We start from the raw sequence: 144179 nt of genomic DNA, 5'->3' as shown, positions 1-144179 counted from the left end.
TTAAACCAATGCCCAGTGTTTATTTCTGATGGACAGAGATCGTGTGATTCGTGCCAGATAACGATGGGAGCTGAGGGGATTTGCGAGAATTGTAGGTTCTACTTTTGATGTTTTTCCGCAGTAGGTGGGAAGGAGGAGTCTCACCAAATGAGAAAGAAGTTGGACAGGAGGGGGTCCTGCAGCCTTGGCTTCCTGGGAGGCACTTGGATGACTCACAGCAGGGGGTATGGAGCAGCCGCTGGCCGCTGCAGCCCTGGTTACTGCTGCAAATTTATCTCCCCAACTACGGCCTCTCCATCTGTTCTACCCTCTAATTACAAATGCAAAAAATAGCTAATTTGCAATGGCATCATAAAGAGGAAAATCTAAATGATTTAAGAGCTGCTCTGTGTTACATGGAGCGTGTTTTACACACTCCAGTCAGAGAGAAACTGCTTGCTTCCTGTGTTGAGAGAGTCCCCTCATCTTGGCCAGTTTCTGATTTGCCCTGACTGTGGAAGAATTATTATAAAAAGTTGCAAAGGGCAAGGAGCTAGCTGGTCCTGAGAATGGGACACATCCCATGCTGCTTCTGACAAAAGAAGCGGCCACTGTGGTTACAACTCAAGGCCAATAATCTGCCTTGATCTCTAGATTATTTCAACTTCTTAGCAAAATATATAATGTGGACACAGTACTATGAGTCTAGCTATAATACAAGTTATTTTCTTTTTTAGGCAGGCACCGTGACTCACACCTGTAATCCCAGTGCTTTGAGAGGCCGAGGAGTGGGAATTACTTGGGGCCAGGAGTTCAAAGACAGCCTGGGCAACATAGGAAGACCCCATCTCCACAAAATTTTTTTAAAATTAGCCAGGCATTGGCCAGGCATGGCGGCTCACACTGTAAACTCAGCACTTCGGGAGGCCAAGGCGGGCAGATCACTTGAGGTCAGGAGTTTGAGAACAGTCTGACTAACATACACTACTAAAAATACACAAACACACACACACACACAAAACTAGCTGGGTGTTGTGGCAGGCACCTGTAATCCCAGCCACTTGGGAGGCTGAGGCAGGGGAATTGCTTGAAACCAGGAGACAGAGGTGGCAGTGAGCTGAGATCATGCCACTGCACTCCAGCCTGGGCAACAGAATGAGACTCCATCTCAAAAAAAAAAAAAAATTAGCCAGGCATGATGGCACATACCTGTAATCCCAGTTATTCCAGAGACTGAGGTGGGAGGTGAAAGTAAGAGGATCACTTGAGCCCAGGAATTGAAAGTTGCAGTGAGCTATGATGGCGCTCCAGCCTGAGCGACACAGTAAGACCCTGTCTCTAAAAAAATGAAATAACAGTTATTTTCTTTTCAATTGTGCCGGTGATGAAATGATGAGAATGATGGTATTCAGGACATCCTACCCCAAAAAGCAGCACCTTGGCATATTGAATTTTTCTTTTCTTTTCTTTTCTTTTTCCTGAGACAGAGTCTTGCTCTGTTGCTCAGGCTGGAGTACAGTGGTACAATCTTGGCTCATTGTGACCTCTGCCTCCAGGGCTCAAGCAATTCTTCCTGCCTCAGCCTCCCAAGTAGCTGGGATTACAGGCACGTGCCACTGTGCCCAGCTAATTTTTGTATTTTTAGTAGAGACAGGGTTTCACCATGTGGCTCAGGCTGGTCTTGAACTCCTGACCTCAGGTGATCCACCCGCCTCGGCCTCCCAAAGTGCTGGGATTACAGGCGTGAGCCACCGCGCCCGGCCGGCATACTGAATATTTTAAGCTGAAGGAACTTGAGAAAACAGCAGGAGCAGGAAGGGCTCCCTGGCCTTTCCCGGCCCTCCTCGCCTGAAGCATAAGATCCTCCTGTGATGGGTGCCCTTCCTATACCCGGAGGAAAGGGACATCCTTATCTCTGCAGACACAGCGTCACAGGGAAGAATCTGAACAGGCTGGCTAGGTTTCCCCCAGTTTATCACTATTAGATCTTCTCTTTTTGCCTGATCCCGTTTCTCCACAAGTGTCCACGCTTCATCAAGTCTGCCATAAAAACACACAGCTTTAGCTGTTTCTGATGGGGTCTTCATTTCCTTTTGAAGACTCCCTTGTCGTGTAAAACTTAAATAGATTTATATGTTTTCTTTTGTTAATCTGTGTTTTGTTACAGGGACCTCAGCCATATACCTAATATGGACAGAGGAAAAAGATATGTTTCTCTCCTACAATGGTTTATCATGAATTATCTTAGTAAGGGGATGTACAAAGGTGAGTGCACATGCAAAGTCATAGATGTGAACTTTCTTTTCTTCCTCTCCTCCTCCTCCCTTTCTCCTAGCTTTCCTCCTATGCCTCTGTCTCTAACTGTAGAAGACCTTATCCATCACTGTAGCAGCAGCAGCAGCAGCAGCATGGTGCACAGGAATGAGTGATTTGGAGTCAGGGCTGCCTCTAGATTTCTGTGGTGCTTTGCCACTCAGTGGTTATGTAAAAACAGAGCAGGTGACACCCTCCCTGAGCCTCAATTCTCTTAGGTGTGGGTGGGATCTAGCAGCACCTGTCCTGCCTCCCTGACCCAACCTTTCAGTTCATAGGTGAGAAAACAAGGCCCAGAGAGGCACCTGGCTTGGTCTCATGGCTAAGATCCTGCAGGGCTAAGACGAGACCCTGGCTCTTGCATTTAACCCCTGCAGTCACAGCGATCCAGGAGCTGTTAGACACTTGGGATCCAGGACTGTGCTGGCTGCTGGAGGAGAGTGGAGGAGAGGTGTGGGGTAGGGAGGGCACAAGCTCTGGTGTAATCCACAAAACAAGAAGACACTTTCTCTGCTGTTGAGGAGCAGGTTGGTCCTCTTCACCCCTCCCTCAGGAGTAATTGAACTGCTTGACAGGTTCATCTTGCCCACTGCCCAGATAGAGCCAATTGATCAAGACAGAGGAATTGCAATAGAGAAAGAATTTAATACACATAGAGCCGGCTAAACAAGAGACCAGAGTTTTATTATGACTCAAATCAGCCTCCCCAAAACTTTGAAAGCCAGGGTTTTTTGAAGACACTTTGGTGGGCAGGGTGCCAGGGAATGGGGAACACTGATGGGTTGGTTTGGGGATGAAATCATAAGTGCTAAAGCTGTCCCCTTGCACTGAGTCAGTTCCCCTGGGTTGGGACCAGATGAACCAGTTTACTGGGCTAATTGGCACCCGCTGATCCACTGGAATTCAGGTTCTGAAGAACACCTGAACCACCAATCTTACCATTACTATTGTAATGGTATCCACAAAAATAATTGGAGAGATTAGTAATCTTGTGGCTTGCAGCTGTGATATGGTTGGATATTTGTCCCCTCCGAATCTCCTGTTGAAATGTGATTCCCAGTGTTGGAGGTGGGGCCTGGTGGGAGGCGATTGGATCATGGGGGTGGATCACTCATGAATGGGATCCCTTTGATGATAAGTGAGTTCTTGCTCTGAGTTCACCCAAAAGCTGGTTGTTTAAAAGTTTGTGGCACTATGCACCATCTCCCCTGCTCCTGCTATATGATATACCTGCTTCCCTTTTACCTTCCGCCATGATTGTAAGGTTCCTGAGGCCCTAACCAGAAGCAGATGCTGGAGCTGTGCTGCTACAGCCTGCAGAACCATGAGCTAATTACACCTCTTTTCTTTATAAATTACCCAGCCTCAAGTATTTCTTTATAGCAGTGCAAGAATGGCCTAACACAGGTTGCATGACTCCTGGGCCATAACTTCTAATCTTGTGGCTAATTTGTTGGGTTTACAAAGGTGGTCTCATCACCAAGCAAGCAGGGGGTTTGTTTGGGGAGGGACTGTTATCATCTTTGTTGCAAAGTTAAACTAAAAACTCAATTCCTCCCCAAGTTAGTTCTGCTTATGCCCGGGAACAAACAAACGGCTGCTTGGAGATTAGAAGCAAGATGGGGTTGGTTAGGTCAGATTTCTTTTACTGTCATGATTTTCCTATGTCAGATTTTCCTCACTGTCATAATTTTTGCAACGGCAGTTTCAGTAAGAAAATAACTTCCCTGGGAGTGCTGAGACCTGTATTCTGAATCAGCATTGCCAGGAGTTTATAAAAAATCACTTTCCTCCTCTAGGCCTCAGTTTTTCCCTCGCTATAAAATAAGGTTGAACAAGATGGACTCTAGGAATCCTTCAAGCCCTAAAACTCTGTTATAATATTATTGAACCTAATTGTAGCACAAGCCTTTGTTTCATTAACTGTAGATTTGAAACCCTCATTTGCTCTAGGAATCCTTTGGTTGCTGTAAGAATCTTATAACTTGCTATTTCTACCTTTAGTGATGGTATCTATGCAATAGGAAAGATAATAAAAGTTCTTTCTGGAAAAATAAAAAATAAAAAGTAAATGGGTCATTCATATAAGTGAACTCTGAATAAGCTGTAAGTAGACTATTTGAAGCAGAGAGAATAATCTATTTTCTAGGACAGTATAATCCCTTTTAAGTGAATTCTTAGTGTGATTATCAGATGATAAGTTCTTCAGTGTTGTTTTGCAAATAAATGATGAAAGAGGGGAGGGGGTGTAGTGAGAGGGTAAGTTCCACTGGTTGATGAGACACAATCCTCAGATTGGTCTCATACCTGTATTTGCAGGAGAGCTTGTTCAGAAATCTCAGATTACATGATACAGGATGAAACTACATCAGAGTCAACCACCTAGACTAGGCTAACCTTTGTAAAAACAGCCTCCGTCACATAATGTTTAACTTGTCAAGATAAGCGCTAGAATGTTTCTTCTCTTGCTCACTGTTCCATCATTTTGCGTAAGATTTACTTACGCAGTAAGTAAATTATTACCAATTATTTTTGTGGATACCATTACAATAGTAATGGTAAGATTGGTGGTTCAGGTGTTCTTCAGAACCTGAATTCCAGTGGATCAGCGGGTGCCAATTAGCCCAGTAACCCTTATGCAAAATGATGGAACAGTTACGCAGTAAAGGTTACTTCATAACCCTGCATACTGTTCACTTGTGTTCAACACATGCTCAGGAAACACCACAGATCACATTGTCTATACTGCAAGCTTCCATAACTGCCCTCTTTCTGCTTCAACTGCATGCACACTTAGGATACTGTTCCAGAAGCTCAGTGATACTGTCTAGAGTATTTCAAACAGGAGAACAAGTTTTCTTCTATTTTCGATTTAAAGATTAACATAAGTTTTCTTTCTCTTTTTAATTAAAGATTTGAGAGTTCAAACACTTTTATGAAAGGTTTTGAACTTGGAGGAGAGCAAATCAGGTGTCTGTTATTACTTACTCTCTGGCCTCAGGCATTTTGCCCCATGGGCTTGCCTGGGGCTGGTTTGGATATGCCCGGGAAGATGCATTGGACCTGCTGTCCAAGAGTTTCTGGTTAATACGGAAACGCTCTCCTGAGGTGCATAGAATCACTGGGACAGGTGAGTCAGAGAACATTCAGAATAGAAGAAAGGTTGGCAAACATAGACAAAGGAATCAGAGCCTTAAACACCACCTTTCAAAGTGCAGGAAACTGGGAGCAACATTTTCACGTTTGTTTGGCATTCTCAGGGTTTTGGAACCTTTCTAAAGCAATACAGAAAAAAAAAATGACAAAACAAAAGAAACAGAGCATTTTCTCTAAAAGGAAAAAGGAAAAAACTGTTGGCCACTCATTGTCCTATCTAGAGAATGGAGAAAATTAAGAAAACCAAAGGGCTTTTTACTTTTCACTTATATGCGTGAGTAAAACCTTAGTTTTATCTTGTTGCTTTTAGTGGAAGCACGAAGTTTTCAAATTGTATTCACGGATTGACTTTTTGGAATAGACGTAACTTCTTTTGATTTCATCAGAAAAGAATCCTTTTCTATTGTAACAATTTGAAAAGAATATATTTTTAGCCATTAAACAGAACTTTTGGAGCTGTGACCAAGTGGTTTTTGGAGCAGTCCGTGAGTTTCGGTGTTTGCGTGGATGGAGGTCAGAACACACTGCTCCATATACGATACGCTGACATTTGACAAAACAGCAGAAGCAGGAAGGTCTCTTTCACCTCATTCTTGCCCTTCTCCCCTGAAACAGGTAATAAGACCTTCATCTGAGAAGTTCCCACTCTATACCCGTCTTTATCTCTGAAGACACAGGAACACAGAGAACACTCTGAACAGACAGGTCTTGCTAACTTTGCAACCACATGACCAGCCCAAACTGGGCCTAGTCTGTTGATAACAAAATGTCACGTTACTTCGTAGGTAAAGCAGGGCCCAAAACTATAAGCCATGTGCTTTTTAGGTAAAACAGGGCCAAAAACTGCAGGCATGCACAATAGACAAACCTTTGACCTCTAACAACACCTGGAACCAATGATTCCTCCCCTCAGAACCAAAAAGGCCAGGACATGACCCGAACCTGAATGCTGGAACTCTTTCAGAAGATCCGGGACAAAAATCTGCCTCGACATCCCTGTGATGGTTAACATAGAGTGTCAACTTGATTGGATTGAAGGATGCAAAGTATTGTTCCTGGGTGTGTCTGTGAAGGTGTTGCCAAAGATTAACATTTGAGTCAGTGGACTGGGAGAGGCAGACCCACCGTCAATCTTGGTGGGCACCATCTAATCAGCTGCCAGCGTGGCCAGGATAAAAGCAGGCAGAGGAGCGTGGAAGGACTTGAGTTGCTGAGTCTTCCAGGCTTCAGCTTTCTCCTGTGCTCCATGCTTCCTGCCTTCGAAGATCAGACTCCAAGTTCTTCAGCTTTTGGACTCTCAGACTCACACCAGTGGTTTGCCAGGGGCCCTGGGGCCTTTGGCCACAGACTGAAGACTGCACTGTTGGCATCCCTACTTTTGAGGTTTTGGAACTCGGACTGGCTTCCTTGCTGCTCAGCTTGCAGACGGCCTATTGTGGGACTTCACCTTATAACCATGTGAGTCAACGCTCACTAATAAATGCCCCTTCATATATACATCTATCCCGTTGGCCCTGTCCCTCTAGAGAGCCCTGACTAATACAACGCCTTATCGTAAATGGTCGAACTTGAAGCCCTCCAATCAGACCCTGCCAAGCCAACATTCCTAAATCCTTTCCCATTCTCCCTGATCCCTTAAAACTTGCCCCAGATCCCACATCTCAGAGAGAGATTTGAGCCAATCTGGCTGATTTTGTAATAAAGCCTTTCTTTTCTTAAAAGATGGTGCCATAGTTATGGACTTCTGTGCACATCGGACAGTGAGCCCATTTTCTTGATAACAACTTGCCCCACAGTTTATGATAGTTAGATCATTCCCCCTTTCTCCAATCGTACTTCACAACTATCTACTGAGGTTTTCATCAGACTTAGCATAAAAATAACAGGCTTCTCTGTCTTTGGGTTTTCATTTCCTTATGAAGGCTCCCATGCTTCTTAAAACTAACATTAAATAAAGTTGTACACTTTTCGCTTGTTAATCTGTTCTTTGTTATAGGGGCCTCAGCCATGAATCCAGCCATGGGAAAGAAAGATATTTCTTTTTCCCCTACAGTATTTTCTTGTATTCAGGCACAGAGACTTCAGAACCTGAGTGAAAAGGCCTCCCCCTAAGCTGTAAATGACACAGCATAAAACAAGTTGTTTGCTTTTGACACGGAAATCCAGTCAGAGCAACTCCAAGAGCGAGTTCTCCGGTTAATCTGACATGACTGATTCAACTAAAGTGGATTTTAAAAAATGACTTTAAAAGTAGATTGCATCCCAGTTGCTTCCATCTAAACCACCCTCATTTCCTGTTCCTCTGCATTTTCTATTCCTGCTCTCTCCCTTCCTAGAATTCTGACTTAGCGTTTCCATAACACTCCGTGAACTGGAGGAACTTTCTGGGTAATTAGCATGCAAATGAGCATTTCAATGCACAATCATCGACAAACCTTCAACTCTCCTGCTGAGGAATTGATTTGTTTAGAGGGCCTGGAGAAGGTGTGTTTTTCATTTAGACACGCTTGTGTGGCTATGAACACAAAGGGTAAATTCCATCTAGGCAGTAATTGATAAGGAACCATACGTGAAATGAGATATACCATCATAACAAAACAAAACAAAAAAAATCTGTGCTCTGGATTGGTCTGTTAGATGCCGGCTAAAAAACGAGGACATCTCAAGGAATATTAATTTTGAGCAATTCTTTTTCTCATGTATTTAAAATATTGTTGTCAAGACATTTATTTTAAAAAGCTTCAGTTTACCTGCAAAATGACTATTAGAAGTTTATTAGATCATACAAACTCAATTTATTATATCTAAATGTAACTCCCTTAAAAATGAGAGAATACAGCCTTTGTTCTTTCCTCTTTTTCTCTTTTACTGGAGAGAGGTTAGTAAAGGTTTCCTCTGGTGACATTTGGAAATGACACTGGGCTTGCCGTTTTCTTTGATAAACAGTTCAGCTTGGAGTGCCTGAAATATGTGTCCTTAAGACCAGGTTTCCCTGGCTTTCAGATGAGTTTTTAAAATTTGGTTTTTTGATGGGAAAATATTGTTCCTGTCTGTGTTGATATTTCACGGGTGGGATGACACTTTTTGTTATATCTGAATGAGACTGAGCAGGGAGGATTTTTGCAGCTCAGGTGTCAGGGGAGCTGGAAGCTTTTGGAGCCATCTTTTGGCGAGAAGGTGGTTGCTTGGAATTTGAGCTCTCTGCCTTTTCAACAAGGAGAGCTGAATTGACCCATCGGATTGAGGAGGTAGGGAGGGAGCTTTGAGGATGAAAATGCCCTTCTTAGCATTCAGAACTGTCAGAGGCCTGTGAACCAGAGCAACTCCATGTTGAATAGGGGCTGGGTAAAATGAGGCTGAGACCTACTGGGCTGCATTCCCAGACGGTTAAGGCATCCTAAGTCACAGGATGAGATAGGAGGTCATAAAGATCTTAATGATAAAACAGGTTGCAGTAAAGAAACCAGCTAAAACCACCAAAACCAAGATGGTCACGAGAGTGACCGCTAGTAGTCCTCACTGCTACACCACCACTGGCGCCATGACAGTTCACAATTGCCATGGCAACGTCAGGAAGTTACCCTATATGGTCTAAAAAGGGGAGGTATAAATAATCCACCCCTTGTTTAGCATATAATCAAAAAACACCCATACAAGTGGCAACCAGCAGCCCTTAGGGCTGCTCTGTCTATGAAGTAGCCATTCTTTTGTTCCTTTACTTTCCTAGTAAACTTGCTTTCACTTTACTCTATGGACTCACCCTGAATTCTTTCTTGCTTGAGATCCAAGAACCCTCTCTTGGGATCTGGATCAGGACCCCCTTCCTGTAACAGAACTATGGGTACATCTCTTTTCTTTTTGTTTTTTTTTAAGCCTATAGGGGACAAAATGCTAACAGTAGTTATTTATCTCTGGTCATGGGACTGTGAGTGATTGTTAGCTGCTTCTTTAAATACTTGTCTACATTTGACTCCACAATGAGGCTGTATTACTTGGATAATCCTAAAGTGTCAATTATTTTTAAAGCTCTCCATTCTGGAGAAGGTCGAGAGGTATCAGGCATGGAGCTAGCTGGTGGTCAGCAGGAGTGAGCCCCATTTTAGCTGGAACCTCATCCTGAGATGCCCAGCTCTGTACAGGCAGCCACCTGCCTTCCGCAGAGTTGTACTGGCCACAGCATGGTACATTTGGGGGGTGTCTGCTCCCCATGAAGGAAACTTTCATTCTCCGCAAGGTGTCAGAAGAGCTGCCTCTGCTCCCCATCTTCACCTGGCAGGGCTGCAGTGCATTCCTTACAGCTGCCCTTAACTGTGGTACCAGCTTCCAGAACATTGATTTATGAAACTATTTGGTGTTGGGTGATTTCTCATCAATATCCTATCACCCAGCTTTTCATGGCTTATGGCTGCTATTCCACAAAGCTCAGGCCTTTGAGAAAGCACCAGTGACTCAAAGCGCAGGAGAAGGAAGAAGATCCAAAATGCAACTCCCCACTTTGCTTCTTACTGCTCAGCTTTCCTTTGAACAAATGACAACACTAGGGACCTGGGAATGGTAGCTGCTGAGGATAGTGTGACTTCTGAGCACAGGGGTGTCCCCAGCCCCTCTCCCACCATGCCTTTCCTCAATAAATACCTGTGTTCTATACTCTGGACAGGAACAAAATCAGCATATTCAGTAGGCCGTGAAGTTTAAAAAAAAAAAAAAAAAAAAAAAGCTCCTGATGAATAGACTGGAAACAAATAGATCAAAACACATACTCTGTGGTTGATAGAAAAATATTTTCCTTCCTTGCTGTATCTTCCAAATTGTCCACAATGAGCATGTATCTATTAAACAAAATATACATTTTCTATTTGTTCACCCACACGTGAATTCCACAATGAAGGAGTCAGTCATTTGACTTCAAGTTTTTTATGCTTTCATGATGCAGATTCTCCTAGAAGGTCTTTTATAGTCATGCAGTGGAGTTCTTCCTTCTAGAATGAAGGTTTTGGAATTGAGGGACATGAGAGACCAGGCTCTGATAAGCCTGAGGAGGTGTGTGGCAGGAGGATGCAGGGGACTGGGAGAAAAGGCTGGAAAGTGAGTTGGAAAATCAGCTTAACCATCACAGGGTTTGCCAGGGGTGGAACCTTGTGACTCAGCACATTCTGAATCTTAAGTTCAAACTTGAAGAGCAACCCTCCTTCTACACACCCTCCCCACTTAGCAATACTGGAATTCCTAGAAAGCCCAGCTATTGCCTGGAGCCCTCAAGATCAGGAAACACTGGCTCTTCTGAGCCCCTCCCTCACCCTTGAATTTCCAGGGCTCTAGTCTTGAGCTCTGCTCTTACCCTGTCTCTGGGAGAAAGGGAAGTGGTGAGTCTTGAGTCTTTGGGTGTTGCACAACAGAAAGTCCCGCTCCTGCCACTGAGCGATTAAATGTGATTTTTCTTTTAAGAAAAAAGAAGCCTTTTTGTCATACTCCTAGGGCTGTCGGAAACCATTTGGGCAGATTTCCTACTCTTGTTTTTACATGCAAAAATGGGAGGTGAATGGGAGGGGAAAAAAATCTTTTTCTCGTAACCATTTTATGTTCATTGGATGAGGCCCTGCACATTAGGCTGTCAAAAGATAGATTAACAAGAGGAAGTCATACTAATTTACTTAATCTAAGTTTTATAAGACATGGGAACCTTCATGAGAAAATGAAGACTCGAAGAAATGGTTAAACCTGAGTGTTTTTATGATAGATTTGGTGAAGAGTGGAAAGTCGTAGAAAAATGGGATAGGACAAAGGTGTATGAACAAAAGTAGCAAACTGGAGGAAACTTGGCAAGACCTGTTCATTCAGATTCTTCTCAGCATCCCTCTGTCTTCAGAAATAAGGATTCTCCTTTCCTCTGAATAGAGGTATTACCAGAAAGGGATCCTGATCCAGACCCCAAGAGAGGTTTCTGGGGTCTCATGCGAGAAAGAATTTGGGGCAAGCCCACACAGTAAAGTGAAAGGATTTAATTAAGAAAGTAAAGAAATAAGAATGGCTACTCCTTAGAAGACCAGCCCTGAGGGCTGCTAGTTGGTTATTTTTATGATTATTTCCTCATTTTATGTTAAACAAAGGGTGGATTATTCATGAGTTTTCTGGGGAAGAGGTGGAGAGTTACTGTAACTGAGAATTCCTCTTCTTTTTAGACTATATAGGGTAACTTCTGAATATTGCCATGGCATTTGTAAACTCTCAAGGCACTGGTGGGAGTGTCTTTTAGCATGCGAATGCATTATAATTAGTATATAAGGAGCAGGGAAAGTGACCAGGGGTACCCGTTGTCGCCATCTTGTTTATGTTGGGTTTGGCTGGCTTCTTAACCGCATTCTATTTTATCAGCAGGGACTTTGTGACCTGTATCTTGTGTTGACCTCCTATCTCCTCCTGTGAGTAAGAATACCTAACCTCCTGGGAATGCAGCCCAGTAGGTCTCAGCCTCGTATTACCCAGCCCCTATTCAAGATGGAGTCGCTTTGGTTCAAATGCCTCTGACAAAGGGAGAGCTCATGACCTGCTTCAAGGGAAGGTGAGAGGGACCTATCTGCTTCTGCCACTTTCTCAAATTCCTTTGGCTTAAAATATTCAATATTCCAAGGTGCCATGTTTTGGAGTAGCACTTTCTGAACCCCATCAGAGGACATACCTCACCTCAGCTCGCTCTTACAAAGCACAGCGAGAGCAAGAGAGGAGAATTTTCAATTTGCTCAGGAAAGTGTCACCAAACCAAACTTGGGTTCACCTACCTAGTGCAGCAAAGCCAAACACTGACATTGGGATTTGCAGCAAGAGAAAGTGAAGCATTTATTGCAGGGCACCAAGCAAGGAGAATTAGCAGCTTATGCTTAAGACCCAAACTCTCAGATGGTGCACAGGTAAGGGTTTTCAAAGGCAGGGAGGCAGAGGTTACAGGCAAAGTCATAAATTCATACATGGAGGCTATACGTTGCTTTGACCTAAAAGGCAGGACACCCGAACAGAGGGGGCACAGACCATAGGTGGATTCAAAGATTTTTCTGATTTACAACTGGTTAAAGAGGTGATGTTTTGTCTAAACATTTGGGATCAACAGAAAAGAATGTTAGCTCTGGCTGGTGGAAGTGACCTCCTCCCGGCCCCTCAGGAAGAAATTTAGAACAAAGAACTACAGTCAGAATGCAGTCCTTAATTCCCCCCTTATCTAAGGTCTACATGCCAGTGGAGAGTTTTGTTTGTTTGTTTTTTGAGACAGAGTCTGGCTCTGTCACCCAGGCTGGAGTTCACCCAGGCTGGAGTTCAGTGGCACCATCTCAGCTCACTGCAACCTCCACCTCCCAGGTTCCAGTGATTCTCATGACTCAGCATCCCAAGTAGCTGGGATTGCAGGCATGCGCCACCACGCCTGGCTAATTTTTGTATTTTTAGTAGAGACGGGATTTCACCATGTTGGTCAGGCTGGTCTCAAACTCCTAGCCTCAGGTGATCTGCCCACCTCTGCCTTCCAAAGTGCTGGGATTACAAATGTGAGCCACTGGGCCAGGCCTAGTGAGAGTATTTTTCATTTAGTAGGATCTGGGTTTCTGAAAAACAGCTCAGGGACATATGTTAAGATCTTTTTTTTTTTTTTTTTTTTTTTTTTTTTTTTTTTTTTTTTTTTTTTTGAGACGGAGTCTTGCTCGGTCGCCCAGGCTGGAGTGCAGTGGCGGGATCTCGGCTCACTGAAAGCTCCGCCTCCCGAGTTCACGCCATTCTCCTGCCTCAGCCTCCCGAGTAGCTGGGACTACAGGCACCCGCCACCTCGCCCGGCTAGTTTTTTTGTATTTTTTTAGTAGAGACGGGGTTTCACCGTGTTAGCCAGGATGGTCTCGATCTCCTGACCTTGTGATCCACCCGTCTCGGCCTCCCAAAGTGCTGGGATTACAGGCTTGAGCCACCGCGCCCGGCCATATGTTAAGATCTTTAGTTTCTGTAGGGAACCCAACATTTTGTGACTCTAACTTCCTTGGTTATTCTTTTAAGTTACTATTATCTTCTTGCTTATCAAGTTGTTCATTTACTTCTCAGGGGTCGCTTAGGGACCTGGAATTTTCCCTTGAAGGAACTCAAAATTTTTGTTTATATCCATGCTTGTGGGTGTTTCCCAGCATGCCCCTAAGAGGGCTGGCTCCTTGCTCCCTCTCAAAAGTGGTTTGATCGACTGTTCTCTTTACTTCCAGCGGAGCCCTAGCTAAAAGGAGAGAGGCTATGAATTATTTCTGTTTTTTTCCATAAGTTACCAAATAATTCTTTTAGCTTTTAAAAATTAATTTTATTTTCTAATTAATAACTACAAGCTGTATATACATTCAGGGTGCATGTAATTTAATATAATCATATAATTTGTAAAGATCAAATCAGTGTACTTGGGATATCCATCACCTTAAATATTTGTCTTTTCTTCATGCTGAAACATTTGAATTATTCTCTTGTAGCTACTTTGAAATGTACAACAGATTATTGTAAATCATACCCTACCAATTTATCAAACACTAGCTCTTATTTCTTCTTTCAAATTATATATTTGTACCCCTTTATTTTTATGTCTGAAAATCAGGATGCTAGTGTTACTGATCACAGATTCTTAGGTTCTCATGCAGTGGAAATTGACAGGAGGCTGAGAAAGTTTCCCAGAGAGGCTTTATTGAGGCTTATGCTCAAGCACAAGGCAGACAGCGTAGAAGCTAGAATTCTCCAGCTGGCTCCTGGAGGGTAGATCTTTGCAGTGTTTTAAGGAGGGTGATATGAAGATCATGAGGTATGTGAATATCATTACATGTGCAAGATAGAGCAAGGGGGTGCAGGTGCAGGGAGAAACCATGTTAGTACATACATTGCATGATCAAAAAATGGCACATCAGTCCCTCCTGCAGTGGGAATTTTAGTAGTATAATAAGGCAAAGAGTCAGGATCAGTTATTATTCTGGTCCTGCATGCATGCAGGTGATTGAAGTTAACTCCCTTGGGTAAGGTGTATGGTGGAATGCTGCTTATATTAGTTTTCTCACATGGTTTGCAAGGCCTCATGGTCAGCAGGTATATATGGAAGAAATATATTATTAGTGGGGTTGGTGCCAAGTTCCATCCCTGCTCTGTCTAACCAGGGAATGACATGAATGGGCTGAGGATGGATGATGCTCATCAGGGGTGACCTCTGTGTCAGGAACCGTTTCCACTGCTTTATGTTCATTCATCCACTTAATTCTCAAACAACCATATGAGGAGGGAGCTATCGTCATTGCCGTTTTCCAGGCAAAGAAACTGAGGGCCAGGGAGTGACTTGTCTGAGGCCATTCGTTTAGTAGCAGAGCTAGGATCTGAACTGGGTTGTTCTCGGCTGGCGTGTCAGCTGAAAAGCACTGCACATCCTGCCCCCCACCATGGTGCTTGCGGAGGGTCTTTTCTGATTTTGCTCACATCTATATGTAGCAGTTTTTTTAAAGTTTCTTTTAAGTATCTTTCCGGGTGTTATGCTAATTATAATGTACTAACAATTTACATCTGTAATTATGTATGAATCTAGGGAATGAGTGATTCTGTAGCTTGGAAGGAGACGATTCAGTTATTATTCCTTCTGAAAACCATATTGCCAAGTTCCAAGAATAGCAATAGCATACCACTGGCTACTGGTGCCCAAAGGAAACCCATCATCTAAATGTCTTCAGGGCCCAAGAATTTTAGTGCTTATTCCAGTGGCGTAAGAACAAAAAGGCAAGGAGATGGGACAACCAACTCAAGCATGTCCCCAAAACTTTTCATTTCATTGTTTTGCAAACAGCAAAACTGGAGTGACAAAACCTTCAAGCTGATGGCATCTTTCAACCAAGTCATTTGGTACAACATGAGTCTCAAATTTTCTTTTTCTTTCTTTTTTTTTTTATTTTTGAGACAGAGTTTTGCCCTTGTTGCCCAGGCTGGAGTGGTGCAGTGGCGCGATCTCAGCTCACTGCAATCGCCACCTCCTGGGTTCAAGTGATTTTCCTGTCTCAGCCTCCCATATAGCTCGGACTATAGGCATGCGCCACCATGCCTAGCTAATTTTTTATCTTTTTAGTAGAGACGGGTTTCACCATGTTGGTCAGGCTGGTCTTGAACTCCTGACCTCAGATGATCTACCTACCTTGGCCTCCTAAAGTGCTGGGATTATAGGCATGAGTCACTGTGCCTGACCGGGTTTCAAATTTTTTAGACAATTTATTTCATGTATTTTTAATGTCTTTTTTATGATATAGGGTCTTATTCTGGTACTCAGGCTGAGTGCTGTGGCATGCTCATGACTCACTGCAGCCTTGACTTCTTGGGCTCAAGCAATTCCCCTGCCTCAGGCTCCAAGTAGCTGGGACTTACAGGTATGCACCATCATACCTGGCTAATATTTTTTTAAAAATCATTTGTAGAGAAGGGGTCTCACTGTTTTGTCCACACTGGTCTCAAATTCCTGGACTCAAGATATCCTCCCACCTCTGCTCCCAAAGTGCTGGGATTACAGGCATAAGCCACTGCACCTGGCTAATTGTCATACATATATAACTGTATATATATTCACTGCACTGCTTTATGTTCGTTCATCCACTTAATTCTCAAACAACCATATGAGGAGGGAGCTATGTGTGTGTGTGTGTGTGTGTGTGTGTGTGTGTGTACACCCATTAACAATGGCTCCAATTTTGTTTTAAAGAACAATCCCATATTTAAGGTTAAGTGTAGATATTAAGACCTTAATCTGAGCAGAGATTTTCCAAGTACACTTCACCTGGGGGAATAATTTGGAGCTGAAAGAACCCAGAATATGCTATTGTGGCATATAAATTATTTTGAGCAGAGGCATTTGAGTTCCTGAAATCTGTCTAAAAGTAGAGCCACCCAAGATAACTCAAAACAATTCAATTATCTTAAATTCTCTCCCTGGAAGCAAACAGAGAAGACTGACTCATCACCAGAGGCTAGAAGTCAGCACCACACCTAAATAGCCATTGTGACCAAACTATCATATCTCCCATCCGTTCTCCTAAGGGCCTATATATCTTTCCAAAAAGTCATTTGTTTTCCCTAAGTTCCCTTTTCTCCCTAGTTGTCCCCTGTTAAGACAGTATAGAAGCCACAAATTCTAACCGTCTCTTTGAGTGACACTTTTCTGTGAACTCCCATAAGTACATGATTAAGTCTGTCTTTTGATAATCTGTTTTCTGTCTGTTTAATTCACAGGCCCCCAATTATAGAATCTAAAAGGTTAGAGGAAACATTTCCTCTGTCAGAACATCTGCTAAGATCTGTTCTGACCCTTCTCTGGCAGTTCCTAGCTCTTATCTGAGCTCTACAGGCTTTTGTATCCCTTCTGCGTGGTGTCTTTGAGAGATGTCAACTGCACATGAAAACTAATAGAGCATGCCCATGGTGGAGCTACACTCCATGCGTTCTCTCCCATCTTTCTGACTCTGAGGGCTCTGAAACTCAACCAGTGACAGGCTGAGGGCAAGAACTGGCTTCTCTTCTGCAGTGATTTACTTTAAAGCTGTGGACTGTGATTCCTGGGGGGAAGCCGCTCCCCTGCTCCCACCCAGTCTTCATTTTGGGGCCTTTGAAAGAGTGGAAACTTAGCATTTTACAACTATGCCAAAAACTTGATGGTGAGACTAAATCTAAGCCTAAAAGAAATCAGATGGTTGATATTAAGAGATTTACCAAGACTTTTCTTGTTTCTTGATCTCCTTTCTGGGGATTTCATATTAGTGAGTACATTCTCTGAATGTAATGGTTTAGAAGCATCAGACACAGCGAACTTGAGTCTCAGGGTGTTTATTTTGTAAGGAACGTGTTTGAAAAGGGGCATTTTAATGATCCTGTAAATGTTTTTTAACTCAGCAGTAATGTTTACATAGCTAGTAATCATGGCTCTCAGGCATGGTGAGAGTTTTACTGTTGTTAAGTTTTGTGATGCTCCTTAAAGCCGGCTAGGATAGGTTTCATATTGTTACTTCTGAGTGGGACTCTGAAGTCTGTTGCTGGCAATTCATTGCTCCCTTTTTATTATTTATTCTATTATTATGTTATTTAGCTAAGGAAAATAATAACTGCCTAAAGAAAATCTCCTCATTCAACAGTTAATTTTTCTTTTCATTCTAATCCTCAAAGGAGCAAATAATTGCATACAAGAAAAATAAGCTAAGCTTTCTATCCTGTGAGACTCTGTGGAACTAGCATATTTATCTCTCTCTTATTTGTATTAATAAAATGAGACTTTTAATAAAACAATTTTCTGGAAAGCTAAATAAATGAAATCACAGAGCTAGAAAATTGTGTATGCAGATAATGACTATCAATGAGTTAGCAGATAAATGATTTGATAATATAGATATAAATGCATTCATCTGGGTTTTTCAAAGTTTTTCTGAAAGTAAAGACTATAGAATCAAAAGGCCAGCTAGATACAAACTCATATTTTTCAAAGAAAGGAACCTATAAATAAAATAATTAGACTATCACTCGATTTGTGTGTCAGATATCTGAGTAATTACGAGGCCGCTGTTGGCTTCAGCTGTTCTCATCAGTATGATTAACGACTACTTAAAAGTGCTTGATTCCATTTGTATGCCAGCTGTCCTTGTGTAAAACAAACTGGGACTTTCTCAAGATAATCAGAGCCTGACTGCAGGATTTGGGGGCTGATACCTTTGAGCTGGAAAAGGAAATTAATGACTCTTAGCTCATCGCCCTGAGGTCAGACCCAGACATTTGTGACTGAAATATACCTAAAGCAGATGCTGCTCACTGGGGATTTGTCAAAATGGGAGCCTGCTCCTTTCCAAGTTCTGGTGGGAAGAAAGATCCTAGCCTATATGGAGCTTTATACGTTGTTAGCAGGTTAACAAGAGCTCAAGTAATCTTAACTACACAAACAACCATACTTTAAAAGGTAATAAGGCCAGGTGCGGTGGCTCACACCTGTGATCCCAGCACTTTGGGAGGCTGAGGCGGATGGATCACCTGAGGTCAGGAGTTCGAGACCAGCCTGGCCAACATGGTGAAACCCCGTCTGTACCAAAACCACAAAAATTACCCCGGCGTGGTGGTGGATGCCTGTAGTCCCAGCTACTTGGAAGGCTGAGGCAGGAGAATCACTTGAGCCTGGGAGGCATAGGTTGCAGTGAGCCAAGATCACGCCACTACCACTTCATCCTGGGTGACAGAGCGAGATTCTGTCTCAAAAACAAAACAAGAAAAGGTAATAAGTATGCCAGTAACCAAGGGGAGGCATTCAAAGTCACAGGCAAGCTCTGTCTGCCAAGCAGCAATACGGAGTCATATAACCATAGGAAGTAATGCTGTATCCTCTCTTAATGAAACATTCATACACAGGTAGCCAAGGTGTTGGTGATGGAGAGTGATTTCAGACATTAGCTCCAAAGACAGAATTTCTGCATTTTGACATCTGTTCTACAAATTCAAAAGTCACTGTGTGATGCCAGGTGCTGTGGCTCACACCTGTGATCCCAGCACTTTGGGAGGCTGAGGCGGGTGGATCATTTACGGTCAGGAGTTCAAGACCAGCCTGGCAATATGGTGAAACCCCATCTCTACTAAAAGTACAAAAATTGGCTGGGTGGTAGTGTGCACCTGTAATACTAGCTACTCGGGAGGCTGAGGCAGGAGAATTGATTGAGCCTGGGAGGTGGAGGTTGCAGTGAGCCAAGACGGCACCAGTGCATTCCAGTCTGGGAAACAGGGTGAGACCCTGTCTCAAGAAAAAAAAAAAAAAGTAACCATGTGGTCATCATATTTGCTACACTGAAAGGCCAAAGGAAATCAGTACCTAATCAGAAATGGGAGTGATTTTCTTTACCACTCAACTACTTTCAAAAATATCCAAAAGAAAATAAAAATGAATTAGAATTCCATTTTAGTCTTTAAGATCAGTTAGTTTAAGGCATTCAGATAGTCAACAAATATTATTCAAGTTATCCCTTTGCAAGGAGCTCTGATAATAAGGTGTATGCCCGACATAAAATTCCTTTCCATCTCATTGGGAGAGATGAAAGCATAATAGCTAATAGTTGTCAAATGCTTACAATTGTTAAAGCAAAATAAAAATGGAGACCACAGTTTAGGTATACCCAAAGCCCAGCTGCCCAAAACTCAAGTCATCCTGATTTTCCCAAACCTTTCACCATAAAGATAAACATAACACAAATGTAAGCTTTTTGTCTTTATCAGCCTGATTCAGTGAAATTAAACCAATAACCTATCAATAAATCAGCTTAAACAGTTTGGTTTGCCTTAATAAAGACTATATGACAGGCAATCATGAAAAAGACCAAAATGCTTCCTCCTTCGTGCTCTATGAACTGCCCTGTTACTGCTGTAAAATTGAAACATTGTTTGAGATCTCCTAGTTTGTGAACTATTATTTTGTATTCAGGATAAACTCTTAACATTCTAACTGGATCTGATTTTATTTTTGACACTATGTTCAGTACTGTACATGCACTTATTTACTCCTGAGAGCAACCTTATGAAGTGGCTACTATTATTATGTCCCCATTTTAGAGATGTAGAAACCAAGAAAATGTCTTTAGCAAATGCTAAAGATCCCACAGCTAAGAATGGAGTAAGTAGGACACTCCAACCTGAGCCTCTCTGACTCCAAGGATCTGCATGCTTCTAACCACGATATCACATACATGTGCTTTAAGAAAACAGCAACCCCAGGCAGTAAGCATAAGAAAAAATGCAAAATGAGTGCCAAAGATGCTATGATAGAAGGTTACCAATAAAGTATAAGGCATCAGGGGAAGCTTAAGGATAAAAGTGAGGCTTGATCTGAATTTGGACTTGAACTTGTAGACAAAAGATTAGTAGGGCAATGTAGTATGAGATAGAGGAAAACCACCATGCTTTTTCACAAATACTCCTTTGGGGCTGCCAGAAAAGAAAATTGGCCTTAATGACTTATGAGGCCAATCTATTATGACCTTTTTAATGTAATTACAAATAATATACATATAATAAGCTTTTATATATCTGTATAAAACATCTGAATATCTATATTTATTACTGTCTAGGGTAAGTTCACATAACCATGTATGAGTCATCTCTATTTTACAGATGAGAGATTCCTTAAAGGCTGTTGAGAGTTGATGAAGCTATTAGGAGGTAATGCTCCATGGGTCTCCCTTGTTCTGCACATCTTCCTGATTGAGTTTTGTTCCAGACTATCTTTTCAAAGGTGTTGGTGAATAGCTTTGGCAAATAATATAGTGTCTCCCTTGCTGCTCATTATACGCTTTTTTTTTTTTTTTTTTTTGAGACAGAGTTTCGCTCTTGTTGCCCAGGCTGGAGTGCAATGGCGCCATCTCAGCTCACTGCGACCTCCACCTCCCAGGTTCAAGCAATTCTCCTGCCTCAGCCTCCTGAGTAGCTGGAATTACAGGCATGCACCACCATGCCCAGCTAATTTTGTATTTTTAGTAGAGATGGGGTTTCTCCATGTTGGTCAGGCTGATCTCGAACTTTCAACCTCAAGTGATCTGCCCATCTCAGCCTCCCAAAGTGCTGGGATTACAGGTGTGAGCCACTGCGCCTGGCCCTTGCTGCTTATTATAAAGGATTTGGGTTCTCTAAGCTCAGAGTTCTTCTGTAACACAAACCACTGCATTGGTGGGCATCCCTCTGGGTCTATCCATGTTTTCCCCATGAGACTTGGGAGCAAGGAGATTTGACACAAATAGCCTGGCTGATGCTGCTTGCTGTGCTGTGAGTAATAAAGTCCTTTGTTTCTTACCCAGATATCTCATATCTCATTCCAGTAACATTAAAATGGGCAGTTAGCTTGCAAGTAGGATAAAATCTCAGACCCGTCACAGTTCTTGACAGAAGTATAGAAGATAGGGGGTTTATTTTTTTTATGTAGATTGGTCAAATCTGTCCTCTTCCTATTGAAAAAGGCATATGTGTTGGCATCCATTGGAATAACATCAAGCAGATCCATCTTAGAGCCCAGAGAAACCAGCAAAGGCAAATGCCAGGGTGGGAGTCTCCTCTGAATACTTAGCTAAGGTGCCCAGGGATTATACTAAGTAAAGTGAAGCCTTTCCATGTCCTTATCCTCAAAGTGCTCATCGTCTAAAGCAAGGGTTGACCAACTATGGTCCATGAGCCAGTCTGGACCCCACCTATTTTAATAGATACAGTTTCATTGGTTAGGTGTTATCTATGGCTGCTTTTGTGCTGCAATCGCAGAGTTGAGTGGTTGCAGCAGAGATGGAATGGCCTGCAAAACCTAAAATATTTACTCTCTGGCCCTATAGAAGGATCTAAAGAGAAAGACAAATGCATGAAGAATGAGGAATTCCCTTAAAACATGCTAAAGGCAAACAGAACATTATGTGTGCATAGAATAGAGAGCTACACACACACACGCGCGCGTGTGCGCACACACTCACATATACAAATGCATATGCCACCCCCCACCTGTCAGTTATATGCATGGTCTTATTTCACCCTCACAACAGCTTTATGAGACATGTAGTTGGAAGCATGGCCTCTGAAGCAAAACTATGTTTAAATTGAAAGCTTTGTCACTTACTAGCTGGACAATCTTGGGTAAATTACTTAACCTCTCTGTGCCTGGGTTTTCTCGCTTGTTAACTGTAGGTAGTCCTGCCTATGCATCACAGGATTACTCCAAGAGTTGAAACTACAAAGAGCAGCCTCTGGCACATCGTAAACAATATATAAATATTTGCTATTATTTTTCCTTACTTTCCAGAAGACTAAACTGAGGGAGAGAGAGGTTAAGTAATTTTTTCAAGGTCACATGGCTGGAAAAAGTGAGAGACAGAACTTAATCTCAGCTCTGATTTTAAAGAGGTGCTATTATATTGCTTCTCAATAATAAAGGCTTATTGAATTTTTTATTCCTGCTATTATATTAATTCTCAATAATAAAGGCTTATTGAATTTATAAGTAAAATCACCATAAGAAAATTTCTTTACCTTTTCCAACAATGCTTTTTATTTTTTAAATTGTGATTTGTGGTTTATTTATTGGTAGATCCTACAGGTCTCTTGTACTGAGTGAATTCCACAAGAACTTTATTTGAATTCACTATATTAATATATTCCCGCCTGACACTTTGATGATTGTCCTTGGAAATGAAGTCCACTTTTATTATTAAACTAATTATATTCATGGTTTTAAAATGATAAACCTAAGCAAAGCTTTTGCTAGTGATCTATATAATACTACTCAGGTAATTTTAAATAAAGAATAGGACTTTTAAATATTAATCCCTAAATAAGGGACTTGACACTATTGTATTGCTCCTAGAATATACCAAGAACAGTTATTTTTCCGTATAGTCTTTAGTAAGTTCATCCTACCCCGTGTTCAGTTGAGTTTAAAAACAAAGAGCAGCCGGGCGTGGTAGCTCATGCCTGTATCCTGGCGCTTTAGGGAAGGCCAAGGTGGGCAGATCACCTGAGGTCAGTAGTTCAAAACCAGCCTGACCAACATGGCAAAACCCCATCTCTACGAAAAATATAAAAATTAGCTGGGTGTGGTGGCAGGCGCCTGTAATCCCACTTAATCGGGAGGCTGAGGCGGGAGAATAGCTTGAACCCAGGAGGTAGAAGTTGCAGTGAACCGAGATGGCGCCACTGCACTCCAACCTGGGTGACAGAATGAGACTCCGTCTCAAAAAACAAACAAACAAAAAAAGAGTATGTAAATATGGCCTCTCTCTAGATAGTTCTAAGGAAAATGCACCATCTCTTGAAACCCCATTCCTCATCTCCAGATTGCCAGCTGTGGCAGGGGAATGCTGTAAGACATACCTTGCTGAGAAACAAGTTACTTGCCATTAAAAGTAATGACAAAAACCATAATTACTTATGAGGTGGGAGGATCACCTGAGCCCTGGGAGGTCGAGGCTGCAGTGAGTTATGTCTGTGCCACTGCACTCTAGCCTGCATGACAGAGTGACCCTGCCTCAAAAAAATAATAATAATCCATTTGATTTTACATGTTATTTTGAGCTTCTGGAAAAGTATTTTTCATGGATTAAGTCCTGCTTCTTTGGCAAGGAAATAATACATTTGATGTGTACTTATTAAAAGTATTAAACACATTTGATGTGTACTTATGAAAAGCACAGCACAAACTTGAATTCTCATTTATGATGCTTGCTTAAAGATCAAAGCTTGTGAAACAGATTTTATTTCACTGTCCATTTTCCATTTAATTAATAGCTGTTTTGAAAAGTTAGATATTAATTTTAATGAAATGTTTTGATCTCCAGAAGTGAAACTCTGGCTTTTGACTCTGACAGAACAACTACAATTTACTTTATATAAATTGTCTTGAAATGTCACAACCACAACAGTTGTCAGGGTTTCCAGTGTGTTTAAGGGAAACTCAGGATTCTGACTCAAATTTCTATAGTTTCAGGTATTACCCCATATGTTTTGGGTCTAGTTCTGACCAAATTACACGTTATTCCAGGCCAAAGCATATAATTCCTGAAGGAGATTCTTAGCACTTTTCCCTCTCGCTGTAGCAGCTGAGGAGATCTTATATTCCAGATGGTGCAGGTACAAAATGGAGGAACTTCTGTCAGCCTGGGTCCTTGAATGACAGTGTGGAACCGAGCTCCCTCTATTGACCTGTGTTTGATATGTAGTGTGATAAAAGACCTAAGCCACCGAGATCTGAGGATTGTTTATTACCCCTATAGAAAAGTTGTTGTCATCTCCGTCTGTTTTCCAAGTGTATTGTCTTTTTCTTATTGATTTTTAGAAGATCTTTGCTTATTGAGAATGTTAACATTTTGCTTGTTAAATATGCTGCATTTTTCTCCTTGTCAATAATTTTGCTTACAGTGTGTTTTACTGACAGGAATTTAAGAGTTTTATGTAGCCAAACTTGTCATATATGTTCTTTTATGACTTCTAGTTTTTCTGGCATAAATAGAATCTCCCTTGTGAAGATTATAATTTTCCCAAACCAGTTACTGAATAGGCTATCATTTTTCCCCTGGGCAAAAAAGCTACTTTTAATAATGCTAAATCCTCCCTCTATGTATGGATTTGTGTCTGGAGTCTTAGTTTTTTAAAATTTTTATGCCTGTACCATACTAATTTGCTTTTTATTGCTTTTTAATACATGTTCTGATAAGCGAGACAATTCCTCTATAGTTTTCTATTTGAAAATATTCTTAGTTTTTATTATTATTATTTATTATTATTATTATTATCATTATTCTTCTAAATAAATTTTGCTGTTTGTCAATTTCAGAAAAGAAATGTGTTGGGATTCTAATAGAAATTATACTAATTTTATATCTTAATATGGGGGACTGAAATCTTTATACTACTGAACTTCCCATCAGACAGCATGCTATTCCTAGAAAGGACATCTCCATTTATTCAAGTCTCATTAAAATTCTGTAGTTTTTCTTGCATAGTTCTTGTTAAATTTATTTCTATGTATTTTATAACTTTTGTTGCCATTGCAAATGTATTGTCTTTGTATAATTGGCTGATTTTTAAATTTTATGGCTCTACATTTAAACTGAGTAAAACAGAAGAAATGAACTTTGGAAACCTGTATGAGAATTAAATTTAAACTATATCTGTTCAGTAATTATCTAGAAACTAGTTAAAAGAGACATTGTACAGAATTGTCTCAAAGATAAAAAAAAAAAATGATCTTTGGTATGCACCAGATTTTAAAAAGTGGTATATACCTGGTCCCTATCCTGGTGGCTCTCCTAGTCCCTATCCTGGTGGCTCTGCGTAGAATGTTTGCCTAATTCCACTTTGATGTTAGGGCCTTAGCCTGTGAAACTTCTTTTCAGAACTTACTAGGAGGTTGGTTTTTGACGATGTTATTTTCTATATTACATTTTGCCATCTCTATGAATCTACCAAAGAGAAATTCCCCTGATATTTGTTCCACCTGAGAAACTGGTCTGTGCTTTTATCTAGCAGATCCTAGTGTAAATCATATAATGGATAACATTTCCCCCCAAAACTGGCTGCCAGTGAGTACAGAGTCAAATTCCCATTCATCTCTAACAAATGCATTGCATTTTTGTGAATTCTCATCTTTGGATCCAAATCTTATTCCTGCTTTGTTGGACTTTCCTACACTTATGCCTGTATTTCATTTATTTTTTTTCCTTCTTATATCCCATGGATCTTTGTAATCTACTTTAAATACTTTCTGGATCAAAACAGACTTGAAAGTGCAGAGAGAAAACCTACAAATAGGTTTGTATCCTATAATCCATGCTCTAACTTCATAAAACTCTATGATAAATATAATTACCACACCATTTGAAATAAAGCAATTTATTCTGAAATAAAGAATTATATTCTTTGAAATTACAAATTAATACAAAATAATCTTAGCTTTAATTTCTAAAATCAAATTCACTTTAAAACGTCTTTTAGGAAAATGACTATACAGGTCAACACTGGACTTTAAGCATGACTAAGCAATACATACTTCATGAGATCACCACATTAGTAGTTTTTATCTTATTTGAAATGTATGTTTACTCCCCATTTTGTGCTCAATACTGAAAATGCAATTTCTCAGCAAAGATTGCTCTACCTTTATGCTTCAAAGTTTTCCAAAAAATAAAAACTTTTTAGTTATGTAAATGGAAAATAATATATTGATGGCCCAGCATTAAAATGTGGAAGAGCACAGTAGAATTGTTTTTAGCTGAAGTTATATTTCCAAGCTAACACAGACAAGATGAAAACAAAAAACATTTTATGGAAATGTACTTTAGAAATATTTTTAATTCACTATATTAAAGTGTTTTTAATGATAAATTTTTAAAAATAGAAACAAAAATGTTTAGAAAGGAATTTGTAATACTCAAACATCTGTATTTATTCTATCTAAACTATCAAAATCTTAAATGAAACTGAGACAAGGTGACTGCAAATACTAAAAAGTCACTTAGTTTGCTTAACTGAGCGTGCCTGAAGCATTCTGGGCACAAAGGATGACAATCATGAGGCCACAGTGTTGTCCTGGGTGCAGCAGCTGAGTGCTACATGTGATCCCTAAGTGACAGAGGTGCTCCTCAGGACACAGTGGGCTGGATGAATTTCAACAACAATCAGCTTTATGTGAGGGTCAGTGAGCAGAAAATGACCTAATAAGACAGAACTCTTGCCAAAAGGCTGAAATCAGAAGCACAGCAAAGTTGACTTCAAGTTTCCTAATTTCTATGCAGAGAAAACATTTCTAATGCTTTTATTTAAAGTTTTTATTTAAAGAGATAAAATCAATTTGGAGAACGTCTTAGAGAGTGTACACAGTGAATTTCTTGTTTGAGCCTCTCTTGTATTCGTCTGATGGCTTAAAGGAATCTGTAAAGATCAGCCTCTCGACTTCTCAACTTCATCAGTCCACCTGGATGGAACATGAGGTCAACCACGTACACCTCAGGAGCGGGGAGGCCCCCGATCACTCCCTTCCGAGATTCATTCTGCAGCATGACTTCATTCCAGGCTCTACCGTACTCTCCGCGAACTAGGGAGCAACCAATGCCAATTCTATCTGCCAGAGCCTGCAGGAGAAAACAAGAGATCAACCAAGGGTGATGTGGGAGAGGGGTGGGGAATATCTTATTTGTAATTGCCCACCTTGATTGAAGGTGAAATACACAAGTCTTGCAAAGAAATGTTTAGATAGGAGGCTGAAAGATGTGGACTACTGGTATAGGGGCCAATCAAATGTGACAAATTCCCTTTATCAAATGTGATAAATTCCCTTTATCAAATGTGATAAATTCACTCAAGATTCTGTAGATGCAAAATCTCTGTGTAGGTCCTGCTGGGAAGTGACCTTTTTCAGGTAGTAACACTATTGTATCAGATGAGGAAGGCGGTTGGAAAAAAGCTATTCTGTACGTTCTTGGCACTGGTGCATCTATCCATCTTTCCAAACTTCTGGGCTCTCCCTGGCTGTGAAATGCAGTGGGACTGAATGGAGGCATCACCCTGGGGTGGGGGCTCTTTCCAGCTAAACTATTCTGTGTGCCATGGGGCAGGAGAGGCAGAACTGTGTGTGCCTGGTCCCAGGGCTCCTTGCTGCCACCTCACCAGAGACCGCTTAGGTTCCTTGGACATTGTCTCTTCAATTTGCCTTCTAATGATTCCTGATTTTGAGGTTATTAAAACAAAACATCTCTAATCTGGAGACTACTCAGCCACTTTATAGTGAACAGGAGAACTGGCTCAGTCTGCCTGGGTCTGGATTGTAGCCCAGACCTGAGACCGACTAGCCGTGCACCACAGCAAGGGACTTGGCATCTCTGGGTTTCTATGGCTTCATCTGAGAAATGAGGGGAGCAACAGTACTTTCTTCATAAGGTGTTAGGAAGATGAAGTCAATTATCTGTCCAGTGCTTACAGCAGCGACACCAGCAAGGCTACATACTCAGTTAATACTACATAGCACCAGAAGGCAGGAATTGTGTTGTTTTAGTACCCTGTATATGTATATATTAATTTATTGATTACTTACAATACAATGACTGCACTAGGTCACTCTGTCTTGGGTGGACCATGATGATTAAGACATGGTTATCATTTTTAGAGCCTTACATTCTACACAGACCTACTGGTAAAGAGTCAACTATAACACAAACAGTATCTGAATTTATGGCACTCATAGTTCAGTGGGGTAGAAAGACAAAAATAAATATATAATTATAAGATGTTTCCAAAAGTAACACTCCCTGTCAAAGCCTTGTAAATAATCAAAACAACCAACCCGGTGGAATAGATGCTATTGTTTTCCCCATTTTATAGAGGATAAAACTGAGGTCTCATAATTCTCCCAAGGTCACAGTATGTGGTGACCAAAAGTGAGAGCCAAGGCATCTGTCTCTGGAGTCTGAGTTTTTAATGTCAGGGTAATAACTGCTGCTGACTGAGGTGAAGCAATTCCCATCTGAAACTCCCTGTTTTCTTTGTGAAGTGGGACACAAGGTCACCTGCTTAGAGGGGAGCAGTGCCGATGGAAGGGCTTGGCAAAGGGCGGATGTGGGGCCTAGTAGCTGAAGGAAATAGGAAAAAGCCTGCCACTAGGAGCTGGGAAAGGGTGGCCTATAGGAGTGGCCTGTAGGTGGCATGTATGAGTGAAAAGGACAGACAATCAGAACAAGGCCTGGTTGGCAAGGCAGAGGGTAGAAGGATGGGAGGAGAGGGAATGGGGGAAATTAGTGAGTGAGTGAATTACTAGGGCTGTGGTCTATTTGTCTATCCTGCCTAGGGAAGAAAGTAAAGCCAAACAGGCCAAAAAACTGGAAGAAAATAGAGGAGATAAAGAGTATATATAGGAGGGCCGAAGGATTTAGGAGGAGGGGAAGGATAAGATATTTTATCAGTAAATATTGGTGTTTAGAATTTCAGTGGTGGGAGATTTCTGGGTAATTAATTGTATGACTCATTTGAGATGTGAGGGTAATTCTGTTTGGCATAATGAGCTTAAGATGCCTGTTATGAATTGAATGTTTGTGTACTCCCCCAAATTCATATGTTGAAGCCCTAATCCCTAATGTGATGGTATTTGGAGGTGGGGGTCTTTAGAAGGAGATTAGGTTTAGATGAGGTCATGAGGGTAGACCCCACGATGGGATTAGTGTCTGTATAATAAGAGACAGGAGAGCATGCTTGCTCTCCACCATGTGAGGTTACAATGGGAGCCTTTCTCTGTCATATGAGGATACAGCAAGAAGGTGGCTGTCTGCAAACCAGGAAGGGAGCCCTCACTAGACACTGAATCTGCTGGCACTCTGATCTTGGACTTCTCAGCCTCCAGAACTATGAGAAATAAGTCACTACTGTTTAATCTTCCAGTCTATGGTATTTTGTTATAGCAGCTCAACTTGACAAATTCAGTGCCTATGAGACACTCATATAGAGCTAGCCTGGATATTAATGACATACATAGATCTGGAATCAGGGGAGGTTTGAAGGATGAAGGACATGATCTGTAGATTTTAGGTATTTAGGTACTATTTAAGGCCATATGAAGGAAAACCTCACCCTGTGAAGTACATAGAGAGAGAACAGAAAAGTGTCTGGGTCAGAACCTTGAGGAACCCCAATATTTAAGAGAGACCTGGAGGTGTTCTCCAATTATTTGACCTATTAAGCAAGGCAGACAATAAGGAGATCACTAAGGTCCTTATTGAGAGAGTGGGAGCAAAAGCCAGATGACCGTGAGTTGGGACAAAAATGAGAGGTGTGCCAAAGAGTGACAAGGAGCTAAGATGATTCAGAATTTTGACCAGGAATGGGAATTATCTATGGGTAGAAGCAGTGTGGTAGGTCTTTTATTCAGGTAGGCATGGGCTCAAATTTCAGCTCCTCCTATGGTTGACCTTGGGTAAAATTATTTCTCCAGGTATCAGTTTGCTCACCTTTAAAGCAAGGGTAGTAATTTCTATATTTGGCAATTTTGAAACGCTTCACAATTATAGGTAACAAGTCCCTGGCATATAGTTCAAAATGACATTAGTCATGGTAATAGGATTTAAGGTAGTAATTGTAGCTATTATGATAAGAGCTTTATATTTTCTCTTTATATACTGCAGACTTAAGCATGTTTAGATTTTAAAGGGGAAAATAGCTAAGAGAGAGAAGAGAGTTAAGACAGGAGAGAAGCAAGAATTGATAGAGCAGGCAATCCAAGGGAATAGGAAAGGCTAGCACTTAGATAACAGAATTAGCTTGGAACTGGAGGTAAGATGCATGTGAATGCAATGATGTTTATAAGTATTTGGGAAAGGGTAGGAAATTTATGCATTTAGTCTATAGTTCACATTTTCCCAGCTTCTATTATATGCCAGACACTGGATATGATGGAGCAAAAGATCACCCCATCTCTTCAGCCTGATCCTTCTCTGATGTCCCCATTTCAGGGAATAATGCCATCATTACCAGTAGCCCCACTCACAGCCCGGAAATCATTTTGTTCTTCTCATGGACTCTCTCACACCACACCTAGGCAGTCACCAACTCCTTTCGATTATGTCCTCTAAATTCATTGGCTCTTCCACATCTACATGTCAGGATTTAGTATGGATCAACCACTCTTCTTGCTCGGTCACCTTCTAACTGGTTTTCCTGTTTCCAGTCTTGCCCCTGCTCTAATTCATTCCCCATTCTGTTGCCTGAATAGTGGTTCAAAATGATGTTACCCCCTTGAAAACTTTCAGTGGCTACTGTTATATTTTAGGGTAATAAAATAATGCCCAAACTTACATGATGAATTATGATCTAGCATTCAGCCCTCCTCTTTTCCTGATGCACGCAAACTATTCTACCTTCCTCAAATAGACCACTGACTCTCATACCTGTATTATTTTGCATAAGATGTTTTCTCTGTTTAGAATACTCTTGTTTTCCTTCTTTACTTGATGAAACCCTATGCAGCCTCTCGTACTTGGGTTATATATCAGTTCTTTCTCTGGAATTTTCCCTGACTTTACTTTGGAAGCTGCAAGTCTGGTTTAGGTACCCCTTGAGTGCAGGGACTGTCATTTTAGTATCTCTGTACTCTCAGGCCCTAGCAGAGGCCCTCGCCATAGTAGGTGTATGGTCACTACTGAATAAATATGCTTCTAGTAGTCTGGTGAATATATAGGCAGGTATGTGTGTGTATGCATGTATATATTCGTATATATGTATGTGTATGCTTGTATATATGTATATATACACATATATGCCAGATATAAATAAATCTAAATGGTAGAATTAATAATATTCAGTTAAATGTTAGCAACTGGCCTACTCCAATATGATAAAGACAAAGCATTTTTACTTAACGGCAAATGAGGCAAAATACCTTACACACCTTGAAAAGCAAAGCTCGATGGTAGAAGATTCCTTTTTTGACATGTCCAATCGGTATGACATTGGATTTAAGTTGAAATTTTAGTTCACTTATGTGAAGTTCCCAGCTGAAATCAGGTATTTTCTCTTTTGTAATCTTACCACCCATTTTTTCTGCCACATACCTGTGTCAATTACATTGAGATCAAATCAGTCAATTTCAATAACTCAGGATGCTTTGAGTGTAATTACATGTAAATATACATGTAAAAATGACATTTGCGGTGATTTTCATCGTGCTTTATTTTTGAGAAAGTACTTACCATAAGTAGGTTAGCATGCTTACTGTATGTAAACCATCATATATAAACTGAAATTCTAGCAATTTCATTCAATTTGAAGGAGAAAATGAGTGCTAATTTTTTCTAATACTTATAAAAAGATAAAATCAATATAACACTAAATATCAATGCAGTTTTAAAATTTTATCTTACTCTTGAAAAGTATTTTTAAATGTTTTAATCTAAAATCCAAAGAAGGAGTTGAACTAACATATGGTTCTTCTTTCAAGGAATTTAAACTCAGAGACAAGACAAACACCCAGAAAATTTTCCCATTAGATTTATGAACATTTTCAAGTTTTATATTTTTATGTTTTCTTTTAAAATTTATTTTAATTTAGAGAAAGACATGGTATGACTTAACACTGAAGTCAGAGGAGCAAGGAAGAAGAGGACGAGGCAAAAAGAAAAATAAAGTCACAGCTCTGCGGGCAAGGCAGGATAAATGTGGTATACTTTGCTTGTGTATTTATCCTAATATTAGGCTCTCACTGAAGAAGTCAGTAAACACACCTGCAATACCCTTTGTCTATGAAGACCACTACATTCTTGGAGTAAGGGCAGAATTGCAATTTTTATTTTAATTTGTATTTATAAAGAGAGATGAGAGTCTCACTATGTTGCCCAGGCTGGTCTCAAACTCCTGGCTTCAATAAATCCTCCCATCTCGGCCTCCCAAAGCACTGGGATTACAAGCATGAGCTAGTGTGCCTGGCCCAAATTGCGAATTTTAAAGAAATTCCTCTTGCTGCATGAAAAACCAAGCACAGAAGAACAATGATTTAAAAAAAGAAAAAAAAAAAAAAGAGAGAGAGAGAGAGAAAGAGTTGGGGAGAAAGCTGTTGAACTGACTGCAGTTCCACCAAGCCAGGGGTACTCTAGTGAATGCCAAGGAACCAGAGCCATGGGGACATATCTCTGCCTCTCTCTTTATGTTGGTGTGGGCTCAGGTTAAGAAAAGACAATTATTTGAGAATGATGAAAAGTGTTACTGATAGGAACAAAGCATGAGGAGATTCGACAAATGTTCACATAAGCCAAGACAGAGTTCCGCTTGAGCCATCACTTCTCAAGGACATCAGGAACACTTCAGTAGCCAAAAATATTCTCTTCCAGTTCTGACTGACAAAAAGGCAATGATCTGGCAGCTGTGTTACTTGCAGTTGTCACATCCAGGTTTCATGATAGCAACTCACTGCTATTTGGAGGAGATGCAAGCTCCCATGGAGACCGCAGCTGTTGCACAAGCCAGCAGCTTACCTACTGAGTGGTGTCAGTCACGAAGCCTGTCCTCACTTCTGGTGATTCCTAACCCCTTACAGCTACCGAGTCAATTTCCAGCCTTTACCTGGTGTAATTAAACACTCTAATGAAGAAGACAACTTCACTGGCTTATACAGAGCCCTGAGCCTGCCTAAGCAGCCATTGTTTAGAATGCTCACACCCCACTTAGAGAAACATGAAACACGAAAGATCAGAAACAGATCAGAAAAAGAGACATTGGACATTTGTATTAGAAAATTTATCAGTTTACAAATAATTCACAGTAGGATTCATTTAACTTATGAACACCCCATCCACCTGAGGGATGATTTAATTTTTAAACTTTTGATTCATAACTTCTGCAGGATCATATTGAAAGATGTTTTTCATGGGTTCGCTGAAGAAAATGACAGGCATTTTTCTCAAAGCAATTTCCAGCTCCTATCTCTGATTCTTAGTGAACATATGACCTAAATAGAAATTGAGGACTTTTCAAATTCATTGTGTTTCTGTGTCAGAGTCAGAGTGCTGTAAGCTTCAATTTAATTCATGGTATATTTGTCTAAAACATGGCTAAAACGTATATGTCACTAAATTTTTTTCGAAATTAAAAACACATATATACATAGACAACTTACTTTGCAAGAACCTCAATCTGCTCCTTAATATTGGTTATGGGCAGTATTGATTTGGTAACCTCATACACGTACATAGAGAAATCAGGGTCGGAGGGAGGACACCATTCTTTGTCGGAGCTTCCTTCACCCACAAATTTTGGTACCACCATAACCTCTTCCTCCTCTTTCACTTTTTCCTCTTCTTTTTTTCCTCTGCCTTTCCTTTGAAAGTAAACAAGGGCAATCAAGATCACATCTTCTGCTAAACAAACAAACAAATGCTCTTGCATTTCTGAGAAGAGCATCACAGAAATAAGGTACAGTGAACCCTTGAGCAACACGAGATTGAACTGTATGGATCACTCATATGTGGATTTTTTTCAGTAAATACTGTTGGCCCTTCTTATCCCTGGGTTCTGCATTCCACAACCAAATGTGACTGAAAATACAGTATTTGTGCTAAGTAAAACCCACAGATGCAGAGAGCTGACTTTTCATATACGTGGGTTCCACAGAGCTGACTGTGGGTCTAGAGTATGCATGGATTTTGGTATCTATAGGGCTTCATGAAACCAATTCCCCATCGATACTGAGGAATGACTGTATTTTATACACACATAAAGTTTTCAAATTTTCATTTTCAATGACAGTTGGAGAATTTCACAGAGTCTCTATTATGCAGAACAAACGAACTTTCAAGGGAACATTGTGTGATTGATATATATTATGAAAATCATATATTGGTCTTCTGCACAATTGCCTAGCAAGGTGTCTGGCACATAGTAGTAGGTATGTAATACATAGTTATTGAATTGGAAACAATTAGGTTGCCTCTTCAGAGAATCTAAGCCAACTATATCATCTTTTACTTCAGTTAAGACCCTCTGCAGGAATAATATGGATTGCTATTTTCAAGAAAAATTATTCAAAACAAGGAAATAAAGCAAAAAAAAAAAAAAACCCCACAAAATAAGAATGGCATGTAATCTCCATGATGTACAAGAACAAAGACTCATCCAAGGTTTATCTAGAGAAATGTACTTAGTTTAGCACTTAATAAAAATGAAATTTTAATTAAAAGTTCTGGCCTTAGAGAATTACTAGTTAACATGTATATTTTTTACATGTAGAGATGCAAATAATTTCTGTCCAATGGAAAAGATACTCTCAAAGGTTACAGTTTATCCTTCTATTGAATTCCACAATTCCCCATGCTGAACTAAACTTAGCCCAGTAACTGGAAGTGAACATCAGCACAGACAGAGAAGGCTCAAGAAGATTGAAAAAGAAAGAAGAAAAAGAGAGACAGAAAAAGAGAGAATAAAGGAAGCCCCAGTTTTAATTTTTGTTCTTTCTAATTTTTCTTCATTTTTGTGCATTCTAAGCCCATAAGGAATCCTGTGACAGCAGTGGCACTGGTGGCACTGGGATCCTGTAAGAGCCTAAAATTGCTTATAATCTCTCAGACCTTCTGCTATGTGGCTGTAATTATGGGTGCAGTCATGGCAAGAGTGCAGTAGATCAAGATAAATAAAGTTTTCTGGCTGGAGGACCTAAAGGGAAGCCCCCAAAGAATCAGAAAAGGCAAGGAAGATTATGGAAAAGAAGGAGCTCAGAAAAGTAACCCCATAAAATTATTTATAAATTCCTAGGCTTATCCTGAGTTGTGCATACATGGCTTGGCCCTCAACAGCACATACATAGACTCTGAAAACTGAACTATGGGATAGACTGCCATCCAAGTCCCAAAGTGGATACTGGTTGGCATACATGCAGAACCAATCCAAATAGCACTGCAAAGACTTTGAAAATTGAACTGACATGGGAATGACAATCCACAAGAGCCTGGTTGGAATTGGAAGCCTGAACTCAACTTAGTCAATTGACTGCTAAAATACACCCAAAAGGAATATTCTTGGCGTGTAAATGCAACCCATAAATAAGACCCATAGGACTTATAACTTATTATAATCTAAAATTACTCATTATATGAAGAACCAAGAAAATCTCAACTCAGGAAAAGACAATCAATAGACACCACTGCCTAGATGACACAGATGTTGATTACACAGACTTTAAAAATGCTTCAAGAAGTAAGGTCAAATACTCTTGAAATGAATAGAAGTTTAAAAATCTTAAAAATAAATAGAAGACATAAAAATATAATTTTGGAACTGAGAAATATGTAATCAAAAGTTTAAATGAACGTAACTCCCTAAATGGGTTTAATAACATAATGAAGATAAAGGAGGAACTAGCCAATGAACTTGAAGATAGAACAATAAAAATCATCCAATCTGAACAACACAGAGAACAAAATTATTGTTGTTGTTGTTGTTTGAGACAGGGTTTCACCTGTTGCCCAGGCTGGGGGTGCACTGACTGCCACCACTTCTCACTACAGCCTCAAACTTACAGTGCTCAAGTGATACTCCCACCTCAGCCTCCTGAGTAGCTGGAAGTACAGGTGTGTGCCACCATGCTCAGCTAATTTTGTTTTTTATTTTTATTTTTTAAAGACAGGGTCTCACTATGTTGCCCAGGCTTGTCTCTAACTTCTGGGCTCAATTGAAACTCCTGCCTTGGCCTCCCAAAATGCTGGGATTACATGTTTGAGCCACCATACCTGTATAGAAAACAAAAGATTGAAAAAAATAATTGACAGACACTCAGGGACCTGTGGCACAGTTAAAAAGGTCTAAGATTGGTGTCATCAAGTCCCAGACAGAGAAGAGAAAGGGTACAGTATAGAAAAAACACATTGAATTAAGAAGGAAAGGCCGAGATGGCTCCCTCAATTTGGTTGAAAACAAATCTACACAGTCAGGAATTTCAGTGAATGCCAATAAAGTAAACCCAAAGAAGTCTACTCTCAGATACATCAAAATAAAACTATTGAAAACTAAATACAAAGCAGATGACATGACTGTCTATGTGGAAACTCCCAAGGAATTCTCCAAAAAAAAAAAAAATTACTATAAATGAGTTCATCAAAGGGTCAGAATATAAGATCAACACACAAAAACCAATTGTGTTTCATATAGTAAGTAACAAGGAACATGTGCAAATCAAAATTAAAACCAAAAAACTGAAGCATTTACAATTGCTCCAAATAAAATACTTACAGATAAACTTTGCAAAACATGTTGAATTCCTACATGATCTGTGTGCTGAATATTAAAAATGCTAAGGAAAGCAATCAAAGAAGACTTAGATAAATGATGAGACATACTGTGTTCATGGATTTGAAGATGTAACTATTAAAGATGTCAGTTCTCCCCCAAAATGATCTCTGGTTTTAATGCAATTCCTATCAATATCCCAGCGGTTTTTTCTAGACATATAATAGACAATCTTATTCTAGAATTTATATGAAAAGGCACAGGTTTTAGGATAGCTACATCAATCTTGACAAAAATAAAGTGGGAAGAATCACTGTACTTGATAGTAAGGCTTACTATATAGCTACAGTAATTCAGACAGAGTGATACTAGTAGAGGGATAGACATATGGATGCATGTAACAGAACTGAAGACCCAGAAATAGAAATCAAAACAATATGCTCAACTGATTTTTGACAAAGGTGCAAAAGCAATTCAATGGAAGAAGGATGGCCTTTTTAACAAATGCTACTGGGGCAATGCGACTTGAGGGTCCACGTGGTGATGAAACTATTCATTATCTTAACTGTGCTAGTAAATGCATAAACCTACACATGTGATAAAATTGTATAAAACTAAATACACACATGTAGAAGAAAAATAAACTTGAATAAAATGATTGGATTGTATCAATGTCAATATCCTAATTATGATATTGTTCTATAGTTTTCACAATTGTATAATTAGGGTACCTGGAATTGCTCTATATTACTTCTTGTAACAGCATGTTATTACCTCACAAACATTTCAGTTAAAAACTTCCTTGGCCTTACTTTTGTCACCTTTTTCTAGGCTGTATTCTGTTCATTGATCTGTCTGTCCCTTCACCAATACCACATGATCTTGGTTATTGTAGCTTTATAGTAAGTCTTAACAGCAGGTAGTGATTATTTCAACTTTATGATCCTTTTTCAAAATTATTTTGGCTATCATAGTTTATTTACCTTTCCATAAAAGTTTTAGAATCAGCTTGTCTATATCTACAAAAAATCCTGCTAGAATTTTGATGGAATTGCATCAAATCTTTAGAGCAACTGGGGAAAAATCGACATTTTTGCTATTTCGCATTTTCCAATATTTGAGCATGGTATGTCTCTTCACTTAGTGATTCTTTGATTGGTTTTGTGAGTATTTTTGTAGTTTCAATATACAAGTCTTAGACATGTTTTGTTTCACTTTCATTTTTATTTCATATTTCATTTCTGAAAGCTATTTAAAATATTTACAAAATGTTTTGTTTTCAATTGTTCATTGCTAGCATATAGAAACATGATTGATTTTTGTATGTTGACTGTATTGACCTGATATCCTGATATATTACTGAACTCATCTATTAGTTCCAAGAGTTTTTTTTTTAAGTGGATTTCTTAAGGATTTTCTATTTAGACAATCATGTTGTCTGCAAATACAGACAGGTTTTTTTTTTTTCTCCCACACTTTCCAATCTGTATAACTTTTAAACATTGCCTTATTGCAATGTCTAGGAATTCCAATACAATGTTGAACCGGGCGGGGGGGGGGGGTAAAAACAGATGATATTTTGTCTTGTTCATGATCTTTGCAGTCTTTTACCATTAAGTATGATGTGATCCGTAAATGAGTTTGTAGATGCCTTTTATCAAGTTGAGGCAATTCCCTTTTATTCCTATTTTCAACAGTTATATTTTTATTTTTATCATATCAACATCATAAGTAGATGTTTAATTTTGCCAAATGCTTTTTCTGTGTCAGTTAATATAAGTTGGTTTTTCTTCTTTATACTGCTAATATGATGGATTACATTGATTGACAAGCATGACACAGGCTTGCATTCCTAGGATAAAGCCCTCAAGTTGCTCAGATAAATTATTCTTTGTATCTACTGCTGAATTTGATTTGCTAATATTTCATACAGGATTTAGGGATCTACGTTCATGAGGAATATTGATCTGTAATTTTCTTGTAATGTCCTTGTCTGGTATTGGCATTAGAGTAACCTAGTGCAAATAGATTGGCATTAGATTCTCGTGAGCTGAGAAGTGTCCTCTATTTTCCTATTTCTGAAAAAAATGTGTAGAATTGATGTTAATTCTTTAAATGTTTGGTGAAATTTGCCAATGAAACTATCTGGATCAAGAGATTTCTTTTTTGAAAAAATTTTAATGAATTAAATTTATTTAATAGTTGCAGGGCTGTTATCTATTTCATCTTTGGTGAGTTTGGGTAGTTTGTAATTTTTGATAAATAATTGGTCCATCCATTATATCTAAGTTGCTGAACTAAGTTGCTTGTAGCATTTCTTTATAATCCTTTATTGTGTGTTGAGGGGTTGTAGTAATAATTCCTTCTTTCATTCCTGGCTTTGGCAATTTGTGTCCCCTCTCTTTAATTGTCATCTTTGCAGAGGTTTACCCACGTTATTTAACTTTCTAAAGAACCAGATTTTTATTTCATTGATTTTCTCTATTGTTTCTCTTTTAAATGTCATTGATTTCTGACTTTCATTATTTCCTTCTTTCTGTTTGTGTTGGGAGTGTTTTTCTCTCCTTTTTCTAGTTTCTTGAGGTAGAAGCTGAGATTATTGATTGAGACCTCTTTTTGTTTCTAACGTAAGCATTTAGTACAATAGATTTTCCTCTCAACAGTCCTTTAAGTGGGCCCCACAAATTTTGATATGCTTTAATTTTCTTTCAGTCCTATGTTCTTAATTTTTTTAGATGTCCTTTTGTGTCCCATGGATTATTGAGAAGTGCATCATTCAATTTTCGTGTTTAGAGATTTTCTTGTTGTATTTGTTATTAATTTCTAGTCTGATTCTATCATGATTATTGCACATATTATGTATAATTTCAAGTTTTTAAAATTTCATGAGGTTTTTTGTATGGCTCAGGATATTTGTGAATTTTCACATGCACTTTTAATGAAATATGTATTCTGCTGTTATTGTTGGAGTGTTCTACATATGTCAATGAGATCTTGTTGGTTGCTGCTGTTGCTCAAATCTTCTATATCCTTGCAAATTTTCCACTTAGAAGTTCTACCAGTTGCTGGGGGTCGGGGGCAGTGTTGAAGTCCCAAATATAATTGTGAACTTGTCAAATTCTCCTTTTAGTGCTATCAGGTTTTTTTTTTTGTTTCATTTATTTTGAGGCTTTGTTGTTTGGTTCACACACATTAGATCATTATGTCTTCCTCATAGATTAATTCATTTGATCATTAATATAATGTCCCTCTTTATCTCTAGTAATTTTCTTTGCTCTGTAGTCTAATTCATAAGATATTTTAAAACCCACTCCTGTCCATCCTTTTACTTTCAACCTACCTACGTCAAATGAATTTGAAGTGAGTTTCTTTAAACAGCATATAGCTGGATCATAACTTCTTATCCACTCTGCCAATCTGTCTTTTGATTGGTTTTTATTCCTCTGCTCTTCTTTTCTTGCCTTCTTGTGTGTTACTTGAACATTGTTTTTAGGATTCCATCTTGACTTATTTATGGTTTTTTGAGCGTAGCTTTTTGTATAGGTTTTTTAGTGGTTACAGTAGATATTACAATATACAAATATAGCTTATCACAGTGTACTGGTATCCACATTTTACTGCTTCAAGTAAAGTATAGAAGCCTCACTTCCTTTCAGGTGTCTTTACTTCCTTTACTTTAAAATATCATTGTCTTGGGTATCAGATGTTATACATTTTGTTTCAATCATCAAATGTGACTTATAAAACTCATGAGGAAATGGATCGTCTACTGCATGGAGATATATATATATATGTGTGTGTATATATGTGTGTGTGTGTATATATATATAATATATATATTTTATATATATATATATATATATATATATATATATATATATATATATTTCCTCTTTCTTCCTGATCATTCTGGATTCTTTCATCATTTCCTTTCTGTTTGAAAAACATTCTTTAGCCAATCTGTTAGGATAGGCCTGCTAACTGTAAGTTGTTTAGTTTTCATTTACCTGAGGAGGGCTTTATTTGCCTTCTTCATTGCTGAAGAATAGTTTCACCAGATACTTGTGGTTGACAGTTCTTTTCTTTCAGCACTTGAAAAATATGCCACTTCCACCTGGCTTCTATAGTTTCAAATAAGAAAGCCACTGTCACTTGAATTGGTGTTTTCCTACAAGAAATGCATAGTTTTTCTTTGGCTGCTTTCAAGAGATTTTTGTCTTTTGATTTCAGAAGTTTAATTATAATAAACTTAGTGTTGACTTCTTTGGATTTATCCTATTTGGAATCTTCTCTTCTTTAATCAAAAATTTATATCTTTCACCAAATGTGGGGAGTTTTCAATCGTTACCTATTTGAATACTCTTTAAGTCCTACCCTCTCTCCTCTCCTTCTGGAACTGCAATGATATGAATGTTGGATCTTTTATTATTGTCCCATAAGTCCCTGAGGTGTTGTTCATTTTTTTTTTGCCAGTTATTTTTTCTCTTGGTTATACAGGTTGAGTGAATTCTACTGCTCTGTCCTCAAGTTAGCTGAATCTATCATCTGTCATCTCCACTTTATTATTGTGTCCTTCCAGTGAGATTTTTTATTTGTTATTACATTTTTCAGTTCTATAATTTCTATTTGGTTCCTTTTTTATAACTGCTATTTTTGTTGCTGAAATTTTCTATTTTTTTCAGTTATTTCAAGAAAATTTGTAATGGATTGTTGAAGCACATTCATGATGACTGCTTTAAAATCCAGGTCAGATAATTCCAACATCTGATTTACCTTCATGCTGGCATTAACTGATTGTCATTTCATTGGTATTGTGATTTTCTTGGTTCCTGATATGATAGATCTTTTTTTGGTCATAATCTGGATATGTTGTCCATTATATTGGGAAACTCTGGGTCTATTTATTTATTTTAGCAAGCAGTCTCCCTGGAGTTCTGCATGGACGTCCTGGACTACTTTTGTAGGCAGTGATTCCAATGACACTTTAATTTTCAGACACTTTCAGTGAGTGTATGTGTTTTTCTGCTTGGTTTAACTAGGCTGCTGGGACTCCCACTGGTCCTTCTTGGTGTATCTGAAGGAACACAAGGGGTTTCCCCATTCTGGGACTCTTTGTGAAGGATAGGTATTTCAGGCCTACAAGGACCCAGAGGCTTCCCTAGGCAGGGGCTTGTTGTGTCTGGTTTCCCCCAGCCTGTGTAAGATAGAGAGGACCTTTGTGGCAAGATGTCTCCCTACTATCATCCCCCACTCCATGTCTCTTGGTGAGGGAAGGTAGCCTCAACGCCATGGGGACAAAGGAGTGGCCTGTGCCAGGGTACTTATTGTGCTTAGGTCTTTCTTGCAGGTTCCACCCACCTGCCCAATGTTTCTTAGTGGGAGAGGGAGTCTCACGCTTATTGGGACAAAGCAGCTTCCCAGGCTGGCCACATCCTGGGCTGAGCAGGTCCCTTCTGGCCACTCCAGTATCTCTGGGTGGGAGAAGCAAGTCTCAGGCCCTCAGGTACACTTGCTGTGTCTGGGTCCCTCTTGCTACTACTTCCCAGCTGCCTTGATAGGTCTTGGTAGGTCTAGGAGTGGACAGGGGGAAAAGGGAAGGGGTCTCTGGCTGTCAGAAGAGATGTTTGCTTACTCTAGACTCCTAGCATTAGTGGGGTTCCAATCAACCCCCTTGTCATTGACAATGAGTTTGCCTAGTGTTGTCAAATGACTACTAGTTGCTTTCTGTTGCTAGGCTGGGGGACCTTCTGTTAGATGAGGGAATATAAGATGCCCTGCTGCTGTGTTTTTCCCCTAGTCAGAGGGTCCCCAGCCAGTTCACCTTCTTCCTGCTTCCTTTGGAGTTCTCCTTTGTTTGCCTCTTGCATTATTTCCAGGGTTAATAGTTCTATTTAGTAGGGAGGAGAAAAGAAAAACTAGTCTGTGTCAACTTGATTTGCAGGAAGTCATCAAATGATTCTTGACAAAGGTACAAAGATAATTCAAGAGAGACAAATGTTGCTTTTCACCAAATCTTCCTGGAACAATTATATATTCATATGCAAAGTAAATTTCAACATAAGCCTCACATTTAATGTAAAAATTAACTCAAAATTAATGCTAGCCCTAAATAGAAAACCTAAAAGCATCCAATATTTTGAAGAAAACAAAGGAGGAAATCTTCTTGATCTAGGGTTAGCCTATATATATATGTAAACACTCTATAGATATAAATATAAATATACGTATTTTTTCAAGGCATTCTTCAAGAAGCAGGGAGTTTTTAGACGTGACACGAAAAGCACAATCTATAAAAGAAAATTTTGACAAATTTGACTTCATCAAAATTAAAAACTTTTGCTCTGAGAAAGATACTGCTAAGGAAATAAAAAGACAAGTTACAGAGTGGGAGAAAATATTTGCAAGCCACATGGTCAACAGAAGATTCATATATAAGACAAAGAATGCTCAAGACTGAACAGTAAAAAAACAAACAGCTTCGGCACAGCAAAAGAAACTATCAACAGAGTAAACAGGCAACCTACAGAATGGGGAAAAGTATTCACAAACTATGCATCCAACAAAGGTCTAATATCCAGAATATATACAGAACTTAAACAATTCAACAAGCACAAAATGAATGACCCCATTAAAAATGGGCAAAGGACATGAACAGACAATTCTTAAAAGAAGACATACATGCGGCCAACAAATATATGAAAAAACGTGCAAATTCATTAATCATTACAGAAATGCAAATCAAAACCATAATGAGAATACCGTCTTACACCAGTTAGAATGGCTAATGCTAAAAAAATAAAAAATAACAGATGTTGGCAAGGTTGTGGAGAAAAGGGAGCATTCATTCACTGTTGGTGGGATTGTAAATTAGTTCAGCCACTGTGGAAACAAGTTTGGAGATTTCAAAGAACTTAGAACTACCATTTGACCCAGCCATCCCATTACTGGGTGTACACCCAAAGGAAAATAAATCATTGTACCAAAAAGACACATGTACTCCTATGTTCATTGCAGCACTATTCACAATAGCAAATACATGGCATCAACCTAGATGTCCATCAATGTGGTATGTATACACCATAGAATAAAATGCAGCCATAAAAAAGAATAAAATCATGTCCTTTTCAGCAGCATAGATACAGCTGGAGGTCATTATCCTAAGTGAATTAATGCAGGAACAGAAAACCAAATACCACATGTTCTCAGTTATAAGTGGGAGCTAAACATTGTGTATACATGGACATAAAGATGAGAACAACAGACACCAGGGCACTGGGGGCTACTAGGTAGGGGAGGCTGAGAGGTGGGGAAGGGTTGAAAACATACCTATTGGAATTGGGCTCACTACCTGGGTGACAGGATGATTCATATGCCAAATCTCAGCAACACACAATTTACCCACGTAGCAGACCTGCACCTGTACCCCCTGAACCTAAAATAACAGTTGAGAAAAAGCAAAAACAAAATCCCAAATTTAAAAAATGGACAAAATACTCGAACAGATAGTTCACCAAAGAGGATATAAAGATGGCAAATAAGCACATGAAAAAAAAAGTTAACATCATTAGCTATTAGGGAAATGCAAATTAAGATCATGATGAGATACCCCTATTTACATATTAGAATGGATAAATAAATACTAACAATCCCAAGTGCCAGCAAGGATGTGGAGCACCTGGCGTTCTCATACATTGCCAGTGAGAATGCAAAATGCTCTTGCTACTCTGGAAAAGTCTGCTAGTACTTATAAAGTAGAACATACAGTTACTATATGACCCAGAAATCCCACTCCCAGGTATTTACCCTAGAGAAATTAAAACTGGCTGTGTGTGGTGGCACATGCCCATAATCCCAGCTATTCGGGAGGCTGAAGCAGGAGAATTGCCTGAACCCAGGAGGTGGAGGTTGCAGTGAGCCAAGAAGATTGCACCACTGCACTCCAGCCTGCGCAACAGAGTGAGACTCCACCAAAACAACAACAACAACAACAAAACCCTTACATTCACACACACATGAATGTTTATAACAGCACTATTCATAATCAACAAAAACTGGAAACAACTCAATTGTCCTTTAACAGGTGCATGGACGTATACCGTGGTATACCCATACAATGAAATAATACTCTGAAATAAACTACTGATACACAAAACAATTCAGAAGAATCTCAAAGGCATTACACTGTGTGGAAAGGCCAGTCTCAAAGATTACACACTGTACGATCCTATTCATGTGGCATTCTCAAAAAGACGAACAGGCGTGGCTGTGCGGTGATGGCTTGCGCATGTCATCCCAGCACTTTGAGAGGCAGAGGCAGACGAACTGCTTGAACTCAGGAGCTCCAGACCAGCCTGGGCAACATGGCGAAACCTTACAAAAATTAGCTGGGTGTGGTGGTGCACACCTGTAGTCCCAGCTACTCGGGAGGCTGAGGTGGGAGGATCACTTGAGTCCAGGAAGTTGAAGCTGCAGTGAGTGGAGGTTGCAGTGAGCCAAGATCATGCCACTGCACTCCAGCCTGAACTCTACAAAGTGAGAACCTGTCTCTAAAAAAACAAAACAAAGCAAAACAGAAAAACTACAGTAACAGAGAACAAACAGAGAATACCAGGGGTTAGGATTATCTGGGGTGGTAGAACTGTTTTGTATCCTGGTTGTGATGATGGTTATATAAATCTCCACTTTCGTTAAAGTTCATAGAATTGTATACAGAAATCAATTTTAAAATAAACCTTGCTGTGTATTCACTTTATATTTACATGAGAGTTATGATTTTACTTTTATACAAATTATATTCTAACACTATAGATGGAATGTCTGTCTTTACTCACTTTCTGCATCTCACCCTAGGGGATGCTGGTGTGACCTGATGACCTGCACCCCACTTTTTACTCTGCACCAAACACCCCTAAACAGCTTGACACAAACTGGAACATTTTCAGTATCAAAGGAGGCAATCATCGTTTTGTTAAAATACTTCTGGGCTGGTAAATAACAGCTTATCTATCATTTGGTCCTCGGCAAGGCTTACTTTCTCTACTTTCCACTGCTAGCTGAGAGCCCACATTGGGAGAACCGGCAGTGAGGCTGGACAGCCCTCTGGGAGGCCGTGGGGAGGATGTCCACGGCCACTCACTAGAGCAGCTTTGCAAGGAACTCAGGGAAATCTAGAAGGGGAAGATGCAGGGATCAGGGGAGTCACAGCCTCCTCACTTCACAGCTGTGCCAGGACGCAGCCTACCCTTTTCCAGTTTTTGGTTTTAGCTGTTTTTCCTTAATAATTACCAAGATGCAAGTCTAATAAATGATGACATAAAAATGCCTTTTTGGTTTTAAAGTACACAGGCTCTTGGCTGACGCACAGTCACAGAGACAGATCAAGAGGCACCATCTATGGCCAAACATGACCTTGGGCAGAGGGTCTAAAAAGGAATGAAATGAGAGCATAAGTTTCCAAGACTCCCCACAGTTTGGTGACTCCAGTGTGGGTTGGGACCCCAGCCGGGACCACAGACCTGCTTCCCTGCCCAAGGACTTTAGCTCTTTTGCGTGATGAGAGAAGTCTCCAGAACCGGCCTGGGTGGGACTTTGAGTAGGTGGAGTTCCAACGAGGACAATGCTGTTTCTAATTCCCGACTCGCGGTCAACGCTGCTGCTAGTTCATTTCTATTTTTCCCGCAGAATTTTGTCAATTAACCAGTGATATGTAAATAAATGCTTCTGTTTATTATTAAAAAGAATTGTTGCCTTATCTAAATATCTACCACACTGTTCTTCGTGACATTGGCGTGTTTTCTGAGGGCAGATTTTCTTATACACCTTGTTCATTATAAAAGGATTGGACAATATTAAGATTAAACAGTAGCTTTGATTGCAGCTTTTATTTTGTTGCTTCTTGAGAACAAGGAACTTAAAACAACAACTGTGTCAGAGGGTCAAGAAATCAGGAAAATGGGGCTAGGCCAGACCAAGCAGGTGAAGCACCTGTTTTGTTTTGTTTTGTTTTGTTTTGTCTCTCTCTGTTGCTCAGGCTGAAATGCAGTAGTGCAATCTTGGTTCACTGCAAACTCTGTCTCCCAGCCTCAAGAGATTCTCCTGCTTCAGCCTCCCAGGTAGCTGGGATTACCAGCATTCGCCACCCCAACCAGCTAATTTTAGTATTTTTAGTAGAGACAGGGTTTTAGCATGTTGGCCAGGCTGATCTCGAACTCCTGACCTCAAGTGATCCGCCCATCTCGGCCTCCCAAAGTGTTGGGATTACAGGCATGAGCCACCATGCCTGGTCAATCACTTGTTATATACTCACACGTATTGAGCATCTGTTACACTAGCAGTAAAATAAAGATTATTTATCTTTAAGTATTACTTGAAGCACAAGGTGGGAGGGAAGAATTGACTGAGGTCCAGATGAATTTTCTTTTTATTTTGAAGAAAAGAAGAGAAAAAAACTCCTGTCAACTGCTATTTGAGAATTACAAAGCTCTGTATTAGTTATAACAAGTACTAAAAGTTTTATACTTTCTAATTAAATATTGTATTTGCTGCAGCCAAGTAGAGAGGTTAATCATATATCATTGAATGCACCCACCATACATTCTGATAAAATCTCTAAGCAAAAGTTACTATTTCCTAGAGAGATCATCTTAACCCCCTTATTTGTAAAAAAAAAATAATAATAATAAATTGGACATCATCACATACATAGTTAAGATTTTAGTAAATTGGAAACCAATACTAGGAAGGTCAATTGGAAGTGCTGGAAGCACAGATAGGTTCACCTGTTTTCTAAAATTGCAAGGTGGCATTGTAAGATTGGAGAGCTCAGTTCCGATAGTCAGTCCAATACTCAGTCACTGAATAGAGTGACTATTCAGAGTTACCTACAAAACAGAGGCAGGAGTGTTTCTCAGAGAGCGTGCTGCCTGATGTAAGAACAAGGAATCATTTGGCATGAAGGAGAAAATATCGGATACACCTTCGGGAAAGGCAATCTTATGAATGATTAAAAAGAATTTCCTGGAACTCCTGAACTGTAGTTTCTTATTGCTATAAATAGAAGCATTTCTTTTGAACTTCTTTCACCGAAGGCTGCCAGGTTATATTAAGAAGGGCTTCAGTACTTAAATACATTTCAGGCATATGGAAATAAACACTTGGAAATTATAAAATTAACTCCAGTAAAATTAACTCTCAGAGCATCCGTTTTTGGTTAAAGACAGCAGAACTTTTACCTCTCCAGCAGAAACTTTAGCAAAACTACCTCAGGAAACAGGGATTTACTGTGGGATCCAAAGCTCTAAGGTTATTTTTCTACATTCATAGGTGGATGAAAAGGGGAGCAGGTAAACATATAGAATATTTGGCTGACTCTAAATCATGTATTGACATTTTCAAAGTTTAATCCCTTGCTCCTTTTTGATACCATTGACTATTTAAATACATAATTATAGGACAAGGCTGGTGGGAGAAATACAGGTCATGAACCCAGCCCACTTGGGGTTTCAATTTAAGCAAGAAGATTTTGTTATGTGGAAAATAATCACAATACTAGGCAGCATTCAATAAATTCCACATGAGTGATAAAGATATGAGAGTCTCCAGGAGTTCAATGTTGAAAGAAATGTATTCAGATCGGGTGTCCTATTCCACCCAATCTATTCCAAAAGGATGGGAACAAGGCATCGTTCAAAGTAGAGATAGGATTTGTTCTGGGTAGTGTCTGATTGTGTGAGTGTGTGTATTTCTTTATTGTCTGTCTTCTCACTAGGATGTAAGTTCTATGAAGGCAAAAGTTTTTGTTTACTGCTGTATCTCCAGCACTGGAACAATTCCAGGCACATAGAAGGTGCTCAATAAGTATTTGTTGAATGAATGAATTGTAGAAAAAAAGGTGAGAAGGTGTTTACATGTGACTAAGATATAATATCTGTTTCTGAAAGACTTTAGTAGTCAAGAGTTGGGGGAAGAAGCAAGCAACAACGATTATGAGTAAAAAGAGGGTAGTGGGAAATTATTTTAAAAACAAAAATGTTTTAGGAAATCATTATCCTGTAGATCAAGGTTGTCTGAGTAACAGAAGTGTTAAAGCATTTGCTGTAAATATCTAAAAGGCTGTAGATATGAACAGCGTGGAAAGAAGATATGAAAAAGGAGACAGAAAAATAACTTTTAAATATGTGTAATAAACTCATGTTCAATCAAGTAAACGTTCATGAAAACTGGTCTGAATACAAAAGAATAGTGTAGATAGAACTTATACATTTCACAAACAGGTCTAGTGGATGCTATTTTTAAATATTTACATTCAAGTGTCCTCTATAAGGAAAAGCTTTAGAAGAAATGTTAGATATGTTGGTTTCAGTGAAGACTAAGGAAGGAGGAGAGTGGATAACCAGGAAACGAATTAATCACATCTCCTATGAGTGTTTTGCCATGAAGGGGAGTATAACTAAAGCCTTGAAACCAAAAGTAATATGGTGCCTGGTCACCCAGGAGGCAGAGATTTGAGTTTACATGTTGCATGGTAATGATATTCATCAGGAAAAAGAAATCCATACTTTCTGAACACTTCACATGTAATTGATCTTACTTCTTTCCCATCTCTTCTATCCTCTGCCTTTCAAAAATGTAGCCACTCCATGGTTCTCGATGTCTCATTATTCTTTGTCAGTATCTGTCAGTCTTTGTATTTATCTTTTTCCTTTATGACCTTCTGTTAAATTTTTTTTTAACTTTTATTTTAAGTTCAGGGGTATATGTGCAGGTTTGTTACATAGGCAAATTTGTGTCATGGGTTTTTTTTTTTTTTTTGTACAGATTACCTCACCCCTCAGGTATTGGGCCTAGTAGCCATTCATTATTTTTCCTAATCCTCTCCCTCCTCCCACCCTCCACCCTCCAGTAGGCCCCAGTGTGTGTTGTTGTTCCCCTCTATGGGTCCATGTGCTCTCGTCAGTTAGCTCCCACTTATAAGTGAGAACACACAGTATTTGGTTTTCTGTTCCTGCATCAGTTTGCTAAGGATAATGGCCTCCAGCTCCATCCATGTCCCTGTAAAGAACATGATTTCATTCTTTTTTGTGTTTGCACAATATTCCATAGTGTATATGTACCACATTTTATTTATCCAGTCTATCATTGATGGGCATTTAGGCTGATCCCATGTCTTTGCTATTGTCTCACTCTTTTTAACATAAAATATTTTCAATGGCTTACCAGATGAATGCAGTTAAAATATTTTATTCTCTTTCTAGGAGTCCAACGTTTTAATAGTCACAAGACAAGAAGGGTTGACCAAAAGATAGACAACAGGACAACAGGGCTATGGCTAATCTACCCCTCAGTGGACCAAAGGCTAAGAAGGGAAGAGAGAAGGGACACACATTGAACTCCTAAGTGCGCTAGGCAATGGTCAGGCACTTTCCTGACACCATATCGCCTCTTACAGCAGCTCTTTGAGGCAGGGATCATCATTTTCATTTACAGTTCAGAAGACCAAGGCAGTTGTGTCTGAATCCAAAGTCTGAGTTAACCTTCATGCCAACAATCCTCTTAAATCCTAGGAGTGTATCAGGGTTTATCTTGAAGTGGGGAGTGAGCTGCCAGAATGCGGAGAAAGAGGGAGAGTGAAGACAGTACAAAGAAGGAATAATTATTCTCATTTGTTTATATTTGTTCTCCCTGGGCATATGGTAAAGGAGTCAAACATCTGTTCCTTTCAACAAGCAGCATTCAATAATTAAAGTAATTTTTAATATTTAATTGATAAATAATTTTTTACTGCCCCTGATGAGCCTGATACTATTCTAGGCTCTATGGATATAAAGATTAAAAAAAAAAAGGCATGGTCCCGGATCTCAAACGGCTCATTGTTTAGTAAGAAAGAGAATTAATCAACACAAATCAGTGCAGGCTATGGATGAGATAGAATCCATTCACAAAGGAGTTTCAGTTTCACGGGATGACTAATGGCTGCGTTCTGGAGATCTAGTGTACAGCATGGAGACATTATATTATATCTAATAATACTGTATTGTATACGTGAAATTTACTAAGAGAGTAGATCTTCCATGTTCTTACCACAAAACTACAAAAAACAAAAGGGAACTCTGTGAGGTGATGGAAGTGTTGATTAACTTAATCGTGGTAAACATTTCACAGTGTGCACAGATATCAAAACATCATGTTTAAATGTACATAATAATTCTTTTGTCAATTAAGCCTCGATAAAGTGAGAAAAAACTATAGCTAAATAAATAATTAAAAACCCAAATTCACAAAAAATGGGCACAAAGTAAATATTTACCCTGGTGTGATCAGAGAAGGCTTCACAAAAACAAAGCTGTAAAGAAAATAAAGAATGGAAACGAATCCACAAATTTGAGGAACTTGCCACAAAACAAGAAAGGCTATTCCAGGGTAGGCCATGCTTGGAGTTTGGGCTTCAGCTATACGATGAGAGGGAACTTTGTTTTAGGCAGAGTCATATGATCTGACTTTCATTTAAAAAGGTGTGTAGTGGCTGGCCATGGTGGTTCACGCCTGTAATGCCAGCATTTTGGGAGGCCAAGGTGGGCGGATCACACGAGGCCAGGAGTTTGAGACCAGCATGGCCAACATGGTCTCTAATAAAAATTAAAAAAAATAAAGAGCTGGGCATGATGGATGGCATGCACCTGTAATCCCAGCTACTCAGGAGGCTGAGGCATGAGAATTGCGTGAACCCAGGAGGCAGAAGTTGCAGTGAGCCGGGATCACACCACTGCACTTCACCCTGGTGACAGAGTGAGACTCTGTCTCAAAAAAAAGGTGGGGGCTCGCACCTCTGGGGGCGCATGCATGGAGGATGGGTTTATGTAGGGCTATGTGAAAGTGGGAGGATTTACAGTACAATAAGGAGGTTGTTGTGATTGACATACAACAAAAAGGCCTGAACCGGGGAAGTAAAAGTGAAAATGAAGGGACGAAATAGATGTAGGAGAGTTAAGACATAGAGTGGATAGGACTGTCTTGGTCATTCCATATTGGGGATAAATGAGAAGGACTTCAAGATGATTCCTAGGCATGGGTGATTGTATGGGAATATGGTTAACAGGAGCAAGCATAGGGAAGAGAGGGAGAGGGAGCTTGGGAGCTGCGATGAACAATGAGTTCAGGTTGGAACATATTGAACTTAAGGTGCCTTCAGAGTGACAAGGCAGAGGACTCCACCAGGCAACTGGACACACAGGTCTGGACTCAAGAGAAGGGTCTCAGCTTTGGAATGGGAGCTAAAACTATGGAGAGTAGGAATAGGAGTACTACTTTTGGAGAACACTGATATTTACAGTATTGCAAAGGATGAAAAGATAACACCAAGGGCCAAAAATGAAGGGATTTATCCATAGAACAAAGTGACATGGATCTAATGAGATCAAGATGTGAGTGCTTCACAGTGTTACGGAAAATGTCAGTGTCAAATATCACAATAAAGCAAACTATAGCTGTGTGAAGATTAGCAGCTTGATATTCGCAAGTACACAAAGTGAGTTCCCACCCAGAAGGATTGCCCAAAAGGTTTAGGATTAAGAACCAGATTGAGCTGTAAGAAAAATAAGACAATTTTAAAAAGCCAAGAAGAGCAGAAGAACTAAAGATGAAAGCTGATGTGCTCACCCGTCTGGGTGAGGACCAGAGGGAAAGGTGCACTTTGATTGAAGCACTATATGTACAACAGGGTCCTGTGGCTGCTCATCAGTCAAGTGGCCCGTCCCTAGCAAGGCAGCAGAAGGTTGAGTCTTTCCCAGGGCCATAGCTGGGTGGACTAAAGGGGAACACTTGTCTCAGAGGCAGCCAACGTTCCGGATGGCCTGTGAAAATGAGATTGAGTCTCCTGAAAATGCGCGAAGAGACAGAGAGAGATTGTACTTGATTGCTGCCAGGCTTTTGAACTGGAAGGCTGTTTTGGAATTGGGGCCAGATTTGGTCCCTTAGCAAACCAAGGCCACATGCAAGCTACAGTTAGAGGTGAGGCCGTTAAAAAAAAAGCAAGCAAGGAAGCAAGTGCAAGTAAGTTACCATGCAGGTGGAGGGAGAAAGAGAGAGAGGAAGAGAGATGGGCGGGCCCTGCAGTTGTCACCTGTCCCATTGAGGACCCTCTGCATCCCTGCACTGAATTCCTTTATATCCTTGTACAGTTGGAGTGGGTTTTGGCTCCTTGCAACTGCTTAGTACAACAATAATAATAGCAACAGGAGCTGACATTTGTTGACTGCTTACCATGTGCCAGGCACTGCGCTAAGCATTTCACACGTAGTGACTTACTTGAGGCTTACAACAGCACTATGAAAACAGTTCTATTTTTATTTCAGTTTTATGGATGAGGAAACAGAGATAAAGAGAAGGTAACCTATTTGCTCCAGATGCATCATTTACAAGTGTGGAACTTGTCAGAAATAACCTTTTCCTGCCAAAGTTTGGATTTCTGTTCTTTTGAATAAATGTGAATGCCTATGAGTGCCAGTCAGGCACTGCACTAAATACAGGGGATGAAAAGAAATTATTCAAATAAGAACATGTCCTTGTTCTTGAGGAGCTTTTAGTCCAATGGGGAGAAGCTCAGAGAGGCCAAAGGGTAGGGCGGAGCAAAACAAAGAAAAGGGAAGGACAAGGAATGGAAAGGAAAGGAAAGGGAAGGAGAGAGGAGGGAAGGGAAGGAGAGAGGAGAAAAGGGAAGGAGAGAAGAGGGAAGGGAATAACAGGGAAGGGAAGGGAAGGAAAGGGAAGGAGGGGGAGGGAAAAGAAGGAGGGGGTAGGGAAGGGAAGGAGAAGGGGAGGAAAGGAAAGGAGAGGAGAGGGAAGGGAAAGAGAGGGGAGGGAAGGGAAAGAGGGGAGGGAAGGAAAGAGAGGGGAGGGAAGGAAAGAGAGGGGAGGGAAGGAAAGAGAGGGGAGGGAAGGGAAGGAGTGGGGAGGGAAAGGAAGGAGAGGAGAAGAAAGGAAAGGAGAGAGAAGAGGGTAGGTCAGGGAATGGGAAGTAAGGGGAGAGAGAAGGGGGAAGGGAAGGGAAAGAGGGGAGGGAAGAGAAGGGAAGGGAAGAGAAGAGAAGAACAGGGAAGGGAAGGGAGAGGGGAGGGAGGGGAAGGAGAGGGGAGGGAAAGAAAGGAGTGGGGAGGGGAGGGAAGGGAAGGGGTGGGAAGGAAAAGCGAGGAGAGGAGAGGGAAGAGAAAGAGGGGAGGGAAGGGAAGGAAAGGGAAGGGAAAGCGAAGGAAAGGGGAGAGAAAGGACAGAGCAGGGAGGGAAAGGAAGGAGAGGATAGGAAAGGGAAGGAGAGAGAAGAAGGTAGGTCAGGGAATGGGAAGGAAGGGGAGAAAGAAGAGAGAAGGGAAGGGAAGGGAAAGAAGAGAGAAGGGAGGGACGGGAGGGAAGGGAAGGGAAGAGAAGAGAAGAACAGGGAAGGGAAGGGAGAGGGGAGGGAGGGGATACAAAGAAGCAGAGGGAAGGGAAGGAGAGGGAAGCTGGAGGGAAGGGAGGAGAAGGGAAGGGAAGGAAGAGAAGGACAAGGAAGGGGAGGAGAGAGCAAGCAGAAGCTATGGGACTGGAACCACAGGAGCAGATGAGAAGCACTGATGAGAATATTGAGCAGCAGAGACTGTAACAACAGAGAAGAAAGAGCAGAAAATAAAGCAGTCTAAGGAGGAGGGCAAACCACTGCCTACGCCTTGGGAGACCTGGGGCCCAGCCTCCTTGGAAAGCAGGGGTCTGGTATCCACATTCCACAGCCTCCAATGCCACCATGGCCCTTACAGGCTTAAGTCTACCATAACTCAATACAGTTTTTCAAATAATCCAGGAAAGTTCTCACAGGAGAAGTATGTTTTAAAAATATGTAAACATGTAGGGCCAAGCAGGGTGACTCATGCCTGTAATCCCAGCACTTTGGGAGGCCAAGGCAGACAGATCACGAGGTCAGGAGTTCGAGACCAGCCTGGCCAACAGGGTGAAACCCCGTCTCTAGTAAAAATACAAAAATTAGCTAAGCATGGTGGCTCACACTTGTAATCCTAGCTACTCAGGAGGCTGAGGCAGGAGAATTGCTTGAACCCGGGAGGCAGAGGTTGCAGTGAGCCAAGATAGGAGATGGTGCCACTGCACTCCAGCCTGGGCGACAGAGGAAGACTCCGCCTCAGGAAAAAAAAAAAACAAAACAATGCACAGACCTTAAAAGGACATTACAATTGTCCCAACCAAGTAAGAGCGTTGCCCTATTTGCCTCTCCTCCTCCTCGTTCCTTTTCCCATGGAGGGTCAGAGACAGTGAGGGAGGCGGGGAAGGCCGTGGAAGCAAAAGTGGGGCGGGAGGAGAGAGAGCAGGACCACACACCTGGGTGTGGGGTTCCCCACCTGCAAAAGGCAGCAGCGGGAGGCAGAAACCCTCACACCAAGTTGGTTACCCAGGGTTAGGCTGTCAAAGGGCTGTCTAAAGACTGCTGTCCCTGTTGTCATGTTTTAGTTAAAGCAACTGTAGGACTCTGTTGTTCCTACAAGTGATCCAAGTGACCCGAGTTTTTGGCCAGAGCCAGAAGACAATTCTCTTCAGGTAAGTTTTAAAGAGATGGTAAGAGACAAAAATCAAGTTCCTTTTTAATTGCATCTCATGAGTCTTGCCTGGTTCAACACAGTGATGTTAGAAGAAAGCTTCCTACTGAAGAGCCACCCCTCCCTTCCACCAGTCTGGCTGGGTAATGAGGAACTCAGGACACTTTCTTACCTCCATCCTTTTTCTTTGGTGGCGCTTTTGCTGACAACAGTATTTCGTCCAGAAGCTGGCTCCGATTTGTCTTCTATGGGAGATCCAAATCCAGCACTAAAATGATAACTATTTTTTCTTGTCATTTGAAAAAAAACCACAACCAATTTCAATCATATGGAAAATAACAATACATTGCATTTGCATTTAGAGCTTACAAGGCATTTTTACTTCATTATACAATTTTTATTTCATTATATAATTTGATTCTTTTCCCCATCATGAAGCCAGGGACCCGGCGTTATTTCATCCACAGCTAAGAAAAGGAAACCCACACAGACACTAAGTCATGTGGCCCAAATCACTGCAGGTCCACAGGGCGAAATCGAATGTGAAACCAGATTTCCTGGCTCCCATTCCAGAGATCTTTCCTATAGCAATGTAAAAGGCAATTGTGCAACTGTATTACCATAAGAAGAATAAAAACCAAGTTGCCCAAATCTAAAATCTAAAACATTTTTTCACACTCAAATTGAAGGGAAAGTTATTTGCATATAGATAAAACATCATTTTCTTACTTGGTCTTTTCTTTACTTGATCTTCTTAAGGAAGATGAAGAAGAAATACTTCGTCCATAACCAACATCTGATTTATCTTCCATAGATGAAGGTGGAGAACTAAAATTTTACACATTTAAAATTATATATAGATTACAATAATCTATTTGTCAATAGATTATGGTTTTAGTCCACAAAACAGATTTTTTTCCAAAAGTCATAACTGGAGCTGACTTTTTTCTTTCTTTCTTCTTTTTTTTTTTTTTGAGACAGAGTCTCACTCTGTCGCCCAGGCTGGAGTGCAGTGGCACAATCTCGCTCACTGCAAGCTCTGCCTCCCGGGTTCACGCCATTCTCCTGCCTCAGCCTCCCAAGTAGCTGGTACTACAGGCGCCCGCCACCACGCCCGGCTAATTTTTTGTATTTTTAGTAGAGATGGGGTTTCACCGTGTTAGCCAAGATGGTCTCAATCTCCCGACCTCATGATCCACCCACCTCGGCCTCCCAAAGTGTTGGGATTACAGGCATGAGCCACCAAGCCCAGCATGGAGCTGACTTTTAACAGTGACATACTATTTTTGAAGTATAAAGGATAAGTTATTTTTTCTTTGTTTGTTCTTTGAGACAGGATCTCACTCTGTCGCCCAGGCTGGAGTGCAGTGGTGCGATTATGGCTCACTGCAGCCTTGACCGCCGGAGCTCAAGCGATCCTTCCACCTCAGTCCCCCAAGTGGCTGGGACTACAGGCATGTGCCACCATACCCGGCTAATTTTTGTATTTTTTGTATAGCTGGGGTTTCATCGTGTTGTCCAAGCTGGTCTCAAACTCCTGAGCTCAAAGGATCTGCCTGTATCAACCTCACAAAGTGTTGGGATTATAGGCGTGAGCCACTGCAAAAAGACTATTATAAAGCCTTTCGTAAGCTAGAACAGAAATTATTTGTATAAAATGTATCACATAAATACTATATGGATATATAGATATACATGATCTCTCTTTTTTTTTTTTTTTTTGAGACGGAGTCTCACTCTGCTGCCAGCCTAGAGAGCAGTGGCAGTGCAATCTCGGCTCACTGCAACCTCCACCTCCTGGGTTCAAGCGATTCTCCTGCCTCAGCCTCCCGAGTAGCTGGGATTACAGCTGTGTGCCACCACACCCAACTAATTTTTGTATTTTTTAGTAGAGACAAGGTTTCACCATGTTGGCCTTGATCTCCTGAACTTGTGATCTGCCTGCCTCCGCCTCCCAAAGCGCTGGGATTATAGGCATGAGCCACCATGCCCGGCCATGATCATTTTAAAGAAGACCATGGAAGCTTTAATTTTTATCTCTACCATTTACTTCTTATTTCAGAAGAAAAATGTTGGGTGGTAACTGTACTCCAGCACATAGTCCTGGAGAACTGTAAACAGGATTCATCTCAGTTTGCTGCTATTTACACTTTCTTCAATGACTCCATGGTAAGAGGCCTTGACTTCAGAACACACTTGAAACTGACTGGCAGTATGGAGTCAAAGAGAGAGCAGAGAGCACATTGATTTGCAGTGGTGGCTATTTCATGGTTATTCCATGTCAGGCTATGAGTTTATGAGCCGGTGTTTATTTTCATGGAGGTGCTAGATACAGGAGAAAAGAGTCTGGGAATCTTCACATATTCACATGTTGATGGAGAAACAACAACAACAAGCAGTGTGTGCTTCCCTGCTTCCCCTTTCCCTGCAAAGACTCACACATCAGATTTACTGTTGATTAAGAGTACAGCCCGTAGGTCACTTGGTTCTTGTAAGCAGAGCTCCTTCAAAGGCAACAGTTTGGTGCCGGGATTTATCTGTAAGATAATTTAAGGACCAAAAAGTAGTATCTGCATGGGTCATATTTTTGAAAATGAATACAGACAGAATATGTTCTCAGCTGTTTGCGCTGTCTCATTTCACACACACATACACGCACATGTACAATATACATACATAAAATTAGAAGTAGGAACCTGAAGCTTGTGGATGTTCTTGCCTTTGGGCAGGACAGATCCAGTTCCTTATCATCTCGATTGGTTTACACTCAGCTGTTTCATCCCATCATTATCATCTTGGCCCCTGGAAGTATTTGGATTGGCAAATCCATCTATATACCTAAGGGAGAACTGACTGCCTGCAAAAGTAACTGAATACTGGAACAGATGACTAAAAGTGTTGAGTGTATCTAAAAGTAGGCCAGACAAAGCCCTGTGCAGGCAGTTTCACCAGCCTGGAGGAATAGGGCTAAACTAGATGACTTCTGAGAACTTTGTCCAATTAAGTTATAGTTGAATCCCTTTCTCATCCAAGATACGTTTCATGGTTCTTTGGAAAGAAGGCAAGAGTGAGCCTTTTAAAATAAGATCGATTCTGTCATTCTTCTGCCCAGGACCTGCCATGGATCCTGTTCCATTCAGAGTAAAGGCCACATCCTTCCAATGTTCTCCAGGACTCACATGACCTGGCCTTCGTTAGCTCTCTGGTCTCCGGTCTGCTCTCCTCCCACTTTGCTAGGCCAGCTCTAGCTGCACCAGCCTTCCTGCTGTGCCTAGCACATGCCAAGCATATATTCACCTCATGGCACTTGCACTGGTTGTTTCCTCTGCCTAGAAAACAACCCCAGATTTGCCCAGGACTTCCCCAGCCCAAGATTTGCCCGGGACTAAGGCCCTCACCTCCTGCAAGTTTTGGCTTGGAAATGATCACTGTCTCAGTGAGACCCACCTGACCACAACTTCTAAAATGGCAACCGCCCACCACCTCAGGGATCCCCAGCATTTCAGAGCCCCTCACCCTGCCTCTGCCCGCTCTCATCTCCCTCTATGGCGCCTCTCATTTCTCTCTTTCTCTCTCTCTTTTTTTTTTTTTTTTCCTTTTTTTGAGATGGAGTCTCACTGTGTCACCCAGGCTGGAGTGCAATTGTGCCATCTCAGCTCACTGCAACCTCTGCCTCCAGGGTTCAAGTGGTTCTCCTGCCTCCGTCTCTTAAATAGTTGGGATTACAGGCATGCGCCACCATGGCTGGTGAATTTTTGCATTTTTGGTAGAGACGGGGTTTCACCGTGTTAGCCAGGATGGTCTCTATCTCCTGACCTCATGATCCGCCCACCTCTGCCTCCCAAAGTGCTGGGATTACAGGTGTGAGCCACGGCGTTCGGCCCCACCTTGGTTTTCTTAAAGCTGCTTTGTTCTGATGCTGCAACATTCTTTTAAAATTATTATCACTGAAGGAGACGGGCTTCCTGGGAGCGATTTCTTAGTGGTTTATGTGTGTTACAGGGTATGGCGGTGATGGCAGGAGGTGAAGGAGGCAGGAGCTGAGGGAGGCAGAAGGGAGAGTAAGAGTCAAGTTTTAGGCAAGCTGTTTTGAATTATTCAAATTTTCTCTAGTTCTCCGCTAGAGAGAGTGCTTCCTGCAACCGGGACTCAGTGATGTGACGTATGGCCCTGTCTCCTCTGCTTCTTGGAACCAAATTGGTCCAAGAAGGCTTCTGCTGTCAGCCTCACTCCCCGTGTCCTGAGTTCTTGCACCTGCCTGGAAAACCACACTTACAGCTTTTGCACTTCTGAGTTTTCCCGTGACCTTAGGAAGTATACAGTGTTCGTGGTGCTTGCTGTCTGAGCTCTGCCATCTTTAGCTCCCTTGTTCCTCTCTGTGATATATTTTTTTCCTTTTCCTTTTTCTTCCTGCACAGCTTCTGCTTGATCTTGGGAGCTTTTGGCAACCCTTAACATTTTTTGAAGTCTGCAGATCATATCTGCTTCCTAGTTTTGCTTAACATGGGATTTGTGGGTTTTAAACGTGTTCCCCATTCTCCTCATTGCTTTTGGTTTCCAGAAGAAGTAGAAAATACTGACTAAACCAATCATGTAAAAAGGGTCCTCAATATTTTAATTTCTAGCTTCTCACTTCTCTCAACATTCATGTAATAGAAATAATAGAACCCCCAAATTTTGAATGCTACTTTAAAAAAAAAAAAGACAGGTTGGAGGGCAGTGGTGTGATCGTAGCTCACTGCATCCTGGGCTCAAGTCATCCTCCTAACTCCTCCTGAGTAGATCAGACTACAGATACATGCCACCATACCCAGCTAATGTTTTAAAGTTTTTTATAGAGACACGGTCTCACTATGTTCCCCAGGCTGATCTCGAACTCCTGCCTCAAGTGATTCTCCTACCTCAGACTCCCAAAGTTCTGGGATTACAGGCATGAGCCATGTCACCTGCTCCTTCTTTTATACTTTTTTTTTTTTGACAGGGTCTTGCTATGCTGCCTGGGCTGGAGTGCAATGTCTATTCACAGGCACAACCATAGTGCACTGTAGCCTCAAACTCCTGGGCTCTTGGTCTCAAGTAATCCTCCTGCTTCAGCCCCCTGAATAGCTGGGGCTACAGGTATGCATCACCATGCCCACCCAGCTCTTTTTTTGTGTCTTACTGAAACTTGAGACTGCCACTGGCAAGCTGATTTAATTACAAGTAAGCAGATTCTAGTTAAAACTGAACGAAAAAATGCAAAATCTTATAACTAAAGTTAAGAATGAAGTGCTGATTTTCAAGTTTTCACCTGTAAAAATATATAAATTACATTAGGTGATTATGAAATTGCAATGTAATGGCATCAGGATTAACGACAAATTATTATTGTACATACTAAACTGCAAATAAGTGCTGTCACTTACCCGACCATAATCATAGAATCCATCGTTAATTATGTTACTTGATGACAAATAGCCAGTCTGGCTGTATTTCAGGGAAAGATTGTTGTTGAGCAACTTATTATAAGCTGCCTCACTGAATTTATTTCTCCGAGTTCCTGATAGGTTAACTTCTTCAAGGATATCTAAAGCCCTGTCAATAAAAGCAAAAAGCATTACTCGCTTTATACAAGCCATTGAATACTGAGTCTCCATTTATATACTGACTTCAGACCCTGAAGGAAGAATGGAGATGGAGCTTAAAGCCTCCCCCACCCTCTTAGATAAAGTAATACTGACAGAATTATGAAGACAAATCTGCCCTTCTTAAGGATACATATGCCAAGTAGTAACTCATGTTCAAACAGGTGAAAAGGACGCTTTTGGGGGAAAAAGTTCTTTGTTCATCTAAAAGCAAAATTAGTATTGGACCTCAACTTTTTCATCTAACTGGACAATATATGCAAAGAATCCAAATGTTTAGAAATTAATAAATGAAACCTGTCTATAGAAACTTAAAACCTGGGGCTGGATGTGATGGCTCATGCCTGTAATCCCAGCACTTTGGGAGGCTGAGGTGGGCTGATCACTTGAGGTCATGAGTTCGAGACCAGCCTGGCCAACATGGCAAAACCCCATCTCTATTAAAAATACAAAAAAGTAATCCCAGCTACTCGGGAGGCTGAGACAGCAGAATTGTGAACCCAGGAGGCAGAGGCTGCAGTGAGCTGAGATTGCACCACTGCACTTTAGCCTGGGCAACAGAGCAAGACTCTGCCAAAACAAAAAAGGAAAAAAAAGAAAGAAAAGAAAAAAGAAAGAAGAAAGAAAGAAAGAAAGAAAGAAAGAAAGAAAGAAAGAAAGAAAGAAAGAAAGAAAGAAAGAAAGAAAGAAAGGGGAAGTGAAGGAAGGAAGGAAGGAAGGAAGGAAGGCAGGTGAAAGAAAGAGAGAGAGAGAGAGAAAGAAAGAAACGAAACAAAACTTAAAACCCTATTCGCCGATGTGTTAAAGGCAATAAATTCATCTGCTTTTGGTCAACAGAACTGATTGATGAGGGTGGTGAAATGTGGAATTCTGGTGAAGGTTTGAGATGGGTGAGAAAGAAATAGAGGTGGTAGACACAGCTTGCACATTTAATTTTAGCCTTGAAAGTTGGGAGACAAATAGAATTTGTTTGGCAGTAGCAGAAGAAAGTAAAAGAGAAGCATTCATCAAGGTAAAGGGGTTAGAAAAAAATATTGAAGGTGTTTTTTTCAAGGGCAGTGAGGGAGCGTTCAGATGCGATGAATGGGGACCCCTCTGCCTCCAAGCCAAGGCATGCCCTGGGAACATGCAGAACTTCTGTGGACTGAGAGAGCAGTGGAGACTTGGCTTGGAATTCTTTGGGCCTGAAGAGTGTGCCTCTCCATCTTCTGCTCTTCATCTGAGCCAGAAACTTGAGATGGCACCCACTCACCCGAGCCTGCATAATTCATTGGCCGTCAGCTCGTCACCAGCACAGACCATCACTGCCCAACTGGCGTGCTTCCTCACTTCATCGTTCTTGGAGCGTAGCAGCTCTACCAGGGGCTCCAACCCACCAGAATTTCTTAACTAAAAGCAGAAACCAAAATGTTACACATTGAGAGTATAGAATGTAAACTATTTGTGTTTCTGAAAAAATCTCATTATTTGATTGCTAAAAAGTTTTAACTATGTAAAAATGCTTTAGAATGTGTCTATCTTTAGGTTTATTAAATTCAGTGGGGAAAAATCTATTGCAAACCCTTACACGCAGGAGCCCGGTTTTTGGGCCCCAGGAAAGTATCCCAGGGAGGTCATCCTGATTTTACGTGGGACGGGGACTGCAGCAGGAGTCTATCTTCTCACTTCCCACATGTGGGATGCCCGATGCTTATTCACTCTGCTCCTGAACACTGACTGTTCATTTGGCTCTGTGATAGACAGAATAAGGGGCCCCCAAAGATGTCCTCATCCCTGGAAGGGACTCTGCAGAGATGATTAAGGGTCTTGAGACGGGGAGATTATACTGGATTAGCCAGGAGGTTTCAGTGTAATCACAAGGATCTTTACAAGAGGGGGACAGAAGATGCTGGAAGCAGAAAAAAGAGACGTGATGGAAGCAGAGGTTGCAGTGATGCGCTTCGAAGATCCAAGGAGGGTCACAAGCCAAGCAACGTGAGAAGCCCCTGGAAGCTGAAAGGGCAAGGACATCAGACACAGCTTCAGACTTCTGACCTCCCCAACCATATGATATTCGATTTGCATGGCTTTAAGCCACTAAGTGGTGGTCATTGTTACAGTGGCAATAGGAAGTTAACACAGTCCCTCAGGTTGAGGCTGGATGAACCGATGCCAGCCAGGACCCCTCATGTCACTGTGCATGGCCACTAAGTCAGCACCACAGCCAAAGCAACACTCAAGCAATTCTCCAGGGAAAGACCCATCTTTGCTATCCATACACAGTGTCTTCTCTTCATTTCTCAAAGGACTGAAGAGGAGAAGAAAAAGAAAAGAATTGGATAGAACTCCATTAATTACATAATTAAAAGACATCACTCATGTATAAAATTATTCCAATCAGAAAAAAAAAGATTGGGCAGAGTTCTTGTCTCATGTCTAAAATGTAATGCTGCATTATCTATGCACCTGGAGGATAAAAAGAATGTTCTTATTCCACCAGCTTGAATGTGTAGTATCCTAAGGCAAGATCCCCGTGGAATCTGTTCCACTTTCAGTCACTCTCATCGCAAACACAGGGGCCCTGGTGGGGCTTACGTGTTATCACACATTACTTGGACAGCTTAGAAAGTTCACTTGAAGCATCCTCATGCTTAGCAAGGATAAGGTATAATACGAGCTAGTAATCTAACACCACATGTCTTTTAGGCATATATTTAATTTATTCATTAATTCCTCCATTTATATGTTCACTCATTCATTTAACAACTGTTCATTCAGCATATATTATGTGCCAGGTATATATTAATGACACGAACACAGGGATGAAAAATCTCAGTTCCCTTCCCTAAAGTCTCAAGGAGCTTGTAGTCGTTTACACAGAACCATAAAATTCAAAAAAGGAAGACAAAAGTTGCAATGGGAGCATAGAGAAAGATGCACCCTAGTTTGAAAACTGAAGAAAGGCCTCCTAGGGGACAGGAGGGTAGAGCTGGATTTTGAAGGAGAAATAGGAATTTATCAGGTGGGGGGAAAAGGGAGAAAGCAGGGAAATCAAGCAGGTATAGCTGTGAGAGCAGAGCATTCTGACACAATTACAAGCAGTGTGGCATTTCTGGAGTGAAGAGTTCCACCTGGACAGCGTTGGAGCTTACACCTTTAGGTAGGCAGGTGCAGGTCACGAGGGGCCCTGCAGATGGCACTGAGCAGCTTAACGTTCCCATTGAGGATGTGCAATGCTGTGACCAGGGTCACAGGTTAGAAAGATCAGCCTGGAGCCAGAAAGGGGAATAGGAGGGGAGGGAAAAAAGTAAAGGGTCTCCCGCATATTCCAGGAACTAGGTGGGTGCCCCTGCAGGCTGCATGGAGGTAGAAGCAGGACCCTTGTTTGTCACTGTGCTCCTGATACCCAGCAGAGCACCTGGCACGCAGTAGTTGGTAAATACATATCTGGTGTCTACCACTACCTGAGTGGGTGATCACAAATGAAGTGAGTCAATGGGAACAAACAAGGGAGACGGAATAGAGATCAAAGAGACAGAAGAAAAAGATTAGGCAGTTGTCTGAGCAGACAGCATAGTGTGAAGCATGGGCTCTAGACCCAGATGTATTCTCATATCCCTGACTCGCCTCTTACCAACTCTGCTTTGAGCATATTTCTTTAAGCCTCATTTTCCTTATCTGTAATATGGGGATTACAAACATACCTATCTCAAATGAGGCTTAAATACATGTAAAGTGCTTAGCACTGGCACATAGCAGATGCCCAATAAACATTGGTTTTGTTATTTTTATGGGACAGAGAAGAACAAAGTCCAGGCTGTTCAAATGAGTGCCGTGGTGACATGAAAATGTGAGAAAATTGAGAAAAATAAAAAGATGTTTGTTGATTTAAGTTCAGTTGTATTTTTATTCTTTTAGGAGGTAGAGTCTTTTTGTAGAGATGTGGATCTCTCTATGTTGCCAAGGCTGGCCTCGAACTCCTGGCCTCAAGCAATCCACCTTCCTCAGCCTCCAAAAGTGCTGGGATAACAAGCGTGAGCCCCCGCACTTGGCCTAAATAAAGTTTTTCTGAAGATTTAATAGGATCACCATAATTATTAAGGACATTTTTATATAATACATTTTCAGATAAATGCAGTTGTATGTTTTAAAAATAAGAAATATAAGAGAAACACAAGAGTACATATAACCCACATGTATAATTTAAAGAGTCCTAGTAAAAAGCACACCTGTTTGTCTACTATCCAGCTTAAGAGATGACCATTTCAATGACACTGAACCCCTGGGTGTTCTACCCAATTACATGCCCCCCTTTCTCCCTACAGAAGCAACCACTTCCTTGAATTTTGGATTCAGCATTCCCTCAATTTTCTTTATAGTTTTAACTTATATGTATGCATGCCAAAACAGCATAGTGCTTAGCTTTGCATCCTTTTGAACGTTACATAAATGGAATCATAAGTATGTATTTTTCTACAATTTGTTTTTGCTTGGCATAATGCTTGTGAACTCATCTCTGTTGACATGTGGGGCTGTAGCTCATTCATTTTCCCTGACATGAGATTCTATTTTATGGCTACAGCACAATGCATTATCCATTTTCTTAACAACTGGACAATCGGTGTGTTTTCAGTTGTTTAGATATTATAAACAATGCTTGCTGGTACACAGAGGCAACAGATTCTCTTAGGTTTATACTTACAAACAGAATTGCTGGGTTTACAAGGCATGGCCACCTTCTTTTATTTTTATTTTTATTTTTTTAAATTATTATTATTATACTTTAAGTTCTAGGGTACATGTGCATAACGTGCAGGTTTGTTACATATGTATACTTGTCCCATGTTGGTGTGCTGCACCCATCAACTCGTCAGCACCCATCAACTCGTCATTTACATCAGGTATAACTCCCAATGCAATCCCTCCCCCCTCCCCCCTCCCCATGATAGGCCCCGGTGTGTGATGTTCCCCTTCCCGAGTCCAAGTGATCTCATTGTTCAGTTCCCACCTATGAGTGAGAACATGCGGTGTTTGGTTTTCTGTTCTTGTGATAGTTTGCTAAGAATGATGGTTTCCAGCTGCATCCATGTCCCTACAAAGGACACAAACTCATCCTTTTTTATGGCTGCATAGTATTCCATGGTGTATATGTGCCACATTTTCTTAATCCAGTCTGTCACTGATGGACATTTGGGTTGATTCCAAGTCTTTGCTATTGTGAATAGTGCCGCAGTAAATATACGTGTGCATGTGTCTTTATAGCAGCATGATTTATAATCCTTTGGGTATATATCCAGTAATGGGATGGCTGGGTCATATGGTACATCTAGTTCTAGATCTTTGAGGAATTGGGCATGGCCACCTTCTTTGCTAATACACCAAACAAGACAAGACAATGCCAATTTGTTTTCCACTGTTTTACCAGTGTTGAAGGACTTAAACGATAGGTAGGTCCAATCACTTAAAAATGTTTCAGATGAATTCACCAATAGGTACTAACCAGAAAAATGCGAGAACACATGTTATTAAAATCCTCACCTCTGTCCGGGCCTCAACGTCACACGCAGTTGCGGCGACGGCGAGAGCAGCTTTGCTCTGCACGACTGTGTTTGCAGAACGCAGTGGGCTGATGATGGCATGCATGATGTCGTGATTCTGTATGTTCAGGCGCAGGGGCTCCTGCATGGCCATGTTCGTTAATACCGTAGCGGCGTTGGCAATGGCTCCATCTCGTTTACTAGACAGGACGTTTATTAATGGATCAATACCATCAGCTTCAGCAGCAGCGCTGAGTAAATGAAGGAGAAATGAATGTGATTCATCTGAATTCAAAAAATTATCTTTGGAGCATGCAGCTGAGCTGCTAAAACAAATGAGTACAGAAATACAATTTTAGAAATAAATTAATTTGCCATGCAGTGAACCCAGAATCGAGCGCTAGTGATTTAAATGGAGTCTGGAAAATTTTGAGCTATGAATGAATTTAAATAATTCTTTTTCTACTTGTACAGCTTTTGGTTATAGAAAAATATATCATTCCTACTTTTTAGAAACCTCAGAAATAGATGACTACTACTTCTTAAAAAAATGGTACAACCATTATTATTATTTTTATTTACTTATAAGACCAGGAAATTCTATTTAAAGAAACTCTTATATGATTCCACACATGAGCCATAACATTCTTAGAAAGTTTTCTTGAAGATAACATATTCCTACCAATTAAGAAAACAAAAGCCTTACAAAGTAGGAACGAGTGAGCATGGGAACTCCTGATTTAAGTTAAAATTCATTGGCCTGTCTTCCTCTTCTTCCAATCAGGTTGTTAACTGTAGGCAAAGGTTCACAGAACCAGCACATCATTCTGCATGAGAATACTGCTTTTACAAATTAAACGTTAAAGATCAAAGTCATGATATGGATGTAAATAGATAATTTTAGTAATGTAGGCATATTCAGTTATTAAATTTCCTGTCTCTAGTATAAAAAGACTACAGTTACTATTAATATACTAACATTTTTTCACAATTAGGTAACCTGAATCTTCTTTTAAGAGCACAGAATAGCCCTTGTTTTTTGAGCACCCGGTTTTCCCAGGCAGTCTCCCATGCAAGTTCTAGCCAGTCCCTACCCTGCTTAGCTTCCAAGATCAAGCCAGGGTCAAAGGGCTCCAGACACCAGCTGTCTTGGTTTTGAAAATCAGTTTAAAGCTCATAGGTAGTAAAAATAAAAATGAGAGCATTTTAATGAGTGGGAGATAATTTAGTTATGTTCTTTAATGTTTGGAAGTGCTATAAATAGGAGATGGTCCAAGCAATAAGGTAAAGAGAGCATCCTGGTTTTAAAGGGAGACCCAAAATTCTGTTTTCAAAATCCATTTAAATCATCATAGTAATAGAAGTCAAGACAGTAAAAATACTTAGATGTCAATAATATGAATATCTCTTTTACGTTTTTGACACTTTTTTTCATTTAGGATTATATAAGAATAACCACAATTAAAAAAAAAATTGAAGCTATATGATTCAGCCCATCACCCTGTATTGTGATGAATTAAATTTGGTACTGTCACCTCAATTTGCTTATTGTGAAGGAGGACACACAACCTCAAGAAAAGAAGTTATGACAATCGTCCATCAGAGAGGAGGTAAATGAAATCTCCATAAAAAGACTGGTAGCCGTAGATGTAAGGAGGCTGTGGCTGTGGCACCAGCTCTGAAAGAAACTGAACCACAGTGACTGGGCAGGAACGTAATGAAGAGGGACAGCAGCTCTGGAGAATGAAGGGTTCAGTTGGTGTCACCCTCGCAGGACCACCTCCCAACCTGGCTTATATAAACCAGTCCATCAAACACACCACATCCCACAAAGGCAAAAGCAGAGCCTCGCTTCATTTCTACTCATTCTCCAGTCCTTGTACATTTAACCCTTCTTTGGTATCTCCCATTCTTTCTCTAGGATGACATCCCTTAAAATTAAAATTTGGTTAGATGACATGTAACCAAAATTTACGTCTACAAAAATATCCAAAGGCCCTGCATCACTCACTATAATAGCCCAGGGGTCAGCATTTAATTTCCTTTCCTAGGGGATAAAATAAGCATTCTTAAGATAATTTCACTTTTCATCTTCTCTCCTATTATTAATTGGCATGGTGTTCACTAGGTTCTATGAAAGAGGGAAAAGTTGGAGGTTCTAATATATTAGTTTATCAGAAACATCTCATATTTTTACAATGGAAATATTGAATACTTTTTACAACTGCCAGCAAAAATGTTAAATTATACATATTTTCTAATTAATAATATATACTTAACCTCCTCAAAAATCATTTTTTTCCTTTAACTTATTTTTCAGGTATTTAATGCAATCAGCCCCTTAAACCAAATACCTTGTATTTTTTAATCATTGTAAACATGCCTTGGCCAAAATGCATGATTCCTTTGTCACTTGGTGGTTTTCCTTGAGAATGTTCACTTTTTAAAACATCCTGGAGAATTAAGAAAAAGCATACAACTGCAGGGTACTTCAATGGCATCCAGGATAGAGGCAGAAGTATTTTAAGTAAATGCATACCATAAATTCTCAAAGACTTTGTCTTTTGTGTGTACCAGGGAGTTTCTGGAAAACTAAGGGAGTTCGCAGGGTCATACATCATCTTTTTCGCTTGTCTTGTAAACTAAGAAACTAAGAAAAATTAGATCATGGAGATACAGGAATTTACATCAGGTTTATCTGAACGCTCAGCCTTTCTGCTTTGATTTTGTTTCTTTTTTTCTCCTCTACAAAGGCATGTTTTGACTTGGTTCATTTATATCTCTACCTTCTGCTCTTTTCTTTGCTCTTCATGGAGATAGTAAAGGGAAATGCATAAAATCCTAGCTGTTTAAAAAACCAAAGATTCTAGTACACAGTGGAATATAGCTTTTACTAAATTGAACATAAATGCCAGCACAGAAAGATGAATCTTGCAGGCACAGCTGGCACAACCTGCATTATCTGTACATATTTGCCCATAATTTGCTATATGCAGCACTAAGTCTAAAAAGAATAACTGAGATTAACTTATTATGGTGGAAAATTAAACTATTATTCTTACCTTAAAAAAACTAATTTTATATATAGAAGTAGAGTGCAGAATTTGTGCTTTAAAAAACAAAAAAGAATTGAACAAAATTCTTTTTAAACAAAATTGTTTGTTTAAAAAACCAAAAAGAATTGAATTAATTCTGTTTATTTCAAACCTCAGACATTCTGTTGTATTTTTCCCTGTACACAAGCTGCAGCCTGTCATATTTTTAAAACACATTTCGGTTTCCCAAATAGTATAGCATTATCCAAATGAATGGGATGGAAGTCAAACTGCTTTGTTTTAAAATCCAGAATTATAGGGCCATATGTCATCACAATAATTTGAAAATATTTTCTGATATTTACTATCATTAGTCTCCATCCAGTTGGAGTTTAATCAAGTAAGAGTTTAAAATGTAAATTGGGAAAAAAACAAACTAAAAAACAAATATGGGAATGTATAAAAACATCTGTTTATATCATTTGATATATGTAAACAGAGGTGAAGCTTGACATGCCATGTGACGTCAATCTATTAGCAAGTCCTGACTATTTTCCTCCTCCATGTTTCTCAGATCTCTCCCTTCTCTCATCCTCCACAGAATCCAATTCAGCACCCTCTCCTGTGGGCTGATATCAACAATCTCCTGAGAGGTCTCTCCTCACCCCCTCCAGTCCTTCCTCCGTCTTACAGCTAAAGTGATGTTTTCAAATTATAACCACATTGCTCCCTACTTAAAACTTTCACAGTTTCCCACTGCGTATGATAAAGTTCCCAACTTTTCTGTTCTATTTTTAAATTATTTTTCTAGGGATGGAGTCTTGCTATGTTGCCTAGGCTAGTCCTGAACTCCTGGCCTCAAGCAATCCTGCCACCTTGGCCTCCCAAAGTGCTGGAATTACAGGAGTGAGCCACCACGCCTGGCCTACCCCCAGATTTCTGACATGGCCTCTGAGGCCTTACACAAGCGCCCCCCACTTCTCACACCAGCCCCATGCACCCCCCGCCCCCCGCTCTGCCCTCCCCCACCCCAGGCCGCCTCTTCCTGTTGCTCCGTGCTCTAGGCTTCTCTTGCAGCCTTCAATAGGCCAGGCTCTTTCCCACATTAGGGCTCCCCAGGGCTGTTCCCATTTCCTGACATCCTCTTGCCCCAGGACAATGCCCAGCCCTCTTTCACAACTCAGCATATATGTCTTTTCCTCAAGGAGGCACTTCTGGATCCCCAAACTGGATTTCTTTTTAACGTGAGCTCAGAGCATTTGTGTGCTAAATATACACATTTCTTTTTGTTTAAAAATATGATGTTCTGGCATAAATGTTTACATCAGAAAAAAGTAACAATTTAAAAATGTTATTTTGCAGCACTCATGAATGGAATTCAGCAGATTTTTCATTCAAATGCCCAAGCCCCACAATAAAAGAGCGCTTACAGAAAGGACACTAAGAACATCACTGAGGGAAAATTCAAACACAAATAGCGTCTATGGCTCACTAAAACTATTGTGCGACTTCATGTCTGTGTCTTTGCACTAGTGGCCCCTTTGTCCCAAACACCCTTCGCTATCCCTCTGGCACTTGTGGCTGGAGAACACTAGCTCATTCTTCACTCTCTGCTTACCTGTCCCTTCCTCTGCAAAGTCATCTGTGACCACCATGGCCCTCCTTGTTAATCACTCCCTCCTCTGTGCTATGTCTGTACCTGGTACATACCTCTTAGAGGTAATATTTGAGTCTCATTTATATTTTCGGTGCTGAGAAGATCAATATATTTTAATTGACTCGAATCAACTCAAGGTGAGTGAGCAGAAATCCACTGCCGGTATTGAGGAGGAGGGAGGGGGAAAGTGCTTAGCTCAGCTTTAAGTTTGCAAGAAGGGATAGGATCCAGCAACACTGGGATTTCCAGTTTTATCACTTACAGCTGCTCTTGAAATTGGTCCATTTCCTCCCTGCCCTCATGCTTCTCCAATTATACAGTGAGGTAAGTTTTAGATGGTATTCAAGAAATAAAAATTTGCACTTTAGACTTCTTGGGAATATATTCATCTCTTTTATCAAGGGATGTCTCTATTTTGTCTTTGCAGACATTGTTGACTCTGTTTATTTAAGTGTGCACCAGATGACACCATTTGGTACCTTTCAGAGTTGAATCCTTGCTGCAATTTGAGGTTCACATTCAACCCATCTGCAATGTCTGGTAACATGAATCAGGGGTGACCTTGGGCAGAACAGAAATCTGTTTAACAGAGCCCACATACAGGGTAATATGTGGAACCCGATGGAACAGATGGTGATATTGGCAATAAGAACCTTGTTTGTTAACAGTGATTACAACCATTCCCACCAGCATGACTTTTCATATGTCTCCGTGAGTTTTGTCACACCAAGGAAGACATATTGGTGGCAGACACGCTGCAAGTGGTCAGGGGCGGTGTGTACGCAGCAGCGACTCAGAGCTGGCGTTTTTAAGCCTTGCCGGCTGCAGGAAGTCTGGACAGGTGGAACACTGGACGTTATGATAAACAGGTCTCCCAGTTGTCACAGTCAGATTTGGAATGCTATAAACAGAATTCCTGACTCTTGTTCCAGCCGGTTTCTCAACAAAGGTAATGATCCAAGAAGTGGAGTGTGTTTGCTAAATTGGTCAATTTCTGAGTCCAGAACAAGGATCATCCCACCACAGCTCCACAGCTGCAGGACGCTAGTATATGTGCCCCAAACTCTGGCTGAACTCCAGGACTGACGAAACTAGCCAAGAGAATGTTCTTCTTTAAAAGAAATACTATTTAAGAAGTTTTTCACAATTAAGGGAGAGAACCAATTAATTGTAAGCAAATGCTTAAAATGAAGGTTTTAAAATTAACGCAATTAAAGTAAAACCTAGCCACAGGGGAAAACATGTGTTTGCATCTATAGCAAAATAAGAAAAATGCCAAAAAATGCTAGGAAATATGTGAAACCAAATTGATTACATCATATTGATGCACCTTAGCAGGTTTCATTTTGAGACCTTCCGAATTCGCTTTGATGTTGCAGCCACGGTGACATTATGCTTTCTCAAAGAGAACAGCATGACTGCAGAGAATAGCGAGCGCCACCCCAGCACTTCCACAAAGAGCGTGCATGTTTTCGCTACCGATTTTGAGGCAGTCAATCAAAGTCTGGGGAAATCAAATGTAATTTCCTCCCAAGTGACACAGAGCCTTTATTGACCTATCTGTTCAATCACAATACTTCACTTCCATACATGCTACCTTCTGTTTCAAATGCTAGAATGCCCTACTCATAATTAACTATCTGCCATCAGCAAAGAACAACTCTCTTTTGCATGGCTGACTTGTCTCCTAATAAAATAGGAATGATGGTCAAGGAGTTAGGATATTCATAATAAATGACTTTTGCAGCTACCAAATGTTTCTGTATAGCCTGGAAATCAGCCTGTTTACATATCTGTCAGTGACAAGGGATACAATCCCAAAGTAATTAGAGATACCATGTTGTTGATATTCTTAACTAAATAATAAGGACGCCGAATGCTCTAGTGCGACAGCAAACAAACAAACAAAAATCCCTGCGCTTGCCAGGACTGGTTTATTCTGAGCAGCTCAGATGTCACTTCTTCAGAGAGCCCTTCCTTGACAAGCCATGTATCATTCTCTAGGCCCCTTTCCTAACCCGGGGCCATGGTCCTCTCGCCACATTATGCTGTTTTAAGTTTACCTATACTGTAATCGTTCTGCGATTATCTTTTTAAAATTACTCATGTACTGCTGGCCTCCCTGACTGAAATGTAGGCCTGATGCGTTCCTTTCCTATGGTACCCAAGAGCCTAGCACAGTGCGCAGCAGGTAAAGAATACCTAGATAATGGTAGAATCATTACCAAAAACACCCTCAAAACCAAACCAAACCAAAAAAAAAAAACAAAAAACAAAAAACAACAACCCTACACTCAAGGTGGTAAGTTCCCTACCTTTAGGGATGAAATGATAACAGCTATAAAGATGAATCACATCTGGCCCCCCGTGGAAGCTGGATTCCAGACTCCCCGCGATACGGTTAGGGGGCGATTGCTTCCATGCACAAAATACAGTAGATCATTTGTTTCATCGTTTAAAAAGACAGGATGCAGAGAGACTAAAACTTGCTCAAAAGTAAGTTAATCAACAGAGACCGGGGAAAAAAAACACACATGGTTTTCTGATCTTTAATTTATTACTTTTTACATTTTCCAACCTCTTAAGCTTTAAAAAATATAGTATTTTCAAGAAAACAAAAACCAACAGAATTTCCTTGCTTTAGGACATTATTCCTTAGGGAATGGAAAATAAGAAAGAAGAGGAGGCAGAGGAAGCAGAGAGGAGGAGAGGGGAGACTGGGGAAAGGAACCCAGGGGAAAAAGGTGGAGGGAGGGTCAGAAGCAAAGAGAAAGAGAAAGGAAGGGATGAAAGACGACTCCAAAGGTGCCTACTGGAGTGAGTACAAGGAGTGCTGGCCATTTAGTCTGGAGGAATTCAAAGAGATCATGAATTTCAGCACAAGGGAAATTTCTGGTGGGGAAAATGTGGAGAAGTTAAGGGTGCTGGAGGCATTGATGAGGAAAGAATGAGATAAAAGTTGCCAGGGTGGAGAGTAAGAGGTTCAGTTCCTACCAGCTCCCTGGGGATCTACAGAACAGACCATCTCTGTGAACTGTGAGTAAGCACCGGGCCTTGGTTTCCTCATCTGCAAAATGGGCATGACGATAATATTCCTTCCCCCATAGGACCGCTCTGGGATTTAATGATATATTCCACTGAAGGACTTAGCTCAATACGTGGCCCATAACTACCAGCTTTCAACATCATCATCCTCCTCCTCTTAACATTCAGTGAGCCACAGGGGTAGAGAGTTTCAGATCATGTAAACGTAAGATCATATTGCAAAACGTGTGTGTGTGCAGGAAAATTTCATTTTCAGACAATTTTTAGCTAAACAGCCAAATCTCCTACACCTGCAGGGCTGGAGCTGGGGCAGTTTCCTCAGGAATCCTACTCAAGCCTTTCCACTCAAGTGTAATCAATGAGCGGTAAGGACCATTTCCAGAGTGAAGAAAAATCAAGAGAAATGATTAACATAAAAAGTCAAGGGTTGGTAAAAATAAACTTATATAGGTTTAAGTATGCTTCAAAGTGAAAGGGGGGGAATCACATAATATAAAGATTTCCTCTGAAAATCAGTAATGTTCGAAATGAAATCTGAAAGAGAGTACTAGCAACTTTAAAAAGAGGTTATGCAAATATCAGTCTCTGTGCTGTAGGTAATAAAAGTAGCATGGATAATTTTCTAATTGAACATTTTATGGGATTCATTTGGCCTCACAAAATCAGTAGCTAATCAAATTCAAACTGTTGGTTAAGGTCAGGTGGGCATCCACTGACATGAAATGGGGATGGGGAATCCACTTGTTCTATTGCAAAATTCAGCTTTTCATTCTGTGTTTTCCAAATTCAGTATGAATTTTCCAATCCAGTATAACCAATGTTTAGAATAAGATTCCATCGTCCCAGCTACTCCGGAGGCTGAGGCAGGAGAATGGCATGAAACCAGGATGCGGAGCTTGCAGTGAGCAGAGATCGCACCACTGCATTCCAGCCTGGGCGACAGAGTGACACTCCGTCTCAAAAAAAAAAAAAAAAAAAAAAAAGATTCCATCAGACAGGGAGGAATCTAGGCTCTAAGGGGCAGAAATGAAAAGCATCCACTCAGTAAACTTGGACGGAAATAATGCAAGAATAATTCTCAGGTTTACCATGAGGACTTCTCCCATTTATTTTATCTATTAATTCCAGAGGATTTTTAAGGTAACATGCTAAATACGTTCTTCCAGAGGTCATCCTTAATACAAAACAAAACCTCCTAAAAAGGTATGAAATTAGCTATGTTATCTTGCAAGATACTCATATTGTGAGTATCCTAATTCAAATGATCTAGAATTTTGCAACAAAGTGATATAAATAAGAATGTAAAACAAAATCTATTACACAAAGTCAAGAGCAAAAAATCAACTCTAGAGTAACCATAATAGCAATGAGATTTCTTACGTTATGTTGTCCAAGAGTATTACATTTATCCTATCTGGTTATATAGCACAGAAGATGTCCAGCTACCGGTACAACGAATGCGTCAAAACATTTGTAAATGACTACACCTTAATAGGGGACAAAGTCAAACACAAGCATCCGTTAAACACACGTTTAGCAGTGGAATATTATCTCTAAAAGCACCATGTTGAAATGATTTTCAGATCGGAATCTTTTAAAAATGTTTTGAAAATATTATCTCAGGTACACTGGAGAGTGTTTCAAATTAAATTAACGTACGTTTCATTAAACTACAGAGCAGTCCTTCCATTACCTTTTTTGCCCCTCCCCCAACATCCTCCTAAATGGCCACTAGGGGTCAGTATGAAGACGCAGTTCCTTGCGTTGTTAGAAGGGAAAATGGAACTCTCCGAAAACGAAAAACCCTATGCAACAAAGACAATAGCTGTACAACCTCAGCAACATTAAGTGCAGCCTGTACATCAAGTCTACAACATGAACTTGCATTTTTCATGGGACTACGTTTTAATTTTGTAAATCACTATGGATTATCTCTATGGCCAATGCTTCTTTAGTAAAAAGTATTCTAAATGACAGGACTACTTATGTAAGTGGGTCTGTGTAACTGGCCAAGAAGTGTGCTCTAAGAAGAGGGTGTTAATATTTGTTTTTCAAAGGGTGATGGGACACATGTCTAGCTATTTCATCTCTTCCTGTACAGGGATGGAGAAGGAAAAATGAAACTTGTGGTTTGTATTTTGCTAACTTTAAGAGATTTTCCCCCCTTCAAAATGGCCATCGTCATTCCCTGCACTCAGCCTTCATTCCACCATGAAATATAGGCAATTCTAAGGAATAACCATTAGCCTAAAATCAGTAGAATAAAAGAAATGGTAACAATAAATACACAAATACATTACCTTCCCGCCAACTTTACTGAATGGGAGAGAGATTTTTCAAAAGGTTTGAAAAGTGCGTTATATTTCTGCTGGAGAAATTTAACATTCCAGGAAATCACTTCAGATCATGCGCCTCCCTGACAATACTGAAATGACTGATAAGGACTTTGGTCACTGTGAGTAAATGCAGCACTGATTTTTCTTGAAGCACTAGATGAAGTATTGACTTTTCTTGAAACCCTGTGTGAAGTTCTGTATGTGGCATATGTTCTAAAGTTTTCTCTACGAATTGCATGGCATTCTTGGGCATGATACTCCATGAATAATTCTAATAAGTATTAAAATCAGTCAATGCTTTATTTCTATGTTAGCGAAGAGAATGTTTAATACTGAGAATATAAAATGACAAGTCATCCATATATAACGAGGACATTCTAAGGTTTCCAAAGCGCTCAAATGCACATCCATATAATTTGGGGGCATTCTATCTGTTTGTGGAGTTCCTTTGGAGTGTACTGCTTACAATTTCATATTCCCTTGTGCGGTCCTGACCATAGGGAAAACAATAGCAAGACAGTTTCTGGGGAAGAGCTTTGTGTCTCTGGTATTGTAGAAGCTGGCAATGGGCCAGTAATCAATCAATTAATTTTTTTAGTCACCATCTATGTGCTAACATTTAGAACCTTCTTGGGTCACTGCTGTCATGGAAAGTCAAAAGGGGTACAAAAATTAAAAAATAAAAAGCAAAGAAATGGAAAGAAAAGGGTCTCTAAGATTTAGGGAAATAACTCAGTTCTTCGTGGGGATAGCATGGAATAATTATGAAGAATCAAGGTTAATGTGATCTATATGTAAGCAAGGGACTTATGATCATGCATTTACTGTAACAAAACATCAGTTCTCACTTTTCTATAGGTATTAAAATAATTGTAGTTATTACTGTTTATATTTTTATTTTGTTAATTGCATTTTATTTCCTAAGATAATTGCGTCTTTTGAAAACTAGCCAACATTTATACTAATCTTTATTAGTTCTGAACATTTATTCTAATTTTTTCATGGTTTACCAGTGGCCAAATTTAGTTAGCATTGCCAAAGGGAAGTGAAAAACACTGAACCCTTTTTCTTCTTGGAATAACTTAAACTCTAATTCTGATCAGATCCAACAGATGGCAGTGATGTTATAAATTGATAGTTTAAAACATTCTTTTAATATGTAGGGTCTGCTCCTCGGAGAATAATTCTCTCAGTACTTGCATAAATAATCTGGAACTTTGATATGATTAATTAGATAGAAGCATACAGGATAAATATAACATGAAATTTAGCTGAAAATAATATTTCCTATGTCAAAAATAAACAGTTTTCTCATTTCCAAAAGGCATTACAAATTGATAACTGTCAAAGAGATTAGCAGTATACCAAGAAAGGCTATGTGTCCAAACCAACTAAATGGGTTACATTTTTCTATAAAATTCACTATTGCTTCTTGGTTTCCATTTTTATCTGTTCCTTTCTACGGGCATTGTTTTAGCCTTCTCACCTTTTATTTATTCACTTAAAAATAGTTTTACTTTGCTGTCTCCTTTCACTGCTAATAAGTGAATCTGGCTGTTCTTGTCTCCTTTTACTATGCCTTTATAAAAGGCATAGTTATTTTTATTCTTATTCATTGCCTTTTCATATTTTTACCCACTTTAAGTAATCTTTATTCTGTAGGTAATAAAGAATTAGAAGTATCAATAGAAGGCTCTTACAGGGAAGCCTGCACTGTTGCTTCTGTTTTCCAAGTTATATAAAAACAAAGAAAACAACCCTGATGATTGCTTTCTGTTTTAAGTAATGGCCATTATTGACTGACAACAGACTTTGTCAAATACACTTTGTTTTCCTCACTGTCCTTTTACTGTTGGGGGTTTTGTTTTCTTTTTTTGTTTGTTTGTTTTTTGTTTTGTTTTGTTTTGTTTTTAAAGATGGAGTCTCACTCTGTCACCCGGGATGGAGTGAAGTGGCGTGACCTCGGCTCACTGCAACCTCTGCCTACAGTGTTCAAGCAACTCTCATGCCTCAGCCTCCCAAGTAGCTGGGATTCCAGGTATGCACCACCACACCCGGCTAATTTTTGTATTTTTAGTAGAGACGGGGTTTCACTATGTTGGCCAGGCTGGTCTTGCACCCCTGACCTCAAGGGATCCACCCGCCTTGGCTTTCCAAAGTGCTGGGATTACAGATGTGAACCACCTTTGCCTGGTCATTTTTTGGTTTTATTTTTGATGTAAGCCTATTTTCCTTCAAATACTTACTACGGGATGGACACTGTTCTAGATGCTTGGGATGCATCAGTGAATTAAATAGATGAAGGCTGCTCCCTTCATGGATGCTAGTGGTTGGTGTGTGTGTGGGGGTGGGGGCGGACGGTGCAGGGAGGTGGGTGGTACAGAAAATAAATGATGATAAGTGTACTAGGTGAGTTACCTGCTATGTTAGAAAATGATAAGAGTATGTGAAAAGGGCAGCAGGGAAGGAGTGTTGAGAATATGCATGTGTGGGGTGCTATCTTAAGCCGTGTGGTAATGCTAAGTCGCTTCACCAAGGTGACATTGTAACAGAGATGTAAACGGGGTGAGGGAGGGAACCGCAGGCTGCCTGGGAAGAGATTTTCCAGGCAAGAGGGTGTCACTACAAAGACCTAAGGCAAAACACTCCTGGAAGCGGAATTGACTTCCAGGATATATTTTATGTCTGTTTTACTCTACAACATTAGCCCATTTGTAAGTAAAAGGATTCCTTTTGTTAATAACTTTTAAACTGCCATCTCACATATCCATAACTCAAATAGCTGGAAATTTCACATAACCACAACATGAGAATTATCTGTCGGGGTGGGGAATGGCCTCCGAGAAGCAAAAACGATGTACTTACAGAAGAGGCATCAGGCCCTCCTGTATGGCTTTTATGTAAAATTTGATAAAGCTGGTATCCAGGCTTTTCATAGACAGAAAGGATCTGAAAGGAACTCTGGCAGGGAGGAAGTTAGAGCTCTGCCAGTCAGATCCACTGATAGCAGCGAAAATGAAAAACTGACAGCTCTCAGAAGCTTGATAAGGAATCAGCAAAATGCATCAAAGGTCAAAGGAGCTGTCCCCCCGAATTTATACCCAGTGAGTGGGACAAGCAGACCCCCTTCCCCGAGGGGCCGTGAGAATGCCGCCAAGGGTCACATGGCAGCCACTTAGTCAAAATGGCAACCATAACTTTCCCCACCAAAGTTCAATAACAGCGTAATTAGTTCAAAAGGCTGAGAGGGAGCTCAGTGCAGAGGCTCAAACCTGTAATCCCAGCAGTTTGGGACGCCAAGGTAGGAGGATTGCTTGAGCTCAGGAGTTTGAGAGACCAGCATGGGCAACATGGTAAGACCCCATCTCTAAAAAAAAAAAAAAGAAAAGAAAAGAAAAGAAAAATTAACTGGGTGAGATGGTGCATGCCTGTAATCTCAGCTACTTGCAAGGCTGAGGCAGCAGGATCGCTAGAGCCTAGGAGATTTAGGCTGCAGTGAGCTACGATTGCACCATTGCACTTCAGCCTGAGCAATAGAGTGAGATCCTATCTGGAAAAAAAAAAAAAAAAAAGAAGAAGAAGGTTGAGAGGGAAGGATTTTAGAAGATTTAAATTCAAACTTATCACAAATTTTTTAAAGTTTTTTTGGATTAAAATAGTAAATTTTTAAAAACCCACTAAACTTGAGTATCTGGGAAACCTCATTCATAAAGAATATCAAATAGGTAAGATCTTTTGGCGTGAATTAAGGTGATGATCAGATTACTTTAATAAAGTTGAAAATCTTCTACATAGGGCTATGAATGGTCTGATTATTTATTTATGATTGCTACTAAAATTGCTCATCATCATACTATCTTATTACATTTGAGTGTATTGTTATGAGAAAGCAAGATGTGTGAAAATCTGAAATCAGATACATTAGACTATAAATTAATTTACATAAAGATTATAAAATTCAATTTTTGGATTATAAAAGATTTTAATAAAAAAAGGCATTTGTTATTTTTACAAAAAGGGTTGCCACAAAGTACATTTCTCCTTCCCTGGGTTGATTATTTAATTTAGAAAATTTTGATCTACCCACAATTTTCCAAGCAAAAATCTATTACATAAAGGAAATTGCACCAACATTATATGTTACCATGACAACACCAGCGATTACTCAACGCATGAAATGAGCCTCCAATTCCAGAAGATGCCCTGAGTCTAAGAATTAGAGTTTAAAAATTCATTTTAGGCACATTAAGATATGCGTGTAGGAGAAGGGCTGTAGGAGAAGGGTTACACTTTAACATACACAAAATTGGTATTTGCAATGCTTACGTGCATTTTTAAAAATTAGGATAGCAATGATCAAATATTCAAAGAGCTACCAAGTGCACCTGGAGGAAGTTAACTCTGGGTTCTTGCCTCCTATACTACTTATGTGTGACAGAAAAATAATTAGAAAATCTTGATTCCAACCACCCCAGCAGCAAAGCCACGATGCTTCCTGCGGAGATGATTGAATGGACAGCTACTAAAAGTGATGCCAGAAATACTCACCAATGCTGAGTTTAAGCTAACAATTTTTAAAAGACGAGCTGAGTAGAAAATTATTTTATTAAAAATAACCAATCACATTTGTTGTCACTTCCGTTATATTTGGCATTACTAATTAAACTCAAGGAGGCTTCTAGAAGGACTATGTGGCTTATTCGTGTTCATTCCTTTTGATTGACTCTAGAATCTTTTGCAACTTCAGTCTTCAGCATTTGGCATAAATCTGTCAAATTTGATTCCACATCCTCTTCAAAAGTATTCATCTTCAATATTTTTTTTAGCTCAGAAAATCCCAAGTAAAAATTATGCAGACCTCAAGGAACATTCAGAAAGCCACTTTCATTCATGTCCCATTTCCCTTACAAAACACAAAATTAAAAAAAAAAAAACAGAATGGACAGTATATAATAGGTTAAAGAAATAACTGCAATTAAAAATTTACAAAGAATAAAGTTAAATTATGTAAATAAAGTTGACAGTACTAGAGAAGTCAGGCATCATTTAGTCCTGACTGACCTTTCTATGGTAACAAAATGGAACTATGAGTTAGATAACAAAAATCTGTAAAACAGATAATTAAACTGAGAGAGCAAATCTGAAGGCAGCCCCTTTTAGAACTACTTCTATGATTTTATGTAAAATAAAACAAAAAATATAAGCCAGGCAAACTCACATCAAATCAAGACACCTATATGCTCTGGAGGCCTGTTAAAGTATTCTAGATCGTATACAAATCTAAATGGACTGGAGAGAGAAATAGTTTAGTGTCTCTGATAAGATTTTTTTGCACCGCGCAACCATACTGGAAAAATCACTGAATATGCTATTTTCAAATTGCTACTTACAAGGACTCAATATTCCAGAAGTGTATGTGCTTTCATAGAGATAATGATGACCCTTAATTTAGGAAATTACTATGTCAAAGATTGTAGCTATTAAAGGAACACAGTTTTGTTTTGACACTTATGCATTTCTGTGATGTTTTTATCAGGCCGTTAGATTTGCAGTCATTCCATTAGGATCTTATAAAATATTTGTGTGGGAGAACAGAAAGGGAAAGAAAGGCTAAGAACTATTAAGTATGTGATGGAGGCCGAGGGAGATTTATTTCAAGTTAGAAAAGGATAATTTTAGCCACGATATCACAAAGCAATAATAAATGAAAGCTAACTAACATACCAAATGAGTTGGAGGGAAGGCAAATAATTATTTTATTTATGGAAGTTGTCTTCAAGAAATTCTTACTGTTTTATAAGGTGGTCTTTATCTCCTATAGAGGAAAGAACAGACTTTGGAGTCTGGCAGACCTGCATTGATTTCCAGCTCAGCTATTTTGATAAAAATGCATACCCAGGAAAATTAAGTAAGCTTGAAAAGTCTCAGTTTCCTCAACTGCTGGCAGATTATTCTGATAATTTTAAAAATGAGTATAAATTACATACCAGAGTGCTTGGGATACAGAAGGCATTCCTATTCCTTAACTTTTCTTCACAGTATTTGCTCATAATATGCTTTGGTTTGTTTATTTGTTCGTTTGTTTGTTTGTTTGAAGTGGAGCCTCGCTCTGTGGCCCAGGCTGGAGTGCAATGGCACGATCTCGGCTCACTGCCACCTCCACGTCCCGAGTTCAAGCGATTCTCCTGCCTCAGCCTCCTCAATAGCTGGGATTACAGGCGCCTGCCACCATGCCCAGCTAATTTTTTGTATTTTTAATACAGACAGGGCTTCACCATGTTGGCCAGGCTAGTCTTGAACTCCCGACCTCAAATGATCCACCCGGCTCAGTCTCCCAAAGTGCTGAGATTACAGGTGTGAGCCACTGACCTTTTAAATGTTTCTATATTATCTAATGTTTATACCCTTTTAAGATGGATCTTTAAGCATTTTTCCAGATTTATCAAATGCTCATCCGATCTTGTCTTTAACATTTCCAGCATTATTCAGTCTTACTTGTAGAAGCTTCTGCAAGAGTCCTCCTGGTCCCTGAAATCAAATGGCCTGCACATTTTCCCAACAAACTCAGAAACAGTTAAGATTTTGTAATATTTGTGGAAAACAGGCCCATCTGATGATTCTATTTTCATAAGGGATTCTGAAGAATAACCCCAAGATAGATCATCTGAAGCAATTCACAGACTATCGTGAAAGTCAATAATTTAGCATGAGAACATCTTGAACTGTGAATTGTTCCACAAGTCAGTGTTGGGTGAGGATCTCTGAACTTACTTTGCATTAGCAGGGTTGCAAGTGGTTAGGTTTGCCAGGGCTAGAGCTGCCGCTTCCCGTACCTCTTCATTGTCACTTTTTAGCAACTGAATTAACTGTGGAATCCCTACAGAAAGAGAAAGGTAAAAAATGTGACTTTTAAAATGCCCATGTGCACTAGAATATGGTAACCTAAAAATGCTCAAAAGAGTTGTTTCCAGTTGGCTTACCCTGATTATTGAAAAAATCTTTGCTGCCTGAATTCTCACACATTGCTGAAATAGCTTGGGAAGCAGCAATTTTAGTTCCATCGTTTTCCGAACCCAAAAGGGCTACAAGGCACTTTTCAACCTCTTGTTCGTGAAAAAGTTTTCTATTTTCAGCTTTCATACACCAAAGAGAAAAAAAAATCAGAATTTTAATGCAAAAACTGTGAAGTATTATTACTTTTCCATCCAAAGTCTAATAGGAATTCAAACCATTTGCTAGTTTTAGTACCAGAGTCTAAACTAGACAAAATCTACAACGACTTAACTTTAGAATACACTAATTATGCAAAATGAATCACGGATTTTTTTCCTATTCCCTTGTATGAGATCAATATTAGGGCCAAGGAAATTCTATACTAGGAAAAAGGCAAGTTTTTGGATTTAGAAAGCACTGATTTAACACCCGTCATGTGCCTGACCTGGTACTCAGTGTTCACACAGGCTATTTGTTCAATAAGGACAAAATCCAGTTTATTTGATGGTTCTTTTAAATGTAAAACCCAATATTGGAAGAATGCCTAAGATGTGCAAACTGGTGAGCTGGATGCTTACAACCTTCGGGAGAAGAGCAGAGGAGAGAAGAAAGTAAAAATGAGTTGTAAAGTATGATCCAAGTCTTAAGAAATTTATAGTCTTATATCAAAATACAACCATCATTTTTTTCTCAAACGACAATACATACTTAAGTAGCAAACATTAAAATAATTATTTAATTTCCAGCACTTTGGGAGGCCGAGGCAGGCGGATCACGAGGTCAGGAGATTGAGACCACCCTGGCTAACACGGTGAACACCGTCTCTACTAAAAAATACAAAAACGTAGCCAGTCGTGGTGGTGGGCGCCTGTAGTCCCAGCTACTCGGGAGGCTGAGGCAGGAGAATGGCGTGAACCCGCAAGGCAGAGCTTGCAGTGAGCCGAGATCGCACCACTACACTCCAGCCTGGGTGACAGAGCAAGACTCTGTCTCAAAAAATAATAATAATTATTATTATATTTAATTAAATAAAGTTATGTCTAAGTACATACCATTATATTCATCCCATTTAAAACACTAAGTTTGAAACCAAAGTATTTTTAATGCTCTTTTGTTCCCTAAACATTGTTTTCTCTTGGCTTCGTTTGATTTTTTAATAAATAACAATCTTATTACTATACTAATTTAAATACTGCATTAAGCTAAATGAGAACATTAAAATAATTTTTTGTTTTGTGTTCTATTAGTTCTAATTTTTTAATGTTCTAGCTGATTCTAAAGAAGTTCCTCTTTATTAAAGTATGTTCTAGAAAAAATATATTAAATCAAACTGTTTTGATGAAATAAAGAGGTACCAGAGACTAGTATAAAAAGAAACAACCTACAAATAATTCCTTGCTAAATAATTTGTTTCCTTTAAAAAATTGTCATTGACTTGATTATTTATGAGTACCCTTTGTAAAGTTTATAAAATTAACCTTTATAAATTCTATTTTTGTGATTAACATGGAAGAATGTGTGATATGCACTCAAGATATATAAAAGAATATTCTATTAGAATAAGAATCTTTGCAAAAAATGCGGATAATAATTTAGATTACAATATTTACATGTAGAACTGGTTCATTACTTACAGGTATGTTAATTAACTTGGTTTTTTTTTCAGAAATATTTTCAGAAATTAACATCAGTTAGGTTTCCATTGTAAAGTTATGATTTATCCCTTCCTTCAATGATGACTCAAAAAAACCATCCTTTTTCACAGAAGCAGTATCACATTTAGATGGCAGCATATTTGCAAATACTTTTGGCCTTTGTTCACCTGATACACAAATATATATTAAGCAATCTGGCAATAACTGGAATAGGCTAACTTATTAACGCTCCTGCTCATTCACTTTAAACCAATCATGAACCATATCCTGTAGTCCTATCATTTTAATCTCTTGGTTCCTTCCTTTCATTTACCATTAGAATTCAGGCAGGCCATAACTATTTTTCATAAAAAAGTTTCAGTTAATACTTAACTCTAAAGTATGTGGCTCCGAAAATGTTTTAAATATACACAGTTCTTACCAATTTTCTCTGAATAAGTAATATCCAAAACTTTTCCAGAGTCTCTGACCTAAAATGCTTAGATTTCTCATTAAGATTTCCCCGATGGCTCTAAACCAAATTTTCTAAATAAAACCGTCTCAGCATGGATTCTATCAGGAAAATTGGCCAAAATGATTAATTTGAAAAAACGAACTTTGGAGTATGTAGTTGTTGCATTCAGAAAACAGTATATTTACAATTATTGAAAAGATTTTAAAAAATAATCTAAATAGATACTGAGGGCAATTAGTTTCTCAACCTTGCTGGGAGTGTTCTCAAAATGCAGCTGTGTTCACTAAACCTTAAAAATGCTGACTGCAGCGTGGCTATAATAGATTTAAAAGATGAATTAACATATTAACTAAATACTTTCCTTGAATTGCTACACCAAGAAGTATTTGTGTTTTAATTGCACAGATCATAAAGATGGCAAGATATTTATGCTACTAGTAGCATAATGTTCTTTAAAAATAATGTTTGTTCAGTATCCCTAAAATAAAACGCATAACGTTTTCTTACTGGAAACAAATCCCTATGTAATGATGCTTTCCTTCATCCATTCTCAGAAGTTGCTATTGTGCCACTTTTGCTCCTGCTGAGATGTTAATGCCAGTTCATAAACCTCATGGCAACACGGTAATTAACACCTTCCTCCTACTGGTACCAGGTCAAAGGCATATTGATTTGGGCTTTCCACAGTTCAGATGCATGTTAAAACTTTACTCAACAAACGAAACTTAAATAAAGTGTGTTTACGGGTTTGGATATTTCAATTGTGTTTCTGACATACAATGACAATGCATGACCTTGTCTAAAAAAATATTCTTATGATGATGGAAAGTAAAAATAAGTATATAAATTGCTATTGATAGTTACATTGTTTTAATAACAGAATACGGAGCAATTTTGTCAAAATCTACGTATAAATGGAGTTTTCGTTGGGGAAATTTTTTAAACTTCTTCATGATTATATGCTTTCAATACAAGAATATTAGGAGATAGCTTTCTTATTCATTGTTAAGTTTTTAAGAGTTTGCCACTGTGACTAATTTAAAATAAGACATGTCTAGTTAAGCTGGCTGAGTCTAGCAGATAGAGGTCAAGGCAGGCAAGAGTTGATATACAAAGTAGACAAATGATAAGGTTTGGCTGTGTCCCCAAACAAATCTCATCTTCAATTGTAGTTCTTATAATCCCCACATATTGTGGGAGGGACCAGGTGGAGATAATTGAATCACGTGGGGCAGTTTCCTCCATCCTGTTCTCCTGATGGTGAGTTAGTTCTCACGAGAGCTGATGGTTTTATAAGGGGCTTCCCCGCCACTTTGCTGGGCATTCAGTCTCTCTCCTGCCGTCCTGCAAAGAGGTGCTTACTGCCATGATTGTCAGTTTCCTGAGGCCTCCCCAGCCCACAGAACTGTGAGTCAATTAAGCCTTTTTCCTTTATAAATTACCCAGTCTCAACTATTTCTTCATAGCAGTGTAAGAACAGACTAATACAACAAGAAATACAGGTAACACCTGAGAAGATGGCAGAATCTAGAATCCAGGCAGGAGGAAGAGGTGGATATGGTAGATCTGGCTAGATAATAAGAGTTAAGAGGTAAATAAGTCAACCAAAATACAGAATAATTAGGCAGTGAAAAAGATTTAACCTATCTTCCAGCACTGGCCTCAAAGATACTAGTTCTGCCCTAATATTGTGTTCTGGTCAGAAGTAGGCAGTACTGCCCAAAAATGTCATGGCTAAGGCAGATCAGAGTCCTTGGGGGAAATTCTGCTTCTGGAATGGACAGATTTTCTCAAAACCCTGCACTTCCAATCAGAAGAGCGTTCACTTGTAATAATTTATTGGGATATGTGAACAGAGAGAAAGTTTGAATCTTCGTGGAATCATCTATCTTTCTAGAGGTTCCAAGAATCAAGCTTTCAGACCAGATATCTCCTAGGCTATAAGAAAATTAAACCACTTCTGCATTCACTGAATTTGAAGACCCACCTGGCATACTTTTTCAGTTTTTGTAGAGTTGCCAATGATGAAAACAATTTAAGAAGGAGGCTATGTGAGAAGGGATGGAGGAAGATTACCAGTTAAATAAGTTGAATTATAAAATGGAAGTTTTCATAGTAATAGAGGAAACCTGCAAGACCACAGTGAAGGAGCCCGACTGTAATACAGATGGGCAGTTGGTTGAATGATGTTAAGGTAGAGCTGGGAAATGGAGGTTCTGCTCAGCAATGGAAGTTAACTTTTGTGCTGTGCTTGCGTAGTATTCCAATGAGGGTCAGGTTACTTTAGTTCACGCACAGGTTGTTGCTTTAATCTACCGTGGTGGGAACAGGTGAAGGTCTGGTGTGAGAAAACTGGTAGCAGATGTAGAGCAGAGTGGACTATACTAGGTTAAAGCAAGAGGAAGCAGGTTTTTTAATTTCTTAAGGACATAAAGAGAAACAAGTTATTTTATTGACACCTTGAAAATTAACAGAATTAGAAAATTCGAGATTTCCTCTAAATCTAGCCATTTGAAGAACATGGATGCCAATAGGTCAAAACAGCATTTCCCAAACCAGAATCCAGACAAAAGGCCCAAACCAGAGCAAATGAGTACAAAATTATGGTTTAACAAAGTTATACAATCCAGAGCACAAGGGAGAGTATCTGAGGAAGAACAAATTGATAACCAATGGCCATGTGCTTGTGTAAAACAGAAGAATCTCTAATGCCAAGTGGGGCTGTCTGGATTTGATCCTGCTTATTCTAGCTCAAGCATTATTAACCTGGGGTCCATGGATTCAGAAGACAGGTGGGCTTCAGGCAGTCCATGAACTCCCTGCAATTATATGCAGAATGTAGTGTATTTCTACATTTTCGGAAGGTTACTCTTTGTTCAGATTCTCAAACTTAACACTCCCCAAAGTGGAGTGTGGGCAGTATAGTTGGATGTGCTTGGAAGCTGTCAGAAGTACAAGCAGGAATTCAGAAGACAGGTCAGAATTAGAAACAGATTTGGGATTCATAAGCAAATAAGGAGGCAGCTGAAACATTAGTCATAAGTGAGAGTGCTCAGGGAGATTTTCAAGAGAACAAGACAGAAAACAGAAGGCAAGTTTAGTATTGAACTAAGCTGAGGAAACTGGTAAAGGTGAAAGTTGGTCTGGTAATTTGGAAAACAGAGAGGCGGGCAGTTTGGAAACCAAGGGATAAAGGAGTTTACAGGAAGAGGGGGCAATCAAAAGTGTGGATTCCCACCCAGAGGTCAAGTTAAAAAGGACTGAAAATGCCTCTGCAGGATTTAGGAGTTGAGAGGTCAATGTCAAATTCTACAAGGACTATTTTGGCAGAATGGTGGAAACAGAAGTCAGGTGCAGCAGGTGAAATGATGGAGATGAGCTGAGGAGATGGGGCTATTGAAAATGGACTGATATGTCAAAGAGGTTGATAAGAAAAGGAGAAAAGGAGGACCCTGGGGCAAGGGCAAGAGAGGAAGAAACACATTTCCACAAGTCACCCAGGCCACAGACAATGAAGGGCCCCTTAGAAAGCTGTGAACTTCTATCACCTTCTTCTTATATAAACCAGTGGGATCAGGAGAAGATAGAACTCTGGCGTTGCAATACTGCATTATGGAAAAGTCTCCTCGTCATCCAAAATTGGGCTAAAGGAGTCCATTGCCCTCTCAATGGATGGGAAGACAGGCAAAGGGCACCCTGTAGGCTTCATCTATTCATTAAAACCAGGCCAAGGCAGAGTCCTCTGCATTCCATGACGAGCCTTAAAAACCAAAATTATGAAACACTACATAGAAAGGAGAACAGAGATGGTCTAAAAATAAGTATTCATGGGGAAAAAAGATTAAGTGAAACAAAAACAAGAATCCAAAGTATAATGGAAAAAACTAGCTTCCTGAATTAAGGGAAAAAACCGTGACTCCGGAGATCAAAAGTCTTGCCTGGGTAGTAGAGTGGAGAGGGGGACTTAGACATATTTTGGCAAAAATTTCAAACTCAGGATAAAAAATTCTACCTTAATATAGAAAAAAAATCATATATGCAAAACTAATGGAAATCAGGCTTGAACACAACAAAAGCAAGCTTCACTGATATGTTTTTTGTTTTTCTGAGATGGAGTTGCACTGTTGTTGCCCAGGCTGGAGTGCGATGGTGTGACCTCGGCTCACTGCAACCTCTGCCTCCCGGATTCAAGCGATTCTCCTGCCTCAGCCTCCCAAGTAGCTGGGATTATGGGCACGCACCACTATGCCCGGCTAATTTTTTTGTATTTTTAGTAGAGATGGGTTTCGTCATGTTGGGGCCAGGCTGGTCTCAAACTCCTGACCTCAGGTGATCCACCTGCCTCGGCCTCCAAAAGTGCCGGGATTACAGGTATGAGCCACCATGCCCAGCATCACTTCTATAGATATTTAAGCAGAAATATTATGATGCAGCAATTCCAAACCCAGTTAAATTGTCATGTATGTTTGAAGGCAACAAACCTATTCACAGGTAAGGTAAAGTCTCAAAGCATATCACTATTGGATATATCTTTAAAAAAATTAACTGTGTATAAAAAAATTTTAACTGAAAAATCTACTCTGGTTAATTTGAGAAATGAATCAAATAAAATCATAAGGACAGGTAAGCTTTATTATGAGTAATTGACAGCACACACTGAAACAGATTCAATATGTATATAACTCTAAATGACAAATGTGGTTAAAATGGAATGTAATGACAAAGTGAGTCTTAAAAAAGAGAGACTTTGGCCAGGTGTGGTGGCTCATGCCTGTAATCCCAGCACTTTGGGAGGCCGGGTGGATTAGTTGAGGTCAGGGGTTCAAGACCAGCCTGTCCAACATGGTGAAACACTGTCTCTACTAAAAATACAAAAATTAGATAAGCATGATGGCATGCACCTATAATCCCAGCTACTTGGGAGGCTGGGGCAAGAGAATCACTTGAACCCAGGAGGTGGAGGTTGCAGTGACTCCAGAGATCACTCCACTGCACTCCAGTCTGGGCAACAGAGTGAGATTCAGTCTCAAAAAAAAAAAAAAAAAAAAAAAAGCTTATTAGAGAGGGGAATCTATAACCTCTTACTGATCTTAGAAACATCAGAAAGGGAAAGAATTGTGGAAGCAAAATTGCTAAATATCTAAAATAACTATAGTAACTTTATCTTTAAAATAACTATTTATGAAAGTTTTTAAAATCTATACAAAGAAATGAACAGCATAGAAAAATAAGCAGAAAGCATAAAACATAAAACATGATGTCAGAAATAAGGGCAAATATAGTAGCTATAAAAATCTATTTCTTTGCCTTGCCTTTTGGACCTAGTGGTAGTGAAGGTTTCCCAATATTGCTAATCTCTGGGGACCTCATCATCTCTTGCTTATTCCCTTAACCGTAATTATACTTGTGAAAGTAGTTCCTTTGTTTGTCTTTTTTAAAACCATCAGGAGTGTCTAGAATTTTTTTTCTGCCAAGACCACGTTTGATAATACATGGTAATCTTAATATCAAATTAGGATCAAAAGCTAAAGAGCAATAAAAGTGAGATTAAAAAATCAGTAGTGGATATAAAACATAAAGCAAAGTTATTTAATATAAAATTACAAGACAAAGACCGATCACAATGGCTCACACCTGTAATCCCAGCACTTTGGGAGGCCGAGGTGGGCGGATCATGAGGTCAGGAGATTGAGACCATCCTGGCTAACATGGTGAAACCCCGTCTCTACTAAAAATACAAAATATTAGCCGGGCTTGGTGGCAGGTGCCTGTAGTCCCAGCTACTAGGGAGGCTGAAGCAGCAGAATGGCGAGAACCCGGGAGGCGGAGCTTGCAGTGAGCCGAGATCACCACACCGCACTCCAGCCTGGGCGACAAGAGAAAATTACAAGAGAAAATAAAAATAATATAGTGGGAAACTTCCAACATACTACTCTTCATCTGTGATAGATCATGTAGCTAAAAAAAGAATAAGGATAAAACTGTACAATATAATTTATAAAATTGAACTAAAAGATAATCAAACTCTGCTTTCTACAGGAAATATATCTTTTTGTCTACTCAGAAAATATTTATTCATTGCATCCATTGTTTATCCTTATCTTCTGGAACAACACTTTGCATATAGCATGCATATGATAAATGTTTATTTAAATAGTAAGCAGAGTATGCCTTTCCAAGATTTAATAGAACACTTGTACAAATTGATCCTATACCAGGCCTCAAAGAAAATGCAATACTAGTCCAAAGCAAAGTTTGCATTTTTAACTATAAATGAAAAATGTTTGGATGTATTGTTATTATTATTATTACTATTATTAAGGGTCTTGCTCAGTTACCCAGGCTGGAGTGCAGTAGCATGATCACATCTCACTGCAGCCTCAAACCCCTGGGCTCAAGTGATCTTCCTTCCTCAGCCTCCCAAGTAGCTGGGACTACAGGTGCACAACACCATGCATGGCTCATTTTTTAAGAATTTTGTGTAGAGATGGGGGGTCTTGCTCTGTTGCCTAGGCTGGTCTTGAACTCCTGGTGTCAAGTGATCTTCTCACCTCAAACCCCCAAAGTGCTAGGATTACAGGTGTGAGCCACCATGCCCAGCTCCAAAATGCTACAAACTAAAATGAGGGACTTTGAGCTCTGGGTCCTGACTGAGAAAGATGATCTGGGGGCTCCCTGCAGGTCCTTCCCTCAAAGCATTGGCCCAATATGCTAATGTGGTTAAGAGACTAAAATACTTGCTGCATAAGACTGAAATGGAAAATAATGATAAATTAACCTATCTATAGTAATAAAAAATGATGGTGCATACTTATAGCTTTCATAATACTTATCAACACATTTCAAGGAGGGTATAATAAACAAGAGGAAGTCCAGAAGAGGTAAGAGAATGATCCCAGGATGGCCTGAGGACGTGTGTGGAGAGAGATTAAACAAGATCTGAATTCTTCGGTCGGAAAGAGTGATGTTTGAAGGGAACATAATACAATCACAGATGACATACATGAAGTAAATACAGTTAGTCATTAGATTCTAACATAAAGACTGAGGAGACACAACTTGAAACTGGAATGTAGTTATTTTAGAACTAACATAAGGAAGTAGAATCAGAAAACATTAAGTGCCAGAAAGGATTTAAAGACCATCTGCTTGAATTCCTTTGTATTACAAATAACCAATTTCAACAAATGATGCTAGGAAAAATTTATATCTACATGAAAAAGGATGAACTGGGACCATAATTTTATACCCTATATAAAAATAAACTCAATGTATCAAGACCTAAATGTAAGAGCCACAACTACAAAACTCCTAGAAGAAAACATAGGGCAAAAGCTTTATGATATTTGGTAATGAGTTATTGGATACGACACCAACAGCAAACAGCATAGGCAATGAAATAGATACATTGGATTGCATCACAATTTAAAACTTTTGTGCATCAAAGCACACAATCAACAGAGTGAAAAGGCAACCCATAGAATGGGAGAAACTATTTTCAAATAATATCTGATAAGGGGTTAATATCCAGAATATATGAAGAACTTGTGTAACTCAGCATCAAGAAAACAACTCGATCAAAAAATGGGAGAAGGACTTGGATATCTCCAAAGAAGATATGCAAGTGGCCAATAAGCACACAAAAAAGATGCTCGAAGTTGCTCATCATTAGGGACATGCAAATAAAAAGCACAATGAGACAGCACCTCACACCCATTAGAATGGCTACTATCAACAAACAGAAAATAACAAGTGTTGGCCAGGATGTGGAGAAATTGGAACTCTTGTGCATTGGTTATGGGAATATAAAATGGTACAGCTGCTACAGAAAAAGATATGGCAGTTTCTCAAAAAAATTAAAAATAGAAAACAGGTGTGGTGGCTCACACCTGTAATCCTAGCACTTTGGGAGGCTGAGGCAGGTGGATTGCCTGAGGTCAGGAGTTCGAGACCAGCTTGGCTCACATGGTGAAACCATGTCTCTACTACAAATACAAAAATTAGCTAGGTTTGGTAGTGTGCACCTGTAGTCCCAGCTCCTCAGGAGACTGAGGCAGGAGAATCGCTTGAAGCCAGGAAGTGGAGGTTGCAGTGAGCTGAGATCACACCATTGCACTCCAGCCTAGGTGACAGAGTGAGACTGTCTCCAAAAAAAAAAAAACCTAAAAATATAATTACCATATGACTCAGTAACTCCACTTCTAGGTACATATCCAAAAGAATTGAAATCAGGGACTCAAAGAGGTATCTGTACACCCACATTCTTAGCAACATTATTCATGTTAACCAAAAGGCAGATGCAACCAACTGTCCATCCAGGGTTGAAAGGATAAACAACCTTTTGTTTGTGGTCTTTACAGACAATGGAATATTCTTCGGCCTTAAGGGAGGAAATTGTGATAAATGCTACAACCCATGAATGAACCTTGAGGACATCATGCTAAGTGCAGTGCATTTGCAAAAGGACAAATGCTGTATGATTCCACATATATGAGGGATCTAGAGTCATCAAATTCATAGAGATGAAGAATAGTGATTGCCAGGAGTCTGCATGAAGAAGGAGTAGGAATTATTGTTTAATTGGTGTACTTTTAGTTTTGCTAAATGAAAAGATTTCTATGGATGGACAGCACCACAAAAATGTGAATACATTTAATGCCACTGAACTCTACACTTAAAAATGATGAAGATGGTAAATTTCATATTTGTATTTCACCACAATTTTAAAAACAAGAATAGGATTGATTCCTTTTCTTCAAGCAAAACCGCTCCACTTCTTGGGTTCTCCATTCCTGTGAGTGGCACCATTTTACTTACAGCTGTCTAAGCCAGAAACCTGGCCTCATCCTTAGTGTAGCCTTCTTCCTTTTTCAACTAACGTAGTCATTCAAAAATACTCACACATGTGCCGGTGGTTCTCCTTGCAAAGCGCCTCGAGCCAATCCCGAACACCACATCTCTGTTTCCGGGCACCTTCACATCTCACCCAGGTTACTACAGCAACCCCCTTTTGGTCTTCTGTGTCTGGTGCTAAACATTTCCAATCTCTTCTCCACTTTGCAACATGAGTTCTCTTAAGTGAAAATCTGTGATGTTCCCTCCCTTCTCTGAGTAACTTCAATGGCTCTTTGTTTCCATTTAAAAAAAGTCCAAAATCCTTAACTGGGCTAATAATGTCCGTGAGCACTGGGCTCCTCACTACATGCATAGCCTGAGTGTTCCGTGTTCTGTGGCATTCTGGTCATTAGCCATTCTGAAAGCTTTCGGTTCTGGAACTTACCATGTTGTCCCTCCTCTGGCTTTTATACACAGTGGTCTTTCTCAGAACCACTTCTCCTCCTCCATCCCGTCTGAACCTTCTTTGACCAGACAATTTATCTTATTTACTCTAGGTCCTAGCTTGTTAATCACTGATTTCAGGAATATTTTTCTGATCCAGATCTGTGCCAGGAGCCTTCCTGGGTGATCCTGTGTTTCCATCATTAATCACTTTGAACACTGCATTGTGATTGCCTGTTTACTTTCCTGTTCTGGGTGAGGGCTCAATAAGAAATCATGAGTAAATGAATATATACATTGTTCTGGAGAAGTTGTAGCTCACCCAAAATCACTTAAGTAGGTCCTTACAACGCCAGTAGTGGAACTAGTACTAGAACTCTAGTACCAGGAACTCTGTCCAGCATACTTTCCAGTACAGTACTATGGCACATGATGGGTAGGCATCATCAAACTTCCACCTCAAAATGAGTAAGAACAGACTTAGAATGACCCAGCCACATTTGATACATATAAATACTCTCCAAAGAGATGCTGTGATATGCAAACATTTTAGGTGTGACTTTGTCCATGTCTCCCCATTTTACTTCTCTTTGGGTCTCAATTAGCTAAGGACTGGGATAGAAGGAAAAGAGAACTGACCAGCTATGATAATGCCTAAGTTCCATTTGATAGAATACTGGATAAACCAACTTTTGCCAATATTAAAAAACCTTGATTTCATAACCAGTCTCTCAAATAGGCATTTATATTGTAACTCATGAGGCCCCTCTATGCACACTACATACTGGACAGTGAAATCTTGCTTACTGCATTAAAGCTTTGCCTTGAAGAAATCCAGTGTGTGCTGAAAAGGAAGTGTTTCCCATAGTATACACATAGATAGATATACAGATGTGAGTATATATGTTTAGATATAAATCACTTAAAATAGTCAATGCTGTCATCATTTATAAAAGTAGTGGTGCAGAAGGGGAAAAATAAAATCACATCTTTTATTAGATAAAAGACTCCAAATACACATAAATTAAAACTATAATTTCATCTTCTGTACTTGTGATGTAATTAATCTCTCATATTTTACAGATTTATGTCAACTTGTCACTGAAATGCAAATTGTATTATGTATATAGTATGAGCATATTGTTTTTCACAGCTATGTAACATGGTGCTACTAGACTCCAGCTGAAACTTGGAAATTACTTTATAGATATCATTGTGAATGGGGATTTCTTCAATGCTTTCAGGTTCACAAACAATACATACATTCTGTATAATTCCAAATTCAAGCAAAATAAAGGCTTAAGATTTAATATAGAAATGAATTTTTTTTTGAAAAATAGGATAATGAAATCATATTGAGTTCTTCATATCCCTGACAAATCTCTAACTCATTGGAACTGAGATGAGTTTGGACTTAAGTAGTAAATATAGCACTATTCTCAAATGGTTTTTTAAAAGCAGACAAATACTCTAGGGTTTGTTAGTACTAATCAAAATTGAGACGAGGAATTATATATGCTTTGTTTATATAAAATAAGACATGGCAGGGTGCGGTGGCTCATGCTTGTAACTCAGTCAAAGTGGGCAGATTGCTTGAACCCAGGAGTTCTAGAGTAGCCTGAGCAACATAGTGAAACCATGTCTCTACAAAAAATACGATTAGCCAGGCATGGTGGTGCACGCCTGTAGTTCCAGCTACTAGGAAGGCTGAGGTGGCAGAATCACTTGCAACCTGGGGAGCTTGAGGCTGCAGTGAGCTGTGATCATGCCACTGCTCTCCAGCCTGAGCAATAGAGCGAGACCCTGTCTCAAAATAAATAAAATAAAATAAAATGAGACATACGATCATAAGCTGCTTTAGTAATGGCTTTTGCTGCATTCTTCTGAATATCAGGAATTGTAGAGTTTTCTGCAAATGACAGGAGCTTTTTAAGACCCCCTGTCTGCTGAATCTGCACCATAGTATCCATGTCTTCAAGGCAATTGGCTATCACTGCAAGTGCTTCTATATGAAGGTCATTCAATTCCTAATAATAAAAGCAAATACAACTTTAGAAAGTTGTACTAAAAGAAAGGTACATTTCCCAAATTTGACTACAAGAGGAAATACAGTCAGTCAGAACACAATGTAATGAATTTTGTTGTGACAGAGGCCCCAGGGAACAGGAGTTCTGCTTATCAAAGTAACATCACTCTTCTTGGCCATGTGCCCTGTCTTTTCTCCTTTCTCTTACTCCAAAATGTGTTATGGATAAAAAGTAATGCTAGGGAGGAAACTTCCAGAAATGGTAGCCAATGAAGTTGCTCATACAGTCTTCCACAAAAAACAATTTTGAAATCTGGAGAAAACATTTTTTTAAAAGCAAGACAGAAGCTGATGAAAATATATACTTCAAAATAATTTGTGACTGTAAGAGAAGTATTGCGAGTGTGTGGCCGTCTTGCCTGAGGAAATCTACTGAATCCCCACAGCTATAGAAAACTGCAGTTTTACCTAAATAGCTAGAAATGTAAAGGGGAAATCCCAAAAGTGAGAAATGTTCGGAAGGATAATCCACCATCATGAAGGGAAGGAACTCACTTTCACAGCAAATACATTGTGGCCAATGTTCATGGAATTTACTGGTTTTACCATGTTGCCCACCATCCTGAAGCAGCTGGCTTGATAGAATGGCCTTTTGAAGACTCAGTTACAGCACCAGCTAGTTGGCAATACCTTGCAGGGCTTGGGCAGGGTTCTCCAGAATGCTGTATATGCTCTGAATCAGTGTCTACCATATGGTGCCGTTTCTCCCATAGCCAGGATTTGTGGGTCCAGGAAGGGTAAACATCACCTAAGAATTTTGCGTCTTCTTCTGGGGTAAGCATTGGGAAATATTTGGTTGTGTATAGGATAGTTGTATCATGTTAGGTAAAAGTATGATCTCATCATTGTCTTTATTTGAAGATTATGATTTAAGATGCATATGGGTACCAAATTGACAAGGAGAAAACTTGCGATGAATTTTTATCTGGGCCACAGTACTCAACTATTTGGCCAAATATTATCCTAGATGTTTGTGAAAGTACTTTTTATATGAAATTAATGTTTAAAACAGACGTTGAGTAAAACAGATTACCCTCCATGATGTGGGTGGACCTCATCTAATCAGCTGAAGGCCTTAATAGGAAAAGACTGATCTACCTGGCCACAGAGGGAATCCTGCCAGTAGAGCACCCCTGGACTCAAATTACAACACTTCTCTGGGTCTTCAGCCTACTGGTCTAACCTGTGGATTTGGGACTTGCCAAGCCTCCAAAATCACATGAGCCAATTCTTTAAAACAACTACCCGCCCACCCCCCTCCAACACACACCCACTGACATGGTTTGGCTCTGTGTCCTAACCCAAATATCGTCTCAAATTGTGATCTCCAGGCAAATTAACTAACATAATCCCCATGTGTCAAGGAGGGACCTGATGGGAGGTGATTGGATCATGGGGGCAGCTCCCCCATGCTGTTCTCGTGACAGTGAGTTCTCATGAGATCTAATGGTTTTATACGTGTTTGACAGTTCCTCCTTCACGTGCTCATCTGCTGCCGTGTAAGATGAGCCTGTTTCTCCTTCTGCTATGATTATAAGTTTCCTGAGGCCTCCTCAGCCACTAGGATCTGTGAATCAATTAAACCTCTTTTCTTTATAAATAACCCAGTCTCAGGTGGTTCTTTATAGCAGTGTAAAAATGGACTAATACACCCATATACACAGGCACATGTACAATATACATGCATCATGTTGGTTCTATTTCTCTAGAGAACTCTAATATATGGTATAACTCAAAATCTGAGTATAAACTATTCCCAGACCCCTGACTGACCACTAAACTACACATGCATGGAAGAGATCCCAGGAACCCTGGTGAAAATAAAGAGGCAAGGACTACAAAACATTGTATCTTATCCTTGAAGAGGGAGCTGTGCTAGGTGAGATTTATTACTTTACTGCTTTTAAATATGGTGCATTCCTCAATCCATGTGCAGCTCATCTGGCGGAGTGCTGAAACCTTACTGTTCGGAGGTGTTAGAGGTCAGAGCCTGAGACTGATAGAGGAGCCACAGGTGACCGCCAAACTGTAGAAGCTCTGGGGAGACCTCCATGGAGTCAGGCTAAAAACAGCAGCAACCAGAAACTATAAGAACTGAGCAGAGATACCAGCTGCACCACTAGTGAGACAAAGTGTGTAGTTCACCACCTACTAGAGCAAAATAGCCACAATCCTCAGACGGGCACAACAGAATCTGGAATCACTAGAAAGTATTATCTACAATGCTCATTCTTAACCATGCAGAAAAGAAACAGGAAAGTGTGACTCAAAGTCAGAAGAAAAGGCAGTCAATAGAAATCTACTCTGATAGGGCCAGATGTTGGTGGATTAAGTAATTAAAGACTTTAAAGCAGCTATGATAAATATGTTCACAGAGGAAAGCTCAATAGAGAAATGACACTTCAAACATGGAAATTTAAGACTTGAAAAGTACAAAAACTAGAAAAAATCACTAGATGGACTAAACAGCAGATTAGAGATGCCAAAAGAATCAGATAAATTGAATAGAGATCAAAAGATGTTATTTAATCCAAAAAATTGAAGAAAAATATGCAAAGCTTTAGAGTCTTGTAAAATATCAAGCGAGACAACATATGTGTAATTGGGCTCCAGAGGGAAAGAAGGAATAGGAAAAATATTTGCATACATAATGACTGAAAAATTCCATGATTGGCAGAAAACACTAATTTGCAGATCTAAGAAGGTCAAGCACCCCAAGCAGGAGATACAATTATATCACTTCGATGCAGAAGAGAAATGCAGAAAGCCAAAGATAAAGAGCAAAGTGTTAAAAGCAGCCAAAGAAAAGTGACACATCATGTACAGGAAGATAGTTAAGCTTGATGGCTGAATTTTCATCAGAAATATTGGCATTCAGAAGAAATTTAAAAATGCTAAAAAGAAAAAACTAGCAGCCAAGAATTTTTTATCAAGCAAAAATATCTTTTCAAAATTAAAGGCAAAAGGAAGCTACTTCCAGATAAATTTAAAAGACAGAATTCATGCCATTATATTCACACTATAAGAAATGCTAAATGAGGTTCTCCAGAAGGAAATGACCCTGATGACAACGTGGATCTACAGGAAAAAATGAAATCAGAAATCATAAATATGTGAGTAAATATAAAATATTAAATATTGATGGACAGATGAATATATGCATAAGTACTAGACAAACACATATGAATGTATAATCCTTAATATCTTGAGGACACATGATATGGGACTCTTCAAAACAATTATTACATTGTGTGGTTGGGTTTATAATGGACACAGACATAAAATATGTAACAATATTAACAGTAGGAAAAGTAGAGATATTGTTAAAAGGTTCTAGTATTTTACTTCAAGTAGTTCAATATTAACTCTAGACTATTATAAGTTAAAGTTAAGTTGCATATTGTAATCACTACAGCAACCACTAAAAATAGAACAAACAAATATAGCAAAAAAGCCAAGAGAAGAATTACAATGTAACACTAAAAAAATTAACACTACAGGGGCTGGGTGCAGTGGCTCATGCCTGTAGTCCCAGCACTTTGGGAAGCCAAGGCAGGAGGATCACCTGAGGTCAGGAGTTTGAGACCAGCCTGGCCAACACGGTGAAACCCCCCTTTCTACCCAAAATACAAAAATTAGCTGGGTGTAGTGGCACATGCCTGTAATCCCAGCTACTTGGGAGGCTGAGTAGGAAAATCACTTGAACCCAGGAGGTGGAAGTTGCAGTGAGCCAAGATCGTGCCACTGCACTGCAGCCTAGGTGACAGAGCAAGACTCCATCTCAAAAAAAAAAAAAAAAAAAAAAATTAACACTACAAAAGGCAGGAAGAGAGGAACTGTGGAATAAAGCAACAGGTCAGACAAATAAACAAATGGCAAGCTTAAATATAACCAAATCAATCATTTTATGATAATTGAAAACGAAGCAAAAGATAATTAAGTAGAAACTGACATATTAATATGTGTTCATTCCATATACATATATTATCTCTTTAGTTCCTTTTAAAAAGTGTTTTATATTTTTTAGTGTACAGATTTAGCAAAAATTTTGATAAATTTATCTCCATGTAGTTCATATTTTAGGAATGTATTATAAGTCCAATTGTACTTTTTGTTTTGCTGTTTTGTTCATTGCTCACATATAGAAATACGATACATTTTTATGTATTGAACTTTCATCCTGTGACCTCGATAGATCTATTTATTAGTTCTAGTAAGTTTCTGTAGTCTTCTTAGGATCTTCTGTACATGTGGTCATACAATCTGAATAAATATAGATGCAATCTGTGAATAAATACAGTTTTACTTCTTCCTTTCCAGTTTGTTAGTCTTTTTGTTTGTTTGTTTTTGTGAGATGGAGTCTTGCTCAGTTGCCAGGCTGGAGTGCAGTGGTGCGATCTTGGCTCACTGCAACCTTCAACTCCCTGGTTCAAACGATTCTTCTGCCTCAGCCTCCCAGGTAACTGGGATTACAGGCACTTGCCACCATGCCCAGCTAATTTTTGTGTTTTTAGTAGAGATGGGGTTTCACCATGTTGGCCAAGATGGTCTTGATCTCCTGACCTCATGATCTGCCCACCTCAGCCTCCCAAAGTGCTGGGATTATAGGTGTGAGCCACTGCGCCTGGCCCCAGTTTGTTAGTCTTTTGTGTTACTTATTTATTTGGCCTTATTGCCCTGGTTCCAACCTCCAGGACAATGCTGAATAAAAATTATGGGAGCAGACACCTGTGCCTTGTACCTACTCTTAGGTGAGGATGAGGACGAGCATTTTTATTTTTCACTCTCTATATTTTTGTGTTCTTTGAGTTTTTCCCATTAGAATATATACACATCAGTTCTTAAAAAATCCTTCTCACATATTTCCTAGCTCTAACCATAGGCAAGTTATTCAACCTCTTTGAGAGGCATTTTCCTTATCTGTATAATAGGATTAATGCTATAATAGGTATATATGATTATATACGTAATGATACAATTATTACCAATACTTTCATTTCATAGATAAAAATACCATCACATTCCTCAAAGAATTACAAATTTAATAAAATCACAATGCCTGCCACCTAGTAGGTGCTTCCATCCCTTTTCCTAATTAAAAAAAGACAGGTAAAATATCAGATAGGCGAGAATATGTGGCATATCAGATAAACCCTGTGGTTTGTCACTTTCTACCTGTGTGACATAAGGCAAATTAAGTAACATTTCTGGTTTCAGTTCCCCTTTTAAACAGGATAAAATGTTTGCTATACAGTGTTACTAGCATTTTGCATCACAAATGTAATTATAGGGGATCACATATGGGATCCACAAATCAAAGGCAGGTAGGTCCACATGACTGGGAACATGCTTGTGCCATCTCTGCTCTTTTATATTGTACTTCATTTTCCCAGTGCTGTATAGTCAAACTGAGTTCTGGCTTTTTAGAAAAAATTTAACAATTGGATAGTTTGAAACATAATACAAAGTTATTACTCTATTGTACTCCTTCAATATGTTCCTATCTCTGGATCTCTAAGAGGTACTTCAAGCAGATTTCTGTTATTAGAATTTACTTAATTTACTAAATATTAAAGTAGGGATACTGGATCTGAAATCTGTTTATTACTGTTTCACTAAGGAGTTAGTGGCTAAAGACACCAGACACATTCAGAAGCGATCTGGACCACTCAAGTCAATTAAATGGTTTTCAATAAACTGCTAGATGAGTTTTTGTAACCAAGAGATCCTAGAAGGCACAGATATTCTTAAAGTTTGATTCTTAAGGGGCTTATTAGCAACTGTGGACATTTAACTCCAATATTATTAAAATGTATATAGAAGGTAAATTATGCTTCTGCTTTATCCCAGAGAAAACCATAATGAAGGTTAAAAGACTCACCCTAGGGGTTTTAGGAAATCAAGAGGAAGATCATAGACAAGAATTTAAAAATCTTAAGTTTGATAAACCAGAAGGCTTTTAAAATTAGTTTATAATGGTCCCTACAATTAGCCTGATTTAAACAGGCCAATAACCTTTATGTAGCAATAAGCAAATTAATCCATTACACTTAATACACATTAAATATAATAAAATTTCATTTTAAACATTTGGGAGAGATACATTTCCTCATAGAGAGTCAAATGAATGAAACTAAATACCTTAGTTTCTAGGATCTTAATAAGATGGTCCAATCCTTGATTGTCTCTTAGCATTGTTCGAGACTCCTTATCATTTGTAATAACACCTAAGGTTTTGAGAGCCAACAACTGAATCACTGGATATTCTGACTTCAAGAGCTCTAAGATAGGAGGTATTGCATTTAGTTCTTGAAGTGTAGTTCGACACTGAAAATCCTGCCGCAAAATACAGATAATCAAAACAATATTTTTTTAAGCAAAATACATTCTCAAGAATGGAGAAATTCTGTTTTCTAACACAAGAACATAAGTTACAATTTTCCCATCTTTTACTCCAGATTCCCTTCCAAAATAACTCACAAAAATAAGAAATCTTTCCATTGACAACACCAAAATTTATTTTAACTGTAATATGTAGATATTGTCTACAACAAAATATACATGGTCTATGTCTTTTGTAGTATCTATTGTTTATTAGACAGCAAATTCTGATTACTCTAAACAGCATTATAATAAAATCTATGCATAATAAAATTCTTTTCACACTTGGATACACTGCTTCAAATAGTAATTAATACAATGATATGGCATTGATTCCTTATTATCTCATTCAAATGGATTCTTTATGAAATACTTATTAGCATGCAGTACTGTTGACAGGCCCTCTGCATGCAAATTTAAAGCAGGTTTATTCAGATACATGACCTTTATTTAAGACATTTACACAATCAAGAGGTCATTGTAATCCAGACAATTGTTGTGCTTGTATGTCTGTGATTCTGTGTGAGTGAAGAAGTGGGTGGTTGGGGGAGCTTAAGAAAACAAGCCAAGAAGCCATGAAAAGCTCCCAAACTCTTTTAAGACATGACACCTTTAATCAAAACATTTATAAATAATCAAAACATATATAAAATATACTATTTTATATTTACACTATTTTTTATATTTTACTATTTTACTATATGTATTTATAAGGCAGAAAAGACTCCAATTGTAGCTTAGCTTTCCCCTGTCCATCCTTCAGTTGATCACTAATATTCAGCTTCCTTTAGACACAATTGTAGGTTGCTTTTTGTCATGGATTGAATTGTATCCCTCCAAAATAAGTGTTGCAGTCCTAACCCCAGTACCTCATAATGTGACCTTATTGAAAACAGGGTCATTGCAGATGTAATTAGTTAAGATGAGGTCGTCCTGGAGTAAGGTGGGCCTTTAGTGGTGTCCTTGTACAATTAGTGTCCTTAGGAGAGAGAGATGACAGAGGGAGAGCTTGCTGGAATGCAACCACAAGCCAAGGGATGCCACCAATGGATGGCCACTACATGAAGATGGGAAGAGGAGAGGAAGGGTCTTATGTAGTCTCAGCAGGGATGTGGTCCTACTGACACCTTGATTTTGGACTTCTGGCCTCCAGAACTGTGACTGTTTGTAGTTTTAAGCCACCTAGTTTGTAGTACTTTGTTACAGCAGCCCGAGGAAACTAATACACATTTTTAAGCCAGTACTGCTGTTAAGAACCGTGGAGGTAATTATTTTTATTTCTTCTTGATTAAAACAATAGGGAAATATTGCTGTAAGGAGTCTTTGGATTTAAAACACAAATATGCTTACAGGAATATTTAATCAAATGATGTAAAGCCAAAGTAATGGGAGAAGGGAAAAGAGGGACTAAGCTTCCTCTTTAGGATGTCTTTTTTAGGGAGGGAGGAGGAGTGGCAACTGCATGCTGGGCCAGGAATTTTGCTTTTGCTGCCTTTTGACATGAGCCTGTTTGTCTCTCTCTGCCTGGATACGTTGCCTCTCCATTAATCCTCTTCTTCACTCTCGTTTTGGTATCTCCTCATTTCTTACTCTATTGATGGCCATTTAAAATTTGTGTCTTTCCAATTTCCGGTGATCTAAAGTTCATCAAATGTGCATGATAATTGTTAAGGAATCTAAGCAGCAGAGAAGGCTGTTCAAAGTATCAGGAAGCTGACCTGCTGTGGGCGTTAGGGTGTGTGTGTGTGTGTGTGTGTGTGTGTGTGTGTGTTCCCGGGGTGGGGGTTCAAAGGACAGGACTGTAGGGGAGGGGAAGGTTGACAGTTTATTTCCATGACAAAGGAAAACAGCACAGTGAGGTGGCGTCTTGCTATTGTGGACAATGAATTCTGTTCTGCACACTCAGATCATTAGATTTTTAGCAACAAATAAGCCTAAACCAAAATCTCAGTACATTGAATAGGGTATATATTACATCCGATGTGCTTAGACCACCAGGGTTCAATCAATAGTAACTGCCCAGGTTCCGCATATTAGATTTCTTGTTTCAAAAGAAGTACATTTTATTTGCATGCCATTCTATTCTTTAAAAATAGAAATACATTTCCAAAATACTTTTTCATAGGAAACAATGACTTATGTGAAAATTGAAAGATATCTACATTAAGCTTCCATTATTTTTTTTCTCTGAATGATAAATACCAGTAAAAAGAAGATCTAATGATGCAAAACTGGTGAGTTTTTAAAAGCTTTTTTCTATTTTTAATGGGAAAATAAATTCTAAAATCAGCTTTCGTCAGAACACTTTTTAGAAATTAATCTTACCTGCACCAAGTTGTAAATGCATTCCATAGAATTCTTCTTTACATCCGGGTCTGGGCTACTCAGTAGTCTGATGAGTGGCTCTAATCCCCCATGTTCAAATATTTGCACTTTACTGGTGTACTCTGCAGACATGTTTGCTAGACAAAGGCTAGCAAACTCATGGATAACTACTTCTTCTGTGTATCAAAAATAAATAACACAAGTATGCCAACTGCTTATTATTCAGTCACTACTTTAAAATATGCTTTGGAAACCAAAGCTCTGCAAATTGTATCTTGCTTATAGCTCACCTTTTTTATAAACTCAAAATTGAGTTGTGGTTTGAGAGATTTTAATAACACTTCACAATAGCTCATGAATGATTTTCAATATATAGTTTGATCAACTGTAAAAAAACCAGTTCCATTTTTTAAAACAGATATAGAATGCAAAGTTACCTTCTGGAGCGAGCTGGGCAATGACAGAATTCATGACATCTAACTCCCTTAACAATTTTTTAACATCATCTACAAAGGAAGAAACAGAATATTGATGTTTATTGATAATAATAATAGGCCGGGTATGGTGGTTCATGACTGTAATCCCAGCATTTTGGAAGGCTGAGGCAGGTGAATCACTTGAGGTCAGGAGTTCAAGACCAGCGTGGCCAACATGGTGAAACCCCTACCTTATTAAAAATACAAAAATTGGCCAGGTATGGTAGCTTGTACCTGTAATCCCAGCTACTTGGGAGGCTGAGGCAGGAGAATCGCTAGAACCTGGGAGGCAGAGGTTGCAGTAAGCTGAGATCACGCCACTGAAATCTAGCCTGGGCAACGGAGTGAGACCCTGTCTCAAAATAATAATGATAATGGCAGTATCTACTGAACACTCCCTTATGAGACAGGTAATATTATTATCTCATTTTACAGATGAGGAAATTGAGGCTCAAAACCACACAGCAAGTGGTGGGGCAGGTTTCTTGCCTAGGTGGGGCCAACCCAACACATTCTGTAGCCTGCTGTATTCCTCAATCCTGAGCTGTACTTCCTTCTAAGACACTAGAAACAATAACCATAAAAGTGCAAAATGTGCCTAGAACACATATCAGAAGAGTTGAGTTACTGTGTCCTACATTCATTTATTATGTAATAGTAATCTTTGTGTGTGTGTGTTTTGCTGGGAGGGTATTTTTAAATTCTGATTTTAATAAATCTTGTACAGAATGCAAATAAGAATTATCCAGCCTATTTCAAGTAATACATCTTGATTGCTTACATTCAATTTGATTATTAGAAATGCCAAAAATGCTTAAAAATAAGTATATTGACTGTTGTAAAGTACATTTTATACTATTTTTGTCAGCCTAATTAAAGCTAGACAGGTATGCCTGTGTGCAGGGCTCTACCCTCAGTGCCACTACTAACCACCTGCATGACTTTGGGCAAATAAACGAATGCTTTGAGGTATCTATCCTACTTTTAAGATAAAGAGTTGCATAAGAGGTATTACAAAGCTTTGTGTGTGTGTTTGTTTTGAGACAGGGTTTCACTCTGTCACCCAGGCTGGGGTGCAGTGGTGTGACCATGGCTCACTGCAGCCTCAGTCTCCTGGGCTCAAGCAATCCTCCCACCTCAGCCTCCCAAAGTGCTGGGATTACAGGCGTGAGCCACCATGCCTGGCCACAAAATATTTTTGTTTCTCAGATTCCATGGTATGTAAATAGAATAAAACATAAGAAATTAAAAAAAAACTTCCCTTTTTTGGTTATAATTTTCCTTTTTTGTTTTTGGTTAAACATTCAATGTGATACTAATATAGAATTGTTACACAGATAATCCTTGTGATAAATTTAGGAGAGCCCATAATTCAATTGAGTACTGCCTTATTTTAACTTCTCTATGCCTCTGTTAGCTCAGATGTAAAGGAAATAATAATAGTACCTACTTCACAGGGCTGTTAGATAGGATTAAATGATTTAATATATCAGTAGCACTTAGCACAGTGCCTGGTCCCTTGTCAGTGCATGTAAGTGTTATCTAGTATTATTATCATAGTCTAAGTCGGTGGGACATGCACTCCGCCATGACTGTCCTCATCCTGTTGCTATCTCGGGAAACACTCCCAGACTGCAGCCTTAGAGCACAACTACCATCAGAGCTCCCAAAGTCACTGCCTTCCACTGACTCCTCGCAGAGGGCCCCAGCAAAAGGAGTCTCTAGCTGAGGCTGTAATGGCACAGACGCCACATAAAACCGCCCTTCCACGTCTCTCCCCAACTTCCACTCATAACTGTCCCTGAACACACTCATACCACAAATCCCTGCTGGACATGGAATAAGGAGGCCTCACTGTCATCACACGGGGTCCAGGGAAAATGGCGAGCAGCGGGTAGGCAGGAAAGCTAGGAAAGAATTCGTGCTTGTGTTTTGCTGAGATTATCATAAGATGGGAAAGTATAATGATTTTAGCTACGTACCATGATAGGCATATGTTTATTCATAGCTACCTACGTTTAATGTTAGAATTCAGTCTCCACTAAGAGTGTCATTTAAAATTTGTTATGAGTTACAGGGCTTTTGGTGACTGACTCAAAAACTACCATTAGAAAATGACAAGGAAAACATATCCTGTTCATAAGTCAGAGACTGCCTTTATTGGCATGGTGGTCAAACTGATATTCTAATGGACCTAATAGTGTCTTTTAACTAATATTATTATACCGTCATATCATATGATACTAATATGTTATTTAATATATAATGTATAATTACATATTAATATATTATACTAATGATACATAATATAATTGATATTAATTGTATTCTTGATATTAATCACATAATGTTAATCATGTACACGATTAATATTACATAGTATATATTATATATTAATAGAATAATAATATGACATATATGATTCCAAGCAAGTAATAGGTCTAAGAAGTAAATGCACTTTTTAAAATTTATTCTTTTGAGACAGTCTCACTCTGTCGCCCGGGCTGGAGTACAGTGGCGCGATCTCAACTCACTGCAACCTCCACCTCCTGAGTTCAAGTGATTCTCCTGCCTCAGCCTCCCGAGTAGCTGGGATTACAGGCACCTGCCAAATATGCCCGGCTAATTTTTGTATTTTTAGTAGAGACAGGGTTTCACCATGTTGGTCAGGCTGGTCTCGAACTCCTGACCTCAAGTGATTCGCCTACCTTGGTAAATGCACATTTAAATTTATCTTTTGTAAAATATAGTTTGCAGTTTCAAAAAAATCAGTTTATCAAAACTCTTTAGGCTTTGTTCACTAAGAAATATATATGAAATGTAACATACATGTAGGCAGGCAAATTACATTACACTAAAGAAAAAAACTTTAAGAGAAAATGATTGCTATCTCAGCTTGTAGGACTACCTCACCAACTCTGAGAGGAGTTTTTGCATGGATGTGCTTGCACATATTTTCCTATTTTAAAATTATCCCTTAAAATATGAAATCACACATTTGCTGCATTATACTGATAAAACGTTTTTGTGAACATTAAAGTCAGTTTAAATAAAATTGAAACAAATTCCTTAATGTTAAATTTAAAAGAATGATAATGCATTACATGGGATTATTTGATTATTTTTTAAAGTTGATACTTACTATTAGAAGCCAGGATTCCAAATATCATAGTAGCATTTCTTCTTACAATTTTATCTTCATGGGTGAGTAGCTTAGTTAAAGGTTCCACAGCTCCAAGTTCAAGGAGGGTTGCTTTATTTTCCTCACCTGACATCACACATAAAACAAAATCATACATGGATATTATCGATCTCATCAGCATTCTGCCTTGTGCCATTCCAATTTATTTGCCATTTGCCTTTCACATTATTCTTGGCTTACACTCGTATTTCCCTCAGAATAAACTTAAAGGACAGGCATCCTGGACATTTCCTCCTCTTCCTTCCCCTGTTTACAAAGCTGGCTTCATCTTGTCTTCAGTTCTGAGCTCACACTGCACCTCCTTGGAGCAGTCCCCCACAATCACCCTATCTACTGTCACCACATCCAAGTCTTTCTTATCCCTCTTTATCCTGTTGTTTTTTTGTCATATCACTTAACAACCTCTGTGTTTTGCTTACCTACTCCATGATAACTCCCCATAAGGACAGATGCCCTTTCTGCCCTATTCTCTCATAACCTTAGCGCCTAGCACGGTGCCGGTCATGTAACAGAAACTCAACAAATACTTCCTTGCATAATTAATTAGTTCTAGCCCTTTTCTGTAGATTTGATAGAATTGTTTATAGATGTCATCACATTAATTTTATGTGCCAAAGCGACTGAGCTAAGGGATGCACAAATAGCTACTAAAACGTTTCTGGGTGTGTCTGTAACAGTGTTCCTGGAAGAGATTAGCATTTGAATCTCTAAACTGAGTAAAGACATGCACTCACCAGTGTGAGTGGGCAATATCCAATCTGTTGAGGGCTTGAGTAACAGAGAGTGTAAAAAGGAAAAATCCTCTCTCTTTTTGAGCTGGGACTTCCACCTTCTCTGGCCCTGGAACATTGGAGCTCCTGTTCTCAGGCCTCGGGACTCCAGGACTTTACAGCAGCTTTGGTTCTCTGGCCTTAGGACACAGACTGAATTACACCCCTGGCTCTCCTTATTCTCCAGCTTGCACATGGTATTGTCATGGGACTTCTCAGCCTCCACAATCATGTGAACCAATTCCCATTACAAATCTTTTCATATATTTCTACATATGTCCTATTGGTTCTCTTTCTCTAGAGAATCCTGACTAATACAATGCAAAAGATAACTGTAATAATAGAGAAAACTGAAATTGTGGAGGGGTGTTTATGGGAACTCTACTTCTCATTTCTCTTTTCTTTTTTTCTTGAGACAGGGTCTTGCTCTGTCACACAGGCTGGAGTGCAATGGCATGATCATGGCTCTCTGCAGTCTCAACCTCCTGGGCTCAAGTTATTCTCTCACCTCAGTCTCCTGAGTAGCTGGGGCTACAGGCAAACACCACCATGCCTAGCTAATTTTTTTTTCAACTTTTGTTTTGTAGAGATGGGGTCTCACTATGTTTCTCAGGCTGGTCTCAAACTCCTGGGCTCAAGTGATCCTCCTGCCTCAGCCTCCCGAAGTGCTGGGATTACAGGCTCCACAAGCCACTGTGTCTGGCCTCATTTTTCTATAAACCTAAAACTGCTTACGGAAAAAGTCTAGAATTTTTAAAAACAATATATTCTATAAGTTGTGAGAAAAATTCTGCAAATATATGTCTGATACAGAAATAAAGAATGTGTATCCAGAATATATAATTTCTAAAACTGAATAAGAAAACAAGCAAATTTTAAAATATATATGAACAAATGATTTGAACAGATACATCACCAAAGAGGATATACAATGATGATAAAGTACATTTTCTCTGCATCATTAGTCATTAGGGAAATGCAAATTAAAACCACAATGAGATACCACTTCACAGCCACAAAGATTACTATAATCAAAAAGATGAACAGCAACAAGTGCCAGCTAGTGTAGAGCGAAATTAGAACCCTCATATATTGCTGGTGAGAATATAAAACGTACAAATCACTTTGGAAAATGGTTTAGCAGTTTCTTAAAATGTTGATGTACACCTACCATATGACCCAGGCAAACTGTGGTAAATCTATATAATGGAATAGCAATAAAAAGAAATGCTACAATATGAATTAATCTCAAAATAATTAGGGTGCGTGAACAGAGCCAGATTATATCATCTTCTATAAATCAAATAGAGATAGTTCTACCTCTTTCTCTAATTTGTGAGAAAGTTTTTAACTACAAATTTTCTGGATGCCTTCTATTTCTTTTTCTTGCCTGATTGCATTGGCAAGAACCTCCCATACAATGTTGAATAAAGACATCCTTCTCTTGCTCCTGATCTTAGGGGAAAAGCATTCAGTTTTTTACCATTAAGTGTGATGTAAGGCATAGGGTTTTTTTGTAGATATCTTTTATTAGGCAGAGAAAGTTTATATCTATTCCTACTTTGCAGACATATTTTATCAGGAGTGGATGTTGGATTTTGCCAAAAAGGTTGTTTTGCATGTATTAAGAGGATCATATGGTTTTTCTTTTTTCTTAAAAATTTTTTTTTTTCTTATTGCTGCTGTAATAACAAAACTAGTGGTTTAACAACAACACAAATTTATTATCTTATGGTTTGAAAGTCAGAAGCCTGATATATATCTCAGTAGGTGAAATTCAAAATGTTGGCAAGGCTATCTATGCTCCTTGGGAGCTAAGCTCTATGGCAGAATCCATTTCCTTTTCTTTTCCAGGTAGCATGCCTTGGTTACTGAGTCCCTTTCATCTTCAAAGCCAGAAATCACACCCTTCTGACCTCTGTTTCCACCATCATATTGTCTCCAATTCTGTCTCTCTTGCCTTCTTCTTTCACCAATAAGGGCCTTTGTGATTGTGTTGGCCCAACCTAGATAATCCAAGGTAATCTCCTCATCTCAAAGAGAGTTGATTAGCAACCTTAATTCTATCAGCATTCTTATTTCTCCTTTGTCATGTAACACACTATTTTCATAGCTTCCAGGGATTCTGATGTAGATACTTTGGGGTTATTTTTCTACCTACCACACATGGTAAAATACCTTGAGTGATTTTCAGTTATTAAACCAATCTTGCAATCTGGGAATAAGAGTCATGTAGTCATGATGTGTTAGCTTTCTTTATACATTGCTGAATTTAATTTGCTAACATTTTGTTTAGAATTTTTACATCTATGTTAATAAGGCATATTGACTTGCAGATTTCTTTCTTGCCTTTTTCTGTTTGGGTCTTTATACAGTAGTGGTGGCTTCACAGAATGAATTGGGAAGTATGCCATCCTTTTCAATTTTCTGAAAGTATTTGTGTGTAATTGGTATTATTTCTTCCTTAAATGTTTGGTAGACTTCACCAGTAAAATCATCTGGACCTGGAGTTTTGTTTGTGAGAAAGTTTTTAACTACAAATTTCAGTTTTTGTAATATAGAGCTATTCAAACTGTCTTTTTCTTAGTGAGCTTGGAAATTTATATCTTGAAATAAACTTGTCCACTTAATCTAAGTTGTGGCATTTATTGGTATTAATTTATTGATAATATTCCTTTTATCCTGTTCATATCTGTAGGATCTCTAGTGATGTCCCTTCTCCCACTCCTGATACGGATAATTTGTCTTCTCTCTTATTTTGTCTATCAATCCATTTAGAGGTTTATCATTCTTACTGATCTCAAAAAGCAGCTTTTCATTTTTATGGCTCATCAATTTTTTTTGTTATCTATTTCACTGATTTATACTGAGATATCTATTACATCCTTATTACTAACTTTTGGTTTGTTTTTTGTTTTTGTTTTGAGACGGAGTCTCACTCTATTGCCAGGCTGGAGTGCTGTGGCATGATCTCGGCTCACTGCAACCTCTGCCTCCCAGGTTCAAGAGATTCCCCTGCCTCAGCCTCCCAAGTAGCTGGGACTACAGACGCGCACCACCACGCCTGGCTAATTTTCTGTATTTCAGTAGGGATGAGGTTTCACCTTGTTGGTCAGTATGGTCTCAATGTCCTAACCCCATGATCTGCTCACCTCAGCCTCTCAAAGTTCCAGGATTACAGGCAAGAGCCACTGCACCCAGCCTTGTTCTTCTTTTTCTAGTTTCTTAAGATAGAAGTTGAGGTTATTGGTTTGAGACTTTCCTTGTTTTCCAGTATAGGCATTTAGTGCAATCAACTTCTCTCTAAATACTTTTAGTGGCATCCTTTACTGTGTTTTAATTTTCAATTATGATTTTTGTTTTGATTTCTTCTTTGATTTGTGAGTCATTTAAAAGTATGTTATTTATTTTCTAACTACTTAACAATTATCCAGAGTTTTCTACATTATTGATTTCTAAGTCCACTGTGGTATGAAAATATATTTTGTGTTATTGGAATCACTTAAAATTTATTGAGGCTTATTTTATGGCCCAGAATATGATCTATTTGGATAAATGTTCTGTATGCACTTGAAAAAAAATGTGTACTCTACTGCTCTTAAAGTGTTCTATAAATATTAATTAGGTTAAATTCATTGATATTGTCAAATCCTTTATATACTTATATATTTTCTGTCTACTTGTTCTTTCATTTATTGAGAGGAGTATTTAAATCTCCAGCTCTAATTGTGGATATCTATTTCTCCTTGCATTATTAGCTCCATGTATTTTGAAGATCTCATATTTGGTACATAACTGTTTAAGATTTTTCGACCCAGGAAGCACAAAGGGTCAAGGAATTCCCTTTCCTAGTAAAGATAAGCTGTGACAGATGGTACCTTGAAAATCGGGACACTCCCACCCTAATACTGCACTTTTCCAACAGTGGTAGCAAATGGCACACCAGGAGATTATATCCCGTGCCTGGCTCATAGGGTCCCACACCCACGGAGCCTCACTCACTGCTAGCACAGCAGTCTGAGATCGAACTGCAAGGTGATAGCATGCCTGGGGAAGGGGCCATTGCTGAGGCTTGAGTCGGTAAACAGAGCAGACCGGAAGCTCCAACTGGGTGGAGCCCACCACAACTCAAGGAAGCCTGCCTGCCTCTGTAGACTCCACCTCTGGAGGCAGGGCATAGCTGAACAAAAGGCAGTAGAAACTTCTACAGACTTAAATGTCCCTGTCTGACAGCTTTGAAGAGAGTAGTGGTTCTCCTAGCACAGAGTTTGAGATCTGAGAATGGACAGACTGCCTCCTCAAGTGGGTCCCTTACTGCCAAGTAGCCTAACTGGGAGACACCTGCCAGTAGGGGCCGACTGACACCTCATACAGCCAGGTGCCTCTCTGAGATGAAGCTTTCAGAAGAAGGATCAGACAGCAACATTTGCTGTTCTGCAGTATTTGCTGTTCTGCAACCTCCGCTGGTGATACCCAGGCAAACAGGGTCTGGAGTGGACCTCCAGCAAACTCCAACAGACCTGCAGCTGAGGGTCCTGACTGTCAGAAGGAAAACTAACAAATAGAAAGGACATCCACACCAAAACCCCATCTGTATGTCACCATCATCTAAGACCAAAGGTAGATAAAACCACAAAGATAGGGAGAAACCAGAGCAGAAAAGCTGAAAATTCTAAAAATCAGAGTGCCTCTTCTCCTCCAAAGGAATGCAGCTCCTCACCAGCAACAGAACAAAGCTGGACAGAGAATGACTTTGACGAGTTGAGAGAAGAAGGCTTCAGGTGATCAGTAATAACAAACTTCTCCGAGCTAAAGGAGGCTGTTCGAACCCATCACAAAGAAGCTAAAAACCTTGAAAAAAGAGTAGACAAATGACTACCTAGAATAAACAGTGTAGAGAAGTCCTTAAATCACCCAACGGAGCTGACAACCATGGCACGAGAACTACGTGATGCATGTACAAGCTTCAGTAGCTGATTTCATCAACTGGAAGAAAGGTTATCAGTCATTGAAGGTCAAATGAATGAAATGAAGCAAGAAAAGAAGTTTAGAGAAAAAAGAGTGAAAAAACAAACAAACAAACAAAGCCTCCAAGAAATATGGGACAATGTGAATAGACCAAATCTACATCTGATTGGCACACCTGAAAGGGACGGGGAGAATGGAACCAACTTGGAAAACACTCTTCAGGATATTATCCAGGAGAACTTCCCTAACCTAGTGAGGCAGGCCAACATTCAAATTTAGGAAATGCAGAGAATGCCACAATGATACTCCTCAAGAAGAGCAATTCCAAGACACATAATTGTCAGATTCACCAAGGTTGAAATGAAGGAAAAAATATTAAGGGCAGCCAGAGAGAAAGGTGGGGTTACCCACAAAGGGAAACCCATCAGACTAACAGCAAATCTCTTGAGAGAAACTCTACAAGCCAGAAGAGAGTGGGGGCTAATATTCAACATTCTTAAAGAATTTTCAACCCAGAATTTTCTATCCAGTCAAACTAAGCTTCATAAGTGAAGGAGAAATAAAATCCTCTACAGACAAGCAAATGCTGGGAGATTTTGTCACCACCAGGCCTGCCTTACAAGAGCTCCTGAAGGAAGCACTAAACATGGAAAGGAACAACCTGTACCAGCCACTGCAAAAACATGCCAAATTGTAAAGACCATCAATGCTAGGAAGAGATTGCATCAACTAATGAGCTAAATAACCAGCTAACATCATAATGACAGGATCAAGTTCACACAAAACAATATTAACCTTAAATGTAAATGGGCTAAATGCTCCAATTAAAAGACACAGACTGGCAAATTGGATAAAGAGTCAAGACCCATCAGTGTGCTGTATTCAGGAGACCCATCTCATGTGCAGAGACACACATAGGCTCAAAATAAAGGGATGGAAGAAGATCTACCAAGCAAATGGAAAACAAAAAAAGAGGGGAGTTGCAATCCTAGTCTCTGATAAAACAGACTTTAAACCAACAAAGATCAAAAGACACAAAGAAGGCTATTACATAATGGTGAAGGGATCAATTCAACAAGAAGAGCTAACTATCCTAAATATATATGCACCCAATACAGGAGGACCCAGATTCATAAGGCAAGTCCTTAGAGACTTAGAAAGAGACTTAGACTCCCACACAATAATAATAGGAGACTTTAACACCCCACTGTCAACATTAGACAGATCAATGAGAAAGAAAGTTAACAAGGATATCCAGGAATTGAACTCAACTCTGCACCAAGCGGACCTAAGAGACATCTACAGAACTCTCCACCCCAAATCAACAGAATATATATTCTTCTCAGCGCCACATCACACTTATTCCAAAATTGACCACATAGTTGGTAGTATAGCACTCCTCAGCAAATGTAAAAGAACAGAAATTAAACAAACCGTCTTTCAGACCACAGTGCAATCAAACTAGAACTCAGGATTAAGAAACTCACTCAAAACCACTCAACTACATGGAAACTGAATGATCTGCCCCTGAATTACTACTGGATACATAATGAAATGAAGGCAGAAATAAAGATGTTCTTTGAAACCAATGAGAACAAAGACACAACATACCAGAATCTCTGGGACACATTTAAAGCAGTGTGTAGGGGAAATTTATAGCACTAAATGCCCACATGGGAAAGCAGGAAAGATCTAAAATCGACACCCTAACATCACAATTAAAATAACTAGAGAAGCAAGAGAATTCAAAAGCTAGCAGAAGTCAAGAAATAACTTAAGATCAGAGCAGAACTGAAGGAGATAGAGACACAAAAAACCCTCCAAAAAATCAATGAATCCAGGAGCTGCTGTTTTGAAAAGATCAAAAAATTGATGGACTGCTAGCAAGAATAATAAAGAAGAAAAGAGAGAAGAATCAAATAGATGCAATAAAAATGATAAAGGGGATATTACCACCCATCCCACAGAAATACACACTATCATCAGAGAATACTATAAACACCTCTATGTAAATAAACTAGAAAATCTAGAAGAAATGGATAAAATCCTGGACACATACACCCTCCCAAGACTAAACCAGGAAGAAGTTGAATCCCTGAATAGACCAATAATAGGTTCTGAAATTGATGCAATAATTAATAGCCTACCAAACAAAAAAAGTCCAGGACCAGATGGATTCACAGCTGAATTCCACCAGAGGTACAAAGAGGAACTGGTACCATTCCTTCTGAAACCATTCCAAACGATAGAAAAAGAAGGAATCCTCCCTAACTCATTTTATGAGGCCCACATCATCCTGATACCAAAGCCTGGTAGAGACACAACAAAAAAGAGAATTTTAGACCAATATCCCCGATGAACATTGATGCAAAAATTCTCAATAAAATACTGGCAAACCAAATCCAGCAGCACATCAAAAAGCTTATCCACCATGATCAAGTTGGCTTCATCCCTGGGATGCAAGTCTGGTTCAACATAAACAAATCAATAAACGTAATCCAGCATGTAAACAGAACCAAAGACAAAAACCACATGATTATCTCCATAGATGCAGAAAAGGCCTTTGAGAAAATTCAACAGCCCTTCATGCTAAAAACTCTCAATAAACTAGGTATTGATGGGACATATCTCAAAATAATAAGAGATATTTATGACAAACCCACAGCCAATATCATATTGAATGGGCAAAAACTGGAAGTATTCCCTTTGAAAACTGGCACAAGACAGGAATGCCCTCTTTCACCACTCCTATTCGATATAGTATTGGAAGTTCTGTTCAGGGTAATCAGACAAGAGAAAGAAATAAAGGGTATTCATTTAAGAAAAGAGGAAGTCAAATTGTCCCTGTTTGCAGATGACATGATTGTATATTTAGAAAACCCCATCGTCTCAGCCCAAAATCTCCTTAAGCTATAAGCAACTTCAGCAGTCTCAGGATACAAAATCAATGTACAAAAATCGCAAGCATTCCTATACACCAATAACAGACAGAGAGCCAAATCATGAGTGAACTCCCATTCACAATTGCTTCAAAGAGAATAAAATACCTAGGAATCCAACTTACAAGGGATGTGAAGGAGAACTCCTTGAAGGAGAACTACAAACCACTGCTCAACGAAATAAAAGAGAACACAAACAAATGGAAGAACATTCCATGCTCATGGATAAGAAGAATTAATATTGTGAAAATGGTCATACTGCCTAAGGTAATTTACAGATTCAATTCCATCCCTATCAAGCTACCAATGACTTTCTTCACAGAACTGGAAAAAACTACTTTAAAGTTCATATGGAACCAAAAAAGAGCCTGCATTGCCAAGACAATCCTAAGCCAAAAGAACAAAGCTGGAGGCATCACACTCCCTGACTTCAAACTATATTACAAGGCTACAGTAACCAAAACAGCATGGTACTGGTACCAAAACAGAGATATAGACCAATGGAACAGAATAGAGCCCCCACGAATAATACCACACATCTACAACCATCAGATCTTTGACAAACCTGACCAAAAAAAGCAATGGGGAAAGGATTCCCTATTTAATAAATGGTGCTGAGAAAACTGGCTAGCCATATGTAGAAAGCTGAAACTGGATCCCTTCCTTACATCTCATACAAAAATTAATTCAAGATGGGTTAATGACTTAAATGTTAGGCCTAAAACTATAAAGTGCAGTTCTTGAAGGTGACATGTGGTGTACTCTTGCTTTTTATCCAGTATACCAATTTCTCCCTGTTAAGGTATTTAGGACATTTATATTTAATTTGATTTTTGATATGGTTAGGTTTAAATCCACCATCTCGTTATTTGTTTTTTATATGCCCCATTTTTCCATGTTTTCTTTTTTCTTCATATTCTGCCTTCTTTTCTATGTATTCTAGGAATATTACTTATTCCATTTTATTTCATTTTCTTATTTACTATTATCCTTTATTTTGTTATTTTAGTGGTTTCATTAGGGTTGCAGTATACATCTTTAACATATCACAGTCTACTTTCAAGTGCTATTAATGCACTTCACATATGAGATCCTAACAATAGTATACTTCCATTTTTTTCCCTTTCTGTCTTGGGGCTGGTGTTGCCATATATTTTGTTTATACATATGTTTCAAATTGCACAATATATGATTATTTTGTTTTAAAATAATAAATTTGCTTTTGAAGTGATTCAAATAACAAACAAAACATATATTTTGCCATTTCTAGCACTCTGTATTCTTTTTTGTAGATCCATATTTCCATCTAGTGTTATTTTCCTTCTGCCTAAAAGGCCTGTTTTTATTATAAGTAGTAGTGTAGATCTGCTGGAAATAAATTATTTTAGATTTTTTATGTTTTAAAAAAACTTCATTTCACCTAAGTTTTTGAAAGTTTTTTTCTGGATAGTAATTCTGGGTTGAAAGTTTTTATTTTTCTTTTATTCTTTAAAGATTGTTGCTCTATAGACTTCTCACTTGTGAAATTTCTGATGATAAATCATCCTTATTTATAATTTGTTATTTAATAACTATTGTCATCCTTATCTTTTTTGAATGTAACATGTTTTTACTGATTCTGGCTGCTTTTAAGATTTTCTCTTTATCACTGGTTTTAAGCAATTTGATTTTAATGTACTGCGGCATAGTTTGCTTCATATTCTTTGTACTTGGGTTTTGACAAACTTTTTGGATCCATGGACTTAGAGTTTTCATCAGACTTAGGGAAACTTTGGCCATTATTTCTTCAAATGCTTTTTCTGTCTCTGTCTCCCTTTTTCAGAGACTCCAATTACACATATAAGTTCATTAATCTTTTTATTCTGCAATGTCTAATCTGCCTTAATCAAAGCCTATGTATTTTTCATTTCAGACATTGAAGTTTTCATCTCTAGAAGTTGTATTCGGGTCTATCTTATAGCTTCCATGTTTTTACTTTCTAAACAGATAGAATACAGTTGTAATTAATCTTTCAATGTCTTTTCCTGCTAATTCTAACATGTGGGTCAATTTGATTTACTCATTGATTTATATCTTATGCATTTTTTTCTGCTTTTTTTCATGCCTCGTAATTTTTTTATTGGATGCAAGACATTGTGAATTTTACCTTCTTGGGCAATGGATATTTCTGTATTCTTAAGATTTTCTTCAGGGACAAATTAAGTTACTTGGAAGCAACCTGATCCTTTCAAGTCTTGCTTTTAATATTTACTAGGTGGTACTAGAACAGTGCGCAATCTAGGACTAATTATTTCTCATACTGAGGCAAGACTCCTCTGTGTATTCTACATAATGCTCCATGAATTCTGAGGTTTCTGCCTGACTGATGGAACAGGCGCGCTACTCCTAGCCCTCTGTGAGCACCAGGCACTGTTACCCCAATCCTTTGGCTGCCTCTTTGTCCAACTGTTTACCTCACATATACATGCTGCTCACTACTCTTCTAAATACAAGAATGGGACCCTTTACAGATCTCCTGAGTTCTCCCTCTGTGAAACTCATTCCTCTCCTTTACTCTGTTCTGAAAACTCTAAATGCCTTTATTTCTCTGGACTTTCATGTTTGTCTTCTTAACTCAGAGAGTTCCAGTGCTATGGCCAAAAAGCTCTCTGAAATCAAAAATCTGAGGCAATCATAGGGTTTACTTCCCTTGTTTCCTGCCTCTCAGTGGTCACTGCCCGTTATTGTCTGATGTTGATAGTCTTGTCAACTGTTATTTCATGTATCTGGTTTATTCCCTTCATTGTTTCCACCAATAGAGTAAGCCTACTCTACTTTCACATATTGGGTCTGTTTCATTCATTGTTTCAGGCAGTAGAGTGGTCCGTCTTGGCCAGAAGCCAAAGTCCTATCATATATTTTTTTTAATTTTAGAAAACACTACTGGTATAAAACATCAGATTTAAAATTATTTCTGTATTGATTTCATAGGAAATACATTCCTATCTATTTCTTCATGTCATGCAAAAAGAGATATATAATTAGATACATGTGACAGCCAGATGATGTATAATGACTCTATTAGACTGAAAGGGATTCATGCTGCCATAGATGCACAATCCAATATCTCCCTGAAATTTGACCCAGGATTCTACACCATCCATTCAAAAGATACAGTACCTTCCAGAAACACTCTGGTTTACATCTGGATCCTCAATGATAACCTGAGTGACAAAGCAAGGTGAGTATTGTACCCTTTGCTAATTGAATGATTTGTTGTTCTCTAATTCAATTTCCAACACAATATGTCAAATATCATTTATTTAAAACAAAATTGTCCCTATATTAGTTTGAAATGTTTTATTACAAAAATCAGTTTAGTTACATTAAACTCTCAATTAAATTAATATTCTCAATTAAACTGTCATGCAACATAATAAAAGTCTAATCTTACCATTTGTAGTAATATGAGCACTAAAATATAAGCATCTTGTATGTTTTTAAATCCTCTATGAATAAACCTTTCAATAGAACCTGATATGTAATGTTTACAGTGTTTAAATAAGCTTTGTTTTACAACATTAGTTTTACAGAAAAGTTACAAAAACAGTACATAGAGTTTGCACATACCTCAGACCTAGTTTCCCCTATTATTAACATTTGATGTTAGTATGGTACATTTTTTACAAGTAATGAACTAATATGAAGACACTATTATTAACTAAAGTACTTAGTTATTTGGATTTCCTTAGTTTTAACCTATCATCTTCTTTCTGTCCCAGCGTCCTATGTCATTAGTCATAATGCCTCCATTATGTGAATTTCTCAGACTTGGCTGTTGTGGATAGCCATGACAGTTTAGAGGAGCATCAGCTAGGTATTTTGTACCTGAACCGGGATTTGTCTGATTTTAAAAAGTCATTATTAGACTGGGGTTATGGATTTTTAAGAAAAATAACACAGAAATAAAGTGTCATTTTTATCACATGTCAAGGGCACTTATTATTAATAGGACTTATCACAGTTGGTGGGTTTTTTTTTTTTTGGTTGGTTGGTTGGTTGGTTTGTTTTTTGAGACAGGGTCTCTCTCTGTTGCCTAGGCTGGAGGGCAGTGGCACAATCTCAGTTCACTGCAACCTCTGCCTCTCAGGGTCAAGAGTCCTCCCACCTCAGGCTACTGAGTAGCTGGGACTGCAGACATGTGCCGTCACACATGACTTATGTTTTTATTTTTTGTAGAGGTGGGGTTTTGCCATGTTGCCAAGGCTGGTCTTGAACTCCTGGGCTCAAGTGATCCTCCCACCTCAGTCTCCCTAGTAGCTGGGACTACAATCATGCACCACCACACATGGCTAGTTTTTGTATTTTTTTTTTGTAGGGAGGGGACTTTGACACATTGCCAAGGCTGGTGTCAAACTCCTGGGCTCAAGTGATCCACCCACCTTGGCCTCCCAAAGTGCTAAGATTACAGACATTAGCCACCATGCCCAGATGGGTGGTGTTGATTTTGATCACCTAGCTGAGGTGTAGTGTTTGTCAGGTTTATCCATTATAAGCTTATTTTCCCCCAGTTCTATGTTGTACTGTTTGGATATAAATAACTCTGTGCACCTCCCACTCAAAGAGTGGGGAGTTATATTTCACCTTCTTGAAGTCAAGAGTGTCTACATAAACTTTTAGGAATCATTTGTCTCTTCTCTTCCATTTATTCATTCATTTATTTATATCAGTATGGACTGATGGATACTTATTTTCCACTTGGATTATAAGCCAGTACTACTTTACTTTGTTGTTCTAATTGTTCCAGCTTTGACTATTAGGAGTTCTTTTAGTTTCTGTGACATTTACAATTTCTAAAACCACAATGAAACTTTCAGAATGACTGTTCTACCCAGTGACTAAATTACTCCTTAAGATTAAGCTAGGCACTCAGGGAGAGAGATTGCTTTTAGGTAATGCATTAAATAATATTCTGGTTATCTGAAATAATTCATCTGACAGCAAATAAGTTAAAGACTAGGAAGAAAAGTGCCTAAGAGGTAGTAAATATTTTAAGAAATTAATGAAATGGAAAGATAAACTGAAAAAAGTCCAAACCTTTTAAAGCAAATTTATAAATGGCTTCACATGCTTTAGCCAAAATTTCCTCTTCTGGAGAACGAAGCATTAACACCACAGTGGCTGCTTTTTTGCTTTCAATCATTAATGGATCAAACTGAAAGGCAGAAAGAAAACTATCAGGTTCACATATGAGCTTTAAAAATCACATTAAAAATGAATAGGTCTTAAAACTTAGAGAGAATGTAATCTTGCAAAAAGGATGTGGTCACTGCCCAATAAGTGCACCACAAAGTTTTTCATTTAAAAAACATCAGCCGCTAGAGAAACAATTGTCAGCACTGGAATGCCTGGGGTATGGTGGGAAGAGCAAAATGTTTTGGAATCTGACAGGTCTAGTTTCTCAATTTAGCCATGTGGAATCAAATGAATTATGCTCCTAGAATGTCAATTTATTTTTCTGTTTGATGAGGATAATAGTACCTATCTCAAAGGTACTATCTCAAAGGAGCAAGGAAAGGAGTAGAGGCCATGTATGTAAAGCACTTAGCACGTCATCTGGCGCATGACAGATGTTTACCAAATGACATATTATAATGCTTATTCAATACACAAAATCCTTGAATACCTGTATATATTTTATTTCATGACCATCTCAATAATTAATACTTGCTTTCCAACCACTAGACTCTAGAAAAGCAGGAATTACATATGTAAAACAACAAAGCACTAGAAAAGAGCATATAACAAAATGTAAAATTGAATAAAACCTGGAACAGGGAAAATGATAATATAGTCTAAAGAAAAGTATAGGACTCTAGGAAGACCTGTGTCCTGAGAATTCATGTGTAATTGAAACGAAATGTGTAACTGAAATGAACTGTTGTTCATAGCACATAGAGGCTTTCTGTGGTCGAGGAGAAAGCAAATTATTACACTATTTTTCTTCCATTTCCAGAGACTAATGAAGGATGGAGTTCTCCTTAGGATAAGGGAAAAAAACTGTATTTCAAAGCTTTAGCTGGTTCTTTGTGTTGGCTTTCCTATATAGACATCTTACTATGTCATGGAATATTTTTAAGATTGTTTCGTTTTAGGTAGAGAATGCAGAAATACATTACTCTGATTACTCCAAGGAAACATAATTGTGTGAGTTTGGAAGAGTAAAGAAGAAAGAAGATGGCAAGAAACAATGACCTGAAAGGACATAGCCAGGATAAAACTTCCCTTTTGGAGAGAAATGGCTGCTGAATTTCAGAACAGCATTGCGTAACACCCAAAGTAAAGCTGCTGTTTTTCTATGGCTCCCTCTATACTAGAAGCTATAAGAGTTCCAAAAGTCTTGCCTGTTCTTAAACCTCTTAGACCCTTTTAGAGAAGACAAATCTTCAGTAAAATGTCAGTTGTGTACAACAGGTTGGTGGCACTTGTGTTTCTCGACATGATCCAATGAGAAAAGTTGGCTTCTAGCTGAGCCAAGAGCAATGGCTGGGATGCTGGCTGCAACACTGATCAGGAGACCTGAAGGCCCTGGAAATCCACAGAAATCTTAAGGAAGGACTTCTGAATGTAGTTAGGGTTTGGGGCTTGAGAACCATCTTCTTTAGGTCTTAAAAGGTAGCCCCAGAATTCCTGAGGACCTCACATCACCCAAGTGACACATGTGGCTCACTGACCACAGCTTTTTTCAATCTGAAAAGTTAGGAAGTTGGAGTATGATCTCTTCCAGATATAAAATTCTAGGATTTTATGAAGTGCAAAACATATGGCAGAGACAATAAATACTCTGATGAGAGTGGGGAAATTAATTTGAAACTGGGGTAAATAGAGAAAGCTCCATGGATGCTTCAGATATGATTTGAAGAACAGATAAAATGGGATGGATGGCGATAAGAAGGAAGGATATGCAAATGAGGAAAATAACACAAGATGGTTTAAAATGGAAATAAATGTTTATTTATGGTGGATAAAATATTAGCTTGACCAAACAGAAAATATACAACAAGAAGCAGAAATAATATTGAATAATAAGAAAAAAGACCTCAGCAAATGACCTTATACCTTTCCTTCTCCTGACTGTTTATGGAAGATAATCAACAAAGATCCAAGGGAAAAGGATTATGACTCCGGAAGGTTTATATCTGGCTAGGTTATCTTTCAGATGTTCGGGCATTCACAAACTCAAAAAGTGTATCAACCATACGCTCTTAAACAAATTGCTCAGGCAAAATCTCCAGCCAAAACTTGGGAGGACCAAAATATAAAAACAACAGTGGTAGATCAAAAAATGCAGTAAAATGTATTCTGCTGTTTAGCTTACTAAATGTTGCAGATGATGTTGTGAATCATAATACAATTCTTTTCTTTTCTTTCTTTTTTTTTTGAGATGGAGTCTCGCTCTGTTGCCCAGGCTAGAGTGCAATGGCGCGATCTCAGCTCACTGCAACCTCCGCCTCCTGGGTTCAAGCGATTCTCCCTGTCTCAGCCTCCTGAGTAGCTGGGATTACAGGTGTCTGATTTTTTGTATTTTTAGTAGAGATGGGGTTTTGCCATGTTGTCCAGGCTGGTCTCGAACTCCTGACCGCAGGGAATCCGCCCGCCTCAGCCTCCCAAAGTGCTGGGATTACAGGCATGAGCCAACTCGCCCGGCCAATGCAATTCTTAAGAAAGGATTCCTGAAGTGATAATGATTTATAAGGAAAAAAAAAACTAATAGCAGCTTGGAATTAAAACAGATTTTTTTTTTCAATAAAACAGGTAAAGAAAATTTTTGGTTTTTAAAAAAGAGGCATGTTGCCTAGCTATTTTTTATTTTTACATTAATAGAAAAAATGCAGGTTAAAATGTGTATTTAATAGATAGGCTACCAACAAGTAACCAAAGTTCCACACTGCCAGAAAGAAAGGGAAACAAAGGAAAATTGCTCAATTCAGAAAAGGGACAGAAAATACAAAAGAAATTACAAGATGAAAACATAGCAAAGAAAAACCACAACTTCAAATAGAATGATAGGAATAAAATCAAATATGTCAATGATCAAAATAAACATTACTAGGGTAAATAAATCCAACTAAGTCTGTTAGATTGGATTAAAAAGCAAAATCGACTCAGTTTGTTTGTGTTATTAGGTATTTCTTCCACTTGATCTTTAATTTTATTAAAGAATATTAATTCAGATCTCTCCAACTAAGATAAAGAACATTTCTAGCATCTCTAAAGGTTTCCTCACACTCCTTTCCTAAGCCACCCTGCCCCCATGAGAGAGAATCATTATTCTTTTATCTCTTCAGTTATTTAAAATAATCACTTAATTTTCCATTTTTGAACTTCATCTAAGGAATTATACAACATTCACTCCTTCTTATTTGTTTTCTTTAGCTCAGTGCAATACCTATTGCAGTTCTTTCACATTTTTGCTTATATAGCTAAGTCATATTTCTTATGGCTATATAATGTATTCCATTATATAAATATACCAGTTTGGGTTCTTTTCTTTCCAGTTTGAGGAAATCATAAATCACAATGAATATTCTTTTACATGTCTTTTTGTGGATATATACATTCATTTCTCTTGGGTATATATCTAGGAATGGAAGTGATGAGTCATAGGGTAGACATATATTTCCCTTTCATAGGTACTGTTGAACAGTTTTCCAAAGCGGTTTTATCAATTTACTTTCCCACCAGCTATGAATGAGAGTTCCAGTTGCTCTACATCCTCACCAATGCTTGGTATTATCAGTCTTTTTAATTTGCCTTTCCAAAGCTCTTCAATCTTAGTTTTAAGTCCATCTGCTTTTCATAGTTATTGCAGCTGGAGAAATGCCTGCTGCTACCTGCTACCTGCTACCACTATATCTAGACAGAAGAGAAGTGTTCTCATTACTTTTGAAAGTTCTCTCCTGTCTCTTTCGCTAATTCTGACTCAGTAGCATTCATCTATCATTCAGCTTTGTCTTCTGCTATTATGCTTGAGAACCCATTAATTTTTCTCTATCTGCCTATAGATTGGTTTCCTACAGCACCCACAGTGTACAGGTTCTGAGGGGTTCTTGGTAGCCAACCAGCAAGTGGTGAGAGATATAGCTTGACTTTTTCAACTACTCCCACTACAGAGATTCTTCAGTTGCATTTGGATCCCCAGTCCATTTACTCCCTCTGCTTTCTCTCCCTTTATCAGCTTTCTCCCTTCTTCCCCTCTTAAGTTGCTTAGATTGTACGTTCTATTATCTGAGTAACACTTCTGCTAAACCCTAAACCTCCTTGTCTGTCTTATCATCAGATGAATCTTCTGAAACCCATACCACAAGTGAACACTAGTATTTTCTTCTTTGCATTTGTACCCAAGTGTCCAACCATTCTCAAAGAATGTTAAACTAGAAGAAAGTTAGTATCATTGTAAATTCATGACCAGCAATTGAGAGGGCCTCACTGCACACTAGGTTTCTACATTTCTTTTGTAAACTTGATTTCTCCTTCTCAAAAGAACAAAATTATTTCAAACATTTCTACTATCCTTGAACATTTAACACTCCGACTTCCCCCTTTCTTTCCTCCTCACCCAGCAAAATTATCAGAAAAAATAAAGTTACCAGATGGAAACTCCATCAACTTCCAACTTGCAAATTCAAATCTACCTATATCTGCACATGTTCTTCTATTACATCAGAGAAAATATCCAAGGCCAATCCCTAATAGGTGCTTTGGCTTTTTTTTTACTCACTCACTTTCATTAATTAATTCATGTATTTAATAAACATTTATTGAATCCCTATTAAGTGCCAGACACTAAGACTAGCACATTAGATAACTCAATCTCCTATTTTCACAGAATGGACACATTCTCATCTTATAATACTTTATATTATTAATATAATATAAATTAATACTACTTTATATTATTAATATAATATAAATTAATACTTTATATTATTAATATAATATAAATTAATACTTTATATTATTAATATAATATAAATTAATAATACTTTATATTATTAATATAATATAAATTAATAATACTTTATATTATTAATATAATATAAATTAATAATACTTTATATTATTAATATAATATAAATTAATAATACTTTATATTATTAATCATCCCTTTTGTCTCATGAGTAGTCAACTCCTCCCTGTCTACTAAATTCCTCCATTACTTCTTTTGAATCCAACTTACAGAAGGCCAATTTAGATGCAACACAATGAAGTTATTTTCAGTGTAAGTTTGATGAGTTTTGAGGAATGTATACATCTGTATAGAATTTTAAGAAACAGATCTGTGTAACCAACCACTCCAAACAATATGTGAAGATTTCCATGCCCCAAAACATTCTCTCTTGCCTCATTGCAGTTAATTCCCCTCCTATGACTGGTCCCAGACAACCACTGATCTCCTTTCTTTCACTACAGATCAGTTTCGCCTGTCCTATAATTTAGTAGTAATGAAATTACTACATAGGGACCCTTTGTGTAGGCTTCTTTCATGTGGCAGAATATTTCTGGGATCCATGTTTCAGGGATCTCATTTGTTTTTGCCTTTCTTTTTACTGCTGAGTAGTATCCCATTGTATATCACAATTTGTTTATCCATTCAACTGTCGATGGACCTCTGGGTTGTTTCAGGTTGGAGCCATTATGTATAAAAGCTGCCATGCACATTTTTATACAAGTCTTCTTATGGACAAATGTTTTCATTTCTCTTGAGCAAATGCCTAGAAGTAAAATTTCTGGCTTGTCTGGCAAGTGCATGTTTAACTTTGTAAAAAAATATAATTCTGGGGCGCTGCAGCTCATGGCTGTAATCCCAGCACTTTGGGAGGCTGAGGTGGGAGAATCACTTGAGGCCAAGAGTTCAAGACCAGCCTGGGCAACATAGTGAGACCCTATCTCTACAAAAAGTTAAAAAATTAGCCAGGTGTGGTGGCGCGCACCTGTAGTCCTAGCTACTTGGGAGGCTGAAGTGGGAGGATTGCTTGACCCAGGAGTTCAAGTCTGCAGTGAACTACAATCATACCACTGCATTCCAGCCTGGGCAACAGAGTGAGACCCTGTCTCAAAAAAGAAAAAAATACAATTTAGTTTTCCAAAGTAGTTCTACCATTTGCATTCCCATCAGCAATGTATCTGTATCCAACATAGTACTTTTATCTCTTCAGTTATTTAGGTCTTAATTTGTCTCAGGAATGCTTCACAGTTTTCAGCATATAGGTATTGATTTTATTTTGTTAAACAAATGTCTAAGTATTTCATTGTTTCTTATGCTATCGCATAGCCTTTTTTGCCATCATGTATCTTAAACTTGTGTTATTAGGTGAATAACACTTAGGACCATTAGAAAAATAAACCTTTGTATCATTATAAAATGTCCATCTTTTTCTCAGGTAATATTCTTTGTCCTGCAATTGTAATATATTTCATTTGGTATTAACATAGGTGCTCCAGATTTCTTATGATTAGTGTTTGCATGGTATATATCTTTTATTATGTTTTTATTTTTATGCGTACCTTTATACATAAAGGAGGATTCTTATAGACAGGTTAGACTTGAGTCTTGCTTTTTTACTCAGTTGGACAATCACTTTTTATTGGAATATTAGATTATTTATATCCAATGTGGTTATTGATATGGTTGGGTTTTAATTGATCATCTTGCTATTTGTTTTCACTTTGTCACATTTGCTCCCTGTTCCTTTTATCCTGCCTTTTCTCAGTTAATTTGCTATTTTTTAGTATCCCATTTTACCTCCTCTGTTGGCTTATTAACTGATTTTCTCCTGGTTATAGGTCACATTTTCCTTTTTTGCATACCTAATAATTTTGTATTGGATACTGGGTGTTGTGAAAATTATGTAGCTGAGCATCTAGATTCTTTTGGGGGCTGGGGGAGGAGTAGTGTTCCTTAAAGTATATTGAAGTTTGTTCTGGCAGGCAGTTGTTTTACTTATGGATCAGGTTAATCTATTTAAAGCCTGTCTTTAAGCTTTATTAGGTAGGGCAGGACTAGAGAAACCTTTACTGTGGGGCTGGGTTTAGCCACACGACTATTAAGGCATGGCTTTTCTGGGGACTCTTCTCAATGCCCCAGGTATTCAATAAGACCCTCCATGCCTTCCAAGCAAATTACGTGCTTCCCAGACCGGTGTGAGCTCTAGAAAGGATGTGACTTACAGCACCCTGAGAGTTGTCCATGCATGTCCTTCGCCATGTGGAGTTTCACCCCATACAAATTAGAATTCAGAGAATCCAGAGGACCGTTAACAGGATTTCTGGAGCTATTGTGGTATGTTGGTCTGTTCTTTTTGGTACTCTACCCTGCAAACTGCAGCCACCTTATCCTCCCTGAACTCTGATTTCTTGAAACTCTTTTATTTTAAAATAAAAACCAACTTTCCTTAGATAGTAATCATCCTCCATATACCACATTGCACTTCCTTGTCTTTCACAATCAAAAACCTTACGAATATTTACTTGTCTCATTCTCACTCCTTGCTGCACATATCCAATCTTTCACCCTCATTAACTTACCAAAATAGTTCTCACTAAAGCCACCATGTGGGAGCACCATGTCACCCAGGACTTCTTGAGAGTTTTATTTCATTTCTAAAGAAAATAATACAATAATACTTGAAACTATAGAGAGTTATGGTGTATTTAATTGTCAGGCCTCCATCTCTCTTTTTATTGTTTTTATTCATGGTGGTTTGGGGGTTGAAATTCCTTGGATGACTGGGCTTGCCTGCTTGCTTTTCTTTCTCTTCTTCCACAGCTGTTATTTTTCAGAATTTAACACACTGCATTGTCTTTGATTTACACGTCTGCTTCAGTATATTGTACTTCCATTCGCTCCGTTGCTCAGGCTTGATTTCTCAACTTGTCCCCTTCTCACACTCCACGTCCTACCCATCAGCATATCCTGCCAGCTCGACCTTCAAAGCTCCTCCTCACTCTGGCCACATCTCTCATCTTCTTCATGGTGACTTCCTGGGTCCGAGCTGCCATTAGATCTTAACTGCACATATCCAATCTGACTTGTAACATCTTTCAAGCTGCTCTTCCAGTTTTCATGTTTCTTCCACATTGTAGCTAGAACAATCTTATTTTTCATTTTAAATACAAATCAGATGTCACTACTCCTCTCTTTGTCACATTCCAATGAATTCTCCTTTGTGCACATTAGGAAAAAATCCAACTTGCTTAACATAGCCTAATGTCCTACATGGTCGTCACCATCTCGCCATCTTTGTGACCCCCTCCTACAACTTGCTCACTAATCTCCTGCCACACTAACCTTCCTGGCATTCCTCAAACACACTGCATAAGGCAGTGTGGTCTGGCTGGGGTCCCCTCCCAGATATTTGCACAGAATACCCCATCGTTTCATTTAAGTGTGTTTTGGTTGAGATCCCACCAAGAAGGCCTGCCCTGACCAAGATTCTATTTAAAGAGGCCTCATCACACTCCTTACCATATCTGACTTTATTTTTCTTCATTCATCGTATCACTACCTGAATTATATTGTTATTAATTGACTGTTTCTCCCACTATAATATAAGCTGCCTTGGGGCCTGAACTTTCCTTTCTCCCCATCTTTATGGCCAGGATGTGGAAGAATGCTTGCATATGGTAGGCACTCTATATTTGTCCAGCAAATAAATACATTTCTTCAGGCAAAGGACCATGCTGTTTCTCTGTCTCCATCACCTATGGACAATACCTGGAAGATGGAAGTACTTGGAAAATGTCTGTAAACGAATGTATTAAAGTGCCCCTGGAAACTTTTTCTATTCTTGTGGCCTTAAAGTGCCTTAACTGTGTACTGTTTGCTGATGTCAGGAGAGAGGGCTCTGAATCTGAGGTCCATGGGGCTATCAGTAGGCTTTGGGGGCACATTCTCTATGTGAAATTACATGTAAAACACTTGGAGTACATTTCAGAGGGAGGAGGGTCCACAGTTCCCAACCTACCTTCAAAAGGCTCCTTGATTGCCCCGCAAACTCCTAAAAACCACAGCCTTAGATCGTCTTCACCACTTACGGCACCTTCCCTCATGTCCCAGCTGGCCATCTTCTCTACCAACCCACATCCAAAACAGATTTCCCTTCCCTCTTGGAACTTTCATCCCAGAGACCTCTCATGTTTCTATATTTTTCAAGCGGATTATATAAGCATGTGAATAAGGATACAATGGTTAAGCACAGGTATGTCATGATCGCCATAGAAAAACAAGTCTCAGAGGAGTAGGTACAGTACACGAAAATACATTTAAACATAAGCTTTAGTAAATATCATTTAATAGTCACATGTTATTTAAATGTGATTCTATAATAATTAAAATTAATTTTAAAGACCAGGTGCAGTGAGTCATGCTTGTAATCCCAGCACTTTGGGAGGCCGAGGTGGGAAGATCTCTTGAGCCCAGGAGTTCGAGACCAGCCTGGGCAACAGAGTGAGACCCTGTCTCTACAAAACATACAAAAATTAGCCGGGTATGGTGGTGTGTGCCTTTAGTCCCAGCTACTCAAGAGGCTGAGCAGGGAGGATCACTTGAGCCTGGGAGGTAGAGGCTGCAGTGAGCCATGATTGTGCCATTGCACTCCAGCCTGGGAGACAGAGCAAGACCCTGTCTCAAAAAAAGAAAAAAAAAAAAAAAAGAAAGAAAAAGAAGAAAAAGATAAGGGGGATGAGAAGCTTAAAGGGAAGCTTGAGACTGTAAGAGTTGCCATCCAATGGGCTGACAAAGAAGGGGAAATACCAATGTTTGGCAGAGAGTAGAGAAACTTGGCATGACACTTGTTTCTCCTACAGAGCCTGTACCATTATAGTAATTTTTTATTAAAAAGGGCACTGAGAATAAAATGATAATGATAACAGAGTGCCACGTGACTAAATAAATAATACTGTGCTGTCATTACATATCCCATCTGCTTTCCCATAAGAAAGTCACAGTCACCAACAAGCTTGTTGAGAAACTATAATTTCACACTCTTTGCAAAAATAAATGATAAAACAAAATTATTTACAAAAAGAATGAAAGAAAATGGAAGCATTTTGGCTAAGTTTTGAATTTTAAGCCCAGTCCATTAGAGTGGCCATAGGCTTCTAGACATATTTTTATGTCTCTGTTAAGGAATAATACTGCCTAGAATAGTGCTGTCCAATAGCACTTCAGCAATGAAAATGTTCTGATTTTGTGCTATCCAATATGGTAGTCACAGGTCACAAGCGGTTCTTTATTCTTTAGCATTTGAAATGTACCTAATGTGACTGAGAATCTGAATTTTTAACTTCTTTTTAAAAAAAATAGAGACAGAATCTTGCTGTTTTTCCCAGGCTGATCTTGAACTCCTGGCTTCAAGCGATCCTCCCACCTCAGCCTCCCAAAGTGCTGGGATTACAGATGTGACCCATTGCACCTAGCCTTTAAAATTAATAATTTTAATCATTGTAAGTTCAAATTTTAATAACCACATGTGCCTAGTGGTTGTAGTATTGGCACAGGTCTAAAAAAAAAATACAAAATTACAAAGATGACCTCAGTGAAAATAGAGATCATCACAGTTGAGTGATTTTTACGGTGCCAATAAGTACAAATAAAAGGCTTTTAAAATTTCAATTTCAATATGTTTACAACAGCAGTCGTCCCAGATCATGAGGCACTAATTGTATAGGAAAAGAGAGAGAGATAAACAGGAGGAGGTAGACAGCATTCATCTAATAGGAACTTTCAGTAGAGAATATCTAGACATCAGTAAAAATTTGCTAAAATGTCTAAAGATTAAAATGAAAGTAGCTAAAATAGCTTTTAGTTTGCTTTATAACCTGATCAAAGTAGCAAACTTTTGGAGTAAGATGAGCAAGCTGAAAATTATCTATATGGTTTTATATAGGTATATTGTTTATGAATTTATATTTTTTATTAATTCATAGTGTTTAACTGTGAGGAGGGAGAAAGATGGGAAAAGAAGTTCATACAACTTCTTTACATAGCAAAATAAGTGATAAAATTATTTACAAGAAGAATGAAAGTAAATGGAAGCATTCTGGCTAAACTTTGAATTTTAAGCCCAGTCAATTTGAGTGGCCATAGGCTTCTAGAATATTTTTATGTCTCTGTTAAGGAATAATACTATCTAGAATAGTGCTGTCCAATAGGCTTTCAATGATAAAAATGTTCTGATTCTGTGCTGCCCAATAGGGCAGGCACAGGCCATTTATGTATTTATCTTTTAAAGTCCACAGTACTATTGTCAGTCTATGACAAAGAATGAAAGGTTGAGTTCTGAGATTGATGAAGGAGGTCCAGGAAAACCCAGGAGACCTCACCCTCTTCCCAGGAATTGGATTTGGTTGTGCGGCTGAGGCGGCATGTTCTACTATTTTCCATTGCTGTGATTCTATACTCACCCTGCTTAGCTTCCTGTGTGCATTTAACTAAGGAAAGAAAGTCCTGACTCATTAGCATAAATATTCAGTTAACTTGATACTTAATCATTATGGTTCCAGGGCCAGGTCATTATCTCTTGGGAGTTTAGATCTTGTGGCTTTATCCACTGAACCTCAATCACCTCTGAAATATTAAAAGACTACAATTTCCATGCTTGCAAACTCAAAGATCTGACCATAAATTATGATGGCCACACACCAGGCCTCAGGAGACTTCAGTGGCCAGCTGGTCTTCCATGCTTCATCCCTGACTTCCCTGTATCCTTTGACGGTTCATACAAACTTGTTCAGTTCTGTAGAATGATGAACAGCACCCTCGACTACATCATTAATAACAACATCTACCAAGCTCTTACCTAATGCCAGGCACTGTTCTAAGCATCTTACATTTATCTAACCTTACTTCACTGATGTGAGTGGGTCTTCCTATGAATTAAGCAGTATCACATCCTCACTGTGGTGCACAGAGGTTAGAAAGTTCACCCAAGTTCATAGATGGGCAGAAGTGGATAATGGAGTAAGGACCCAAACTCAGGTGGGATAGCCCCAGAGCCTGTACTCTTAGTCACTGGATATCTTGCCTTATACTAAATCAGGCCTAGTAGAGTCATTTCTATTAGGAATTCTTTTATGCAATATTCCACCGTAAATTTTCCTTTTATTAAAGCATCACAAACAGCCTTTTGGCCAGATATGAAAATGATTTGGAAAGGAAGAATATAGTTGTATTGGTTGATCAAGCCATATCTTTTCCATATGTAGGCATCTTCTTAGTTAGTGTCTCTTTCATGAGAAGAAGATGTAAATCAGTACCATATATGCATATATTAATGTTACTACAAATGAGAATATTAAGAAAAGCAAAGGGAGCTTTTTGTTTTAATCCTATTGCCAACACTTTTCTTGCTGTCTTTATTACTCATTTTAACCTGTAGAGGAAAGTCTGATAAAAATTAAAGTCTTTGGAAACAATATATCTAGGAAACGTATAAGACGCAAATTGCCATTAGTTGACAGAGAAAAGTTTATTTTCTTAAGTAGTTATATTTCTTTTTAAATGTGGTTTTCATTTACAATGTATAGAATAAACCTTTATTGACTTTAGAGGTATATTCTGGAACAAGTTCCAGGTTAAGATACTGTAAATTGTGGCATACTGCTTTGAAGTATGAGAACAAATACTGTAGAAAAGGGCTTATATATTATTTTAATACCACTCTGTCAGTTTTTGTTTGTTTGTTTGTTTGTTTGTTTTTTGAGATGGAGTCTCGCTCTGTCGCCCAGGCTGCAGTGCAGTGTCGGGATCTCGGCTCACTGCAAGCTCCGCCTCCCAGGTTCATGCCATTCTCCTGCCTCAGCCTTCTGAGTAGCTGGGACTACAGGCACCCACCACCACGCCCGGCTAATTTTTTGTATTTTTAGTGGAGATGGGTTTTCACTGTGTTAGCCAGGATGGTCTCGATCTCCTAACCTCGTGATCCGCCTGGGCCTCCCAACACTCTGTCAGTTTTACAGTCAGAGTAGAAGGGTGGAAGTCCCCTGGGAAAGACAAGGAAAAGTAAGGACCATTGGTCAATGTTACACCCGCCATTGGCTACCTCCAAGGCTGTTGGGAGCTGAGGGAGCAAGAACTCTATTTTGTTAACCACTAGGACTGTGTTTCTCAAGTTCTCCATGGTGTCCCCAAGGATTGGAGTCCAGAGGAGGATATCAGCAAGACATTATGAAGTTATAGGAAGTGTATTGGACACATACATCTATTGTTTATTAGTCCCATAATTCTAATTTTAATCAGAATATGTTTTTGCTAATAAGATGCCAATAATGCTATTTGGTAGCAAAAAGAGGGGTAATACAAACCTTGGATGCGATGAAAAAAATAAGAGAATCTGCAACATTTTAGGAATGTGTCCTAAGAGAAGCAGCCAGAATGATGAAATATCATGAGCTCACAATGCCTACCCCTGCAAAGGCTTCCTGGACCCAGGAAGACAGGCATTTCTGTAGATTTTGTTCCCAACTGTATTGAAGTATCATACCTAGAGGATTGCACAGAGGCGCGTGTGTGTGTCTCAGAAGCAGAGTCCAGAGGATTCTCATGATAATAGATCTTATTTTCCAAGTGCTATGTGCCAGGCACTAAGACCTTTATGTAACTTATTCTGTTTTAAATCATACAACAACAGGAATGAGTTGGATATTACGATTCCCATTTTGGAGCTTAAAAAAAAAAACCGAAATAACTTGGCCAAATTTGGCAAATTGGCCACAATAACACAGTTGGCAAGAGGCAGAGCTGGCTCAAGGCCCCCAGGGTCTTAACCACAAAGCTCTCAAGGCTGGGGGCAGACTTCTGCTATTAGCCCAGTTTCCTTCAAATTTGAAATTTCTGTGAGTCTGTGGACTCACTCATTTCTTTTCTAATCTTGTTTTATCTGAAGGAAATCACACCAAATGTCCGTTTCAAAATAAGTTTCTAAACTGAAAATTGTCAAAGGTCATTTTTCACTTTTAATACAACCTTTCAATAATTGATAAGCTTTAAAGAGATAAGATAAAATCCTGTTTTTAAAGAGAGAGAAGAGCTTTTAGTGGGGAATGAATTAGCATTTGGAATAAAGATGATGATTCCAGAGTAGTCTCTCGATAGAATTGGAAAGGATAGGGACTTCTCATGTGCAATGGTCATCAGCAGACAACCTTATACACATATCTAATAGCTATCGCAGAACTTCCAGTTATTTTTGAAAATTCACTTCATTAATTAACATAAATGAGAGGCTGGCAAATGTAAATGGTAAGTATTTAAAAGAACAACCCAAACTATTTATTCATTAACTAGGCTATAAACATGCCATCTACATACTGGAAAAGCTAATAATTACTCTCTAATTGTGCTAATTATATAATGACAATGTTGTAAATGTTTGTTTATATAATGTTAGATTTCTCTGACTAATCTTATCATTAGTCAGACTTTGGACTTCTGCCATCGCGTATTCATGTATATACTGGTACATGCCAAACTGTGTGAACAATTTATTTTTATAACTGGTTGTTAAAGTGCTACTAATATTCAAATCAGAAACTTACCACATCCTTAGGAGGAGGCTCTACTTCCTTCTTTATCTTTTTACCCATCCTGGAAAAAGATGCAATATATGTTAAAGTGACATTTGCACATACATTTCTCAATTACCTATGCCCTTGACAGGAGGTTTCTTTTCTCCTTTAAATTTTTACCTCCTAAAACACAATGCAATACGTGTAGAAATTATCACATATATACAAATATGTCACCTACATCCCAATTTCAAACTCTGCAATTTTAAGGAACTTATTGATAAGATCATTGAGCGTTAGTCCTGGCTTTCAGTTTAGAAAGGAGGTGAATATATTAGTGGCATAACTTAAATAACAAGAAATCATTTAGCTTTTTTATAGCTTGCTTATGATGGGCCTAAGAGACTAAGCCCATCAAGTAACTTTTGAGACCTGCAAGAGTGTTTGTGCCACAAGGCAGAGGTTTTTGTCTATTTTCTTTTACTGATGTATCCCAAACACCTACAACAGTGTCTGGTACATAATCGACATTTGATATTTATAAACCTCATTAACTCCATTTTTCCTAGGAGTAAAGATCTTATAAATGGTATACAAAATCTACCAGATCTGAATCAACATTTTTGTCCTTTCCCTGGATAATAAAAAGTTTTCTCTCATATAATCCACAGCTCAGTAAAAAAGCAATAAAAAAATCTGAAGAGATACATCCTGGGAAAACTGAGGTTACTTCCTTTCTACTTGTCCTCATATGTCCATGTCTGTGTGGAAAGAGTGAAAGGAATGGGATTTATGCTTAGTTAACATACCACAGAGGAGTAACCCAGCCAGGGTTCAAAGAACTTTTCAGGCCGGGCGGGTGGCTCACGCCTGTAAATCCCAGCTCTTTGGGAGGCTGAGGTGGGTGGGTCATGAGGTCAGGAGTTTGAGACCATCCTGGCCAACATAGTGAAATCCTGTCTCTACTAAAATTACAAAAATCAGCTGGGTGTGGTGGCTCGTGCCTTGTAGTCCCAGCTACTCAGGAGGCTGAGGCATGAGAATCACTTGAACCTGGGAGGTGGAGGCTGCCGTGAGCCGAGATCGTGCCACTGCACTCCAGCCTGGGCAACAGAGTGAGACTCTGTCTCAAAAAAAAAAAAAATTTCAAGATGTTAATGTCTATTAGAATAACCCAGGAAATCTATCTAGTTTTCTTCAATGAGAGTTTGTGGAATTATGTTCGGCATCAGAGCCATCTTAAACGGTATATCGTAGGAGCAATCTTAAATGGTATATCGTAGCCTTAAGGAAATTACTATAGTCTCAGTAGAAATCCTAGGAAGTAGAAAATCCTTGGGGAGAATCTACAGTGTGAGGGTTAGCGCAAATTGCATGTCAAGGATTAAAAGCAACCCCTAGCATTAGAGACACCAGAATTTATCACATACATTAAAAAGCCACGTCTTCATAGAAACTCCTAGATGCTTCTGAAAGGCATCTATTCCAGGTCTCTAACTTCAGACCACACTACTTTTAAGATTTTTGAGGATCTGTGCAAGCTTATTCACACTATAGCCAATATACTAAAATGTTAAAATGCATCGCCCATTAAATGTCATTTGCATCATAAAAACTTTTGAAATTTGTATTCAAAATTACTCAGCAAACAGTACATACACCTGGAAATTCTTGTAAAATGAGAAAATTGTTTTCAAATGTAATAAAAAATTTATATTAATAAAACATTTAATTAACCTTAATTTTTCAGTTCTCTTTTCATATTTTAGAGTCAATATAAGCATTTTTTTCCAAATCTCAAACATCTTCCTTAGGTGCTTGAAAAGTGAACAGGCCCTAGACCTTGTGCCTATAATATTTCAGGCAGACATGCAGAAACTATTCTGGGCAAATGAGAATCTATCCTACAATTAATCTCTGGGGAAAAAAAAAAAAAGAGTTTACAGCACTCTATAACCAGTTCTAAGACAGAGCAGCCTTTGATTTATAAAAGAATTGCTTATGAATAATATTCAGGAAGCAATTAAATTACACCTGCATAAAGTTGTTTTAAATCATCTGATTTTCACGTAGGAACTAATTTTTCCTACTTCGAGATAGTGTTTTTGAGCAATTGCATAGTGCAGAGGTTAGAAGAGCTTACACAGACAGTATTGCAATGATAGAGTGTCTCCTAAACTAGAGAATGAAGTTGTTTTATCATGACCCGGCATGGTGGCTCACTCCTGTAATCCCAGCACTTTGGGAGGCTGAGGCGAGTGGATCACTTGAAGTCAGGAGTTCAAGACCAGCCTGGACAACATGGCAAAACCCTGTCTCTACTAAAAATACAAAAATTAGCCTGGAGTGGCAGTGGCATGTGCCTGTAGTCCCAGCTACTGGGGAGGCTGAGGCAGGAGAAACACTTGAGGCCGGGAGGCGGAGGTTGCAATGAGCTGAGATCACGCCATTGCACTCCAGCCTGGGTGACAGAGTGAGACTCTGTCTCCCCCCCAGAAAAAAGCCTATGTGTTTTATCACCATACTGGGTATGATAGTTAATGGAGGAGAGACTGAACAGCTGACATAGGCCCGTGGCAATGAGCTATGGAGATGATCCTTACGAGGGTAATACATTTCACTGTGGAGAATTTGGAAAACAAGGGCACAATGAATAAAATAAAAATCACCTAAAGATAAGCTCAGAGAGATCAATACTATTTCTTTTCTTTTATTTTTTCTTTTTCTTTTTTCTTTTGAGACAGTCTCACTCTGTTGCCCAGGCTGGAGAGTGGCCTGATCTCAGCTCCCTGCAACCTTCACCTCCCAGGTTTAGGTGATTCTTCTGCCTCAGCCTCCTGAGTAGCTGGGATTACAGACACTTGCCATCACGCCCAGCTAATTTTTGTATTTTCAGTAGAGACGGGTTTCCCCACATTAACCAGGTTGGTCTCAAACTCCTGACTTCAGGCGATCCACCTGCCTCAGCCTCCCAAAGTGCTGGGGTTACAGGCGTGAGCCACCGTGCCCGGCCTTGTGTGTTTTTCTAAAGCAATTTTAACATCTCTGTCTGAATTTCTATCCCCTACTTTCACCTTCCCTTCCTGGGTTCATATTCCTACTAAATTATTAAATTAACAAACTCATGAAGTCTCAGTTTCCCTTCATTGCTTCAGTCATCTCCAGTGGATCAGCATAGCATGCCATTTCAAATATTTTAAAATCCATTAGCTATCTAGCCAGTCTCTGATTATTGAAATTTGTTTCTAATTTTCTGCAAATACAGACAGGGCTGCAAAGAACGTCCTTGAACATAAAATTTTCATCCATATCCCCAACTATTTCTTTAGGATAAATCTCTAGCAGTAAATTAACTGTGTGAAAACTTCAGGGCATTGGATATGCAAACAATTCTTCTCTAAAAATGCATCTTCTTGACTACTGGAGCCATTTTTTTTCACGAGTTGATTGGTCCTTTGTATTTGTTCCTCGTGAATGTTCAGCCTATGATTTTAAATATTTTCTAATGAGTTCTGCTTTGAGAAGATTTAAGGAGGAGTAGGGCTCGAGAAATCCAGGCTACTTCTGAGTTGCTCACGGTCAAGTAACGGAATCTGACTTGATCTCACTTCAGATCCCCTCTTGGGCCTCAGTTTTGTCACCTGTTGAATGGGAGGTGGCGGGATGCTTAGGAAACCCACCCCAAGCCCCGTCTAACCCTGCGGGCATGGGCAGGAACCAACAACGCCCAGCAAGGTGTTGCCTCACTGACCCCAGCAGTCTGCGCCTACGTGGCATCTTCTCCTTTCCCAGGTTTTCCCAGGTAGGAGGCCTTGGGCCTCCCTACCCTGAGGGGCTAACTTTACCTGCCGGGAGATCCCGCCGAGTAGCTGCTCCGCAAACCCAGCAGACGCCCCGGGCGCGAACCCCCAGTCCCTTGTTGTGCCTCGTTGCTAGGCGACGCTGCGCCGCGCCTGCGCAACTGAGCCCTGGGAACGCACGGGGCTGTGAGGGCGCCCATTGTCCCGCCGAGGGCAGCGGTCAGTGCGGGAGGAGCCAAGTGCGTCCGCGATTACCTGAATCCAGTGCTTTAGGGGAGAATGGAAACTGGGGGTGGAAGCTGTAAATCAGGAGGCAGTTCAGCCTCAGCTTCTGGCCCGAGGACTGGCTGTAGGTTCAAATACGCAAACACTATTGCATTCTTCCAAATACAGGCGTCAGCCAGAATCTCTGTGCAGATGAAACCCACATCAGCCACCTCCCACTCAGGCTCCGTTAAGCTGTAGACCTGCTCTGCCACGTTTCCCTGCACTAGGATGTCCAATCCGTTCCCACAGAACTTCTCATGGCCCTTCAAAGCCCATTCTCTCTTCCTCTTTCTTTCCTCTTCCTGCCATTCTTCCAATCGCCTTGACTCAGAAGGAGCTTCAGTTTCCCTTAGTCCTCCCATGCCCCCCAACCACAGTCATCACTTCAGCCACTTCTTGGCAGCTTACATTTTGTTTCCTGCTTGTTCCCTTTTTCATATCCTTACTGTCACTTCAATCCAGCTCATCATTTTTTGGCCTTCTGGCTGATGACTTGAGTTCCTCTCTCCTTACAGTTCTTTCTATATATCACAGGCAAATTGGCCTTCCAGAAATCATCGTTCCAGTCTTGTCACTTCCCTAATCAAATGTCAGCGGCATCCTAAGATACATTTTCAACACATTGGCCTGGAATTCAAGACTGTCTGCTCCTTCTCTGTTCCATCTGTGCAACCTCATTTTCAACCGCTCTCCACCACCCAAGCTCCAGCCAAACTTACTGTTACCAAAATTTTCCACACTTTTCTCTAGATTTTTTTGCTTATCTGTTCATCACTTCATTTTTCAACAAATGCTTGTAAAGTAGCTTCTATTTTCCAGGTCATGTGCAACACCTGGAATATTCTTTCATTTCCACTTAATTGAGCCCAGCTCAAATGCCATCTTCATAAAATACTTTTTGATTGCTTTTAGCAAAAAGTCTCTCCCTCTCCTCTTTGACTTTGCAAATTCCATCTCCTACTGGCCCCTGTTGGTCTCCCAGTCCCAAGAATGATAGATGCTTCTTATAATTGCTACTTTTATATATCTTATGTTCTCTTCTTGCCCTTTAAATTGCCTGATAAACAGCTTTATAACAATTATTTCTTTTCAGTTTTCCATGGTCAAATGCCCGGTGTGATTTCTGCATAGAAAAGATCTTAAGTAATGGTCATGGAAGTAGGAAAAGGATTAAGACCAAGGAGTATCAAGGAAACCAAGGAGGGAGTTTCAAGAATATAAGCGTCATCAAGTGTTATATGATTGGACTTTGAAAAATATACACCTGTATCTTCCAGCTGCTCCGTGTCTTCCATGTTTTTTCCTGTCCGTATATAATTATGTGTAAGCCTCTCCCATGCCTCATCTAAAATGCAAAAACAAATAAAATCCCTTTGATCTTGTTGTTCCTTCTAACCATTATTCTATTGTTCTCTTTCTCTTCTTAGTCATGACTTTTCAAAAAAAGTAGCCAGCATTAGATACTTACACATTTTTAACTTCCTATTCACTCTTCAGACTATAGTGACCTGTTTTTGTCCCAGCACTAAAACTATCCATATCCATTGGATGCTTCTTAGTCCTCATCTTGCTTAACATTGCTGCTGTATATAACACTCAATGACACCTCATTCCTGAAACCCTTTTCTTTGTTTCCTTGATACTACTTGTTCTTGATCTTCCTTCTACTTTATTTTATGACCATCATTTAAGATCTTTTCTATACAACAGGGCCTCTCTATTGCTGCCCAGGCTTGTCTTGAATTTCTGGCCTCAAGGAATCCTCCTGACTCAGCCTCCTGAGTAGCTGGGATTACAAGCACATATGCCCAGTTGTGGTTTTTTTACAGAATCTTAAATGTTGAAATTTCCGAGGGATCTGTCCCTTGCTCTCTTTTCACACTATGTGCTTTTCTAGGTGATCTTATTTATATTTGTGACTTCAACTATTGCACATATGTAGCTCCCCATCAGACTCTGATACTGAACTCTAGACCCATATATCCTTCTGCTTGCTACACAGTTCCACCTGGATACCCACAGGCACTTCAATCGTCAACACTACCCACCTAAACTCATCATTTTCCCAGTATAGACATGTTCTTCCATTTATCTAGGGGTACCAACAGATGATCTACCCAAAGAGACCACCAAGTCTGACAGGCATCCTAGACTTATTCCCCTTTTCATACAGCTAATTATTCGATTCCGCTAAAAATTTTTTGAATTTATTCTTACCTTTCCATTCCCATAGCCCAAGTACACAAAGTCACTGTCCTTTACCTGAATTCATCTTACAAGCCTTCTGGCAGGTCTTCCATCCTCTAGACTCGTCCTAGCTTCAATTCATCTTCTCCAAGGCAATCAAAGTAATCATTCTAAGATGCAAATTTAATTTGTCTGTGTCCTTGCTGGCTCCAATAGCTCTAACACACAAATGATGAAATGCAACAAGATTCTTAAATTGACACTCAAGATCTTTTCTTGTTCTGACTGCTTCCTACTACAATAGCTTCTGTCATTGTTCCAAAATATAGCAAACTGCTCGGCATTCTCCAAGTACACCATGACAT

The 144179-nt window shown here is 39.1% G+C and overlaps 1 protein-coding gene across 1 annotated transcript; it reads right to left on the bottom strand.

Annotated features, from left to right (window-relative positions):
• Positions 1-25826: 25826 nt before the first annotated feature.
• ARMC3 (armadillo repeat containing 3) lies at positions 25827-141560 on the bottom strand. The gene is made up of 19 exons (XM_001097654.5): positions 141406-141560; positions 137591-137639; positions 123089-123206; positions 109276-109401; positions 106095-106163; positions 105658-105833; positions 103093-103287; positions 96709-96892; positions 83465-83617; positions 83256-83361; positions 66413-66662; positions 62148-62284; positions 60677-60845; positions 57711-57808; positions 56001-56099; positions 55444-55560; positions 33599-33799; positions 31379-31541; positions 25827-27080 (listed from the first exon to the last, which is right to left on the bottom strand). Exons 1-19 carry the CDS (start codon positions 141558-141560, stop codon positions 26871-26873), a joined length of 2775 nt encoding a protein of 924 aa, XP_001097654.2. The 3' UTR covers positions 25827-26870.
• Positions 141561-144179: the final 2619 nt, after the last annotated feature.

The sequence above is a fragment of the Macaca mulatta genome, chromosome 9 (assembly GCF_049350105.2).
Source record: "Macaca mulatta isolate MMU2019108-1 chromosome 9, T2T-MMU8v2.0, whole genome shotgun sequence".
NCBI classification, from domain to species: domain Eukaryota; kingdom Metazoa; phylum Chordata; class Mammalia; order Primates; family Cercopithecidae; genus Macaca; species Macaca mulatta.
This window is presented reverse-complemented; position numbering and strand designations above follow the sequence as displayed.

What these genes read in the sequence shown, in the direction of transcription:
- ARMC3 (XM_001097654.5), bottom strand. Translation starts at nt 141,560, where the DNA reads ATGGGCGCCCTCACAGCCCCGTGCGTTCCCAGGGCTCAGTTGCGCAGG. An exon ending in GCATTTACAACTTGGTGCAG is followed by an intron (nt 103,288 to 105,657) that starts GTAAGATTAATT and finishes ATTTTGCGGCAG; the next exon opens with GATTTTCAGTGTCGAACTAC. An exon ending in TGCAACCCTGCTAATGCAAA is followed by an intron (nt 66,663 to 83,255) that starts GTAAGTTCAGAG and finishes TCATTTACTCAG; the next exon opens with CGCTGCTGCTGAAGCTGATG.